Source organism: Syzygium oleosum, unplaced genomic scaffold (assembly GCF_021117445.2).
Source record: "Syzygium oleosum isolate NSW1041296 unplaced genomic scaffold, Sole_v2.1 Sole_v2.12, whole genome shotgun sequence".
In the NCBI taxonomy this organism is placed as follows: domain Eukaryota; kingdom Viridiplantae; phylum Streptophyta; class Magnoliopsida; order Myrtales; family Myrtaceae; genus Syzygium; species Syzygium oleosum.
The window spans coordinates 4,363,975-4,506,804 of NW_026607496.1; the positions used below are offsets into that span (position 1 = coordinate 4,363,975).

At 40.2% G+C, this 142,830-nt stretch overlaps 13 protein-coding genes and 2 pseudogenes across 20 annotated transcripts; 1 reads left to right on the top strand and 14 right to left on the bottom strand.

Annotated features, from left to right (window-relative positions):
- Positions 1-21,833: 21,833 nt before the first annotated feature.
- On the bottom strand, positions 21,834-25,393 carry LOC115662281 (receptor-like protein 6). Its single transcript, XM_030584444.2, has 3 exons — positions 25,274-25,393; positions 22,494-24,584; positions 21,834-22,208 (listed from the first exon to the last, which is right to left on the bottom strand). The coding sequence occupies exons 1-3, from the start codon at positions 25,391-25,393 to the stop codon at positions 21,834-21,836; spliced, it is 2,586 nt and encodes an 861-aa protein (XP_030440304.2).
- A 2,012-nt stretch (positions 25,394-27,405) lies between these two features.
- LOC115662277 (receptor-like protein 7) lies at positions 27,406-30,723 on the bottom strand. The gene has a single exon (XM_056316701.1). It carries the CDS (start codon positions 30,721-30,723, stop codon positions 27,565-27,567), a length of 3,159 nt encoding a protein of 1,052 aa, XP_056172676.1. The 3' UTR covers positions 27,406-27,564.
- A 4,395-nt stretch (positions 30,724-35,118) lies between these two features.
- Positions 35,119-38,477, bottom strand: LOC115662282 (receptor-like protein 7). The gene is made up of 2 exons (XM_056316702.1): positions 37,764-38,477; positions 35,119-37,654 (listed from the first exon to the last, which is right to left on the bottom strand). Exons 1-2 carry the CDS (start codon positions 38,475-38,477, stop codon positions 35,261-35,263), a joined length of 3,108 nt encoding a protein of 1,035 aa, XP_056172677.1. The 3' UTR covers positions 35,119-35,260.
- A 7,756-nt stretch (positions 38,478-46,233) lies between these two features.
- LOC115665090 (uncharacterized) lies at positions 46,234-47,249 on the top strand. Of its 3 annotated transcripts, none has more exons than XR_008817676.1 (3): positions 46,234-46,538; positions 46,659-46,753; positions 46,853-47,249. XR_008817676.1 is itself a non-coding variant. In XM_030586976.2 (3 exons), exons 1-3 carry the CDS (start codon positions 46,416-46,418, stop codon positions 47,017-47,019), a joined length of 393 nt encoding a protein of 130 aa, XP_030442836.1. In that variant the 5' UTR covers positions 46,234-46,415; the 3' UTR covers positions 47,020-47,249. The 3 variants fall into 3 exon arrangements, 1 of the variants encoding a protein (XP_030442836.1); XM_030586976.2 differs by having other exon boundaries at positions 46,845-47,249; XR_008817675.1 differs by having other exon boundaries at positions 46,234-46,753.
- Positions 47,250-50,685: 3,436 nt separating this feature from the next.
- Positions 50,686-53,823, bottom strand: LOC115665089 (receptor-like protein 7). The gene has a single exon (XM_030586975.2). The coding sequence runs from the start codon at positions 53,821-53,823 to the stop codon at positions 50,686-50,688; it is 3,138 nt and encodes a 1,045-aa protein (XP_030442835.1).
- A 2,855-nt stretch (positions 53,824-56,678) lies between these two features.
- LOC115666340 (receptor-like protein 35) lies at positions 56,679-58,003 on the bottom strand. The gene is given in 2 exon segments (XM_056316703.1): positions 56,679-57,692; positions 57,695-58,003. Coding segments are annotated over 2 exon segments (1,119 nt in total). The 3' UTR covers positions 56,679-56,882.
- A 213-nt stretch (positions 58,004-58,216) lies between these two features.
- LOC115666339 (receptor-like protein 50) lies at positions 58,217-59,984 on the bottom strand. Its single transcript, XM_056316704.1, has 3 exons — positions 59,822-59,984; positions 59,063-59,494; positions 58,217-58,938 (listed from the first exon to the last, which is right to left on the bottom strand). Exons 1-3 carry the CDS (start codon positions 59,982-59,984, stop codon positions 58,217-58,219), a joined length of 1,317 nt encoding a protein of 438 aa, XP_056172679.1.
- Positions 59,985-61,483: 1,499 nt separating this feature from the next.
- LOC115666341 (transcription factor IIIA-like) lies at positions 61,484-64,241 on the bottom strand. 2 transcript variants are annotated; one of them, XM_056316586.1, is made up of 6 exons: positions 64,069-64,241; positions 63,714-63,848; positions 62,607-62,901; positions 62,274-62,509; positions 61,999-62,142; positions 61,484-61,873 (listed from the first exon to the last, which is right to left on the bottom strand). In XM_056316586.1, the coding sequence occupies exons 1-6, from the start codon at positions 64,204-64,206 to the stop codon at positions 61,739-61,741; spliced, it is 1,083 nt and encodes a 360-aa protein (XP_056172561.1). In that variant the 5' UTR covers positions 64,207-64,241; the 3' UTR covers positions 61,484-61,738. The 2 variants fall into 2 exon arrangements, 1 of the variants encoding a protein (XP_056172561.1); XR_008817652.1 differs by having other exon boundaries at positions 61,737-61,873; positions 62,269-62,509.
- Positions 64,242-71,470: 7,229 nt separating this feature from the next.
- LOC115672304 (receptor-like protein 43) lies at positions 71,471-72,556 on the bottom strand. The gene has a single exon (XM_030594083.2). The coding sequence runs from the start codon at positions 72,554-72,556 to the stop codon at positions 71,471-71,473; it is 1,086 nt and encodes a 361-aa protein (XP_030449943.2).
- Positions 72,557-73,003: 447 nt separating this feature from the next.
- LOC130139527 (receptor-like protein 6) lies at positions 73,004-74,620 on the bottom strand. Its single transcript, XM_056316705.1, has one exon. The coding sequence runs from the start codon at positions 74,618-74,620 to the stop codon at positions 73,004-73,006; it is 1,617 nt and encodes a 538-aa protein (XP_056172680.1).
- A 12,830-nt stretch (positions 74,621-87,450) lies between these two features.
- LOC115666485 (uncharacterized) lies at positions 87,451-91,619 on the bottom strand. 5 transcript variants are annotated; one of them, XM_056316286.1, is made up of 5 exons: positions 91,371-91,480; positions 90,523-90,603; positions 89,311-90,426; positions 88,279-89,214; positions 87,451-88,181 (listed from the first exon to the last, which is right to left on the bottom strand). In XM_056316286.1, the coding sequence occupies exons 3-5, from the start codon at positions 89,479-89,481 to the stop codon at positions 88,008-88,010; spliced, it is 1,281 nt and encodes a 426-aa protein (XP_056172261.1). In that variant the 5' UTR covers positions 89,482-90,426; positions 90,523-90,603; positions 91,371-91,480; the 3' UTR covers positions 87,451-88,007. The 5 variants fall into 5 exon arrangements, with proteins under 5 accessions (XP_056172261.1, XP_056172259.1, XP_056172263.1 ...); XM_056316284.1 differs by having other exon boundaries at positions 89,311-90,432; XM_056316288.1 differs by having other exon boundaries at positions 90,523-90,580; positions 91,371-91,435.
- Positions 91,620-95,736: 4,117 nt separating this feature from the next.
- On the bottom strand, positions 95,737-97,628 carry LOC115672198 (receptor like protein 27-like; annotated as a pseudogene).
- A 417-nt stretch (positions 97,629-98,045) lies between these two features.
- LOC115672199 (receptor-like protein 7) lies at positions 98,046-98,913 on the bottom strand. The gene is made up of 2 exons (XM_056316706.1): positions 98,898-98,913; positions 98,046-98,686 (listed from the first exon to the last, which is right to left on the bottom strand). The coding sequence occupies exons 1-2, from the start codon at positions 98,911-98,913 to the stop codon at positions 98,046-98,048; spliced, it is 657 nt and encodes a 218-aa protein (XP_056172681.1).
- Positions 98,914-103,081: 4,168 nt separating this feature from the next.
- On the bottom strand, positions 103,082-106,493 carry LOC115672200 (receptor-like protein 7). The gene has a single exon (XM_030593979.2). It carries the CDS (start codon positions 106,381-106,383, stop codon positions 103,216-103,218), a length of 3,168 nt encoding a protein of 1,055 aa, XP_030449839.1. The 5' UTR covers positions 106,384-106,493; the 3' UTR covers positions 103,082-103,215.
- A 26,890-nt stretch (positions 106,494-133,383) lies between these two features.
- Positions 133,384-142,830, bottom strand: part of LOC115665013 (uncharacterized) — an 11,657-nt pseudogene continuing 2,210 nt past the window's right edge.

Sequence of the window (142,830 nt, forward strand, 5' to 3'; positions counted from 1 at the left end):
AATATGAAATAGAAAATTACAATAATATGGTCAAAAATAGAATGAGAAACCAAATAAACAAAAACTAAGAATAAATTTCTCTTATACTAAACTGAAAAGAAAAAAAAAAGAAGAAAAAGGAAAAGGACATAAGTAAAACGATAAGAAAATGGGCGTTATCTGTACTTTCTTTCTTTTTTCTTTTGGTCAGCGAGCGTTATCTTTGCTTCGAGTGGTATAAAGAGCAGTATAAAGGAAAATTAAAAGAGTGAAAAATCCGAAAAGATTTAAAATTAAAAGAACGAAAAGAAAAGGCGAACTGTAGGCGTGTGGAATTGGTCCATCGTGAACCCCGGAAAAGTACCATGGCCCACCTCCACCCGTCGACGGGGCTATTGCCATACTTTCTATTCCTTTATGCAACTTTCACACTATATATTATAGAAATGCGTGTAAGTTGGCTGAAGGAGCATTCCACGTATATCACACGGCAAATCCCGATGGTCGCCACGGTTTTTCTCTTTCCTTACTGCACAATGCACATTGATATATTTAAAGGTTTTCTTCCTTCTTTTTTTGTTCCGTTGTGTTTTTTTTTTTTGGTAAATAAAAGGTACAAAACTAAATAGATTAATGTCTAAAGTTTACTATTCCAACTCTATTACTAAACAAAACATAAAATAATTCGTTGGGAGGTTACAAGTAAAACGTAATATCCAATCGTTTCTCACAAGAAGATCAACAGGTTGATTGCCTTTCTGAAAATTATGCTATATTTTGAACTCAGAATGAGAGCCTAAGAGTCTTCTGATATCTTTAAGTAAAGCCGGTCTAGTGTTATCTATTATACTGTCTGGGTTGACAAGTTCGGTGATAATTTTGGAGTCTATCTCAATGATAATTTTATGGAAACCATGTTGCCTTGCGATGGTGATCCTAACCATAGTACCCATAGTTATGCTTGTGAAGATGAACATATTCCAAGAAATGAGGTAAAACCTCCAAGCCAGTCACCCCCTTCGTTTCTGAATAATCCTCCTACTCCTGCAAGTCTAGGATTACCTTTAGATGCTCCATCTGTTTTCAGTTTAATCCATCCTAGAGGTGGAGGATCCCAAGTGACCAAAATGGGAGAAGTACGTGATCCACATGACGACAAGTTGATCAAAGACGAAGCTATGATTTCCTTCGTGTGTGATTTGATAGAGATTTTTTAGGCTTTTAATTATTTTGTTTATTCAGTAGTCAAGTGCCGGGTTAGCTTCCAATAAAGCTCGAAACCAAGACCATAAGAAGATGAGCAAACTATCTTACCATCTAAGACAACAAGTTATTGTTAAGTTTTTTAATGTAATTAAACTGTTAAAATCTTGGGTTAATACTATGAAAAACCCCAAACTGGTACACTTGTGACAATTCTACCCAAAATTAATATATGACCACAAAAAACCCCAAACTGGTACACTTGTGACAAATTTATCCTCAGTTTGTTTCCGTTAAATTTTGCTATCAAATTGTTTTGTTAAATGACACGCGACAGTTAACTGATGTACCAGTTTTACGTTTTACCCTCCATTCGTCACATGTGTACCAGTTTGTGATTTTTTTTTTGTATTAATTCAATTTAACGGAAATTAACGGAGGGTAAATTTGTCACAAATATACAAGTTTGGGATTTTTAGTGGTCAAAATATTATTTTGGGGTAAATTTGTCACAGGTGTACCAGTTTGGGGTATTTCGTGGTCAAAAAAATAGTTTAGGATAAAATTGTCACAGGTGTACCAGTTTAGGGTTTTTCGTGGTATTAACACTAAAATCTTACATCATCCAAAAGAAATCTTATTGAGTAATTCATAAATACAAATCGACCCTCAAATGAGCACCACATTGCTCAAGCTAATGAAAAGTTCTATCTTCTCCAAACAAAAGAAAAATGAGCACCACATTGCATGTTTACTTACACTTCACGCGGGCTTGTCCTACATGAAATGGGTTGGATTATTGCATATGTTATCCACATAAACATAAGGTATAGGCTCAAATCTTTTCCTGAATTAAATTACACTTCTCTCTATCTAGACTTGTGAATTGTGTAACTTGTCGGATTCAAGTCAACTATATTCGCTCCTAAACCGAAGAAAAGTCAAAGTAAAACAAATAAGACATATTTTTTAAGGGAATTAGCTAAAGTGTCTCTCTTGGTACCACACCAAGAGAGACCAACATTAGAGAAGATCCTGGATTTGCGCAAATTCTATTGAAAGATTCCAATCAATTACACTGCATCCTCGAAGAACTTTCTGTATTGAAGGACCCTTTTAGCATCGAGAGATAGAACCGGTCACCAAATTCTTTAGCCTAGTTATCTTCTCGTGGATGCAAACCACAAATCTACTTCACTGACCACTAAGACAGCAAAGGGCAATCAAGAAGAGGAGAAGATTTGAACTTATTCCAGATCAAGCATAACAACCGTAATATTTGGGTTTGTTGACTTGGTAGTGGCTAACTAAAAAAAATTTACTAGTCAAAAAGAAAAAGGAAAGTGAACTCTCGTATTAAAGAGGAAAAGGCGAGCACGCCGAGAATAGAGGAAAGGAAAGAAAAAGAAGAAGAAAAGAAAGAAAGGGAAATTAAAAAAAAAAAAGGGAAAGGAGTACACATCATGAGAGTCTCACCAAGCCAGATTAACTTCGTTTCGCAACGCCCGGTAATGATTTAAGCCATTTCGTTTGTCTAATTTGATTATTTTTTGGAATTAGGGCACACATTTAAAGTTATGTGAAGTTTGAATTGCGATGCCCGATTTTTAAGTTGTTAAGCTGAGTAATTTCATAGAAATGATAGATTAGAGCGCTCTGGAACCATGGGGTTTGACGAATGGTTTAGTCGAAGCGAAATTTTAAAATTCCGTACTCAAGTTCGGCGTTACGGATAGATTTGAAAATCGTCTTCGGACGAGAGTTTTGTTAGCGAGTTAGAGTCATTTCATTAGCCAGTAAACTTGGTTTAGCCAATTCGTAGTTGAGGTAGCGTTTTTACTTGTTTTTTACGTTGTTTCTTGCTTATTTGATAGGATTGTGAGTTTGACGGTTCGAGTAATCTGTGTAGTTTGGTGTACATCACATTAACATGTGGAGATCCATTAAAAGTAAATAATGGATATATATCATGGAATTTGATCATAACACCAAAATACATATATGATATTCTATTTTTTTATTAAATAATTAGATTCAAGAAAAGAAATAAAACAATATACTTAAATTTGTACTTGATTGTAAATGTTTTATAGTACCATAAAAAGGCAAAAAAGTATAAACTATAGAATCAGAAAATACAATGAATTAATTATTAAATATGAAATAGAAAAATACAATAATATGTTCAAAAATAGAATGAAAAACCAAATAAGAAAAAACAAAAAATAAATTTCTCTTATATTAAAATGAAAAGAAAAATAAGAAGAAAAAGGAAAAAAGGCATAAGAAAAACGATGAAAAATGGGCGTCATCTTTACTTCGAGTGGTATAAAGGAAATAAAAAGAGGGAAAAATCTGAAAAGATTTAAAATTAAAAGAAAGAAAAGAAAAAGTGATTGGTAGGTGCATGGAATTGATCCATTGTGCCCGACGGAAAAGTACCTCCCGTCCACCGGGTTATTACCATATATTATGCAACTTTTTATTATATATAATAGAAATACGTGTTGGTTGGCTGAAGGAGCAGTCGACGTATGACATGTGGCAAATCCTGATAGTTGCCCCGGGTTTTCTCCTTTGGTACTGCACATTGACATATTTAAAGGTTTTCTTCCTTCTTTTTTTTTTTTCATTTCGTTGTTAGTTTTGCTATGCTAAGAATGGTTCGATAGAGGTTTTTTGGGCTTTCTAATTTTTTTATTCAGCAGTCAAGCGCCGGGTTAGCTTCCAATAAGGCTCGAAACCGAGACCATAAGGAGAGGGGCAAACTCACTTGCCATCATCTAAGACAACACCTTATTGTTAGCTTTTTAATGTAATTAATTTTTCAAAATTTTACAACAATTGAAAGAGATCTTATTGAGTAATTCAAAAATACAAATCGACTCTCAAATGAGCACCACATTGCTCAAGCTAATGAAAAGCTCTAGTTTCTCCAAACAAAAGAAAATTGAGCAAGGCATTGTATGTTTACTTACACACTTTTCGAGGGCCTATCCTACTTGAAATGGGTCGGATTATTGCACATGTTATCCATAGAAAACATAAGGTATAGGCTCAATTTCATCTCGCTGAATTAGCTTACACTTGTCTCTGTCTAGACTTGTGAATTGCGTGACTTGTTGGATTCAAGTCAACTAAGTTATTCGCTCCTACACTGAAGAAAAGTCAGAGTAAACAACTAGGACATTTTTTTTAAGGGAATCAGCTAAAGTGTCTCTCTTGGCACCACACCAAGAGAGACCAACATTAGAGAAGATCACGGATTTGCGCAAATTCTATTGGAAAGATTCCAATCCGTTACACTGCATCCTCGAAGAACTTTCTGTATTGAAGGACCTTTTTAGCAGCAAGAGATAGAATCGGTCTCGAAATTCTTTAGCCTAGTCATCTTCTCGTGGATGCAAACCACAATTCTACTTCATCGACCACTGAGACAGTAAAGGGCAATCAAGAAGAGGAGAAGATTGAAACTTATTCCAGATGAAGCAGAACAACTGTAATATTTGGGTTTGTTGACTTGGTCAAATGAAGTGGCTAATTAAAAAAAAATTTACTAGTCTGAAAGAAAAAGGAAAGTGAACTCTCATATTAAAGGGGAAAAGGAGAGCAGGCCGAGAATAGAGGAAAGGAAAGAAAAAGAAGAAGAAAAGAAAGAAAGGGAAATTTAAAAAGAAAAGGGAAATGAGTACACGTCATGAGAGCCTCGCCAAGCCAGATTAACTTCGTTTTACAATACCTGGGAAGGGTTTAAGCCCTTTTGTTCATCTAATCGGAGTAGTTTTTGGAATTAGGGTACAAATTCAAAGTTACGTGAAATTTGAACTGCGATGTCCGATTTTTGAATTGTTAAGCTGAGAAATTTCATGAAAATGATAGATGAGGGCGTTGTGGAACCATAGGGTTTGACGAAAATTGATTAGGAATAATGGTTTAGTCATAGTGAAATTATAAAATTCCACGCTCAAGTTTTGCATTACGGATAGATTTGAAAATCGGCTTCGGACAAGAGTTTTGTTAACAAATAAGAGTCATTTTGTTAGCAAATAAACTTGGTTTAGCCGATTCGTAGTTGAGGTAGCGTTTTTACTTGTTTTTAACGTTGTTTCTCGCTTATTTGATGTTGTTTCTTGCTTTTTGAAATGCTCAAATTTCAAAAAGCAATATGGATTAGATATAGTATCAATTATGAAATGGCATTTTTGTTGCAAAAAAGTTTGGATTGAGCATTTACTACTCTTTGGTTATTTGTGAATGGTTTTAGAAACGTGTTATGAAAGATAGTGTGAAAGTTTATATATATGTATTGCTTTGCAAATATGACTTATGAAATGAATTCTGAAACGATTTGAGAAATACTTTACGAAAAGTGTTTCCATCGGTTGAGCTGAATTAATGATAGATAGTCGCCAATGTCTACCAGAATAAAAAGAAGTGATGTTGTTACTTGAGAAATCAAGTAGTAAGCGTATGATGGCAAGGGTGGCGTAGGAGTGGAGTGGTCCAATGTAAGTGCAATCTAGTGTCAATTTTCGGGATGTCATTAGTCACCAAATTTGAATTATTTCACTTTTGAAAATCCTAACTGTTAAAGTAATCTCCCACATTGCTTAACAACGGGTCTTAAGACCCTCTTTATATTCATATGGTCTCTCTCCACGTATAAGCTTAAGATTTTGTGTTAGATTTTGTAACATGAAATTATTATAGGAGGTCTTGAATTCAAATCTTTCGAGCCCCTAAAGCTTAAGCTTTTAGAACGTGCCGCTCGTCTTGACAACGAGATTTTCTAACATTAGCAAAATTTGGCGACATTACGCATCAAAATGATATTCTTTTTTTATCATAATTTTTCAATCGAAACAAAAGACCATATTTATGTTTTCTTGGAAAAAACGATAAATAAAAGATATATGCCTAAAATGTTGAGATTAGAACTTGACATCCCTTGAAAATGCTTGGCTCATCTTATTTTAAGATCATAAAACCACTGACATTATGTGATCAATGTTGTCTTTGTACATCAACATTAACCATGCAGAGATCGGTTAAAAGCAAACAATATAGATATTATATCCGATTATTTAATTAAATATGTAGATTCAAGAAGATAATATAAAATGATTTACTTATATTTGAATTTTATTTGTAAATTTTATAAGATTATAAAAAAAAAAGCAAAAAAATATAAACTCTAGAATCATATCCAACCTTTCATATACAAGATGATAGTTGACTGTATTGGGTCAACCAAACACATGAACTGAACAGGAATTTGAAAACCTTTTTGGGATTGAAATCTTCGAACCGGAAATTACCACACGCCTTCTTATAGCTGGGAAGATTGCGCCTTTGGTGAAGTTTGGTGGGGTACACGCGTGAAAGAATCTTTATTTTATCCGAACGTGAAGAATGGTCCTGATTGAAGGACTTTCCGTCAATAGACAATTATGGAGAGGAAAAAGAATTGAACTTTACTCCAATCAAGCCTAAGACCAAAGTACACGCAACAGCTTTTAGTTGACTTGACTAGAGCTTGCAAAATCATCCTTGTATGGGATTTCAATGGAGCTGTGTTTGGTCTAATTCTTATCACGTGGTATCATTAATTTTTTAGTCACCAGTTAGACTAAGTGATCCGTGTTTCTCGGTTTTTACTTTTGCATTCTTTCCCATATGCCAGATTTTACTCCTTTCAAACTAAGGTCAAGTCCTTACTATGCCTATTGAATTTACGATTGATGGACGAAGAGTTTCTCTGATTATCCTGTCTCAAGATTCAGAGGAAAGCTCCAGAGGTACATTATTTCTGCCTTTGAAATATATAAGCAATATATTGGGATTTCGAGCAGCAGTACACTACTACTGTTACTGTTCCAAGCTCGTCTTCACTAACATGAACCTCATGAGGTTGCGAGATTCTTCAATGATCTGCCTAAGAATGTCTGGTTCGATAGTGACTCGAGCTACTTGACTGAGTAACTCAGGCATGTGGCCAGATACCACCAGAACAAATCGCGCTTGAGATGGATAGGGATCGAGCGTGAGTACTTTGGCAACCCTTGGTCCGGCTATTGCGGCTTTCATTCTCTTTGTTTTTACCGTCATTAAGGCCTTCTTCGCTGCTTACACATATCGTCATCCCAAGAATTAACCAATCTCAACAACTCAGTTTAGAGACACAACTAGAGAAATCTTTCTAGAGCAATGAAATTTGTGACATGCCCGGTTTCATTTCTTGATATCGCTTCGGATGCTACCCTTAATTTAATTTAAATTGCTTAAAACTTACATCTTCGTTGCAGTTAGATCATGTGTGACCACGTGGAACTAGTCTGTGACACAATTTAACATACAATGGGGAGCATCACATTATTGTAGGATTTAACATTTCTAGAGAACTTACTAAATCTTAACGGAGCCAATCGAAATTAGCATCCTGTATTTTATGTACAACATGATAGTTTACAGGAAAGCAGCAGTAATCACTAATAAGACCATGGATGAAGTAGTCAAACCCAAAAGCTACATGCACCACCTTTGGTCCGGTTTGGCGGGTACATGCTTGAAGAATTTTTAGGGAAAATTCCAAATGAAGGCCTAAAGTGGACTTTATCTCAAACGATGGCATGATGTGCCATCGTTTTTTTAAATAAAGGCCTAAAGTAGCTTATTTCTCTCAAATAAGGGCCTGACCTTGCTGGCTAAAGAGCATTTTCATCATTTACCTTTTTTTTGAATTTTTTTCATTTTTCCTTTTTTTTCATTTTTTTTTCCCTCTTTCCTCCTCTAGTCGCTAGCGAAGGTCGCCGGACTCAGGCGAGAACCGCCCTTGCTGGTGTCGGGCAAGGGCCGCCCTCACCTGCCTTGCTCAGGTGAGGCAACCCTCGCCCAACGCCGGCGAGGGCAACCCTTGCGGCCTAGGCGAGGGCGGCTCTCGCCCGCTTAGGCGAGCGTGACCCTCACTTGAGGCCGGTGGAGGTCACCGGCGATGGCCACAGGGGAAGAGAGAAAAAGAAAAAAGAAAAAAAGAAAAAAAGAAAGAAAAAGAAAAGGAAAGTAAAAATATATATTTAAAATATTTTGACTAAAATACCTCTTCTCCGATGACGGAATAGTCACCGGCCGGCCAAAAATCCTTATTTGAGATGATTTGGCCACTTCAGGCTTTTATTTGAGAAAATGAAGGCACTTTAAGCTCTTATTTGAAATTTTTCCAAATTTTTATATTATCCAAACTTGACAAAAGTTCTTGATTGAAGGACTTTCCTTCTGTAGATAGACAGAACAAGTCTTAAAATTCTTTAATTTAGTCACCTTCTCCGTTCACCATTGACAATTATGGAGAGGAAACACATTAAACTACTCCAATCATGCGTAACGACCAAAGTACATGCAATAGCTTTCAATTGACTTGACTAGAGAGTGCAAAATTGTCGTTTCAGTGGTGCTCGATGGTCCGCTGATTTCTGAAATTCCGTTTATCACAAAAACGGAATTTGTTCATTCAACGGTGAATACATAACTTTGGCAGTAAATTCAAAACATTTTTCATAAGTAAAACATGACCACTTACTGATGGATTAACATTTTATTTCTACAAGGCTCATTGTCCTTAGAACCTGATTTTCTATTTAATGTTGCAAAAAGGAAAATGATACAAATGATCCCTAAACTTTGGCCGGATATGCAATGTTGTACCTGTATTTTTAATTTATTCAATGTGGTCCCTGAAGTTTAGCTCAATATGTAATGTGGTCCAACTATATAAGGAATTTAATGGGTGTTGATTATATCCGCTTGCAATCCAAGTTAATCAAAAGGAAGAATTGAAAAAGAAAAAACAAGTCTGAAAACTGGAATAAAGAAAGAGGCAGTAAAGCTAATAATAATCCGACGCCTACGACCTGCTTTGACCCAAAATGCAATTCTCCAGATGGAAGTGGAGGATTTGGCCAATTGTTTAAGGTTGGGCGTAAAGAAGATTTAAAATTGAATAACCTCATATTTAGATGGTTACTTGGATTTCTTATGTAGAAAGGTTGATAATTGACAGCCGTCTCATGTTCCAAAGCTGCAAAATTTTAAATGGCGCCCATGGTCAATGAATTCGAGATCCTCTCAATTTAAACGTGCTGTCAATATATGGATTATGCAACGCACGATCGTAAACAAAACGTAATTGTTACCACAATTAGCTTTTTTTTCTTAAAATAAATCAAGGGCACAAGTGCAGAGGTCTGAACACACAATTCACTCTCTCTAGAACATAAAATATTATAAAACGAATGTTAATATGTTCACTGTGGGGAAGAAAATATTTTACAGGAAATGGTTGGATGAATTAAATGTGTGCCATTGGCCAGTTATGTAGGTGGTTCTTCTATATGTCAATTGTATTTTCTCTTTTGGCGGAAAAAACATTTTAGATATTTTCTTAATAAAATCTTCTATTTCAGATTTGATTTTTTCCATTTACAAAAGTTTCCAACAACATTAATGTGACTATGCTAACGGTAGCGACGATGGTGGCTGAGCAATGGCATTGGTCACTTTGTTAATGCATTCAAGATATGGGTGGACTAATGTCAATAATTTCTCATTAGCTAATATTATCATGTTTAATTTGTTTTATAGGTTAGGTTTTCTTTAGTGAGCTATTTTCTATATTTGAGGGGGAAAGCTGCTAAAAATTGAAGTTTGGATTGGATTGGATATGTGTTGGCATTGGATTGAATCGGGTGTAGGTTGCCAAAATTGTATTATATAAAAATGCATCAATATAGATTAAAAGAGTCAATTTGAGTCGGACACATTTTCGATCTATCCAAACCCAATCCGACGCATCCATTGGACATGTCTAATTTCGGCTACTGCTGCTTTTCATTCTCTTTGTTTTTACGATCACCAAGGCCCTCTTTGCTTCGGAGACCTATGATCATCCCAAGGATTAATCGTCCTCAGCAACTCAGTTTTAGAAACATATTTAGAGAAATCTTACCAGGCCAATGAAATATGTGACATGCCCAGTCTCATTTCTTGCTATCGCTTCGGCTGCTACTCTCAGTTTGTCTTAGATTGCTTAAAACTTACATTCTTCGTTGTAGTTAGATCATGTGTCACGACATGGAACTAGTGCGTGACACAGACGTACAACGAAGAGCATCATATAACGTTACGATTTCAACATTTCTAGAGAAGTTACTAAATGTCAACGCGGCCAATCGAAATTAGTGGGCCGTTTTTCATATGCAACATGATTGTTGGCTTGAAAGCAGCGGCAATCACTAATAAGGCCATCGAGCGAGTCAACCGGATCCAATTTCTCGCACCAAGCACACGAAATGAGCAGGAATGTGAAAACTAAAATTTTCAAGCCCAAAAATTACGTGTACCACCTTTGGTCCAAGTTTGGCGGGTCCACGCTTGAAGAATGTTTATTTTATCCAAAATCGAAGAATGTTCGTGATTGAATCGCTTTCCCACAATAGACAGAACAAGTCTTGAAATTCTTAATTAATCATAGAACTTACTCCGATCAAGCATGACAGACCAAAGTACACGCAATAGTTTCAGGTTGACTCGACTGTAGAATGCCAAATTGTCAAGATGCGTACTGGCGAGTAATCTTTCTCTCTATTCGCTATTAGCACAGAAAAGAATTTCGTAGACTCTGCTAGTGCGTTAATCCACATCAATCAATATATGGAAAAATTGTCCAATCAATCTTGAACCGATTATAAAGATGCCAATTCATTATTAATCATTTCAATTTTGCTAATTTATTCCTAAATCTCTGCTCGAAATTCTAAGGCAACCCATCTGGCCAGTTTTCATCGGCAATCACCAACGTGTGATGTGCCACGTAGGATGATCGGCGATGACTAGCCGCACATCAACGATTTCAAACAAAAATTGGCCGGCAGGAATACATTAGAATTTCACACAAAAGTTTAGGACTAAATCGGCAAAACTAGAAAGTTTAGAACTGGATTGACATCCATATAATAAGTTTGGGACTGATGTGTTGATTTTTGTACGATATTTTTCTTTCTTTGTCCCCAATGAGTAGTGTCATCTTGCACAAAGTCAGGACGGTGTGCAAGATTCTCTTTGAAGAATGTCCAGTGATGATCAAGACTAATTTCTAAGTAGTGTTAGGAATATTTTTCAGCAGGTAATTACAAGGAGAGGTGTAATCGAGTTTAGTTGAGTCGTTGTGTCTAATGTTTGAACCAGACTGGAGTAAAAAATTCAAGACTGAATACTCGATTTAAATTCGATCTTGACGAAGCTCAACTTTTCCAAATCGAGTTTGGCTAATGAAACAATTTTATAAGCTTGAAATGACTTGATCTGATTCAACTTGTTTATTATAAATGAGCAGTCGTCGGAGCTTAATTCAAGCCTCAGCTCACATTCGACTTTGGTAAAGACCGAACTGATGAGGATGATTTTCTCAATTTTTTACGTTAGTCGTAGGACTGATGATGCTACTTTCTTTGTGGACTCCATGTAGTGGGGAATAGGAGCAAAAGCGCGTTTGTGTTTGTCGGCTTTTCTTTCTTCGTTTGCCGATTTCTTGGTGCCAAATTCTCTTGATTTCATACGCTGGCCAAACCAAGGAAAAATCAAACTTCGACTGGGTGGGATATGACCAGCTTTGGGAATTGGAATATGAGCTACTCAATGATGAAAATAGAGATAGTTAATAAGTGCCTAGGACGACTAAGATATTGCGCTTCAAGAAGAGTGCGTTTTATGTTTGGTCCACACTCGTCGCAATCGCCGTAGCCAAGATTGAATTGGAGATGGATTTAATTTTCACGTGAGTGGACCCATTTTCAATTGGATTGGAGATGGATTCAGTGATCGGATGAAAAGCTCGATGAAAATATCACATAATCTCTGCTTAAATGAAGTACCTTTCGCTCACTCGTTAAAACTCGATAACTAATTGAACACGAAAATTTTCGATCGATGATGATTGTTCTTTTCTTAATGTGTGCTTCGGTCTACTTAAGCGCTCTCATTAGTTTAGTAATCTTGAATGGTGTCACATGATTGTTGTTAAGAAATTCAAGTGAATAAGATTTGAATTGCATTGGTGGGTCTGTAATGGGAATGTAACTGCTGGGCTGACTTCCATGGGATATGTAAGGTAATTTACCATTGTCCCAGTTTTCTTTCTTTTTTCCCCACTAAGTAGTGTCATCTTGCACAAAGTCACGACCATGTGCAAGATTGTCTCTTTGAATGAATGTTCAACAATGACCAAGACTGATTTTCAAGTGGTGTTCGGAATATTTGTCAGTCGTTACTTAAAAAGAGTGGTGTAATCGATTCTAGTTGAATCGATATAGTCTAATGTTTGAATTGGACCGAACTTGAAAATTCGGGACTGGATACTCAATTCAAGCCCAATCTTGATGATGCTCAATTTTTCCAAATCGGTTCAACTAGTTTAGTGTTTTTACAAGCTGAAAATGACTCGGTTGATTTGACTCGATTATCATAGATGAGTTTTTGTCGAAGCTTGATATAGTCTTGCGCTCAAAGTCGGCTTTCGTAAAATCCGAACCGATGAGGCTCGAACTTGACTCAGTCTTGCGCTTCAACTCGTAAATAATTTATTCATGCTCAAGTAGCTTGATTCGTTGTTACATGAAGAAGCAAATTAAACCCAATTTCGAAGAAGCATGTGAGAAAATGTTGGTAACACTACAAAAAAAGTGGATTTTAGCGACGACTTTTGCGACAAAAAAATTGGGCAAATTCGTCGCAGACGAATTTGCAACGAAAAAAAATTCGTCGTTAATACACCGTCGCAAAATTTAGCGACGGAAAAATATACATCGCTAATTCGTCGCTAATTAGCGACGGAAACCTATTCGTCGCAAAGTTCGTCGCTAATTAACCGTGGCCAAATTCGTCGCTAATTTGCCACAAACTTTTTTCGTCGCAAAAATCGTCGCTAAATTGCGACGGAATAAACCGTCGTAACATTCGTCGCTAATTATCCGTGGTAAAAGTCGTCGCTAATTTGCCACGAATTTTCTTCGTCGCACAATTCGTCGCTAAATTGCGACGGAAAAAAATTCGTTGGAAAATTCGTCGCTAAATTGAGACGGAACAAATACGTCGCAAAATTTGTCGCTAAATATTCGTGGCAAAATTCGTCGCTAAATTTATCGCTAAATATTCGTGGCAAAATTCGTCGTTAATTTGCCACAAACTCTTTTCGTCGCAAAATTCGTCGTTAATTTGCCACAAACTCTTTTCGTCGCAAAATTCGTCGCTAATTTGCCACAAACTCTTTTCGTCGCAAAATTCGTCGCTAAATTGCGACGGACATTGTTCGTCGCAAAAGTCGTCGCTAATTGTTTGTGGCAAATTCATGGCAAAATCCGTTGCTAATTTGCCACGAATTTTTTTTTTATCAGTAATTTGCGACAAACTTATTCTTGGCAAAAGTCGTCGCTAATTTTGACTTTTGCAACGAATATTATACCAGAACGAATTTAGCTATAATTTGGTATTAATTCTTTAGCGACGAAGTTTGTTTGGGGACGATTTCAATTTTAAATCTAATTAGGAGCAAAATTAAATTCTAGAATGTATATTTAACATTGATTATGGAGGTATTGTAGCTCGAAAGAGAATGTACAATAATGGAGTTCCAACAAAAACAGGCCCTCCCAATCAGCACATCTTCCGAATTTACTCCCCACAATGATGTTCATGAGCATGTTTCAAGCATAGAACACCATTTGGGCAATATAGGGGTAGCTACGCATAAATGAACATCATGTAATACATTGAAAACAATCAAAGGACATGAGACAACCATAGAGGTAGATGCTAATCTGCAAAAGATTATGATATATGCAAAGTTGCAATGTCTCACATGATGCTATTCGATATCCAATCTTGTAATACATAGAGATAGATAAGCATTAATGAACATCATGTAATATATTCAAAACATTGAAAGGACGCGAGACAACCATAAAATATGGGCAGCTTTGGTATTTGGCAGGACATCAGGAACAGTCACTTTTGTCGACACCTGATAAAATATGAATACATAAATAAAGATATTGAATCAGTCCAGAGCTAAAAAAAATAAGTAGGAGGGTTAAAAAAAAGCGTTCCAGGACCAACATCAATGTTCTTACATTTGAATATAAGTCAACTTTCACATCCACTGTAGTTTTTTCACCCTTGTAAATCGTATTTATGTCGCCTACGAAAATTTGATCCTTTTTTCAAACCACCAATAGCTATAAGTCCCTGTAATGCAAAAATTAAAATCCATAACAGCATTGATCAGAATTTCTACATGGGCAGACAAGATAACATGCGCACTTGATACGGACAGGGCGCAGAAGAGAGATTGAATTCTCTCTCTTTTTCCCAATTGTGGCTTCTCAGAGGTAACAGCAAGAACCAAAATTCAGCATCCAAGAATTTAGAAAAAGCAAATCTAGCTGGACCAAGAAAAATGAACCCATCTGCTGGGGCATCTGAAAAAGCACTTCACTAAGAGAGGAAAAAGCAAAGACATGAAAAAAGTCACTTCTTTTTGCTCAGTAAGCAAGAATTTGGTTGAACAAGCCAACCAACATCTTTATGGTCAAGCTTTTGGTCCTCATACTTGTAAATCATTTTCGAAAAACTCCTGAACAAGGAAAAATGTAGCCACCCCAAATTTTAAAACATAATACAACAATTTATGTCAGTAGAAATCTGAAAAACAAAAATTTTCCAGTTGCTTAGGTCACCCAGACCAGAGAGATGAGAGGAATTCAAGCACAAAGTTACACCCAAAAAACAAGAAACATACCTTCAATCAACAATTGATTGTTACTTTTCATTGTCAGAATAAAAAAGTCTCTTAAACAACAATTTCTCAGCATCCAACAAAGAAGGGCCACTCAATGCTTTAACCGGATATCACAAAGGTGATAAATTTAACTGATGTTTTTTGAGCAGAAGATGTTCAAATGGATGAGAACGTGTAGTGAAATTAGGCAAGAAGCACCAAAGTAAGACGATAAAGTTTACTTAAGACTTTGGGTTATTTGCATGTATATCAGTTGTTCCACCAAAATTGAAGCAACTTTAGCAGCAAAAGAAATACATCATGGTCAGGAGGATCTTTGAAAGTAAGATAAGTGCAAAAGAGCCATGCTTGGTATACTAACATAGAACAAGCCTCATTTATCAGTGAGAAATGCCCCTCACATTCACTTCCCCCGATATATCTGCCAAAAAACAGGTCAACTATCTCAGGATATTTTCATCAAGAGCATTTTAAATAAACATGCAAGTATCTCTAAATGATAAACTTACACTGTACCCGAACATTTGCCTTGCCAAACCACATCATTCTTTTTTTCTACGAAATAAGTGCTGTATCAGTTGGGTTCCAAGAATCTTGTGGAAACTACTAACTGCAACAATTTACAATATATTAATTATCAAAAGAGAAAAGTTCATAGCATGGCCCAGGATAGCATTTTCTGACTAACAGTTTAATCAATCTGTGGAAGTTATCGCACACACCACACGGGCAAATGACAGAGATGCTAACATGAATCTAGGTTGTCAAGGTTCTCCGAGCTCAAATAACGAACTTAGATTACTAGATCAACAAGAACCGTGAACAAATATATTACATAGATGTTGAACGTTACAAAGGAAACAAGCCACAAAGCCTGCTCGAACCAAGTCTCTCTATCCGGGCCATGTTAATCACTCGCCTCGAATTCAAAATGAGTCAGCTCCCGCACATCTAAAAGTCGAGCACACAAGCAGGCAATTGCTCAGCTGAGCGTTTCTACAGCAAGCTACAACCGAAACCCTAGACCACGGGACACTGAGCATTCTCGCCACAGCTCCAAGCATGTAGCTCCACACTTGCTCATTTTCAGCTAAACTAGCATCGATTCGATCACTCGACCACCGCATCGAGCTCAGACAGCAAGAAACGAAGAACAAGGCCGACCGATGATCACCGAGCTCGAAGCCAATTGCGAACGGCACCGAAATCCCAACCATCGCGACCAACGCAACGCGACGCGGGAAAACGCGCAGACAGCAGCTAGCTAGAAGCGGCCATACCTGAGCTGATGTTTGCTCGAATTCTGCCCCAGAATCGCGGTCGACACCGAGGGGAAAGAAGAGGCACGAAACGAGGACGGACTCCGGGAGGAGAAACGGCCGGAGGAGGTCGTCCCGGGCGAAAGAAACCGGATCGATTTCGGCGGCACCGGAAACGGGCGAAGAATGGAGGAGGAACAAAGGAAAGGTCCGGAAGTTTTTCCCTAAAAACGTAGAGAGAGAGAGAGAAGACAGAGCCCTAACCCTAAATCTACCCCCCAAAACACAGACGTCGCCGTTTCGCCACGTTAAATTCGTGGCTTATTCGAACAATTGAGGCGATTGTTAGCGACGGTATTTTTTGCGTCGCGAATTACCGACGGTTTCGGAAAAGGTCGTGAACTTGCCTCGAGTCGTTCTTTTCCGTCGCTAATTCCATCGCTAATTAGCGACGGAATTCGCGACGGAGCTAGAAAATAGTCGTTGTTCCGAGAAGGTCGATTTCCGTCGCGAATTCCGTCGCTATTCGCGACGGAAATCGACCTTCTCGGAACAACGACTATTTGGCGACGGAATTCGCGACGGAAATCGACCTTCTCGGAACAACGACTATTTTCTAGCTCGTGACGGAATTTGCAACGGATTCGACAAATGGTCGCATTAGTGCCCCGAAGGTTTATTTCCATCGCTAATTCCGTCGCTAATTAGCGACGGTTTCAGAAAAGGTACCGAACTTGACTCGAGCGTTCTTTTTAGTCACTAATTAGCGACAGTTTCGGAAAAGGTCGTAAACTTCACTCGAGCGTTCTTTTCCATCGCTAATTAGCGACGGATTCGACAAATGGGCACATTAGTGCCCCGAAGGTTTATTTCCGTCGCAAATTAGCGACGGAATTAGCGATGGTTTCAGAAAAGGTACGAACTTGACTCGAGCGTTCTTTTCCGTCGCTAATTAGCGACGGCATTAGTGACGGTTTCGGAAAAGGTTGTGAACTTCACTCGAACGTTCTTTTCCGTCGCTAATTAGCGACGGAATTAGCGACGGATTCGGAAAATAGTCGTGGTTCCGAGAAGGTCGATTTTCGTTGCGAATTCTGTCATTAATTAGCGACGGAAGTAGCGACGGAATCCAAACAAAAGGCTTATCTGTGCCCCCGAAGGTTTATTTCCGTAGCTAATTAGCGACGGAATTAGCGACGGTTTCGGAAAAGGCAACGAACTTGACTCGAGCGTTCCTTTCCGTTGCTATTAGCGACGGAATTAGCAACGGATTCCGAAAATAGTCGTGGTTCCGAGAAGGTCGATTTCCGTCGCGAATTCCGTCGGTAAGCGACGGATTCGAAAAATAGTCGTGGTTCCGAGAAGGTCGATTTCTGTCCGAATTCCGTCGCTAATTAGCGACGGAATTAGCGACGGAATCCAAACAAAAGGCTCATATGTGCGCCCGAAGGTTTATTTCTGTCGCTAATTAGTGACGGAGTTAGCAACGGATTCGCAAAATAGTCGTAGTTCCGTGAAGGTTTATTTTCGTCGCAAAAAATAGTCGCGATTGTCGTGAAAGTTTATTTTCGACAAAAATTAAAATTTTCGCGGTAAATTAGTGATGACCCACCATATAAACAATTCGTGCCTAAGAAAATTTTGCAAATATCGTCGTTCATTTTGCGATGAACACTATTTGTCGCCAATTAGCCACGAATAAGTTTTCGTCACTAATTTTGTCAATTAGCGACGATCCAAATCAAATGGAAAATAAAATATCACAAATGTCATCGCATGAATAGTATTTGAGTTGTCGCCAATTAACAACGAATTTTCCGATGACCTATTGATTTAATAATAATAATAATAATAATAATAATAATAATAATAATAATAATAATAATAATAATAATAACAGCAACAATAACAATAATAATAATAGTTATGACAAAAAAAAAACACATGTCGCAATAATAATAATAATAATTACACATAATTAGTAAAAAGTCTTAAAAATCATAATCTTCATCTTCATCTTCATCTTCATCTTCGTCTTCGTCTTCTTCATGAGCATCATCTTCATTATCTGTCTGAAAATCAGATTTTGTAAGACCTTCTAAATTTGATTCCCGAATTTCAGTTGGATCAACATCTATCATTGCTCCACATGGATCTCGTAAAGTTGGAATGTTATATTCCTCAGTTTCAACCGTGTTACAAACTTCCTCTTGTTGATATGCTGTATCTTTCCAGTGTTTCTCAATTTTTCTTCGTGCTTTGGTTTTACATACAGCCCACCAATCAGCTTTATCACGTTTTAAACTAGGATATGATGCATAATATACTTGAATTGCTTGTTGTGCCAAGACAAACGGTTCATATTTCATATACATTTTCTTGTGATTTATTTCAACCAAATCAAACTTCGTATGCACCTTAATTCCTTTGATGGGGTCGAACCACATGCACTTAAATAACACAACTCGCATTAATGGTCAAGGGTACTCTATCTCTATGATTTCATCCAACAAGCCATAAAAATCATCTGTTGAACTGCCACCGTTGGATGACCGAACACACACACCACTATTCATTGTAGCTTTTCTCATTCCATATTCTTGAGTGTGAAAATTATACCCGTTTATGAAATATGCTGGCCAACTTCGTACTTTTGACTTTGGACCCCATGACAGATGATATAGCAATCCTTGCTCTTCAACTTGATCATGATTATTGTGAACCTAAGGTCACACACGCAAAGTCAATAATATATATTTTAATAAATTATGTATAAAATATTCATAGGCAACTTACATATGTTTTGAACCACGCTGCAAATTTTTCATCGCATAAACGGTCAAACTCATTTGGTGGTAGTCCATCCATTGAAGTTTGAAAAATCCTATTAACAAATACCATTTATATATTAGCAAATGTTTGACACACGGTACATATATTTGCAAATGTACACTTACTTGAAATATGGTTCTACTTTTGGACAGACATCGCCCATGGCCGACCAGGTCTCGCCGGTCGCCAGACTGGCGATCAGGGAAGAAGTTACAAAAAAAAAATCTTCGAATCCAGCTACAAATAGGTTTGCGACGAACCGTATTCGTCGCCAATTAGTCTCCAAATTAGCCATGACACTTACCGGCGGAAAAGCTTTACCGAGACTGATTTGCGCGCGCGGGGAGAGGTTTATCGAGAGAAACGAAAGAGGGAGAGGGAGAGAGAACAACGACGAATTTAGCATAGAGAGAGAGAGAGAGAGAGAGAGAGAGAGAGAGAGAGAGAGAGAGAGAGAGAGAGAGAGAGAGAGAGAGAGAGAGAATGGGGGTGTGGGTGGGTATAATATAATTAGACGAACAAATTATGTCGTACACTTCGTCGCGAATTAGCGATGGATTTTTTTTCCGTCACAAATTCCATCGCAAAATTAACCACGAATTTTGTTCCGTCACAAATTAGCGACGAATTCATATTTCGTCGCAAAATTAGCGACAGAATTTTTTTTCATCGCTAATTCAGTCGCTAATTAGCGACGAATAATTATTTGTTGCAAATTACCAACGAAATTTTTTTCGTCGCAAATTAGCGACGAATTTATTTTTCGTCACAAATTCCGTCGCAAATTAGCGACGATAAAAAAATTCGTCGCTAATTAGCGATGAATTTATTTTTCGTCGCAAAATCCGTCGCTAAGTAGCGACGAATAATTTTTCGTCGCTAATTTCCGTGGCTAAATCCTTGTTTTTTTGTAGTGTAAAGCGCATAATTGTTTCAACCATGACTGCTTCTCCCAAAGGTCAAGCCTGTGATATAAGTTTCTTCATCACCCATCATCGCTGGTGGTGGCTATGGCTATCACCATGTCCTCCACCCCTTCTTTCCTCTCTCGCTCTCCTACCCTTCTCTTCTACATTTTACTTTCCTTTCTTTCTATACTAAAATTAGTTTCTTTTAATTTTGATATTATTGGCTTTTACCTTTTCTTAATGACAATATATATATATATATATATATATATATATATATATATATATATATATATATATATATATATATATGTATCATCTTAGCCTACCACATCAACATGAGAAGAGTTATTCAAGAAGGACCTGATTGAGAATGGGGTAGAGTCAGGGGAGTTGATTCCAAAAGATTCAATTGCACGAGAACAAAAATTAAGGGACCTAAAGTGAACTTACTCTTTCTAAATGATTTTTCTACTTAGCAAGGGAGCACCGGTTTGCTGGGGCCCGCAAAAATTTATCAGCTATAGTAAAAGTGCTTAAATAATTGATAATGAGAATAGGAAAATATGTTGGTAAAGTTCCAGCATTACAATATAATCTCTATGATTTGAAAACAAATAAGCGGACAATTTTCGTTTTAAATTTCCATCATCGTACTTTGTAACATTACTTTTTTGAAAAATTAGGGTGTCTCTAGTCTGTTTTTCCTATACATCAGTCCTTACTCCTTTCTCAACTTTCTTTATACAAAGATTTCGTTTTTTTCCTATTTTTGGCTGGTCATTTTAATCTTTTTAACATTTTGTAATCTCTTGGTGAACAACTCACACATACCATGGGCCTACTTTATAAGTTCAATATTTTCTTTTTTGAGGGTAAGGGCACTAGAAGTCCTAAAATTTGTGCAAAAAAGTTTTACCCATTAATTAGGATGAGATTGACCTATTTGAAAGTTCTAACACTAGGTTATACTTTTGCTATAAGATTTTGGACTGATGATACACTTAATCCTCAATATTACTTAGTTTTCTAATTTGGCGGATAAATAATGTTGCAAAGTAAAATTTTCAAATCCAAACTTAGGAGCCTTCAATTAGTTTCGAATAGCATTATGGCTTTAGGTTTAGACTTTACCTATTCAATAGCATTCCATCTTAGTTGAAAACAATCTTCATTGAAGAATCTACTTCATTGCAAATTTTTCATGCCAAAACTCCGGGGAAAATGGTCATATAGTTCTGTCGTATTCTGATTTCTACGCTAGATGCAGACCTACTTTTTTCTCCAAATTTGTAAGCAAGAGTTCTATTGAGCAATAAACATACCTGAATCTCAGTGGAAAGAACAACAATACACCTTTTCAAGTTTAATAACTATTCGACCAAAAAAAAAAAGTTCAATAACTGAATCTCAGTGAAATCCTGATGGACGTGAATGTTTGAACAATACTTTATCCCAAAATCGATAGTAGGCAGACCTCCATGATTGGATAAACACTAACGGACCAAAAAATACCCAGAAGCCAACAACGAATCCAAGTGGTCTGCCCAGGTAAAACCACTTCTTCTTGCGATCATCATTGTTGCCATCATCACTAGCTTCTTTCGTTCTGTTTGTGTTAATTGAGCAACTTTTGTTGAGCGGAAGCCCACGCAATCCAAGGTTTCCTTTGAAAGAACTTTCGGAAAATGTAAGAAATTGTCCACTAGCCGGGATGCTTCCCACAAGCTAATTGTTTGAGAGGTTCAGGAAAGAAAGGAAATTAAGATTTTCAAGCTGAGCCGGTATGTTTTTATTGAAGTAGTTTCATGACAGGTCCAACAACTCGAGCTGATGCAGATTCCCCAAAACAGAAGGAATTGAACCCGAGATGACATTATGCGATAGGTTTAGGAAATAAAGTGCTTTGAGATCCCCAAATGTGTCTGGTATTGGACCCTCCAATCTATTGCCCGAGAAGTCGATCGACGTGAAAATAGTCAGAATCTTGACAAGTTCTATCTGTAGACCTTTCAAGGTTACACTCATCGTATCTTGATAATTGAGTCCACTCAGTGGGAGGAACTCATATTCCAGGTGATTGAAGTCTACATTGGCCTTCATAGCCTCCCAAGATGCGAGGAGACTCTCAGGCAGCATGCCGCCGAAATCATTTGAAGACAGGTCAATGATTTGAAGCATCTGCTAGGTGCCGAGACTATGCGGACATCCAATTTCCCCATGAAATTTGTTGGATCTTAAAACAAGGACGCGGAGAGTTGATACAGCCTTGAAATGGCATGGAAATGTCCCATCTAGTTGATTGTCCCCGATGTTCACATACTCCAATGTTGTGCAATTTGCCAACGACATTGGAATCTACCCCTATAAAAAATTCTCACTGAAATCCAATGTCTTCAGACCACATGTTCCCGGGATGTTTTGTGGAATATCACCATTCAACTAGTTATCTCTCAGATTCGATACCTTGAGGGACTTCATCACGAAACAATCAGGAATAGTTCCATTCAGATGGTTACGAGATAAGTCGAGCACTTGAAGAAATTCAGCTTTGTAAATCGACTTTGGGATGGACCCATGGAAATTAGTTTTTGAAAGGGAGAAGAACATCGTACCCAATAGATAGTCGCCAATGTCATCGGGAATAACAGAATCGATATAGTTACTTGAGAAATCCAAATAGACACCGTGTGATGGCAAAGGTAGCATATTCCCTTGGAGCATGTTTAAATGGAGGTCGACAACAGCCAGATCAGAAGGAATATTGGGCAGAGGTGTTTCCAAATCTACAAATAAATTAGAGGAAAGATTGAGATACAATAGATCTTCTCGTGTCCATATCCATCTTGGTATCTCCCCTTGAATATAATTGTGGGAGAGGTCGAGGGAGACCAGTGTAGACTGGTTAGCCAAAAACTGAGGCAATGACCGCAATTGGCAGGAAGCCAACTTTAACGTATGAAAATCAGGGAAAGAAGATGCAGCAGCAGAAGCAGACGCCATAGTGTTAATGGACATGCCATTGTATGAAAGATCATGATAAGCTAAATTTCCAAATCCCCGAAGTGCATCGATATTCATTGAGCCACTGAAATTATTGGAAGAAAGTGAAAGGTAACCAAGCCCTTGCAGTTTGAATATGGATGCTGGTATTGGCCCCTGTAACTGATTGCTACCCAAATCAAGCATGCCCAGTTGATACGAACAGACATTCGGATATATGGTAAGCTGACCAGAAAATCTATTGTGTGAAAGGTGTATCATCTCAAGTCGGGTAAGTGTAAGCAGAGATGAGGAGATGTTGCCTTCCAACAAATTGTTTCGCAGGTCTAGATACTCAAGATTCAGAAGATCTTCCCAGCCAATAGAGGTGATCTTACCCGTTAAATCATTATGGGATAATCTTATTTGGGTCAGATTTCTGGATGCAAATGGCGGAACCGGTCCAGAAAATTGGTTAAATGAGAAGTCCAGAAGAGCCAGTAGAGGAAGTTTCACAATCGAGCTTGGGATTGATCCCCTGAAACTGCAATTTACCAGTTCTATGCTAGACAATTTCTCGAGATTACCAATGGAAACAGGAAGTGTACCTGAAATGTTTGTGTTGCTAAGAAACAGGTTTTGAAGAGAACTATGAGCAGGAAATTCCGGCAAAGGACCCCGAAGAAGCATATTGAGCGACAGATCAAGGGTCTTTAATGTCGGTGCCTGAAAGATTTCACGAGGAAATTCTCCATACAAACCACAAAAAGCTAGGCTTAGAGTTTTCAAGCTGGAAAAATTCGCTAAGAACTTAGGAACTGTGGTGTAAAAGTTATTGCCATAGAGTTGAATGACCGACAGATTAGCAAGACTCATAAGAGAAGCCTTCATAGGACCAGACAGAGAACAGTTAGACATGCTCAACACCTCAAGTTTCGGAACTGAAGAAGACAACGCGTCGCACCACCCACTTCCCTCAGCAGACACATCGACCAAATCAAGGTAGAGCTCCCTGAACTCCACCAAATCCCCAATCAGTGCCCTCAAAGAGGGCTTCTCAAGCTTCAGAAAAGCCGGATAAGAGGAAAGACAAGTGAGATCAAGAGAACGTAGCTTCCTCAGGCGAGATAGCTCCGCCGGAATCTTCCCCGCGAATCCAGCATTGGACAAGTTGAGATGTACCAAGCGGCTGAGATTTGCGATGCCTGATGGAATCGTCAAGTAGTTGAAGTAGTTGAAAGCCAAGTTCAGGCTCCGAAGGAACTCGAGCCTGAAGAGGCTTGACGAACCGTCGATTCCGCCAGAGATAGACTCGTTGCTCAAATCAAGACCAATGACGAGGCCGTCCTCGCACGTCACGCCGCTCCATGAATCGCCACTTCGGTCCCACTGTACTAGCATGGAAGACTTGGAGGCGTCGAAGACGAGGCTGTTTCTCAGCTTGAGCAAGAGCAATCTCTGGTCGACGCCGAGACACTGGGCTGAAGCTGAACCCCCAGCAACCTCGAAGGAGATGGAGATCATGGATATCGCAAGAAGAAGCCATGAGACGATCGAACCGTTCATCGGAAGAGGCTGAAGAAGAGGGCGGGAAGAGGGAGTCAACCGAAACAGAGTCCACACTTCATGGAGGAGTAGTCCGAAGTCAGTGCAAGCTGGATGTCATTAGTTATCAAATTTGACTTATTATACTTTGGAATTTACTGAGGAAAATCGCGATGCTGCCCAACACAATTACTTTCTTTATTTAACATAATTTTTCAATTAAAAGAAAATGCTATATCTTCTTTCCTAGAAAAAAAATATCATCCTTTTCTCTTCTAGAATGATGGATTGCTTTATCATGGATTGTCAGTGTGGGATGCTGACAAATTTTAAGATTCTGTTTCTCTCAGACGGACGTTCTAATCCCAATGCCATCGGAATTCCATCGAGCTCTGGAAGACAACCCGCAAAACCACTAAGTTACAATCGACTCGACCGGGTCGACCCTGGACATTTCAAATCTCCTATCTCCGTCCTACTCCTACCCATCAATTCGCTCGCTGAATGAGAACTCGCAATTCTCCCAACTGACAGAGACTCGAGTCGCTTAAAATCTCAGCACTCGACGTCGCAATGCCGATCAAATCCAAAACCCACCCACCCACAAGAGAAAACAGAGAGACCCGGAATTTCCCGAGCCCAGCGCCCGTCACATCGAGATCAATCGCGGCAAGTTCCAGCGCGACCACGACTCACCTCGGGTTGTGGAACGGGCCGACCTTGTTGTTGTAGAGAGGGACTGGGTCGCGCTCCTTGTAGCGATGGTCGGACGGGATCGATATGGCGGCCTGAGCGAAGTAGAGCACCAAGACGGCGAGGTCGAAGATCGGGGGGACCATCGTCTTCTGCCTTGGCAGTGAAGGGGCACTTATCACAAACATCGTTGGAGATATTTTGTTTAAGCTGAAGATAGAGCACAAATTTGTGTTCGAAGCTCTATCCACTGGTGATAATTTCATGTTATCTTACAGGACCTCGGTATGTTTTATCGCTCCTATTCTCCTCTCTTCTCCAGTACTCTCTCCTAAAGATTGTAATTGTTGATGAAGTTAGTTTCAGCTTAAGTGTATTTTACATCAGATAGATAAAAAATCTATTCACCCCGAAATATTTTTACATGATTATACAGTTGCTGTAAAGTTAGAATATAAAGAAAAAAGAAGGCAAACACATGAGCTGAAACTACAAGAGAGACGGCCGAATGGAGTAAGTGTTAAGAGAGACGGCCGAATGGTTCCCTCCAATGAGTTGTGCCTCAAAATCTAGTTTTACAAGGTTTAAGAAGTCCTTCCCATCGAGGGGACTTAATCTCTCCGGTTAGAGCATTGCGGGATAGCATAATATGTCTGAGATTCTTGGACATACTGAATGAAGGAACTGAACCCAATTAGATTATTCAAAGACCAGTCCAAAGCAAGTCAACTCCGAAAGGTTCCCCATTTAGGTCGGGATCGATCCACTCAAACTGCAAGTAAACGATTCTAATCACGACAAGTTTCTGAGATTACCGATTGAATCCGGAATCCTCCTTGAAATATACGTGTAACTAGAGCCTCAAGATAACTATCCTCTGGAAAATCAGCTATGAACGCTGAAAATCAGCAATCACTCAGACCAAAAATCTCCATTTTACCCAACTTTCTTATTATTTTTATATTTTGAATGATCTTGGACAATTTTTAAAAAAATAAAGACATCAGTTGGACGATATCACATGGAAACCTAATTGATCTGTGTTTATTGGTTTTTATTTTTGCATTCTTTCATATATATCACGTATTTTTCCCTTTCAAACTAAGGTGAAGTAATTATTTTGCCTATTGAATTTAAATAGTTATTGGTGGAACTCGAGGAAATTATCAAAAAAGTCATAAACTAATTGTTTTTGTACCAATTTAGTCCTAAATCTATTGACTAGCGAAGGCGACTGGCCCCCGCCTCGCCCAAACCAAGCGAGGTCATCGCGGCCCTCGCCCTTGGCTGGCGACCTCACCGGCCTAGGATTATAAAGAAAAAAGAAAAGAAAAGTTTTAAAAATTGTCGACGTTAACATCGGTCATACCACGTAGGATGGCCAACGCTAACAAAATTGCTGGGTCAGTAATTTCCGGATAAAATTGGTTGGAATGACTAACTTGGCAAATCATCAAAAGGTTTAGGACTAAATTGGCCAAATTAAAAGGTTTATGATTGAATTGACATAATTGCAATAAGTTTAGGACTTTTTTGGTAATTTTTCCAGTGGAACACATTCTTTGATTAGCCTATCACATGATTCAAATCTAAACTCCCCAGTTACATTTCCACTGTTGAAATATTTAATAGCGATGTTGGCATTTTGAGCGGAGCTTCTATTATTGTTCCCAACTCAGCAACTTAGTTTCAGAAGCATATCTAGAGAAATCTTATCAGACCAATGAAATTTGTGACGTACTGGTATCATTTCTTGATAACACTTAGGCTGCTACTCTTAGTTTGTTTTTTAGACCATGTGCTACCACATGGAACTACTCCATGACAAAATTTATGGTACGACAAAGAGCATTATATTAAATGCAGGATTTAACAATTCTAGAGAACTTACTAAATGCTAGCGCCGGTGATTGAAATTAGCAGACTTTATTTCTTATACAACATGACTTTTGACTTGAAAGCAGCAGTAATCACTAATCAGACCATTGATGAAGTCAACGAGTCACCTGGGTACCAATTGCACACACCAAGCTTAAGAATTCCATGCACTTTGTTAGAGCTGGGAAGATGGCACCCTTGGTCCAGTTTGGCGCAGTACATATATGAAGAAATTTCATGTTATTCAAGCTTGAAGAATTGTCTTTATTCAGAGACTTTCCTAGCAATAGACATACAGGTCTTGAATTTCTTAAGTCCAATCATCTTCTACTAGATGCACATCCTCAGTTCTACTTCATAGACCATTGGCAGTTTATAATGGACAATCATGGAGAGGAAAAACTATCATCTTACTCCAATCAAGCATAATAACCAAAGTTCAGCAGACGTGATAACATTGCGAAAGTCTGAACAGCAAGTCATCCCAAAACTGAAAATACACACACCTCCATGGCTGGATGAATATTAGCGTACCGCAAAAACCCCAGAATCCAACAACAAATCCGAGCGGCATGCTCATGTAAAACGACTTCATGTCAATCCAGCCATTGTCCTCGCGTTGTTTGAACCTTTGAGTTGGAACAGCATCTGCTTCTTCAGGATTGGTTTTTATTGGGCAACTTTTGTCAAGTGGAAACCCGCATAGTCCTTCGTTACCTTCAAACGAACCTTCTGAAAATGTGAGAAACTGTTTGCGTGCTGGGATATTTCCGACAAGTTGATTATAGGAGAGGTTCAGGAATGAAAGGAAATTCAGATATGAAAGCTGCACCGGAATTCTCCCATTGAGGTAGTTCTGTGACAAGTCTAGGGACTCGAGCTGCTGTATTTTTCCTAATGAGGGGGGGATAGGACCTGAGAGCACATTGTGCGACAGGTTGAGAAAATAGAGTGCTCGGAGTTCTCCCAACACTTCTGGTATTGGACCCTCAAATCTATTGCTCGAGAAGTCGATCAAGGTGAAATCAGTTAGGATCTTCATTAGTTCTAGCTGCAGACCTTTAAAAGTAAGACTAACCGTGTCCTGATAATAGAGATTGCTCAACGAAAGAAACGGATATTCAAGATGCTCGAAGTGCAAATTGACCTTCATGGCCTCCCAAGACATCAGGAAATCTTCGGGAAGCATACCACTGAAATTGTTGAAAGCCAGGTCAACAATTTGAAGCAACTTCCATGTGTCATTATTGACTGGAAAACCAATTTGCCCGTGGAATTTGTTGGAATGCAGAACAAGGACTCTCAGGTTAGATATGTTCTTCAACTGGCACGGGAATACATCCTTAATCTGATTGTTTCCAATGTCTAGCACCTCTAACATGGAGCATTTTGCCAAAGAAATTGGGAGCTTTCCTGTCAAGAGATTACCATTAACATCCAAAGTCCTCAAGAGGCATGTGCCTGGGAATGTATGTGGGATTCCTCCAGTCAGGTTGTTATTCCTTATGTTCAACACCTTCAGATTCTCCAACATTAAGCACTGAGGGATGGTTCCCATCAAATGGTTGTTGGAAAGGTCAAGTACCTCAAGATTCCAGGCTTCGCAAATTGATTCTGGGACGGGGCCATAGAAATGATTGTTTGAGAGAGAGAAGAAAATTGTGGAACGCAAGTGTTTACCAATATCATTTTGAAGTACTGAACTGAAATTGTTACTCGAGAAATCCAGGTAGGCACCATTTGGTGGCAGAGGTAATGTTTTCCCCTGGAGCTTGTTTCTGTGGAGGTCAATAACAGCCAGACTAAAAGCGAGATTAGGTGAAGGTTCTCCCAATTTATCGAAGAAATTGAACGAAAGATTGACATAAGACAGATATTTACTCTCCCATATCCATTTTGGTATCTCTCCTTGAATGTGATTGTCGGAGAGGTCTAGATGGGCTAATGTGGGTTGATATTTTAAGAATCCAGGTAACAAACTCAGCTGACAGGAAGCCAGGTTTAAAGTGTAAAGAGTAGGGAAACCGAACAAAGCAGAAGTTGAAGCAGTAGCATTAATTGACAAACGATTGTGGGCAAGATCTAGATATGTGAGGTTCTTGAGCCGCTGAAACATATCAATGTGTAATGAGCCACTGAAATTATTAGAAGAAAGTGAGAGGCAGTTAAGTCCTTGAAGTTCAAAAACATATGCTGGTATGGGTCCATCTAAATTGTTACTGCTCAAATCAAGCACGGTTAGTTGATAGCAAGTGACATTTAGAAACCCACTCAGCTCACCAGAAAACTGATTGTTGGACATTTCTATGGTCTTGATTGAAGGAAGTTTAAAAAGAGACGGGGGAATGCTGCCCTCCAGTGAGTTGTACCGCAGATCTAGATTTACAAGGCTTAGAAGTTCTTCCCATCGGGTGCACTTAATCTCTCCTGTTAGAGCATTGCGGAATAGTATAATCTGTCTCAGAATCTTGGACTTACTGAACGAAGGAACTGAACCGGTAAGATTATTTAAAGACAAGTCCAAATAAGTCAGCTCTGACAGGTTCTCCATTGAGCTTGGGATTGATCCACTCAAATTGCAATTAAACAATTCTAATCTCGACAATTTTCTGAGATTACCGATTGAATCTGGAAGCCTCCCTGAAATATTCGTGTCACTCAGGAGCAGAGTCTCAAGAGAACTGTCCTCCGGAAAATTGGGCAAAGAAACATGAAGAAGTTGGTTCAATGATAGGTCAAGGGTCTGAAGTGTCTGCAGCTGAAAGATTTTACGAGGAAACTCTCCATACAACCCACAATAACTCATATGCAGAGCGGTTAGATTGGGGAATCTGGCGAGGAACTCAGGAACTGTGGTTGACAGGTTGTTGCCATTGAGTTGAATGAATGACAAATGATGAAGATTCACTAGGGAAAAGTCGACAGGACCAGAGAGAAAGCAATAAGACATGCTCAGCACCTGAAGTTTTTGCACTGAAGAGGACAATGCATTGCACCATTCACTTCCCTCGGAAGAAAGGTCAACGCCATCAAGATGTAACTGTATTACCTCCGTTAGGTTTCCGATCAAGGTCTTCAAATTGGGATTCTTGAGCTTTAGTGTATCAAGTCCAGAAAAATAAATAAGAGAAAGATCGAGAATACCTAACTTCCTCAAGCGCGCTAACTCTATTGGAATCTGGCCAGAGAATCCAGCATTGGACAAGTTCAGATAAACCAGGCCACTGAGGTTTGTGAAGCCAGACGGAATTGCAGAGGATTTGAAATCGTTGAAAGCCAGGTTTAGCTTTTGAAGATGCTTCAGTCTAAAGAGACTCGACGAACTGTTAATATTTGAAGAGATTGATTCGAAGCTCAAGTCTAGACCGATGACCTTTCCATCCTCGTTGCACGTCACACCATTCCAATGGCGAGCGTTCTGATTCCACGTAACCAGCTTAGAAGACACGGATGCATTGAACACAAGGGTATTTTTCAACTCAACGAGCAACAATTCTTGATCGCCGAGACATGGACTAGAAGCCAATACCAAAAAGATTCTGAAAAAATTGGTGCATATGAATGGCAAGAGAAGCCACAACAACTGCAAGGTTCTCATTGAGTGCAAACTTCAATACTCTTTTGCAGAGTTTGCGAGTGAACACATACAAGGAGGAGTTTTGTTTTTAATGGAAAGCAGATAAACATGAACCTCCTTGGATGGGATTTCAATGGAGCTGTGTTACTCTTTGGTCAAATTCTTATCACGTCGTATCATTATGTTGACTGGACTTGTGAATGCAAATTCGTCAAACCACTTGATTGAGCCAGTGGCGGCCTTCGGTGGTTCTTGACTGCTGACGAAGAAAAGCCAAGAAAGAAAAAACAAGAGCATCTCTTTCCCTCGGTCATCATTCCCCGCCTTTCTACAGTACAAGCTCCCCTCTAGAGAGCAGATATTCATATAGCCTCCAATTTATATCTACAAGGTTCATTGTAATCAGGACCTGATTTTCTGTTTAATGTTCACTATCGGGAAAATAAAGGAAATTAAAGGAGGAGCTCTCAGACTCGTTTTCCTGTTACATTTGGACTGATCTTCGCAAATTAAGTGATCCGTGTTTCTTGGTCTTTACTTTTGCATTCTTTCCCATATGTCAGATTTTACTCCTTTCAAACTAAGGTCAAGTCCTTACTGTGCCTATTGAATTTACTATTGATGGTCGAACAATTTTTCTGATTATCCTGTCTCAAGATTCAGAGCTAAGCTCCTGAGGTACATCATTGCTGCCTTTGAAATATATAATAAATATATTGAGATTTCGAGCAACGGTGCACTACTACTATTACTGTTCCAAGTTCGTCTGCACTATCATGAACCTCGTGAGGTTGCGAGATTCTTCAATGATCTCCCTAAGGATGTCAAGTTCGATATTGGCTCGAGCTTCTTGACCGAGTAATTCGGGCGAGTGGCCAGATACCATCGGAACAAATGGCGCATGAAATGGACAGGGATCGAGCACGAGTTCTTCGGCAACCCTTGGTCCGGCTACTACTGCTTTCATTCTCAATGTTTTTACCATCAGTAAGGCCTTCTGTTGAGGATAAAGGGCAAGCGAATCGGATAAAATAGTCGAAAGGAAGGAAAGGAAATTGGACATCGGATTTACGTGGTTCGGTCCAAATATTGGAACCTATGTCCACAGAGAGAGCAGCACGGAATTTCATTATAGAAACAAGCGATATAATAGAAACTACAATCACTCGAGCACTCATACACAGTCTCGGTATTTTCCAGCCCCCAATTACATCAAATAACTCACTCAGTGTTTAGCCCTTCACAATTCATAGTGAAATCTCACTCAAGGAACTAAAGAAATTCTACTCACAAGAATTTATTTGGCTAAATCACTACAGAGTATAATTACAACAAGCAAACACCCACGAGAAGAACTCTCTGCACAATCCTCCTCTGTGCAGTCTCAGAGTTCTCTCTTCTCCCGGTGCTCAAAGACACACTTTGTCCTTCATCCTTCTATGCATTTTATGAAGAATAGAAGTTGCCAAAGACAAATCAAGCCGCAACTTCGGCGCCTCCCACATTTACTGCAAGAGTCGTCTTTATAAGAAGAAATTTAGATTGTATGAAGCAAAGAAGTCATCAGAGAGTTAATGAAAAAGAACAAAAGAAGCCCACACCTTTTCTCTTTAATACATGAAGAGCTCTCCTTAGCTCTTCATTTCTTCTCCTTCTCGGTCAAAGTCAATGAGCCGTCATTGTTCTCCTCTCTTCGGAGAACGAAGTCAAAGAAGCTGCTCATTTTCTTCTTTCTTCCTCCATTCATTTAATGCATGGGTGCATGACCTTGAAGATGGCCATCACATGCATTCTTTAATACATGAAGAAAACATTCAAAGAAATCCTTCGGCACCCACAATCAAAAATTTGATGAGCAGGTGAAACGGGCTTCTCTTTTCAACATATATATGAGCAATAAATGCACCACGTGCGGATCGGGTATCGTACATGGGCTCAAACTCGAGACGTATTTTAACACATTCTTCGTCACTTACGCATATTATCATCCTAAGAATTAACCAACCTCAACAACTCAGTTACAGAAACATAACTAGAGAAATCTTATCAGACTAAATAATTTGTGACATGGCTGGTTTCATTTCTTGATATCGCTTCGGCTGCTACCCTTAATTTAATTTAGATTGCTTAAAACTTACATCTTCGTTGCAGTTAGATCATTTGCGACCACTTGGAACTAGTCCGTGACACAATTTAACGTATGATGGAGAGCATTACGTTACTATTAGGATTTAACATTTCGAGAGAACTTACTAAATCTTAACACAGCCAATCGAAATTAGCATCCTGTATTTCATGTACAACATGATAGTTGACAGGAAAGTATCAGTAATCACTAATCAGACCATGGATGAAGTAGTCAACCCAAAAGCTGCATGCCCCACCTTTGGTCCGGTTTGGCGGGTACACACTTGAAGAATTTCTCCATTATCCAAACTTGACAAATGTTCTTGATTGAAGGACTTTCCTTCGGTAGATAGACAGAACAGGTCTTAAAATTCTTAATATAGTCATCTTCTCCGTTGACCATTGACAATTATGGATAAGAAACACATTAAACTACTCCAATCATGCGTAACGACCAAAGTACGTGCAATAGCTTTCAGTTGACTTGACTAGAGAATGCAAAATTGTCGTTTCAATGGTGCTCGATGGTCCGCTGATTTCTGAAATTCCGTTTACGAAAAGAACGGAATTTGTTCCGTCAACGGTGAATACATAATAACTTCCGGTTGTAAATTCAAAACACTTTTCTTAAGTAAAACATGACCAATAATTTGTTAGTTCAGTCAACTATTTTTAAATTACTAATGGATTAACAATTTTACGATCGGCAACTCCAATGGTACCACTTAGTAAAATGACAAGCAAATCAACATTTTTCAACGGCATTTAATCCACATGAGAATGTGACCCCAAAAAAATTCCACATGAGAAAAAATTCATCACTAGAATGGCTCAAAGCTGGACAGAGACCCTTGTGCATAAGTATGAGAATCATTTTGAACAAAAGAGAAGTAAAGGAACGATTTCAAGTAAGAAAAGTTGGACACTGTTTGTGATAGCTACTTTGAATTTTTTTTTCCCTGTTTAATATCCTTCCAGTTATAAAGAGGATAAGTTTTTGGACAATTCTAGCGTTCAGTGAAACAAAGTACGGAATACATGTTCTTTGTTGTTGAATTCGTGACAACTGTAAAACCCCATTGGTAGCAAAAGTTGACAGGCGATTTGCTTGTCTCTCACACGGTATTAACTTACAACCATTTTTAGAGAAGTACCATTTGACTCTTTCAAATGATCGCCTATTCTCTGACCAAATAAATAAATAAATTATCGCCTATTCCAAAAAATAATTACCAATGTTTAATTTCTTAAGTTACCAATTTGTTAAAGTTAATAACTTTTACATGAGACTGCCAACCTTAATTTCAGTTACTCGCCAGCATTTACTTTATTTTTTCAATTTACCAATCCTATCAACGAGCCAAATACTAGCGTGATATACTTACCACGCAACTGTCGATAATTTTATATAAGAGTCAGTAGCTTCATACTTTCGTAAATTTTCAGAACAACTACTAATCAACAAATAATCAAATGAAGGTTGGTAACTGAGTTAAAATAAAGTTAACAATTACATATAAAAGTTTGTAACTTACGTTCCACCAATAGATAATGGTTATTGTTGGAATAGTTGGTAATTTTAAAAAGAATTATCATTTCCTTTAAGAATTGATAAATTTAACTCATTGATGAACTCCCGAATTAATAATCATAAGTTATCCAAACAGTATGAAATAATGAAAATAAAAAATAAAGTGGGTGGTAGGCTCCGATAAAAGTTGGTAGCTCAAACAACTTGCGATAAGTTCATCACATTTTCCAACCGTCACCAATCATCGCTATTGGAGCCTACCGCCACCAAGTCCGCCACTCCTGCTCGTGTCTCTAACAATCCAATCCTTGTCTTTTACATTTTACTTTCCTGTTTTTTTTTATAGAACATAATTAATTTCCTTTGATTTTAACATTATTGACTTTTACCTTTTTTTATAACAAGAAAGATATCATCTTAGCATACCACATCTAACATACTAAGAGTTATTTAAGAAGGACTTGATTGAGAATTGGGTAGAGTTTTTTTTTTTTTTTTTTTTTTGTGTAACCGAGGATCCGCCACCATTCCTCAAGGACGAGCCCGCATAGGTAATCGGGGCGCCTATACCTCGGGGGAGACTAGCCCAGCAACCCACCGCCAGGACCCCCCACTTAAATTACGGAACCGAGCGGGGATTCGAACCCAGAACCTCTGGGGAGGGAAGGAAAGCGCCCACCAACTCGGCCATGCGCAGGTGGATAGAATTGGGTAGAGTTAGAGGAGTTGATTCCAAATAAAAAAATTGAAGGATCAAATTGCACAAGCAACTAAAGTGTAAATACTCTAGATGCAGATCAATAAACAGAAGTCTTTTTAAAGGTGATGGAGAATTATGAAGAGAAGAACAAAAGGAAATACTCTTTTTCAAGTTTAATAACTGAACCCCGGGGGAAATCTTCATGGACGTGAATGTTTGAACAGCACTTTATCCCAGAATCGATAGTAAGCAAACCTCCACGATCTGATAAACGCTAATGGACCACAAAATACCCAGAAGCCAACCACGAATCCAAGCGGTATGCCCATGTAAAACCACATCTTCCCGCTATCATCATTGCTGCCGTCGTCATCTGTGTTGCTTTGAGTAGGAACACAACCCGCTTCTTCCGTCCCATTCATGGCAATTGACCAAGTTTTCTCGCGCGGATTCTCGCACGATCCAAGGTTACCTCCAAAAGAACTTGAGCAACTTGTTTCCAGCGGTGGTCCACACAAACCGCTATTGCCTTCGAAGGAACTTGCTGAAAATGTGAGAAATTGTTTGACTGCTGGGATGCTTCCCACAAGTTTATTGTATGAGAGGCTCAGGAAGGAAAGAAAATTAAGGTCTGAAAGCTGTGTGGGAATCGTCCCATTGAGGTCGTTCCGTGAAAGGTCCAAGGACTCGAGCTGTTGCAAGTGTCCTAGGAATGAAGGAATTGACCCGGAAAATGCATTCCTTGATAAGTTGAGGACATGAAGCGCTTTGAGATCCCCCAGAGTATCAGGTATTGGACCTTCTAAATTGTTGCATGAGAAGTCGATTGAAGTGAAAAGAGTCAAGATCTTCACCAGCTCCACTTGCAGACCTTTGATGGTGACGCTTCCCGTGTCCTGATAATAGAGTCCAGAAGCGCGAAGGAATGGATATTGGATATAGTTGAAGTCTGGATCAGCCTTCATAGCCTCCCAAGTTCTGAGGTATTGAGCAGGCAGAGTGCCACTGAAATTGTTGGAAGATACGTCCACAATTTGAAGCATCTTCCAAGTGCCATTAGGCTCTGGACATCCAACCCCTCCATGGAACTTGTTGGATCGTAAAACAAGGACACGTAAACTTGAAATGTTCTTCAATTGACATGGAAACACGTCATCAATCTGGTTGTTTCCCACGTCTAAAACCTCCAGAGTTGTGCAATTTGCCAACGACTCTGGGAACTTCCCTTGTAATAGATTACTGCTGAGATCCAAAGTCTTCAAACCACATGTTACAGGGAAATTGAAAATGCTACCATCCAAGGCATTATTTCGCAGATTTAATACCTTGAGAGACTCCATCACTAAGCAATCAGGAATATTTCCCGTCAAATTATTATGAGATAGGTCGAGCACCTCGAGATATTCAGCTTCGCAAATTGATTTCGGGATAAACCCCTGGAAACTGTTATGGGACAGGGAGAAGAATATTGCCACAGAAAGGTTCGTTCCAATAGCAGATGGAATGAATGAAGTGAAGTTGTTACTCGAGAAGTCCAAGTGTGTGGCAAATGGTGGCAAGGGCAACACTTGCCCACGGAGCCTGTTCTTATGGAGGTCAAGAACAGACAGACTAGAAGTAAGAATACGTGACGGTATTTCAATATCGTCTAGTAAATTAGACGACACATTGAGATACAGCAGATTTTGAAGCTCCCATATCCATTTCGGTATCTTTCCCTGAATTTGATTGTCAGAGAGGTCTAGATTTGTCAATCTGTGTTGCTCAGCCACGAACTCTGGTAAAGTCCTCAACTGGCAAGAAGCTAACTTCATAGTTGTAAGATCATGGAATGAAGATGCCTGGGTAGTAGTATTTGTGGTATTAACGGAAAAACGATTGTAAGAAAGATCCAAATGAGAAAGATTTTTCAGCTGGTGAACCATATCAATATGGAACGAGCCACTGAAATTATTGGAAGAAAGTGAGAGGTACTTGAGCCCTTGGAGTTCCCATATAGACATCGGCAGTTCTCCTCCTATATTGTTGTTGCTCAAATCAAGTGTATCCAGGTTGTCCGATTTACCATTAAAAAATGCCTTCACTTCACCAGAAAATTGGTTGTTGGAAAGTTGAAGCTTCTGAATCGATGGAAGTGTGAACAGAGATGAAGGAATATTTCCTTCAAGCAAATTGAATCGCAGGTCAAGAACAAGAAGACTCAAGAGGGATTCCCATTGGGTTGAATTAATCTGACCAGTTAGGTTATTGTGGGACAAATTGATTTGTGTCAGATTCTTGGACTTACTGAGAGATGGAATTGAACCAGTAAAATTGTTGAATGAGAAGTCCAAATAGTCTAGTTGCAAGAGATTGATGAAAGAGGTTGGGATATTTCTATGAAAGCTGCAATTCACCAATTCTATTCTTGACAGATACCTGAGATTACCAATTGAATATGGGAGCCTCCCAGTAATATGCGTGAAACTAAGAACCAGTGTCTGAAGAGAACCATTCTCCCGAAATTCTGGTAAAGAACCCTGAAGGAGTTCATTGAATGATAGGTCAAGGGTCTGAAGAGTTTGTACCCGGAAGATTTTTTGAGGAAATTCTCCCTGCAGGCCAGAGTAACGGAGATCCAGAGTAGTTAGATTGTAGAAGTTGGCAAAGGACACCGGGACGGTGGTAGACACTAGACAGATTATTTTTTCCCAGTTTAATTACTGAGAGAAAGCGAAGATGCACAAGGGAAGAGCAAGACTCAATGGGACCTGATAAATAACAATTCATCATGCTCAACACTTGAAGTTTCGGCAGTGACAAAGACAAGGCATTGCACAATTCATTGCCTGTAGCAGAGACGTTCACTCCGTCAAGGTACAACTCTCTCAGCTCGCTAAGATTCCCAAGAAGCATCCTTAGATTGGGATTCTCAAGTTTCAGTGACTTGAGCCCAGGAAAATAAAGCAGGGATACATCAAGAGTAACCAACCTTGTCAAACATGATATTCCAATTGGAAGCTGTCCTGCGAACCCTGCATTTGAAAGATTCAAGTAGACCAAGTTGGTGAGATTACCGAAGCCAGATGGAATCTCCAAAGACGGGAAGCTGCTGAAAGCCAAATTCAGCCTCTGAAGATAATTGAGTCTGAAAAGACTCGATGAATCATCAAGTCCACCGGTGATCCACTCGTTGCTCAGATCAAGACCCGTGACTTGGCCACCTTTGCAGGTCACGCCATCCCAAGAATCATTGCTTTGATTCCATTTGACCAATTTCATGGACAAAGAAGTGGAGAAGTTGAGGCTATTCTTCAATTGCAGCAGCAGCGATTTCTGATCGCCAATACACTGGCCCGAGACCAAAACCGTGCCTATGCTGAAGGGGTTGGTATGTGCGAGTATTAAGACCAACCATAGGAGGAGCCAAATCCTCATTTGTTTCGAACAGATTAGGAAACACTATTTTACAGGCAGATGAACATGGAAGTTCCTTGTATGAGATTCCTCTGGAGCTGTGTTTGGTCTTCTTATCACATCCTATCATTAATAATTTAGTCCCTACGTGTGACTATCTTAAGTTGACTTGACTTGCAAATGCAAATTCATCTAGTCATTTTGGTTGAGCTTGTGGTGGCCTTCGGTGGTTCTGAACCGTTGATGAAGAAAAGCCAAGAAGGAAAAAACAGGAGCTACTCTTTCCCTTGTATATCCTTACCTGCTTTCTACAGTACAAGTGCCCTTCTAGAGAACAGGTATTCATTTCGCCCCCATTTTATTTCTACAAGGTTCATTGTCTTTGGAACCTGATTTTCTGATTAATGTTCCCCGTTGGGAAAATAACACACTCAAAGATGGAGCTCTCAAGACTCATTTTCATGTTACATTTTGACTGATCTTCGAAAATTAAGGAAAACGGAGACATCAGTCGGAGGACATCACCAATAAAACTGAGTGATTCTTGTTTCTTGGTCTTTACTTTTGCATTAATTCCCATATATCGGATTTTTTTTCCTTTCAAACTAAGGTCGTGTCCTTATTGTGCCTATGGACTGTACGATCTAAGGTCAAACAATTTCTCCGATTATCCTCTCTCGTGATTCAGAGCTAAACTCCCGAGGTACATTTCCGCCTTACAAATATTCAAGCAATGTTGGGATTTCGAGCAACGCTACGTTGCTATTGTTTGTGTTCCAAGCATGTCTCCTCTAAAGCGATCCTTGTGAGATGTCTCGTGAGTACAAATTTTCTGGATACTGACCAGGAGGTTGCGAGATTCTTCAATGATCTCCCTCAGGATGTCAGGTTCAATATTGGATCGAGCTACTAGACCGAGTAAATCGGGATACTAGCGGAACAAATGGTGTGTGAGATGGACGGGGATTAAGCTCGAGCACTTTGGCAGCCCATGGTCCTTCATTACGGTTACTGCTGCTTTCATTCTCTTTGTTTTTACCATCGTTAAGGCCTTCTTCACCATTTATGTGCTTTATCGTCCCGAGAACTAACCAACCTCGGGAACTCAGTTTCTGAAAAATATTTAGAGAAATCTTATCGGACCAATGAAATTTGTGACATGCCCGGTTTCATTTCTTGATATCGCTTCGGCCGCTACTCATAATTGGTTTTAGAATGCTTAAAACTTACATCTTCATTGCAGTTAGATTATGTGCCACCACATGGAACTAGTCCATGACAGAAGAAGAGCATCATATTAACCCTAGGATTTGACATTTCTAGAGATCTTACAAAATGTTATAGCAGTCAATCGAAATTAGCATACCATAATTTTCAGACAACGCGATTGTTGACTTGAAAGCAGCAATAATCATTAGTTAGGCCCTGTTTGGTTCAGCATTCCAAATGCTCATTTGGGCTCTAAAGTCCCTTGGCCAAATGCAAATGATGTTTAGCAATTTTTTTTACTCACTTTGGGGAAATGCAATTGCATTTGGAATGCTCCCCAAGGGTCCTTTGGTCAATGCTCCACCGGAGGTGCTTTGGGAAGTTGTATTTTCGGAATGCAACTTGCACTATTCATTGACACGGTTCATCTTCCCCAGACCGAGGTCCGGCGGCCGGTGACCGTCGCCTGAGGGCTAGCCCGACTCCGGTGACCACCGCTTGGGGGTCGCGCGACCCCGGCGACCGCCGCACGGGTCGCTCCCGGACCTCGGGTGGTCGCGCGACCCAGGCCAACGCTTGGCCGGGTCGCGCGACCCTGCGACCGTCCGAGGTCCAACGACCCGAGGCGGCGGTCGCCGGGTCGCGCGACCCCCAGGGCGGCGAGTCGCTGAAGGGTCGCACGACCCGGCGACCGCAACACGGGGTCGTCGGACCTCGGCCGATCGCCTGGGTCACGCGACCCCCAGGCAGCGGTCGCCGGGGTCGCGCGACCCCAGGCGGTGGTGGCCGGCGACCAGATCTGGTCGTCGGCGGTTGGCCGGCGACCAGATCTGGCCGGCGGCGGTGGCCGGCGGTGTAGCTCCACCGGAGCCTTTTTTTTAAAATAAAAAATTAGTAAAAGTTCTTTAGCCCAAGTTGATTTTAAAAAATACTTACCAAACACTACTTGTATTTCGGAAAATCTCTTTAGCCCAAAGGTATTTGCATTCTCCAAATGCATTCTCCCAAAGTCGAATCAAACGGGCCCTCATGCCAATGATGCAGTGAACCTGGTTCATGACCACGAACTGAGCAGGAATTCGAAGAGCCCAAAATTTCCACGCACCTTCTTACTGCTGGGAAGATTGCACCATTGGTCCAGTTTGGCGGGCACACGAGCGAAGAATCTTTACTCAACACCCACCAACCAACACTCTCCACCTGACCTTAACCCCTCACCCCAACCCCCCCCATTTTTAACCTCACTCCTCTCTCTCTCTCTCTCTAGCCTCTGCACACACACTCTCTCTCTCTAGCCTCTGCACACACTCTCTCTCTCTACTCTCTCTCTCTCTCTCTCTCTCTAGCCTCTGCGCGCAGACCCACTTCGCGAATTCGTCTCCGGCTGCTCTGCAGTGTCCGATTCCCCCGTAAAGTTCCGACAATAGACAATTATGGAAATGAAAGACAATTGAACTTTACTCCAATATAGCATGACGACCAAATTACACGCAATAGCTTTCAGTTGACTTGACTAAAGAATGCAAATTTGTTGTTTCAGTGGAGCTCCCCGATTCAGTGATTTATAAAAATTCTGTTGACAGATAAAACGGAATTTATCTGTGGATGGTAATTACGTAAGGTCGACGATAAGTAAAAAGTGATCGGTAGATTATTGATTCGGTTAACCATTTGAAATTATCGATGAAACAACAATTTTATCCTCGACAAACTCAACGGTATATTACCACTTGTTTTTAGAATTTACAAATGGACGTGTAAGTAAATGTTACTAATGAAATAACCACTTTATCATCCACAAATCTGATGGTGGATTAACACTTATTTTTATATTTTACAAGTGGTTGCATAACTGTTTGTAAGTTGCCAATGAAGGAACAATCTTACTATCCACAAACCTCATGATAGAAAATCATTTATCGTGCTTTAATTTAGATTTGAGTAGTGAATATACAACTAGAATGTTTATGGTTATAAGTCACAAATATTGTTGCAAAATATCATCAATATACATGATCAGCAAGTTGCGCAATTTTACCATCGTTTTTTGAAACTTGATGAATGGTACTACGAATTTACTAATGAAAGGAGCGTCATTATGCGTGGGCCAAAAGGGAATGTTAAACACTTCTTCGTGATTATTAAACAACTCATCATGATCGAGAAACAAGAAAAGACCCACCCTTCCCTTGTCTCAACATGGCGAGTTTCCTTTGGGAGTGGTAGTCGCCAGCTCAACGAGCAAAGGAACGTCTTTAAGAGTGCGATTATTTCGCGGAAAACTCAAAATTAGAAATACATTTTCTAATTACAACCAAGCATAACGACCAAAGTACATGCAATAGTTTTGGGTTTGATAAATTGAAATATACATTATTTGTGTTTGATTTTGGGTCCCTTCTACAAGGATTCAACACAGCTTAAATAGCTAATACAAAATGTTATCGCTCCTAAGCGGTTGATATTCAAAATAGGAGTTATAACTCCACCTTCGTGATTTTAGGCTCCGTGATCAAGCTCCATAACTGCATGCTTACCTTATTTATAAGCGGTTACAACTTTTTTAGTTGTCATTGCACTCAACTTTCAACTATAACTCCGTGACTTTAGGCGGGAAAATTTAACAAATAGTCATAAACCTATTGCACTTTTGTCAATTCAGTCATAAACTTTTCAATTTTGCCAATTGAGATATAAACCTTTCACGTTTTGCCAATTAAATCCATCTGGCCAATTTTGGCTGGAAAATCGCTGACATGGATGCCGACCAGCCTACGTGGCATTGCCGACACTGACGTGGACAATTTTTAATAATATTTTAATATTTTTCGAATTTTTTTATTTTCCTTTTCTTTTTTCTTGTTCTCTTTTTTCCTCTGCTAGCCACCACCGGGCCTTGTCAATGGGTGGTGATCCGCCAGGCGAGGGTTGCCCTTGCTAGCCTCGGGCGAGGGATGCCCGGGCTTGGGCGAGGGTTGCCCTCGCCGAGGTGACCGTGGGCCACCCTCTCCTAGGCAGGCGACGGCCGCCCTCGCCTGCCCAGGCGTGGTCCCGAAACAGGAGTTCGGTAAAAAGGTGAGATGGTACAATCTTCTAGATCAGGTCTCGAGCTGATGATGACAAATCAAACAAAATTAAGGTGAAGAGAAAACTGCTTACTGAGGATTCACTTGTAAATTGGTATGGTAAAAATCGTTCCTTTTTGCCCTTTTCTTCTTTGCTTTTCTGGATACCAGTTTTGATCTGATGACAGAGAGACCGCGGGATTGTCTGCAAGCTTCGGTGTGCAGAGGAACCCTGATGGTGAATGAGAGATGAGATATTATTAGGGTAAATTGATTAGATTATGGTGATGGGTGTAGACTTAATTTTGTTTTTTTCATCGAAAGGTTTCCTGTAAATGTCCAAAGAGAATACAATGTCACTGTGTTGAGTGTGGCAGAATATGGAGATTAGGGGTGAGCATGGTTCGGATGGGTAGTTTCTACATTGTTCCTACTCTTGAATTGAGAACCGCCACTAAGGACCGGTTCCGAAAAATTGAAACTGCTAACCGCCCGTTGGTTCCATGGACCTGCTCAATAACCGCACCGCACGGTCCGGTTCCCAAGTAAATCCATAGAATCGATCGAAATGTTTTCAACAAATTCATGCAGTGCACTGACAATTTTCAAACTGAAAATCAAGGACTTATTCTCATCTAGGTACTACATGCATTCAAGTGAAACGACAGAATCATAAGTAGAACAAGACACAATAGCACAAGAACTATTGCAAAAAAAAAAAATTTGATCCGTTTTCAGGGAAAAAATTTTCCATCTGATTTGCTAAATTGGGGTAAGAAGGATTTGGAGATGGTCTTGAAGATCTTCAAGTCAATAACCAACCATTAGCACTAGCGGAAAAAGAAGAAAAAAGATAATATTTTGAAACTTTATTTTACTCTGTAGTTGTTTAGTACACAACAATTTTATCTTAATTTATTCAACATATGCTTCTTGCAGGGGAAATGCTACCATTGAAAAAGTTGCTTCCATAAAACAATAAGGAAAACAAGAGAGTAAAAATACACCAACATAACTCTTAAGTGAAGACTAGCTAAAAGAATGGCAGGAGAAAACCAAGAGACAGACAATGAGAAGGGAACCTGTTGAATGTGATTAGTAGTGACGTCGTTGGGGTAATAAGGGTGCGCATGAATACCATTCTGTGTCCGGGAGCTATTTCTGAACAGAAATGATTTTTTTTTATTCTGTGCCCGGAAACAATTTCTGAGTATTTGAAGGTGTTTGATAAACTGTCCAAAATTTCTATTCCTAGAGTAGAAAAGAACAGAAATGCGTCTGGTAACTACACAAAATTTCTGTTCCCAAATAATATTTTAATAATATTTTGAATTGTTTAATTTTTATTTTCTTTTTACCCATTTTCTTCTTTGGCCATGGCCGATCGCCGGCGACCGGCCACAGCCCAAGGCCGGCGAGGGCGTCACGGCCCTCGCCGGCGAGGGCCGTGACGCCCTCGCCGGCCCTGGGCTGTGGCCGGTCGCCGGCGGCCGGCCCAGCCCAGGGAAGAACAACACAAAAATAAGAAAAGAAAAAAAAAAGAAGAAAAAAAACTGATTCTCAAAATTGTGCCGAGAAATAAGAAGCAACTTTTTTTTACTTCTTGTTTCTCTTCCAAAACTGTTTCTCGGCACAAATTTTTGCAAAAATGTGCCTAGGAACAAAAAGTTTACCAAACGCATTTCTGTTCCCAAACTATTTCTGGAAACAAAAGAACAGAAATTTTCACTATTTGGCACGTTACCAAACGGGCCCTAAGCTGCCATTATGAGCTGCTTCTAGTTTTGCATCAGGTGCTTCTAACTGAATATTTTATAAATATATATGTGATATATTTATGTATATATAACGGTCCGGTCCGAGTGGGCGGGTGGGCGATTCCATATCAGGAACCGGGAACCGGACCAGTCCCCATGGGAATCGCCGGTTCTGGGCCGGATCAGTCCAGTTCGGAGCGGTCTGGGCGGCTCCTAATTCCTTCACACACCCTGAATGGAAATGCCTCACCTATAATTTTAATGGTGGTGAGGAGGAATTTTTCTTTTTTCTTTATGAAAATGGGTCCCATCATTGGATGCCTCATCGGGCATCCCTCGCTCGAGGCCAGCGACCGCCAGCCATCAGCGAGGCCCGGTAGAGGGAAAAAGGAAAAAGGAAAGAAAAGAAGGAAGAGAGTAGAAAATAAAATAAAAATTAATAAAATTTCGAAAAATATTAAAATATTATTAAAATTATTCATGTCAGCGACAGCCGAGCCACGCAGGCTGGCATCCATGTTAATAATTTCTGGTCAAAATTCGTTAGATGGACTCAATTGACAAAACATGAAAAAAAAATTTAGAACTCAATTAGCAAAAGTGCAATAAGTGTAAGACTTTTTAGACAATTTTCCCACTTTAGGCTACACGATTGCCCTCCACAATCGCATGTTGATTTTTCTTTACAAGCTGTATATGACTCATCAATCGGTGTCTTTATTGAATCCAATGTCTGCCTATAACACTTTACTGAATTTATCTAAGTGTCAATCGTCGACTGGTTGTTATTAGGGGTGAGCGGTTCCCGGTCCAATCCGGTTCAACCAAAGAATTGGGAATCAAACCGGGAGGACCGGTTCCCAGTTTCTAGGATCAGGGACCGGACCGGCTAGTCTTGGGACCGTGGACCGGATCGATCTGGTCTGGTTCCAATGGGACCAATCACTTATTGGTAAAGGCAAGAGGGAATTGGGGAAATTAGATTAGGCTTTCTATTTTTTCAAAAATTTTAAAAAGTAAATAAATATATATATATGAAAAAATTAGAAAAATATATATTTATCAGTCCGGTCCGGTCCGGTTCTCACCCTAGAATCGGGAACCGAACCCGGTAACTGGTTCCACTTTTAGGAACCGAGAACCGGACCGATATTCCCAAGAACCAAACGAAACCGATCCGGTCCGGTCCTGTCCCAATTTGGGCAGTCCATCTTGCTTAGCCCTAGTTGTTATCGTATTCAATAACTATTCTATGGTCATCAATATTTAGGAATAAGAACACGACAAGTATCATAACTTTTGAACTATACTCACTCAAGTGTCATAATTTTTTTTCGACCATTTGAGTGTCATAACTTTTGAAAAATGATTACTTAAGTATTATGACTTCCAATTGATCACTTGAATGCCGAAACTTAAACATTCACTTGGGTGCCATAACTTTTAATTGATCACTTTTTTTTTTGGTCGACAATACGCTTAGCTTTCATTAGACACTTGAAACTGATTCACATGAGTTTCCACAATCATAACATAAGAGAGACCACAGGATACGTGGAGGTTTAGAAATCCAGTTTGGAGTTAAGGAATTAGTACGCTGGGCCTTCGCCACCCAATCCGCGGCCTGGTTGGAATTTCTGGAACAATGGGCTAAGGATACCCCTTTTAGTTGGGCCATCAATTTTCGGCAATCTTCAACCACTGAACTCACGGTCCACGGACTTTCTTCTTGGCCCGAAATCCACCTCACGCACGCTTAGCTGTCAGACTCCATTTCTATGCACACATCAGAGAAGTCACTGTACAGATCACTTTCCCTTTCCTTTTGACTTCGAAGCTTCAACAGGAAAGAGAGTCCTTCGCGTAGAGCAAGAGTTTCCGCCACGCTAGCTAATGAGGCTTTAAAATTCCTCGCGAACCCAGAAATTATGAGTCCATCTTGGTTCCGGAGGACTCCCGTAGCTGCAGCCTCTCGTGTTTCACTGCACCAAGCTGCGTCGATGTTCAATTTGAGGTTCTCCTTCGCCGGCGGAGACCAACGATCTACTAAGGTTTTCACCTTTTGTGGTCCTTCCTTTTTGTTAGTGTTCCACCTCTCAAACACTTTATAGTCGCTAATTGCTTCTTCCACTATGTTCCATGGGTTCGGTTTGCGCTGCTGGAATACCAAGGCGTTTCGTGCCTTCCAAATCAACCAGATCATGCCAGCCAAGATCGCCGACGAGGGAGGGTCTTCCGACGAGGAAAGGGTGTCACACGACGATAGGTAATCCGCAAGCCACTTGTCCATTCTGGAGATTTTGGTAGCTGAGGTGTCTAGATTTAACCGAGAGTCTAACCAAACATTTCTTGTCCAGTCGCAAAGGAGGAGGAGGTGTTCGGGAGTCTCCGGGACTCAGCGGCAAATTGGGCAGAGAGGATCAGGCGCCATCTTTCTTCTGTACAGATTTTCTTTTGTCGGTAGAGCATTTGTGCATATGCTCCATAAGAAATGATGAACCTTGGGGTAGACTGGGATTTGCCATATTTTAGTCCATAAGTTCCTGGGAGGCTAATATGATGACGATGCCTGATTCATCTGTTGTTGCGAAATTTGGGAGCATAACCTATTGTAGCCACTTTTAACCAAATAGACTCCTTTTTTGTTCCCTGTCCACACCAAAGTGTCCTCCGAGGGGTTTGTGCTTAGTGGGATTGTCAGTATTTCTTGCACCACATCTTCTTCATAAATTTCCTTAATCAATTGTGATTTCCATTCATGAGTCTCCTGGTTAATCAGTTCTGCTACGAATTTTGGTACATTCTAGTTCAAGGGGCCTACTAGTTTGCCGGAAGGGAGCCACTTGTCCTCTTTAATTTTTATCTTTTTGCCGTCACCTACTTTCCATCTAGCATCTGCCTCAATTATGTCTCTACCCATTAGTAGACTCTGCCACCCCCGGGATGGGCGATGGCCCTTGTTGGCTTGCCAAAACTCACCACGGGGAAAATAGACTCCCTTTAGTACCTGACTCCAAAGGGCATTCGGTGCTTGTATTAGTCACCAGGCCTGTTTTCCTAGCATTGCCTTATTAAAAGCAATCAGGTCCTTAAAGCCTAAGCCATCCGCGTCTTTCCTGATTTTCAAAAGTTCCCATTTTCTCCAATGGATACCTGCTTTCTCTGCACTTTGCTTCCACCAGAAGGAGGAAATCTTCTGCTCAATCGCTCTACAAATCGAGATAGGAATCTTAAAAATGGACATTGCATACTGTGGCAAAGTTTGAATGACAGTTTTAATTAGGATCTCCTTCCCTATTTTGGTAATCAGCTTTTCTTTCCACCCCTCTAGCTTCATATTAACTCTTGCTAATATCCAGGCAAACATTTGTTTCTTTGACTGCCCCCAATCTGATGGGATGCCTAAATACTTGCCGGTTTTGTCAATAATAGGAACTCGTAGCTGCTCCGCTATATTCCTCTTCAGTAACTCAGGGCATCCATTGCTAAAGAAAATACCTGACTTGTTCAAATTGATAGCCTAGCCCGAAGCATAGCAATATTGGTTCAAAATACTTGCCAAATTCTGACATTCACGGACTGTTCCATTCAAGAAAAAAATTGCATCGTCCGCAAATAATAGATGTGATAATGTTGGACACCACCTATTCAGCTTTATACCTCTGATGCTACCCTCCTCAACTGCTTTGTTCAATAGAGACGATAAGGCATTGGCCATAATAATAAACAAGTACAGCGATAATGGATCCCCTTGTCTTATGCCTCGGGACGGCCGGAAGTCCTGTAGGGATTCGTCCACATTTTCCCCATTCGATTACAAAGGGCTGCTAGTCTACGTTCGTTTAACCTTTCCTTTTCCATTCTACTCACTCCGTTGTTTCTAAACACGTATGTGAAACCTTCAGAAGACAATGTCGTATGCTTACCAAGAGGGATGACAGTTTCCGCTTCCAATTTGATCGCCAATTACCTTTTCAATCTATTGTTCCTGCAACCAGGGGGCTTGTGTAGAACTTTCTGTAATAGGCGAGTAGCACTGATTCACGGCAATAAACTTGAAGGATGAAGGGAGCTCAGGAGCCAATGGATTAAGTGGAATTAGGGTTTAACGGGGAAGGATTAGATTTTGTGATTTAGGGCGTGGAATGGGTGAAATGGATATGGTAACTAGGACTCCAGAGGTGATGATGGTGTTGCGTCTGTCCATGGGTTTGGTGGGGTTATGATGGTTACATTGTGTGGATGTAGGGGTAATCGATGGGTTCTTATGGTAATGGAAGAAGATTTGTTGTAGACTGAAGATTGGCGATTATGTGAGGGTGCAATGGAAGCAAATTTGCCTAAGGGTTTCACGGGAGTAAGGTTAGCTGTTAGGGTTTGGCTATCACCATGGATAGAGAGAGCTCTCACTAGGGAGAGGGAAGACTATCACTGGGGAGAGGGATATCGAAGCAATTAATTGATCACTTGAATGCCATAACTTTTTAAAAATATTTACTCAAGTGTTGGAAATCCGACGTGGCATGGCACTTAATAGACATTTTTAAAAAGTTATGGCATTTAAGTGATCGATTGAAAAGTTATGTCACTTAAGTGATCAGAAAAAAAGTCATGACTCTCAAGTGAGCGTCATATATAAATTATAACACTCAAGTGATTGAAAAAAATTCATGACACTCAAGTGAATGACGTACAAAAGTTATAGGACTTAGGTGTCCTTTTTCCCTCAATATTTATGTCTATTAACAGGTTCTTTTGTCATCAATAGCCTAACCACCCGACACCAAACTCCTCATGTCAATTATTGATATTCACGATCATTGAGGAGCTTCTCCACCGTTGACAATTCGTCGATAGTTGTGATCGTCTAACACCGGGCTTTATATCGGCGTCACATTGATTAAAAGAATTTGGTCATTTTTTTGTGTCTACAAAATCTAAATCAACCGCCAACTAATCTACGACTCTAATGGGAAATTAAGCTCAGACTGCAAAAGAGCTTAATTATTAGCAGCCTCATCTTCAAGCTCCCACACCAACCCCTCGCACAGCTCGATCGACCCTTGGCCTTCACCAACACCATCCCACAACCCATCCTTCTTCGCATACCGTCTCTAACTTCACCGCTCTCTCTGCAAAGCAGTCCGAGCTCATCGTTGGCAAGTGCCTCATCAACCAAACGCATTACACATTTCACACATCATAAGGGGAGAGAGCGAGAGCGAGAGAGAGTACCAGAGGAAAAAAAAAAACAAAAGAAAGAATAAGATAATAATAGCTAGAGAGAGAAAATAGAGGAAGAAACAGGATTTCGAAGGAGCAAGAAGTTCGCAGAGATAATGTCAATAAAGGCATCATAGCAGCAGCCGCCGCCGCAGCCCCGGCAACAGCTGGCGCAGCACCTGTCGGGAAGTTTGCGCTTCAGCAGCAACCAGTCCATTTCCTGCGAGGACGAGGAGATACCGAGATTGGCGCTATCCACCTTCAGGCCAAGGAGGAGGAGATCGAGAGGAAGAAGATGATGGCCAGAGAGAAGGTCATCTCACATTTGGGTCGTGTCGGGGAAGAGACCAAGAGACTTGCCATGATTCGAAAGATCAACGGCACCAAGAAGATAGACGGTGGTGAACGATTGGGTGCAATGGGAGAGTGCGGGAATTGATTTCCGATTTCTAAAAATAAGAAGTCGTTTTCCTTATTTTTCAATGTGGATTTTCTAGCTCAGGGAGGATATTTTCCTTGATCAATAAATGTTCCAGCACCAAATACCGAAAAAGAATGAAAATGTTTTCTTAGAATTCATTTTTCAGCAAACAAAGGGAGCCTTAATATTAGTTTTCTTTTCAGCAAACAAAGGGAGCCTTAATATTAGTTTTCTTATTTGGAGGGCAAATAATGTTGCAAGTTTCAAATCCCTGTAACTTTGGGGCGTTCAACAAGTTTCTATCTGCACTATGACTTTACGTTTAGACTTTATCTATTCAAAAGCATTTCATCTTAGTTAAAACAAATCTCACAAGAGAATTTTCTTAATTGCAAATTTTTCATTCCAAAACTCCGGGAAATTGGTTATATCATTCTGTCATGTTCTGGTTTCTACGCTAGATGCAAAACGTCTTTTCAATGGTGAAGAAGAATTATGAAGAGAAGAAAGAAGGAAAATACTCTTCCTCAAGTTTAATAAATCAGTGGAAATCTTCATGGGTGTGAGTGTCTCAACAGCACTTTATCCCAAAATCGATAATAAGCAAACCTCCATGATCTGTTAAACATTAACGGACCAAAAAATGCCCAGAAGCCAACCACAAATCCTAGCGGTAAGCCCATGTAAAACCACTTCTTCTCGCTATCATCATTGTCGCCATCGTCACCAGCTTCTTCCAATCCGTCCGTGGTAATTGAGCAATTTTTGTTGAGCAGAAACCCACACAATCCAAGGTTTCCTTCAAAAGAACTTTTGGGAAACGTGAGAAACTGTCTACTTGCCGGGATGCTTCCCACGAGTTGATTCTTTGATAGGTTTAGGAATGAGAGGAAGTCAAGATTTTCAAGCTGATCCGGTATGGTTCCATTGAGGAAGTTCCATGACAGGTCCAACGATTCGAGCTGATGTAGATTCCCTAAAACAGGAGGAATTGAACCCGAGATGTCATTATGCGATAGGTTGAGGAAATAAAGTGCTTGCAGATCTCCAAGTGTGTCTGGTATTGGACCTTCCAATCTATTCCCCGAGAAGTCGATCGACGTGAAAACAGTCAGAATCTTGACGAGTTCTAACTGCAGGCCTTTCAAGGTTACACTCATTGTATCTTGATAATTGAGCCCACTTAGTGGGAGGAACTGATACTGCAGGTGATTGAAGTCTCTGTTGGCCTTCATAGCCTCGCAAGAAGCAAGGAGACTCACAGGTAGTGTGCCGCTGAAATCGTTTGAAGACAGGTCGATGATTTGAAGCATGTGCCAGGTGCCATTACTACTCGAGCATCCAATTTTCCCATGCAATCTGTTGGATCGTAAAACAAGGACGCGGAGAGTTGATATAGCCTTGAAATGGCATGGAAATGTCCCATCTATTTGATTGTCCCCGATGTTCACAACCTCCAACGTAGTGCAATTAGCCAACGACAATGGAATCTGCCCCTGCAACAAATTCTCACTGATATCCAATGTCTTTAGATCACATGTTCCTGGGATGCTTTGCGGAATATCACCATTCAACTGGTTATTCCTTAGATTCAAAACCTTGAGTGCCTCCATCATTAAACAATCAGGAATAGTTCCGTTTAGATGGTTATGCGACAAGTCGAGCACTTCAAGATAATGATCAGCTTTGCAAATCGACTTGGGGATGGACCCATAGATATTATTCTTTGAAAGGGAAAAGAACATCGTGACGGATAGGTAGTCGCCGATGTCATCTGGAATAACAGAATTGATGTTGTTACTTGAGAAATCCAAGTAGATGATGTATGACGGCAAGGGTGGCATTTTTCCTCGGAGCATGTTCGAATGGAGGTCGACGACAGACAGAGCCGAAGTAATATTGCGCAGAGGTGTTTCCAAATGTTTAAAGAAATTAAAGGAAAGATTGAGATGCACAAGATCTTCCAATGTCCATATCCATCTCGGTATTTCCCCGTGAATATAATTGTGGGAGAGGTCAAGGGAGACCAATTTGGACTGGTTAGCCAAAAAATGAGGCAAGGTTCGCAACTGGCAGGAAGCCAACTTTAAACTTTTAAAATCAGGGAAAGAGGATGCAGCAGCAGAAGAAGCAGACGCCATAGCATTGATGGACAAGCCATTGTATGAAAGATCAAGACGAGTTAAATTTCCAAATCCCTGAAGCGCATCAATATTCATTGAGCCACTGAAATTATTAAAAGAAAGTGAGAGTTCCCTAAGCCCTTGCAGTTTGAATATGGATACCGGTATTGACCCTTGTAACTGATTGCTACCCAAATCAAGCATGAGCAGTTGATCCGAAGAGACATTCGAATATATGATAAGCTGACCAGAAAATCTATTGTGTGAAAGCTGTATCATCGTAAGTCGGGGAAGTGTAAACAGAGCTGGGGGAATGTCGCCTTCCAATAAATTGTTTTGCAGGTCCAGATTTACAAGATTCAGAAGGTTTACCCAGCCAACGGAGAAGATCTGACCCGTTAAAGCATTATGGGATAATCTTATTCGGGCCAGATTTTTGGATATGCCAAATGGCGGAACAGGTCCAGAAAATTGATTAAATGAGAAGTCCAGAAAAGCCAGTAGAGAAAGTTTTGCAATCGAGCTAGGGATGGGTCCCGTGAAACTGCAATTCTCCAATTCTATAGTTGACAGATTTCTGAGATTACCAATTGAATCTGGGAGCCTCCCAGAAATATTAGTGAAACTAAGAGATAGTGTCTGAAAAGAACCATTCTCCGGAAATTCTGGCAAATAACCCTGAAGAAGGCGGTTGAATGATAGGTCAAGGGTCTGAAGTGTTTGTACCTGGAAGATTTTTTGAGGAAATTCTCCCTGCAGGCCACAATTACTGAGATGCAGAGAAGTTAAATTGTAGAAGTGGGCAAAGAACTCCGGGACTGTGGTAGACAAATTATTGCTGCTCAGTTTAATCACCGAGAGAAAACGAAGATTCACAAGGGAAGAGCAAGACTCAATGGGACCTGATAAAGAACAATATATCATGCTCAACACTTGAAGTTTCGGCAATGACGAAGACAAGGAATTGCACAATTCATTGCCTGTAGCAGACACGTTCACTCCGTCAAGGTGCAACTCTCTCAGCTCGCTAAGATTCCCAACAAGCATCTTTAGATTTGGATTCTCGAGCTTCAATGAAGCTAGCCCAGGAAAATAAAGCAGGGATATATCAAGAGTAACCAACCTCGTCAAACGTGATATTCCAATCGGAACCTGTCCTGTGAACCCGGCATTTGAAAGATTCAGGTAGACCAAATTGGTGAGATTACCGAACCCAGATGGAATCTCCAAAGACTGAAAGCTGTTGTAAGCCAAATTCAGCCTCTGAAGATAATTGAGTCTGAAAAGACTCGATGAGTCATTTAGCCCACTAGTGATACTCTCGTTGCTCAGATCAAGACCCGTGACTTGGCCACCTTCGCAGGTCACGCCATCCCAAGAATCATTGCTCTGATTCCATTTGATCAATTTAGAGGACAAAGAAGCATTGAATTTGAGGCTATTGTGTAATTCCAGCAGCAGCGATTTCTGATCGCTAAGACACTGGCCCGAGACCAAAACCGTGCCTATACTGAAGGGGTTGGCATGCACGAGTATTAAGACCAGCCATAGGAGGAGCCAAATCCTCATTTGCTTAGAGCAGATTAGGAAACACTATTTTACAGAGTTTGTGAGTGAACACAAACAAGGAGGAGTTGGGTTCTTAATGGAGACAGATGAACATGAAGTTCCTTGTATGAGATTCCTCTGGAGCTGTGTTTGGTCTAATTCTTATCACATTCTATCATTAATAATTTAGTCCCCACTTGTTGACTGTCTTAAGTTGACTTGACTTGTGAATGCAAATTCATCAAGTCACTTGGTCGAGCCAGTGGTGGCCTTCGGTTTTTCTTTGACTGTTGATGAAGAAAAGCCAAGAAAGAAAAAACAAGAGCTACTCTTTCCCTTGTATATCATTCCCCGCTTTCTACAGTACAAGTTCCCTTTAGAGAACAGGTATTCATTTTTCTCCCTTTTTATTTCTACAAGTTTTATTTCTACAAGGTTCACTATTGGGAAAATAAGACACTTAAAAATGGAGCTTTCAAGACTCATTTGGATCTTACAATTTGAATGATCTTCGAAAATTAAGGAAAATGGAGACATCGGTCAGGGGACATCACCAATAAAACTGAGTATTTCGTGTTTCTTGGTATTTACTTTTGCATTAATTCCCATATATCAGATATTTTTTCCTTTCAAACTGAGGTCATGTCCTTAATGTGCCTATGTAATGTACGATCAAAGGTCGAATAGTTTCCCTGATTATCCTGTCTTATGATTCAGAGCTGAACTCCTGAGGTAGATTTCCGCCTTCCAAATATTTAAGCAATGTTGGGATTTCGAGCAGCGCTACACCGCTCCTGTTTGTGTTCCAAGCATGTCTCCTCTAACGTGATCCTCATCAGATGTCTCGTGAGTACGCATTTTCTGGATACTGACCAGGACGTTGCGAGATTCTTCAATGATCTCCCTCAGGATGTCAGGTTCGATATTGGATCGAGCTACTAGACCGAGTAAATCAGGATACCACCGAAACAAATGGCGTGTGAGATGGACGGGGATTAAGCTCGAGCACTTTGGCAGCCCATGGTCCTTCATTACGGCTACTGCTGCTTTCATTCTCTTTGTTTTTACCATCGTTAACGCCTTTTTCACCGCTTATGCGTATTATCATCCCAGGAAGTAACCAACCTTAGGAACTCAGTTTCCGAAACATGTTTAGAGAAATCTTATCAGACCAATAAAATTTGTGACATGCCCGATTTCATTTCTCGATATCGCTTCGGCCGCTACTCGTAATTGGTTTTAGAATGCTTAAAACTTACATCTTCATTGCAGTTAGATCATGTGCCACCACATGGAACTAGTCCACGACAGACAAAGAGCATCGTATTAACCCTAGGATTTAACATTTCTAGAGATCTTACAAAATGTTACTGCAGTGAATCGAAATTGGCAGACCATATTTTTCAGACAACATGATTGTTGACTTGAAAGCGGCAGTAATCACCAGTCAGACCAATGATGAAGTGAACCGGTCAACCAGGTCCAACTTCAAGCCCATGAACTGAGCAGGAATTCGAAAACCCCAAAATTTCCATGCACCTTCTTAGAGCTGGGAAGATTGCTCCTTTGGTCCTGTCTGGCGAGCGCACGCATGAAGAATCTTTATTATATCCGAACTTGAAGAATGCTTCTGATTGAAGGACTTTCCGACAATAGACAATTATGGAAAGGAAAGACAATTGAACTTTGCTCCAATATAGCATAACGACCAAATTACACGCAATAGCTTTCAGTTGACTTGACTAAAGAATGCAAAATTGTTGTTTAGTGGAGCTGCCCGATTCGGTGATTTATAAAAATTCCGTTGACCAATAAAACGGAATTTTTTTTCTATGGACGCTAATTACATAACATCGATGATAAGTAAAAAGTTATCAATAGATTGTTGATTTGGTTAACGATTTGAAATTAGCGATGAAATTACAATTTTTTCATTGATAAATTCAACGGTATATTACCACTTGTTTTTAGATTTTGCAAATGGACGCGTAAGTAAATGTTAACAATGAAATAGCAACTTTATCATCCCATCCACAAATCTGATAGTAGACTAACACGTATTTTTATATTTTACAAGTGGGTGCATAATTATTTGTAAGTTACCAATGAAGGAACAATCTTGCTATCCACAAACCCAATATTAGAAAACCATTTATTGTGCTGTGATTTAGTTTTGAGTAGTGAATATATAACTAGAACTTTTACGGTCATAAGTCACTAATATTGTTGCAAAGTATCGTCAATATACATTATCAGTAGGGAGTGCGATTTTACCACCGTTATTTGAAATTTAATGAATGATATTACAGATTTACTATTGAATGGAACATTATTATGTATGGGCCAAAAGGAATGTTAGACACTTCTTCATGATTATTAGACGACTCATCATGATCAAGAAACAAGAAAACACCGCTGCCCTTCCCTTGTCTCCACATGGCAAGTTTCCTCTTGTAGCGGTAGTCGCAAAGCTAGACATAGTCCCTCTTTAAAAAGTACGCCAACCATTTTAAACAGGGACGATTTCAAATTAAGCAAGAGTAGAATTTCAACCATTTTAAACCTCAGCAACTCAGTTTCAGAAGCATATTTAGATAAATCTTATCAGACCAATGAAATTTGTGAAGTGCTGGTTTCATTTCTTGATAACGCTTTGGCTGCTACTCTTAATTTATTTTTTAGACCATGTGCTACCACACATGGAACTACTCCATGACATAAATTATGGTACGACGAAGAGCATTATATTAAATGCAGGATTTAACAATTCTAGAGACCTTACTAAATGCTAGCGCCGGTGATTGAAATTAGCAGACTTTATTTCTTATACAACGTGATTGTTGACTTGAAAGCAGCAGTACATGTATGAAGAAATTTCATGTTATTCAAGCTTGAAGAATTTTCTTTATTCAGAGACTTTCCTAGCAATAGACATACAGGTCTTGAATTTCTCAAGTCCAATCATCTTCTACTAGATGCACCTCCTCAGTTCTACTTCATAGACCATTGACAGTTTATAATGGACAATCATGGAGAGGAAAAACTATGAACTTACTCCAATCAAGCATAATGACCAAAGTTCAGCGAACATGATAACATTGCAAAAGTCTGAACAGCAAGTCATCCCAAAACTGAAAATACGCACGCCTCCATGGCAGGATAAATATTAGTGTACCGCAAAAAACCCAGAAGCCGACAACAAATCCGAGTGGCATGCTCATGTAAATCGACTTCATGTCAATCCAGCCATTGTCCTCGCGATGTTTGGACCTTTGAGTTGGAACAGCATCTGCTTCTTCAGGATTGGTTGTTATTGGGTAACTTTTGTCAAGTGGAAACCCGCATAGTCCTTCATTACCTTCAAAAGAACCTACTGAAAATGTGAGAAACTGTTTGCGTGCTGGGATCATTCCAACAAGTTGATTATAGGAGAGGTTCAGGAATGAAAGGAAGTTCAGATCAGAAAGCTGCACTGGAATTCTCCCATTGAGGTAGTTCTGTGACAAGTCTAGGGACTCGAGCTGCTGTATATTTCCTAATGAGGGGGGGATAGGACCTGAAAGCACATTGTGCGACAGGTTGAGAAAATAGAGTGCTCGGAGATCTCCCAATGCTTCAGGCATTGGACCCCCAAATCTATTGCTCGAGAAGTCGATCGAGGTGAAAACAGTTAGGATCTTCATTAGTTCTAGATGCAGACCTTTAAAAGTAAGACTAACTGTGTCCTGATAATAGAGATTGCTCAACCGAAGAAACGGATATTGAAGATGCTCAAAGTGCAAATTGACCTTCATGGCCTCCCAAGACATCAGGAAATCTTCAGGAAGCATACCGCCGAAATTGTTGAAAGCTAGGTCAACAATTTGAGGCATCTTCCATGTGCCACTATTTTGACTGGACAACCAATTTGCCCGTGGAATATGTTGGAATGCAGAACAAGGACTCTCAGGGAAGATATGTTCTTCAACTGGCACGGGAATGCATCCTTAATCCGATTGTTTCCAATGTCTAGCACCTCTAACATGGAGCATTTTGCCAAAGAAATTGGGAGCTTTCCTGTCAAGAGACTACCATTAACATCCAAAGTCCTCGAGAGGCATGTGCATGGGAATGTATGCGGAATTCCTCCAGTCAGGTAGTTATTCCTCATGTTCAACACCTCTAGATTCTCCAACATTAAGCACTGAGGGATGGTTCCCATCAAATGGTTTTTTGAAAGGTCAAGTACCTCAAGATTCCAGGCTTCGTAAATTGATTATGGGACAGGGCCATGTATATGATTGTTTGAAAGAGAGAAGAAACTTGTGGAACCCAGGTGTTTACCCATATCATTTTGAAGAACTGAACTGAAATTGTTACTTGAGAAATCCAGGTAGACACTTCTCCTTGGCAAAGGTAACGTTTTTCCCTGGAGTTAGTTTCTATGGAGGTCAATAACAGACAAAGTATAAGTGAGATTAGGTAAAGGTTCTCCCAATTTATCGAAGAAATTGAAAGAAAGATTGACATAAGAAAGAAGTTTACTCTCCCATATCCATTTTGGTATCTCTCCTTGAATTTGATTGTCGGAGAGGTCTAGATAGCGTAATGGTTGATTTTCCAAGAATTCAGGTAATGAACTCAGCTGACAGGAAGCCAGCTTTAAAGTGTATAGAGTGGGGAAACCAAACATAGCAGAAGTGGAAGCAGTAGCATTAATTGACAAACGATTGTGGGAAAGATCGAGATACGTAAGGTTCTTGAGCCGCTGAAACGCATCAATGTGCAATGAGCCACTGAAATTATTAGAAGAAAGTGAGAGATAGCCAAGCCCTCGAAGTTCAAAACCATACGCTGGTATGGGCCCCCCTAAATTGTTGCTGCTCAAATCAAGCAGAGTTAGTTGATAGCAAGTGACATTTAGAGACCCACTCAGCTCACCAGAAAACTGATTGTCGGACAATTTTATGATCTTGACCGAAGGAAGTATAAATAGAGACCAGGGAATGCTGCCCTCCAATGAGTTGTACCACAGATCTAGATATACAAGGCTTATAAGTTCTGCCCATCGGGTGGACTTAATCTCTCCTGTTGGAGCATTGCGGAATAGCACAATCTGTCTCTGATTCTTGGACATACTGAAGGAAGGAACTGAACCTGTAAGATTATTTAAAGACAAGTCCAAATAAGTCAGCGCTGACAGGTTCTCCATCAAGCTCAGGATCGATCCACTCAATCTGCAATTAGACAATTTCCAATCTCGACAATTTTCTAAGATTACCGATTGAATCTGGAAGCCTCCCTGAAATACTCGTGTAAGTCAGGACCAGAGTCTCAAGAGAACTATCCTCTGGAAAATTGGGCAAAGGACCCTGAAGAAGTTGGTGGCCTGATAAGTCAAGGATCTGAAGTGTCTGCGCCTGAAAGATTTTACTAGGAAACTCTCCATACAACCCACAATAACTCAGACGCAGAGTAGTCAGATTAGTGAATCTGGCCAGGAACTTAGGAACCGGGGTTGACAGGTTGTTGCCGTTGAGTTGAATGAATGACAAATGATGAAGATTCACGAGGGAAGAGTCAACAGGACCAGAGAGAAAGCAGTTAGACATGCCCAGCACCTGAAGTTTTTGCACTGAAGAGGACAATGCATTGCACCACTCATTTCCCTCGGAAGACAGGTCGACGCCATCGAGATGTAACTGTCGTAGCTCTGTGAGATTTCCGATCAAGGTCTTCAAATTGGGATTCTAGAGCTTTAGTGTATCAGTTCCAGGGAAATAAAGAAGAGAAAGATCAAGAATGCTTAACTTCCTCAAGGGCGCTAACTCTATCGGAATTTGCCAAGAGAATCCAGCATTGGACAAGTTCAGATAAACCAGGCCGCTGAGATTTACGAAGCCAGACGGAATTGCGGAGGATTTGAAGTTGTTGAAAGCCAAGTTTAGCTTTTGAAGATGCTTTAGTCGAAATAGACTCGACAAACTGTTAATATTGCGAGAGATCGATTCGAAGCTCAAGTCTAGACCGATGACCTTACCATCCTCGTCGCACATCCCACCATTCCAAAGGCGAGCGTTCTGATTCCACGTAACCGGCTTGGAAGACACGGATGCATCGAAGACAAGGCTATTTTTCGACTCGACCAGCAACGGTTTGTAAGTTACCGATGAAGGAACAATCTTTCGATCCATAAACCCCATAGTAGAAAACAAGTTTTCGTGCTTTGATTTAGTTTTGAGTAGTAAATATATAACTAGAACATTTACGGTTATAAGTCACTAATATTGTTGCAAAGTATCGTCAATATACATGATCAGTAGGGAGCGCAATTTTACCACCGTTATTTGAAATTTGATTAATGGTATTACAGATTTACTATCGAATGGAACATTATTCTGTATGGATCAAACGGAATGTTAGACACTTCTTCGTGATTATTAAACGACTCATCATGTTCTAGAAACAAGAAAACATAGCTACCCTTCCCTTGTCTCCACATGGTGAGTTTCCTCCTTGTAGCGGTAGTCGCAAAGCTGGATATAATCCCTTTTAAAAAGTACGCTAACCATTTTAAACAGGGACGAGTTCAAATTTCAAGCGAGAGTAGAGTTTCCCATGGCATTTTCCTTTTGTGCTACTTTGTAGGGCATTGTTTGGGATAGCTACTTTGCGATTTTCTCGTGTTTTAGGCTGAAGAGAGGATTAAGTTTTTGGACAAGTTTGGTGTTTCGTGAAACAAAATATGGAACAACATCAGCCTCGCTCATGAATGCAGTGTATAACTTCGCCGAAACACTCTCAATCGTCACCGACCAGGCCATCCCCCTTGCACAAGCTCTCTCTCTCTCTCTCTCTCTCTCTCTCTCTCTCTCTCAATCGAGCTAAGTGCTCGCGGCCATGGGAGCTGGCTCCTATGGCACGAGCCTCAAGCTCGGGGTGGCTGCAGAGCCCTCTGAGACAGAGCTCATATCCATTTAAGTTCTGCACGAAGATCTCGCCGGGGTCCATGGCCAGCAGTAGCCATGGGACCCGATCTGGTCCAGTGGTTGGAGTCGCCCAACCTGGATCTGGACCAGATTCGAGGCAGTAACCATCGCTGGGCTCATACATGAGGCCTGGCTTGCAGAGGTCACGATGGTGACGCTCACAAATTACTCTTCAAAGGGACGTTCTTCGATGGCCATGCCACACTTCAATGGCTAGCCGATGATATGAGGAACACGATTCTATAATTCAACCTGTTTCCTTATTCTTATTGGCATTTTTCAGTCTTTTTTATTTCTTAAAACTCGGGTTTACTTTTTAAATATTTTTTGGCCAACATCATTTAATTTTCAATTTGTCATTTTTTTGAATTTTTTGAATAATAAATGCGCCAAGTAAGTGCACCACCTAAGGAAAAGATAATGATTATCAATTTCGTCCTTGAGTAAAACTTCGTCAGGACATTTGGTGAATGATCTTTCTTGGGATTTGGCTTAAGATTTAAATTAAAGGTGAGAAATTTTATGTAACTAAGAGAAATGATTTTTATAGACAATTATTAATTTTCTTTTAGATATTATCAAAGGAGTTAGTAGAAATCCAACTTCCAAACCTTCAGATCTTGGGAACGAAAATATTGACCAGAACTTTTCAACCGTTCAACCATAAACATGGATCAGGTGATCAGTGACAGATCAGTATGAGACCAGTAGATTCTCAGTAGAAATTTACTATATCACATGATGTACATATGACAATAGCTCAAAAACAAGAATCTTTTGCTAAGGATTAACTCACTCTCTTATCTTTATAGACAAAACAATAGCAAACTCCATCAACTATTAACTACAAGTGACAGGAGGATGATGACTGAATTTGTCACACCTTTGATCGGCCTATAAGGCAAAAAACCATAGCTCCTATACATTATCCTCGGCTGCTGCCGAGCATCACCGAGAGACTTCAGCCACTAATCCGATAGGAAATCTAGCTCGTTGGGTAGAGTAACTCTTTTTCGCAACAGGGACTCGATCGTCGGACATTTCCTCTTTCTCCCACCTCGGGGCCTGGAACGAAATAGCTCATCTGACTCCTCGAAATCACCCTGAAACCAAGGAGCCAAAATTTCCAGGTATGAGGATCATCCATCTCTCATGTAGTAAAAAGCTGGATTTCAACAGCAGTAAAATTGAATTTCAATATTTGAGAGAATGAGACGTAAGGGCTCACTGGAGTGTAAACATGGCAACCGGTTTTCTCATGATGGTCTCTCACATGCTTATACGCAAACTTCTTGCCACAATCCTTGTAGCTGCAAACAAATGGCCTCACCTCAAGATGAACAGCCTTCACATGCTGACGTAAATTTGATTTCTGTCAACAAGAAAAAAAATCAGCTAATGTACACTCAGCAGCCACACAATAAAAGAACTTGAGCTTCAAAGTTCCGAACAATTATATTTCATGCACAGCCAGAAACTACTTTATAGGTGACTGCACCTTACCGTTGAAAAAACGCGGAGACAACCCTCGACATCACATCTGAATGCTCCTGAATCAGCCAAATTTTTCTTCTCATGCGTGCGGAGATGCCGATGGATATTCTTCCTCAAATGCTTAGTCCCGCATATGTCGCAATTGACTAATTGGTGAGCTGACTGCACGTGCTCCTTCAGATAGTCAACATTGCTGAAGTATTTCATGCACTCACAACAGAAAGCCTCCACAGTCTCCAGTTTGACTGCAGCAGTTGAAATGACGTTATTATCAATTAGCACACTAAACACCTTGTAGATATCATTCGGCTTCACCAACACACTTCATAATAAGTGACTTACCATGAGAATCCTCATGCTTTCGCAACTTTGATGCAAACTTGAAAACCTTTCCACACCCAACCTCCGGACAAACATGCTGCTTCGGACTCTTAAATTCACCAGACGTCGATGGTAGCACATCACTATGAATATCACTCATGTGCCTCTTCATGTTCCCTTGATATGCAAATGACTTATTGCAACCATCAACAGGACAGCTGAAGATCTTGCCTTTATGCTGAAGAAAGTGACGAGCCAAATGGTCTTTTCTCCTATAGTTGGCAGGGCAATCCTCCATAGAACACTTGAAAGGCCTCTGCAAATAAATTTAGCATATTGACACATAGATACAGAGCATACCAAATCTCTAGATATCAATAGAACAAACGAACCATGCTTCAAACCTCAAAATAGAACATGCGTGACCGAGGCTGACTTGATGGATCTTCTCAGGTGGTCCCCCAACCTGATACTAGTCCAATCAAGATACAAGAATGCAGCCTCTTGCATTTTGGAGTTCTTTTCGGTGGGATCCAATGCTTCACGCCATTACCATATCATAATCAGATCAGCCAACATACTTTATCCTGCAACGTCTTGATTTCAGTATAGGTAAACTTGCAGTAGACAAATGGAAAAGAACAAAACAGCTTCATTTTTCAACCAAAAGTAAAACTTTTTTTATCCTAGAAATCTATCTGTGAAACCAGATCGCAATAAAAGATCGATGCTTTCTCATAAGTGCTTCCATGTGATGATGCTCCACAAGTTCACAGCACTATATTTGTAGGTAATCACCATTCCACAGCCCAGAAAATCATGCACATCCCCAACAATAACATCCGAATTGCTGCTTCCGACACCTCATTATAAATTATAAATGTGAAGAGTTTGAAAGCAAAGACCACAACCGAGCATTGTACATCAAAACCATCAGTTCAACAAGACCGGTGCGACTGTGATCAGAACCTCTCCACTCCACAAACTGTACCTCACCGTCGACCACCTCAATGACAGGTGCAATCTAATCGAAACTCGACTGAAATTTTCAAGGTACTCGCTTTCACGTCGCACTATCAAGAACAACAAACGAACTCCGGTGAGACAAACAGAGGGCGCTCGACATACCTCGAGCGAATGGCCCTGCATATGCTGCTTCAAGTAGGCGGGCTTCTTAAAAGTCGCGCCGCATTCTTGGCAGGTATTAGCCTTCGCTCCCTCCTTCCCCTCGACCCCTCGAGCCATTGCCGCTTCCATCTCCTCCTGATAAAGACCCAAAGCAACACGAAAAGAAAAAACCGGTTCGCATCAGTTCCGCGACGCAAAACCGCAGCAAATTGCGGATCGAACTAATAATAATCGCATCGCGGCATCAGAACTCGCGAGCCCAAGAACGAACCGAGCTGCTCAGGAAGAAGCATCGGGAAGGCAAACGAAGCGAAGAGAAGTGGGCAAAGAAAGGGAAAGGGGAAGGAGAAGGGACCTTGTGGTGGGATTGGATGTGAGAAGCGATGAGGGACTTCTTGGACCTGCAGATCCCGCAGTGCTCGCAGTAGTAACGCCTTACGTCTCTGAACACAGGCCCTTCTCCTGCCTTCTCGCTCCTCTCTCCTTCGCCCATCTCTCTCTTTCGTTCTCGCTCTCTGAGATGTTGCAAACTGGAAGAGACGCTCAGCTCGAACTAGAAGGAAGCAAAGGGCACAAGGGTTTAAGGCGGGGTTCCCGAACTCACGAGATAGCCACGGCTTGGGCCTCTTCCGGTGCAACTGCTATTGGGCCCCCACTTATCGGGCCCATTTTCGTGGCTTTGCATGAATGATGGGCCGAAGCATTGTTACCCACGCAAACACGTACGGACATTTTTGCTATTAAATAGACCTGTCAAAATAGATCATAAATCAAATTCATAACCTATATTTGAATAGCTGAGTTGTTATATAGATTAGTTATGTTCAGTAAATATGTCATAAACAGGTTAAAATGGTAAAACCAAAAATAATATGTGTGTCAAATGTGGAAGTGTTTTAGCAATACAGGTCAGATCGGGAATTGATGTCAATAATCTTAGATTGCATATTTACAAAATATCACATGGATCTAGGATTGTATTTGCGTTTAGGGTAAAATTACACTTTCCATTATTTAGAGTAGATGTAATTTCCTCTTATGCACAATTTGAGAGTCATTAAGGATTACATTACACATAGAAAAGTATTAGAAAAGTCATAAATTTATTGCGTTGGTGTCAATTTAATCCTAAACCTTTTAATCGTGTAATTTTAATCCTAAACTTTTTGACCTAGAGCCAATTCGATACTTCCGGCTAATTTTGCTGACATGGACACCGACCGTATTACGTGACATGGCCGACACTGACATGGATATTTTCAATAATATTTTACTAATTGTCAATTTTCTTCTTTTTTGGTAGAAAGCCTTTCGATAGTGATGTTGCCAATGCTTATTTCAAAATGTCAATGCAAGTCAGAAGAGTATTGTTGCCTCTGGCTTTCGTCACTGAGATCAAGTCTTCAGCCTTGCTGTAACTCTTTTCATAATGGAACATTGAGCTACCAAACTTGCCTCCATCCTCCAATGCGGCTAGCAATTGTGAATATTGGAGAAACACCTACGACTACCATAGACAAACAATTGTCTCGATTCCGCATCCACCGGCATGTACATTGTGTACTTCTTCGGATTGTCTTTAGTACCGAATTAAAGTTCTGCGATGCAACCTCAAAAGGGAAATTTACATGCTTCCTCTTGTAGGCACCCTCAATGAGACTGCTTCGCCTCTATGTTATCAGCCAAGATTTTAAGTCAGTTCGTCTCATTCGAGACTGTCACAAACCCAAATTCGAATATGGAAACACCCAATCCTTGTCTCTATTGAAATCACCCTAAGCCCATACTAAGCTCATAATAACACTAAGCCCAAATTCCTATTATTCCTTATTTCCCTCTCTTTATTCTTGTTTTCTTGTTATTTACTGATATTTGTCCCCCTCGCCCTTTTCCTCTGACAGATCAAGAACCACCAGATTATACCAGATTATACTCAAGAACTACATGAGTTTCAAAGCCACGATTTGAGATCATCAAGACACCCAGGCTCCGAGCTGCGCATAGACAAACTTAGCCGTCAACCGCTTGTATTCTTAACCAAACGACTGCGATCGGTCACCATCTCCGGCCACCGGCATTAACCGTTATAATCCACCAGGACTCATCCATGGACTCGCAAGGAAACTGAGTACGGAAGAATAGCACGGTAGAAGCCTCGGTCATGAGTATCACCAGAAATGAAGGTCAAGAACAATAACTCCAGACCACATACTCATCGCCGACCGCCACAGACAATCACCGGAACGTAGCACGGAGCAAAGAAGTATAATGATTCCGAAACGTATTCGGACATTGTGAAAACATTAGAACTCGTGCTTAATCTATGTCAACATACTTTCGGATTCACAAAATGACTGAAACTAATTCGCATCGAATCCTCATAGAGGTTTCGTCGAACAGATTGCAGTCAATCGATTAAGGAGCAGATGTTTTGCGATTTCAAACTCGTATTTGTGACCATAGGCAAACGAAATTAACATGTGAAGTTCAGAATCAAAATACACGACACTAACATGACCCTGATCCTAACCGAAGCAAAACGAGCTTTGAATTCACTTCACCTTCGCCAGAATCATGGCGTGATGGAGAATCGGAGACTGCCTTGTCGATGAAGAAGCCAAGCTAAGTCGCAGCAGTAGGCGGTCCAATCAACTATGGGGAGAATGAAGACCGGTGGAAGAGATTCAAGCGAGTTTTGGGCTACCTCGATCTTCACGGGAGGCGGCGGTCCGGCGATGGCGACGTCGCCATGGGGCGCGGTGATGAGCCAGCAGAAACGAGAAAGAAGTCTCTGTGGAAATCAATCGATTCCCTGAGAGGAATCCCAAAATGGGCTCCGATTGGAAATCGAGGACCGAAGATTTATGGGTCAAAGTGAGCCCACACGGCGATTGAAGTCTTATTATGGGTCAAATTCATGAGCAAACGGGTTTGGGTTTGACTTGATGGGTTTGGATCAAGCTGTCGGTCCAAATTTGAATTCAATGGCCGAATGGGCTTTAAAAATGATCTCTCTCTCTCTCTCTCTCTCTCTCTCTCTCTCTCTCTCTCTCTCTCTCTCTCTCATTCTTCTTATTTTTATCTTTCCGATTTATGTATCCTATATAAGCATATACGATTATGTCGATCAAAAATTCCGGTGTCAATATCACTTGAGTGCCATAACTTATTTTCTGATCACTTGAATGCCATATAACTTTTTAATGGATTATTTAAGTACCATAACTTTTAAATACGTTCTCCACAAGTGTCGTGCCATGTTAAGCTTCCGCATTTTTGAAAAGTTATGGCATTTAAGTGGTTGAAAAGAAAAAAGTTATGGCACTCAAGTGAGTATCATTCGAAAGTCATGTCACTTGTGATGTCCTGATCCTCAAATATAATAGCAAATTAGCTCTTGTTTTAATAATTTACAAGTGGGCACGTAACTATTAGAAAGTTACCATTGAAATTTCAATTTTACCATACACAATAGTAGATTACCAATTATCATACTATGATGTAGTTTTGAATAGTAATTATATAATATAATCGGTAAGTTATTAGACCATTGACAGTAGTAAGTTGGGAAAAACGCACTACAATGCCACAACTTTCGTATGACGCTCACTTAAATACCATAATTTTTTTTCCTAAGTGTCATATACCTTTTGAATCGATTACTTGAGTGTCATAACTTTCCGCAAGTGTCATGCCACGTTGGATTTCCAGCACTTAGGTAAACGTTTTTTGAAAAAAATATGACACTCAAGTGATCAATTGAAAGTTATGATACTCAAGTGAACTTTTTTTAAAAACTTATGATACTCAAGTGGTTGAACAAAAAATTATGACACTCAAATGACCATCATACGAAAATTATGACACTTGTTGTTAACATCACTTGAGTGCCAACATCACTTGAGTGCCATAATCTATTTTCTGATGACTTGAGTGTCATATAACTTTTCAATTGATCACTTGAGCGCTATAACTTTTTAAAAACCGTTCTCCACAAATGTTATGCCACATCAGATTTCGAGCACTTAGGTGAACATTTTTGAAAAGTTATGGCACTCAAGTGGTCAATTGAAAGTTATGGCATTAAAATGAACGTTTTTTTAAAAATTATGGCACTCAAGTGATAAAAAAAAAGTTATAGCAATCAAATGAGCGTCATATGAAAGTTATAGCTATCCCCAAAACTAGTAGCAGATAACTCTTGTTTTAATAATTTGGGTTAATACTATGAAAAACCCCAAACTTGTACGCCTGTGACAAATTTACCCCAAACTAATTTTTTAACCACCAAAAACCTCAAACTGGTACACTTATGACAAATTTACCCCAAACTAATTTTTTGACCATCAAAAATCTCAAACTTGTACATTTTATGACAAATTTACCCTCCTTTAGTTTTCGTTTAATTGGATTAATACCACAAAAAATCACAAACTTGTACACTGTGACAAACGGAGGGTAAAACCCAAAACCGGTATATCCATCAACTGCCGTGTGCCATTTAACAAAGCAATTTGATAGTGAAATTTAACGAAAATTAACGAAGGGTAAATTTGTCACAAGTGTACCAGTTTGAGGTTTTTGATGGTCAAAAAATTAGTTTTGGATAAATTTTTCACAGGTGTACCAGTTTAGGGTTTTTCGTAGTATTAACCCTAATAATTTACAAGAGGGCATATAACTATTTGAAAGTTGCCAATGAAATATCAATTTTGCCATACCCAATAGTAGATTACCACTTATTATACTATGATTTAGTTTTAACTTGTAATTATATAACATAATTGGTAAGTTATTAGACCATTGACAGTAATAAGTTGGGAGAAAGACATCACAAGTACCAAAAATTTCATACAACGCTCACTTGAATGCCATAATTTTTTTTTCGATCACTTGAGTGTCATATACATTTTCAATCGATTACTTGAGTGTTATAATTTTTTAAAAACATTCATCACAAAGTGCCATGCCACATTGGATTTTCGGCACTTAGGTGAACGTTTTTAAAAAAATTAATAATACTCAAGTGATCAATTGAAAGTTACGATACTCAAGTAAATGTTTTTTTTTAAGTTATGACATTCAAGTGGTCGAACAAAAAGTTATGGCACTCAAATGAGTACCGTACAAAAGTTATTACATACATGAGCAGGAGGTAGGAGGTTATGCAATATATTGATGAATCAACGCAATATATTTAGAATCGGCGTGAGCAATATATTATTGGAAAGTACACTCGAGGATGATTGTTTTGGTGCCCGAAACCTAGTCTTTTGAGTTTGTATAGACCTAGAAACAAGCGAGAGAAGTTACCGAATCTGCCACGTTGAATCAAAGGATTTACGAACTGTTGGTTCAGAGGAGTCCAATCCTGGTGCCCAATGCTCCCAATCCCAGTGTCCATACTCACGGTTGCGGTGTTCTCGGTGTTTGTGTCCACTAAAAAGTAAGCTTTTTGATCCGTTACAATTAGGAATTGAATTCCATCTTGTTTCGAGCGCAAATTCATCGGATCGTGTCCTTGATTCAATTGCATGTCTACGGCCAAGAATTGATCACGATTTACATGTAGGGATTGTTGATTCCATGTCTATCTCTAAATTCCTCATGTTCATAGGATTGATAGATTGCCATGTTTTGATTCCCCTTTGCATGAACTTAATCAGAGAGAGGTCGCATCTTTGTTACTTAGATTAATCTCTTTTCTGCGTGGACTTGCCCTTGGTGGAATTATATGGATGTCTTTTTGCATGTGAACATTGAATCAGATTGGATTGATGATTCCTCTGCATGTTGTTCATGGCCGGTCCCCTTAGCGCTCTTGGTCACGGCCCCTCCTTTGTTTGTCTTGCATGGAAGAATTTTGATCTTCTGTTTTGCAGTGATTCATGGAAAATAGGCTAAAGCTTCGACCTTTATCGGTGACTTCGCTCATGTCAAAAAGATCAAATCTTTCAAGGAAAGATCAAACCTTTACTACTTTTTATTCATGCATATAGGATACAGTTTGCTAGTTCATGTAAATTAGTGAGAAAAATCATAAAACTTGCATCTTTTATTGTCATGTGGCATATAGGATATTCATGATCACCTAGGTAGTTGCATATCAATAATAAAAAGGAAAGATATAAAAAAAAATTAGAAGCATGTTAGGTGACTTTGCATCTTAAATTATACAAGTTTTGATTAATTCATGTTGATCTAAATTAATAGGGTAATTTCGGCCATGAAGGGGTATTCTCGACATGTAGGGTAATTTTAGGGTTTTAACTGGTGTTTATAAAAATTAGACAAAAGAAAAGACAAAAAAATTTAGAATTGCATCTTAATCACATTTAGGCGAGTTATGCATCATAGTGTTAGATAGTTCCCGATATTTGATTCATGATGGCTTAGGCAAGTTCGGCACTTAGACTAGGCATCTCGTGTTTATTTTAATACAATGCATGTTTACTTTTGGTTTATAGCTCACGAAGGTCCTATCCCGAGACTTAATAACAAGGCTTTGTTAATTTTGCCCAATGCTATTTGGTTCTTTATTTTCCTAGTAATTTATTTGCTTCATCTTTATTATCACTTGATTTAATATATATTGCTCGAACGCCTTTTCATGATCACCTTTTTTTGACATAATTAAAGGATATAGGGAAAACAAAATTGAGAAGATTGCTTGCAAAAAAATTTCATAAAGGAGAAAAGGTACTGGCGATGGATGTTAGATTTATCTAGTATAACCAAATTCTTGGATTCACATATCTCCGGTTCACAAGAGTAAGGCGAGCACCTGCATTGTACTCGGGCTCCTAACCAGCCCAAAATTGATCAGTGGAAGCTCCAAAGCAAATTAAATTGAGTGATTGAACTGGAAAATCAAGTTGCAACTGGTAGGGCTTGGGAGTGTTCGTGTTAGGCGTAGGCGCTACCACGGAAGAGGAACCGTTAGTGCTTGCTTAGCAACATGTCAACATCCCTCAAATATCTCAACCTTGGGAGGGTTGTGACATTACATATGAAAGTTTGTCACTTAAGTTCCTTCACTAAATGATGGTAATTGTTGGAATTGGTAATTTTAAAAAGAATTGATAAGTTCATATTAAAAATTGGTAAATTTAACCCACTGGGGAGAAATAAGTATTCATAAGCTTTCAAATCCTTGTGAAGTAATAAAAAAAATGTTAGTAAGTAGACTACTATAAGAATTGGTAGCTCAATCAACATAAGTTCTTCACATTTTTCAACTATCACCAATCGTCAATGGTGGTTGTTGCTGCCTCCAAGTCCTTCACCCCTCCTCGCGTCTCTCTCGCTCCCCCTCCCTTGTGTTCTACATTTTACTTTCTTTTTTCTATAGAATAAAATCAGTTTCTTTTGATTTTAACATTATTGACTTTAACCTTTTTTGATAATAAAGAAATTATGAACTTAGCTTACCACGTCTAACATACTAAGAGTTATTTAAGGACTTGATTGAGAATAGGGTAGAGTTACAGGAATTGATTCAAAAATAAAATAAAATGAAGGATCCAATTCTGCACAAGCAAATTTGAAGGATCCAATTGAAGGTCCAGGCCGCGTACCTACTTATGAATGGTTAGTTCTACGCGAAACACGGACCTACATTTTTTCCAATGGGTAAGTAAGAGTTCTATTGATCAGTAAATAGATCCGTCTTTTAAATGGTGATGAAGAATTATGAAGGGAAGAAAGAACGAAAATACTCTTTTTCAAATTTAGTAACTGAACCTCATTGGAAATCTTCATGGACGTGAGTGTCTAAACAGCACTTTATCCCATAATCGATAATAAGCAAACCTCCATGATCTTATAAACACTATGGGACCACAAAATACCCAGAAGCCAACCACGAATCCAAATGGTATGCCCATGTAAAACCACTTCTTCTTGATATCATCATTGTCGACATCATCATCTGTGTTGCTTTGAGTTGAAACACTACCCACTTCTTCTGTCCCATTCATTGTAGTTGAGCAACTTTTGTTGAGCTGAAGCCCGCACAATCCAAGGTTTCCTTCGAAGGAACTTTTGGAAAACGTGAGAAATTGTCCCCTTATCGGGATGCTTCCCACAAGTTGATTGTTTGAGAGGTTCAGGAACGAAAGGAAATTAAGATTCGCAAGTTGACCCGGTATGGTTCCATTGAGGTAGTTCCATGATAGGTCCAACGACTCCAGCTTATCTAGATTCCCTAAAACAGGAGGAATTGAACCTGAGATGACATTATGCGATAGGTTGAGGAAATAAAGTGCTTTGAGATCTCCAAGTGTGTCTGGTATTGGACCCTCCAATCTATTGCCCGAGAAGTCGATCAACGTGAAAATAGTCAGAATCTTGACGAGTTCTAGCTTCAGACCTTTGAAGGTTACACTCACTGTATCTTGATAATAGATATCCATTAATTGGAATAACTCATACAGAAAATGATTGAAGTCTACGTTGGCCTTCATAGCCTCCAAAGATGCGAGGAGACTCATAGGCAATGTGTTGCTGAAATTGTTGGAAGATAGGTCAATGATTTGAAGCATTTGCCAGGTGCTGGGACTATGCGGACATCTAATTTCCCCGTGCAATTTGTTGGATCGTAAAACAAGGACACGAAGACTCGATATTGCCTGGAAATGGCATGGAAATGCCCCGTCTATTTGATTGTTGCCGAGGTTCACAATCTCCAATGTCATGCAATTTGCCAATGACAACGGAATCTGGCCTTGCAAGAAATTCTCACTAATATCCAATATCTTCAAACCACATGTTGCCGGGATGTTTTGCGGAATATAGCCACTCAACTGGTTATTTCGCAAATTCAATACCTTTGGGGATGCCATCGTTAAACAATCAGGAATAGTTTCGTTCAGATGGTTATGTGATAAGTCAAGCACATGAAGATAACCAGCTTTGCAAATTGACTTCGGGATGGACCCATGGAAATTATTCTTCGAAAGGGAGAAGAACATCGAGTTTAGTATGTTGATGTCATCCGGAATAATAGCATTTATTTTGTTACTTGAGAAATCCAAGTAGGAAGCATATGACGACAAGGGTGGCATATTCCCTCGGAGCATGTTTGAATGGAGGTCGATGAAATCCAAAGGAAAGGTAAGATTGCCCAGAGGTGTTTCCAAATCTTCAAAGAAATTAGAGGAAACATTGAGATGCTCAAGATTTTCTAGTGTCCAGATCCATCTCGGTATATCCCCTTTTATATAATTGTGGGAGAGGTCGAGGAAGAACAATGTGGACTGGTTAGCCAAAAACCGAGGCAATGTCGTCAACTAGCAGGAAGCCAAATTTAAGTATTGAAGGTCAGGAAATGAAGTGGCCTGGGAAGCCGTATTTGTGGCATCAATGGAAAAATGATTGTAGGAAAGATCCAAATCCCCAAGATTTCTCAGCTGCTGAACCAAATTAATATGAAATGAGCCACTAAAATTATTGGAAGAAAGTGAGAGGACATTGAGCCCTCGGAGTTCCCATATAGACGTCGGTAGTTCACCTCCTATATTGTTGTTGCTCAAATCAAGTGTATTCAGCATTTGCGATGGAGCATTAAAAAATCCCTTCAATTGACCAGAAAATCGGTTGTCGGAAAGTTGAAGCTCCTGAATCGATGGATGTGTAAACAGAGATGAAGGAATATTTCCTTCAAGTAAATTGAATCCCAGGTGGAGAATAAGAAGACTCAAGAGGGATTCCCATGCTGTTGAATCAATCGGACCAGTTAGATTATTGTAGTACAAAATGATATGTGTCAGATTCTTGGATTTGCTGAGTGATGGAATAGAACCAGTAAAATTGTTGAATGACAAGTCCAAATAAGACAGTCTCGAGAGATTGGTGAGAGAGCTTGGGATATTTCCATAAAAGCTACAATCCGCCAATTCTATTCTGGACAGATTCCTGAGATTACCAATTGAATCTGGGAGGCTCTCGGAAATATTCGAGCCACTCAGAACCAGTGTCTGAAGAGAACTATTCTCCGGAAATATTGGCAAAGAACCTTGAAGAAGTCGGCTAGATGATAGGTCAAGGGTCTGAAGTGTTTTTACCTGGAAGACTTCTTGAGGAAATTCTCCTTGCAGGCCACAATCACTTAGGCTCAGTGTCTTCAAGCTGGAAAAATTCGCTAAGAAACGAGGAACTGTGGTGGACAAGACGTTGTGATCGAGTTGGATGACCGACAGATTAGCCAGACTCATGAGAGAAGCGCCGATAGGGCCAGACAGAGAACAGCCAGACATGCTCAACACCTCAAGTTTCGGCATTGAAGAAGACAACGCGTCACACCACTCACTTCCCTCAGTAGACACATCGATCCCATCAAGGTACAGCTCTCTCAACTCCCCCAAATCCCCAATCAGCGACCTCAAAAAGGGCTCCTCAGGGAATAGCAAAGCCGGATAATTGCCCCTACTATGAGTGAGATCAAGAGTGCGTAGCTTCGTCAGGTGCGATAGCTCCGCCGGACTCTGCCCGTCGAATTCGGCATTGGACAAGTTGAGATGTGTCAAGTGGCTGAAATTCGTGAGGCCCGAAGGAATTGCCGAGGAGTACAAGTCGTTGAATGCCAAATTCAAGCTCCGAAGGAACTCGAGCTTGAAGAGGCTCGACGAACCGTCGATTCCGCCAGAGATCGACTCGTTGCTCAAATCGAGACCGACGATGAGCTCGTCCTCACACGTCACGCCGCTCCATGAATCGGCGCTTCGGTTCCACTGTACTAGCTTGGAAGACTCGGAGGCGTCGAAGACAAGGCTGTTTCTCAGCTCGAGCAAGAGCGATCTCGGGTCGACTCTGGGGCACCGGGCTGGAGCTGAAGCCCCAGCAACGTCGGAGAAGATGGAGATGGTGGATATCGCAAGAACAAGCCATGAGACGATGGAAGTGTTCATCGGAAGAGGTTGAAGAAGAGCGCTGGAAGAGGGCACGGGGAAGATGGAGTGGAACGAAACAGAGTCGACACTTATTATGGAGTCGTCGTCGTCCGAAGTCGGTGCCAGCAGGTGTCGATTTTCGGGATGTGATTAGTCACTAAATCTGGACTCATTTCACTTTCGAAATTACTAGCAAAATCCCGCAAACCTTTCCAAAAAAATTACATCCTTTATTTAATATAATTTTTCGATCGAAACAAAAAAAAACATATCATTATTTTCTAAGAAAAACGGAAAAATAAACAAGTCCGCCTAAAATGTGGAAATTAGAACTTGACATCTCTCTTGAAAATGCTTTTCGCTCATCTTATTTTACATCATAAAACAAATGATATATTACGAATCAATATTTTTTTTTTGCGCAAACATTAACGATGTAGAAATTTGTTAAACGTAAATAGATACCTAGCTTTTCACAGTAACATCAAAATGTATCTATCATATCCTTTTTTTTTCATTAAATAAGTAGATTCAAAAAAAGAAATAAAATAATTTATTAACATTTGAATGCAACTTCATTATAGAGTTTGTGAATGAACACATAGGAGGAGGAGTTGTGTTCTTATTGGAAGGCAGATGAACATGAGCTTCTTTGGATGGGATTTCAACGGGATCGTGTTTGGGCTCATTCATATCATATCGATATTAGGATTCGTCGCACAATCACAAAGAAACGGAGAATAAAAAGCGAGAAAAAGAAATCGAGACACAAGGTTTTATCCTGATTCGCCTTTAAATAAGGGTTACGTTCAGTAAGGAATTTCACTATAATTAGCAGATCGCACCTTTCTGTTTCATCTCTCAATTATAAGGGAAAGAGAATATATATACTCAGTAGCTTTCTATGGGCCCAAGCTGAGGACCCCTATCCTTAAACTAGAGCATATCCCCGTGCCTTTCTGTAACTGGGGAGTATGAACCACATCCCAATAATTGGATCATAAATTTTTTGGTCCCTATGCGCAACTATGTTAAGTTGACTTGGCTTGTGAATGCAAATTCATCAAATCACTTATTGAGCCAGTGGTGGGTTTCGGTGGTTTTTTACTGTGGATGCAAATTCTTGAATGATCTCATAAAGATGTCATGTTCAATATTGGCTTGAGTTACTTGACCAAGTAAGTCGAGTGAGTAGCCTAATATCACCGGAATAAATGGCGCATGAGATGGACAAGTATCAAGTGCGAGGACTTTGGCAGCCCTTGGTCCTTCATTATGGCAACTGCTGCTTTCACTGTCTCTGTCTTTACCATCGTTAACGCCTTTGTTCACCTTGACGATCGTGGACATAACAAGAAGAAGCCATGAGACGAACGAGCCGTTCATCAGAAAAGGTTGAAGAAGTGCGCAGGAAGAGGGAGTCAATCGAAACCAAGTCGACACTAGAGAGTGGAGGAGTCGTTGTCCAACGTAGGGGCAATCTTGTGTCAATTTTCCGGATGTCATTAGTCCCCAAATTTGACTTATAACACTTTCAAAAATCCTAGCAAAATTTGGCAACATTGCGCAACAAAATGACATTCTTTTTCTATCATAATTTTTCAATCAAAACTAAAGACTATATTTATGTTTTCTAGGAAAAAAGGAAAAATAAAAGAAATCTGCCTATGGTGTTGAGATCAGAACTTGACATCCCTTGAAAATGCTTTGGCTCATTTTATTTTAAGATCATAAAACCAATGACATTATGTGATCAATGTTGTCTTTGTACACCAACATTGACCCTGCAGAGATTGGCTAAAAGCAAACGCCATAGATATTATATCCGATTATTTAATCAAATAAGTAGATTCAATAAGAGAAATAAAATGATTTGATTATATTTGGAATTAATTGTAAAAACTTTCTAAGACTATAAAAAGAGCAAACAAATATAAACTTGAGAATCATATTAACGTTAGGATTTCGACATTTCCAGATAACTTACTAAATGTTAATGTAGCCAATCGAAAATTAGCAGACTATATTTGATACACAACATGATAGTTGACTATATTTGGTCAACCAAGCACATCAACTGAGCTGGAATTTGAACCCGAAATTTCCATGCACCAACTTAGAGCTGCGAAGATTGCGCCTTTGGTCTAGCTTGGTGGGGTACACGTGTGAAGAATGGGATTGAAGGACTTTCCGACAATAGACAATTATGGAAAGGAAAGACAATTGAACTTTACTCCAATAAAGCATGGCGACCAATAGACACGCAATAGCTTTCAGTTGACTTGACTAGAGAATGCAAAATTGTCGTTTCGGTGGTGCTTCCGCCCGTCGTGGATTTCGAAAATTTCGTTTCCGGATAAAACGCAATTTCATCTATGGATGGTAAAAAGGTAACAACGGTATTAAATTTGGAATGTGATGATAACGTACCCAATAATAAATTATCATTTTTTTATTTTATAAGTGAGTGCGTAAATATTTGTAATTTACTAGTGAAATAAAAGTTTTATCATTCACGAATTCAGTAGTAAATTGCTGCTTATTTTAATTTTTTCAAGTAGGCACATGACTTTTTGCCAGTGAAATAACATTTCTACCATCCACAAAACACAATAGCAATTACCACTTATTTTAGATTTTACGAGTTGGCATATAACTGTTTGTAAGTTACCAATGAGATGAAAATCTTACTATAACATCGAGAAACTCAATAATAGATTACTACTTGTTTTTAGATTTTACAAGTGAGCGCGTAATTGTTTGTAAGTTATCAACGAAATAATAATTTTATCATCTACAAACTCAATTGTAGATTACTGCTAGTTTTTAGGTTTTACTAGTAGACGCGTAAGTAACCGTTTATATGTTACCAATGAAATAACAATTTCATCATCCATAAATCTAACGGTAAATTAGCATTTGTTTTTACATTTTTACAAGAAGGCACATGACTGTTTGTAAGTTATCAATAAAATAACAATTTTACCATCCACAAGCTCAATAGTAAATATGTAACATAAGTGGTAAGTTATTAGAATATTGATAATGATAAGTCGCTAACATTGTTCCACAATCAAGTCAATTTACTTAATCAATAGGTAGCAAGTCGGACGATTTTACCGCCGTTATTTAAAATTTATAAATAGTGTTACAAATTTACTATTGAACGGAAACTATTATGTATGGCCAAACGGAATGTTAGACACTTCCATGTGATTCTTAGGCGACTCATCATGACAAGAAACGAAAAAAGAGTACGGAGTTTCGATGGCATTTTCCTTCTATCCTACTGTACAAAGCATTGTTTGTGATAGCTACTTAGCAATTTTCTCCTCTTTCATATATTGTGGGCTACAAAGAGGATCAAGTTTTGGACAATTTTGGTCCGTGAAACACGATACACTGTTGAATTTTTGAAAGAGTCGGCAATTGCAAAACCCTATAGGTAGCAAAAATTGACTGGTGACTTGCTTGGTCTGTTAAACGTTAGGGTAACGTTCAACGACTTTTAGAAAAGTACTAGCATTATTTGATTCTTGAAGTCATCAATTATCTAAAATTCAGCAACATTTATTTTCTTAAGTCATGAGCGTGTTAAAGTTACTAATTTTCATAGGAAACTACGTACCAACCCTAATTTGAGTTGCTTAACAACATTTATTTTATTTTTCCAATTTACCAATCATTTCAATAGTTTATACGAAGTTTAATTAAATCAAATACCGACATGATAAACTTACCGTACAAGAGTTTATGATTTTGTATAAGAGTTTAGTAGCTTGTAGGTTAGTAGATTATCGAAACAGTTGGTGATTACTAGCTAATCAAATAAAGGTTGGTAACTGAGTTTAAATAATGTTAATAATTTCAAATAGAAAAGTTTGTGAGTTTAAGTTCCACTGATAAATGATGGTAATTATGAGAATAGTTGGTAATTTTGAAAAGAGTTTATAACTTCTTTAGGCAAATTCAATCAACTGGCAAGCTCCCAAATAAATGTTCGTAAGTTATCAGGACAGTATGAAATAATGAAGCAAATGTTGGTAAGTAGAGCCCAATAAAAGTTGGTAATTTCATATGAGAGTCAATAGCTTTATAAGTTGGTAAGCTGCACAAATATGTTTTGGTAAATTATTTGAAGGGTGAGGCTATTTCCATTCCATTTTGGCTAAGACACTACTTTCCAAATGTCTTTACATTAATCACCTTTTGACCACCTATAATAATCACCTATCTTAACTACAAAATTCAATTTATAGTATGAGCTTTATATATTACAGATTGTAGATTACAGATGTGCATAGTTTAATTTACAGGTAAATTCATAACTTGAAAAAAGAAGTGAATATTACCGTACACAATTTTCACAATTGTTATTTAATTATTAATAGAAACATCATAGCACAATAATGTTGGGAATTGCCTCCCTATGTGGGTGGCTCAAAACTAAGAAGAAAATCTGGAGAGAATCTTCTTAAATATTCTCTTGGAGAAAAATCTGGAGAAGCTCTCGGAGAATGTTTCAGAAGAAGAATTATTGGAATAGTTCAAGAATATTTTCAATTCTCGAACCTTCCCGTCAACCCTTAAAAAAAGGGGGGGCTTGGCATTTGAGGGATGATGATCACACACAAAAAAAGGGGGTCAAGGAAAAGAGATCGTGTGAGACAGAGAGAGAGAGAGAGAGAGAGAGCCACAGTGTGAAGAAATTGTAGTGTAATCCTCTAGTTGCGACTAGAGAAGAGATTCATGTTGTAATCCCATTATTCATATAGTGGAGTTATTGTTCGGTGGTTGCTCCGTGGTTTTTCCCTCAGATTTTGAGGGTTTTTCACGTTAAATTCTCGTGTCGTATACATTTCTTCTTCCTTGCATCGTTCCTTTTGTTTGAAGATCTTAACATATCGGTGTCTCGGCACAACAAAGTGGTATCAGAGCGCCAGGTTCGTTGCACGTGTTTCTAATGGATGAGACATCGTTTGGAGGTATGATCAAACTTACTTCATCAAATTATTCAATTTGGAAGTCAAAGATGGAGGATATTCTTTATTGCAAAGACCTATATGAACCCATACAAGGTGATGAGGCAAAACCCACAAACAAGAATGAGAAAGAGTGGGAAGTGATGCACAGAAAAACTGTGGCCATCATCCGTCAATGGGTTGATCAAAGTATTTTCCACCACGTTGCAAAGGAGACGAAGGCAGATGTACTTTGGAAGAAATTGGAGTCCATGTACGAACGTCAAACAGCTCAAAATAAGGCTTCTTTGATTAGAAGGCTTGTGAATTTGAAGTTCAAGGATGGACGGAGCATCGCTGAGCATTTGAGTGACTTCCAAGGCTTGGTGAATCAATTAATAACCATGAAGATGGATCTTGATGATGAGTTGCAAGCACTCATACTACTCAGTTCCTTGCCGGATAGCTGGGAGACGTTGGTGATCTCTTTAAGCAATTCTACCCCAAATGGAAAGCTAACTATGGACATGGTTAAAGATAGCATTCTCAACGAGGAGACTAGGAGAAAGGAGATGGGCACTCTACCCAAATCCAACGGATCAGAAGCTCTCATTTTGGAAAATACAGAAAGAAAGGGAAGAAGACAATCAAGGAACTTCAACAACAGGAGGAACGATAAATCAAGAGGGAGATCGAAGTCAGTGTCCAGAAATATAGTATGTTATCACTGCCAAAGGCATGGACATAAAAGGTACGAATGCAGATTTTATAAAAGAGAAAAATCTAGAGAACCTAAAGATAAAAAGAATGAAGATGAAGAGAAGAAGACTGCCGCATATGCATCGGATGGAGACGAGGTAAGCCTTGTCTATGAGGAGGACTACATCAATCTGACCAGTATAGACAACGACTGGGTGATTGATTCGGGAGCCTCATTCCATGTTACCCCACATTGCGATTTCTTCGCAACATACACCAATGGTGACTTTGGTAAAGTACGAATGGGAGACCAAGGCACAGCAAAGATTGTTGGTATGGGTGATGTGTGTTTGAGAACACGAGAAGGGAGCAAGCTGTTACTAAAGGATGTTTGACATGTACCGAGCATTCGTCTTAACCTGATATCCACCGGGAAGCTTGATGATGAGGGGTACATCAATAATTTCGGTGATGGAAAATGGAAGCTTACTAAAGGCTCTCTTGTGGTGGCTAGAGGAATGAAGAATGGCTCTCTCTATTCAATGCAAAGCAGGCTGGAAAAAGGAGAGATAAACTCTCTCACGGAAGAAGACACTGCCGCACTTTGGCACAAAAGGCTTGGGCATATAGGCGAGAAGGGGATGCAAACTCTTGTGAAGAAGGAGCTCTTGCCAAAGGTGAAAGGTATCTCGTTTAAAACTTGTGCACATTGCCTAGCCGGAAAACAACACAAGGTTGCATTCCGAAGTGGATACTCCTCCAGAAGATCACATGTTTTAGATTTAGTGCATACCGATGTCTGCTCTATGGACACTAAATCTCTTGGAGGTGCACAATATTTCGTAACTTTTATCAATGATCATTCTAGAAAGGTGTGGGCATACACCTTGAAGAGTAAAGATCAAGTTCTGGAAGCATTTAAGGATTTCCACATGAAGGTGGAACGTGAAACGGGGAGACAATTGAAGGTTGTTCGCTCAGATAATGGAGGAGAATACCGAGGCCCATTTGAACACCATTGCAGGAAATATGGAATCAGATTGGAGAAAACGATTCCCAAGAACCCTCAACAGAATGGTGCGACTGAAAGAATGAACAGAACAATTGGTGAACGAGTTCGAAGTATGCTCTCTCACGCAAAGCTACCGAAATCCTTTTGGGGTGAAGCTATGAGGACAGCGGTTGATATTATCAACCTTTCTCCCTCAATTCCTTTGGGCTACGACATTCCTCAAAGTGTTTGGACGGGAAGAGATATATCATACAAACATCTAAGGGTTTTTGGGTGTAAAGCGTTTGTCCACATTCCAAAAGATGAAAGATCAAAGCTCGATGCAAAGACAAAAGAATGCATCTTTATGGGATATTCAAATGAAGACTTCGGGTACAGATTTTGGGATCCTGTAACAAGGAAGATTGTTCGGAGCAGAGATGTCGTGTTTTGTGAAGATGAAACGATTAAGGAATTGGAGAAAGATGATCAACTACAACAAGAAGTTGAAATCCCGGTAAATCTAGATCCGATCTCTCCTCCTATTATACATGACAATACAACAAATCATGAAGTTCAGGAACAAGTAGAGCAACCAGTTACTGAGGAACCTCCAGAACAGCATGTTGAGTTGAGGAGATCAAATAGAGAACGAAGACCCTCAATTAGATTCCCTCAGAACGAGTATATCATGCTTACTGATAATGGAGAACCTGAAAGCTATGAGCAAGCTATGACGCATGATCATAAAGAAGAATGGGTCAAGGGCATGGAAGAGGAAATGGAATCCCTACAAGAGAATTTCACCTATGACTTGGTGAAATTACCTAAAGGAAAGAAGGCACTAAAGAACAAATGGGTGTATAGAATCAAAACGCAAGAGTTTGGCTCACAACCAAGATACAAGGCACGACTTGTTGTGAAAGGTTTTGGGCAAAAGAAAGGAGTTGACTTTGAAGAAATTTTTTCACCGGTTGTGAAGATGACATCGATTAGAACAATTCTTGGGTTAGCTGCAAGACTAAACCTTGAAATTGAACAACTAGATGTCAAGACTGCATTTCTCCATGGAGACTTGGAAGAAGAGATATACATGGAGCATCCTGAAGGTTTCAAAGTCAAAGGAAAAGAAAATCTTGTGTGCAAGTTGAAAAAGAGCCTTTATGGGCTTAAGCAAGCTCCCCGGCAATGGTACAAGAAATTCGACTCATTCATGATTGATCATCAATTCAAGAAGACATCTGCGGATCAATGCGTATTCATGAAAAGGTTTTCTGAAGGAGATTTTATCATCCTACTGCTCTATGTGGATGATATGTTGATCGTTGGTCAAGATCCTGTGAAGATTGACAAACTGAAGGGGGAACTGAAGAAGTCTTTTGCAATGAAAGACTTAGGAGCAGCAAAACAAATTCTCGGGATGAAGATCACTCGAGACAGGAAGAATGGAAAGCTTTGGCTATCTCAAGAAGAATACATCGAGAAGGTTCTTGAGAAATTCAACATGAGCAAAGCTAAACCAGTCTCCTCCCCACTTGCGAGCCACCTCAAGTTAAGCTCCAAGCAAAGTCCGGCCAACGAAAGGGAAAAGGAAGAAATGAAGAAAGCTCCATATGCATCTGCGGTTGGAAGCTTGATGTACTCTATGGTATGTACCAGACCTAACATATCACATGCTGTTGGTGTTGTCAGTCGATTCCTTTCAAATCCGGGAAAGGAGCATTGGACTGCCGTTAAATGGATTCTCAGATACTTGAGAGGTACATCAAAGTTATGTCTATGTTTTGGAGGAGGTAAGCCTGAGCTAGAGGCTTATACAGATGCAAATATGGCTGGTGATGTTGATTCTAGAAAATCAACTTCAGGATACTTGATGACGTTTGGCGGTGGAGCTGTTTCATGGCAATCAAAATGTGTTGCATTATCCACTACCGAGGCAGAGTTTATCGCAGTGACAGAAGCTTGCAAAGAAACGTTATGGTTAAAAAGGTTCTTGCGAGAGCTTAATATAAAGCAAAGCAAGTATGTAGTGCAGTGTGATTCTCAAAGCGCCATACATTTGAGTAAGAACTCAACTTTTCACTCAAAATCCAAACATATTGATGTTCGGTATCATTGGATTCGAGATGTGCTGGATCAGAAGATTCTTCACCTGGAGAAAGTCCACACAAAAGAAAAGGCCCAATTCCAAAAAAAAGCACGAACTTTGGGTTTAGTCCCAAATCTGGCCCGAACTTTATTTTGTCTAAAAAAAAATCACCAACTTTTATTCGTGCCCCAAATCTGGCCCCCTTTAACTCTCCATCCACTCTCACCGTTAGTCATCCGACGTGGCATTTCCACGTCAACAATAATATCCACGTCAGCAATTAAGGCACAAATACATATACTGATGTACACCTGGGCGCTTTCTCTTCTTCATCTCCTTCCCACGATTTTGTCTTTAGGGTTTTCTTTCTTCTTTCTTCATCTGATACGCGAGCGACAGGCTTCGATTCGTCTGAAGATCTCGCGCGCTCTCCCTCGCGCGCACATCCTCTCACACGAAGTGACTCGCTCTCACGCTCGGCCGTTTAGAGACTTGTTTCCGTCGGGAATTTTGAAGATTTCGTGCGCGTTCGATCAAGACCAAGCGAGCAAAATCTAGCGCGCTTGGTCGCTCAGAGACATCAACTCGTCTGAAGAGCGAGCGCGCGAGATCTTTGCGCGCTCGCTCGCTCACTCATCCTCTCACACGGAGTCGCTCACTCTCACGCTCGGCCGTCGAGACTTGTTTCCATCTGAAATTTTTAAGATTTCGCGCGCGTTCGGTCAAGATCAACCGAGCAAAATCTCGCGCGCTTGGTCGCTCAGAGACATCAACTCGTCTAAAGAGTGAGCGAGCGAAGATCTCGTGCGCTCGCTTGCTCACTCATCCTCTCACACGGAGACGCTCGCTCTCGCACATACTCGTGCTCGTTCGGTCGAAGGATGCTCGCTTAAGGGTCGAAGCGGACAGAGCGTTGAAGTCATTGAGCAGAAGGTATTCTTCTTCTTCTTCCTCCTATGCATTTGGACATATTAAATTACGATCACCATATGCTTGATAATCTGTCTAGAAGTGATTTAACTCACAGAATCTAAAGTCAGTGCTCCATCCGTTGTTGCATCTGAGTATAGTTAAACATTTTCATGTAAATGTGGAAGACTAGGAGAGTTATAATGCTCTTAGTGAAGATGGAACAACAGTCTCTTTGAACACTCTTTCGGTCAGCAAGGATGCCAAATACTTGGCTTATGTACTTAGTTCCAGTGGAAGTGATTGGGTGACGATTAATGTTATGCGGGTCGAGGATAAGAAAGTTGAGCCTGATAAATTATCATGGTTGATGATTTGGAATTTGGCTTCCTTAATGTAAGGCTACATTCGATTGAAACTTAGACGAGTGGTCATACTGGTGACAGGTTAAATTTTCATCTATCAATTAGACCCATGATGGCAAAGGCTTTTTCTACAGCCGCTACCCAGCTCCTAAGCAAGTACCCACGACAATTTTAAAACACCCGTCGAAATGCTAGATGATTGAAATGGATGAGGAAATTTTTAACAAGAGAAGAAGGGATGTGGAAGGTAGTCTTAGGATTTAAAACAGTACTTGTGTTTTAATATCAATCGATAATGTGAAAATTGGTAACACCATGTATTATTTTACATCATTCATATGTCCTGCATATTTGGACTAATGTCATAAAAGAAGCTGAGAAGGATGTGCTGCAATCGGCTTCTGCAGTCAATCATAACCAACTGATAGTGAGTTATTTGATTGATGTGAAATACGTGGTGCAGAGAAGGGATTTAAAACCAGGTTCTTCGCTGCATCAATTGCCCATCGACATTGGGACAGTTTATGGTATATCTGGCCGGCGTGAAGATAGTACCATCTTTATTGGCTTTACTAGTTTTCTTTCTCCCGGCATCATATATCGAGTGTGATCTACGAGAATGAGATTCCGAGATATGAAGATCTTACGTGAAATTGTAGTTTCGGATTTGATCGTTCAGAGTTCCATGTCAATCAGGTAAATAAGAATGTTCACCTGTCAGTAATGGATATTTTGTTAACACTATCAGCTCCACGTTCTTTTCTTGAGTTTGGAAACTGTTTTTGTTGCCTGGTGCTTGCCTTTTCTTTTGTATAGAGGTCACAATGATAACTGTACTTTTCAACTTCTGTTGGATTGGGTTTCCTGTTAAATTGCTATGTTGAATGTTAACAGCTTCTGCCACAGTCGCATCTAATGGTGCATGGTCAGATTTACTAGTTTTACTATATTCAACTTTCAGGTTTTTGTGTCTAGTAAGGATGGCACCAAGATACCAATGTTCATAGTATCTAGAAAGAATATTTCTTTGGATGGATCACACCCATGTTTGTTATATGGTTATGGCGGATTCAACATTAGCCTCACACCATCCTTTAGCATCAGTCGTACTGTACTCACAAGACACTTTGGAGCTGTTTTCTGCATAGCAAACATTCATGGTGGCGGCGAGTATGGAGAGGAATGGCACAAAGGAGGGTCCTTGGCAGAAAAACAGAACTGCTTTGATGATTTCATCTCTGCTGCTCAGTACCTCATTTCTGCAGGTTATACCCAACCCAAAAAGTTGTGCATTGAAGGGGGAAGCAATGGGGGACTTCTTATTGGAGCTTTGTATAAATCAGGTTTTGTAACTACCAGTTGATTCTGTTGGCTTGCTTGATTGGGTAGCTCCATATTTATCTAAAGCTTGATTGTTGTCAGAGACCTGATCTTTTCTGCTGTGCTTTGGCTCATGTTGGTGTTATGGACATGCTGCGATTTCACAAATTTACTATTGGTCAGTCTCCCTCTCCCTGTGTGCGTGAACATATTCGCGCACTACTTGCTTGTCGTGCATTCGTGATTTGTCAGTGACTTTATTTATTGTCTCATACAACCACAGGGCATGCATGGACTTCTGATTTTGGTTGTGCGGACAAAGAGGAAGAATTCCTGTGGTTGATTAAGTAAGTTTGTCCTTCACCTTTACCTAAGGTTTTAGCTCTGTTCAATGCTTTTGTGTAGGAAGAACTTGAACGCCGTTGGTTTCATTGGTGACTGAATAAACTCGTTGGATGCACACACAGAATCTTTTATCCGCCCCGCTTCTGGGAAACTTTTACCTCTCCGCATCTGCATGGCGCCGGGATTTTTCCGGCCCTCATATGTTGTTTGGCCTCACATTGCTCCTTTTAATCCCAGAAGTTTTATCTGTTTATTTACCATGATTAACAGGAATTGCTGATTTATGTCTTGTTAGGTACTCGCCGTTGCATAATGTGAGGAGGCCATGGGACCGATATCCGGATGGTAAAAATCTCTCTTTTCATTTAACACCATAGTACGTTAATGAAAATTACGTGCCTTCGCGGTCGTTGATTTTTCGTGGCTTCTCTTTTAGTGCAGATCGATGAAGCTGCCGATCTCTATGGTTTCATGGCGAAGATGCTGGATGCTTCCTAGATCGAGTAGATGAAGTCGATCAATCGATCATAAAATGCCGTGTTTCTTGTGTAGTTTGACATTCAGGATTGCAGTTTAAGTTGATTCGCTCTCTTTCCTGTAGACTTTGTAGATAATTGATTGTTAATCATTAGTTTCACAATGTCTGGGGAACTTTCTCTGGGGAACTTTCTCTCGAATTGTAAACCAAACACATTGTGATAGTAGGACAAATAGAACAACAGAATGATGCTACTAAGAAGCTTTGCAGCTTAAGTTGGATTCTCTTCTTTCTTGAAGCCATTGTCACTGCGATTGCGTTTGATTGCTTTGGGGGATGAGCAGAGCGACAATCTAAACTCATGCCTAAGCTAAATTGACATCAAGCATGCATCAAAGTCCATAACCACAAGAAAGAAAAAGGTTCACTGTGATTGGTTCCATCAGGCCAAGAGATCATGCACTTTCTAGCCAAAAAAAAGAAAAAGAGGAAACCTTGTCCTTCATCTTCAATTGCTCGAGAAACCATCCAATGCATTCGTTTTTTCTAAGAAAGATTTCAGTCAAAAGACATCCAGTTTGACATCAGTAACATCAAGCTGGAGTATCTCAGCTTAACGTCGATATCAGTTGCTCAAGGAATTAACTCACATAACTGGTGAACAGGAAAAGCAGAGTGGAGAAGCAGAGTCTAATGGAAGCTTTCAAATCATGTGCATATGGTTTTAGTCAAAAGCAGAGTGGCAAGCTTTCCAGATCAGCGCACATAGTGCACAGCCAAAACATCACATATACAAAATGACATCGCCAAATTCCCAAACACATAATGCATAGCCAAATCTACTTACAAACAACAAAAAAACTAGCACTTTTTGTCTACAACTCGACATCTAGTAGGAGGCACTGCACAAGCATTTTCTGGTCCACAATTTCACAGTTAACCACCAATTCCAGATTCTTGAGTGTATGGAGGTTCTGAGATATCAGTGGAAGATTGGCCTAGTGAAACTTCAATAACATTCCTTGCTCTTGTTTGTCCCTTGGAAATGGATGGACCTCCAATGTCAATAACTCTATTACTACCCGGCATCTGCAATAAAAAAAAATAAACATATGAACTTGCTTTTCTTTTCGATACACTTATAAAACGTTAGACATAGATTACCCTTAAATAGGAATTCCCAGTAGCTTCAGATATGAAAAGTCCATATCCATGTCTTGCCTAAAGAAACAAAATGAGCACAAAACATTAATCACACACAATATACACGTGGTATGAAAATAAAATTTTGCCTGATAAAGCACTAGCCTGTGCTCTCTCCTTCCTAATGATAATGGAGTCCCCATTAGATGGTCCATTGGCTTGTGAACTAGCTTGCGCACCACTAACCCCATCAGCTTTCTTTGGTCTTCCTCTTCTTGCCTACATGTGAAAAAACACAAGAAATACCAATGATATCATTTGTGATAACCCAACAAAAATCTTATCAACAATTACAAAATTGTCCAATAAGACATACTTTGGGTGGTCTGGATGTTGTAGGATTCTTGCATGTCTTCTTGTTATGTCCATATTGAAGGCAATTTGAACATCGCATTTGAACTCCAACTTTCGTCAATTTCTTACCTTCACTACTTCGCTCATCTTTATCCTTGATTCTATTTTTCTTCTCTCTACCCCTTTTCCTTCTGTAAGGTGGGGGTTTGATTGGCTCACCATTGACTTTGGGCCACATTTTTTCCCCATTCATGACCGGGAAGGGAAATTGATAACATTTTCCATAAGCATCTTTCTTAAAGCAATCATCAACATAATAATTGATGTCTAATTTCATGAAAGCAATGCAACATATGGCATGTCTACATGGTATACCAGAAATATCCCATTCCCTACAAGCACAAGTCTTCCCAACCAAGTCAACCACAAATCTATTGCCATCCCCTTCAACCTCAAATTTATTTCCCAAAGACGCTCTAGCAAAACAATACCTGGACTCCAGTTTAGTCTTCTCCAACTTCATTCTAATCCTTGGACAAATTGGATCCATTTGATCAACCATTAACCGGCTTCTCTCTGTCATTCTCTCCATCAACATAGCTCGTATTTCTTCAAGCATCTCAAGAATGGGTTTTGCTCTCGGTATGCAAATGTATCCATTAAAGGTCTCACTTAAATTATTTTCAACCGCATCACACTTGGTACCTGTCTTGATGAAAGCCCTGCAGAAGTGCTTAGGGCCTTGTCTCATGAAGTCTTCATAACCTTTAGGACACTCCATCTTCAAATCTTCCATTACCATGTCAAAATCAGCTTCAAATGTACACCTCACAGCCCTCCAAAAGAGATTCTTCAAAGCATCCCCTTTGTGTAATTTTTTCCAATTAGCATATATATGTCTTGCGCAATTTCGATGCTCTGCTTGTGGAGATAGCCATGAAACTGCATTCATTAGTCCCTACAACCAAAATAAACCAATGAAAAACAAACACGTCACAACAATGCTTGTACCAATATAGTGTAATAGCCAATGAAGACAAATGCGACATATTACCTTTTGTTGATCACTGATAAAAGTCCAACCTTCACCTGTGTCCACATTCAAGTCAATAAATAACCGAGCGAGAAACCAAGTCCACGATGCCTCGGACTCAACTTCCGCAATTGCCCAAGCTATTGGAAACATTTGATTGTTTCCATCTCGTCTAACGGCACATAACAACATACCTTTCAATCCAATCTTAAGGAAGCACCCATCCAAGCCTATCACACGCCTACATCCTACTAAAAACCCCCTTTTCAATTCATCAAAGCCCACTAAAACCTCTCAAATACTTTGGTTCCTAGGTTAACCTCCATCTCAAATCTTCCATTTTTGCTAACTCTCTTAAGCTCCTCCAAATAAGATCTTAGCATATCATATTGCTTCCCTATCGGCCCCCTTATATAACTAAGAGCTTTCCATATGGCTCTATAACATCTTTTTTTATCAAGGGTCAGGGCAAATCTTTCTCTTGCATCTGTCTGCATTTCGGTAGCCGAATAAGTGAGTCTAACTCTAATCTTAGGCATGTACTCACGAGCAAGCCATGTAGAAGTGGCTTGCCTATTTGTAAGGCTTCTATTGCAGTTATGTGGATTTCCAACTCTCTTTATTACAAAAGTTTTCTCATCTTGAACCCAACTGCCATACAACCTCCAGCCACAGCCACTTACACACTTTGCTTCCATTCTTTTCTTTTGACTCATTTGCCAAAAAATGTTAAATCCATTCATTACAGCATATTTTTGCACAGCTATCTTGAACTGTTCATGAGATTCAAATCTCATACCTAGACTAAACACATTCTCGTTATGGTCACACATAGGATCATACCTGTTAACCATTCGTCCAGTCGTGCCACTAATTTCTTCAAAGTTATCAATATCAGGACCACTTAGAGGTTCATCATCCGATATTGCATCTTCATCATCATCCCCACCTTCGTGTGGAACAACACCAACCTCCTCCTCCATTCTTATATCGATGGAACCTTCAGCTAATTCTCCACCATCATCTACCTCCTCAATTGTTGCTTCCCTAAAATCTTTCCTCATCTCCCTTGTCTTGATCTCTTCATCATCTGATATATTTATTTCATCATCACACAAGTCTAATGAACCATCCTCGCTGTCACTTTCATTCTGTGAAAAAGCACACTAAGTCAGACGTTGAAAACTAAAAAAAATATTTAAACGTAAAAGGCCAACAATTGAATGAACTCACCATTGTTTCTTGTTCAACCTACAACACTTCAATTTTCCACGAGCAAAACAATGGTGACCTGGAACCCCAACTGGCCCAATCCTATAAAGAAAGTATAATAAAAAATTGGACATTTGAAGTTCAATGTTGAACTCATCACACTAATTAAATACCCAGTAAGACAACGATAGCTTTGGTAATTGTACGGCATAATAAGCAGTTATGACACACTTCACATTAGGAAAAATGTTTCACAAAACAACAGCTTATTGATTAGAAACTTTAAAGAAAAAATAAGTTATGGCTCCTAATTTCCTCATCCATTTCAATCATCTAGCATTTCGACGGGTGTTTTAAAATTGTCATGGGTACTTGCTTAGGAGCTGGGTAGCGGCTGTAGAAAAAGCCTTTGCCATCATGGGTCCAATTGATAGATGAAAATTTAACCTGTCACCAGTATGACCACTCGTCTAAGTTTCAATCGAATGTAGCCTTACATTAAGGAAGCCAAATTCCAAATCATCACCCATGATAATTTATCATGCTCAACTTTCTTATCCTCGACCCGCATAACATTAATCGTCACCCAATCACTTCCACTGGAACTAAGTACATAAGCCAAGTATTTGGCATCCTTGCTGACCGAAAGAGTGTTCAAAGAGACTGTTGTTCCATCTTCACTAAGAGCATTATAACTCTCCTAGTCTTCCACATTTACATGAAAATGTTTAACTATACTCAGATGCAACAACGGATGGAGCACTGACTTTAGATTCTGTAAGTTAAATCACTTCTAGACAGATTATCAAGCATATGGTGATCGTAATTTAATATGTCCAAATGCATAGGAGGAAGAAGAAGAAGAATACCTTCTGCTCAATGACTTCAACGCTCTGTCCGCTTCGACCCTTAAGCGAGCATCCTTCGACCGAACGAGCACGAGTATGTGCGAGAGCGAGCGTCTCCATGTGAGAGGATGAGCGAGCAAGCGAGCGCACGAGATCTTCGCTCGCTCACTCTTTAGACGAGTTGATGTCTCTGAGCGACCAAGCGCGCGAGATTTTGCTCGGTTGATCTTGACCGAACGCGCGCGAAATCGTAAAAATTTCAGATGGAAACAAGTCTCGACGGCCGAGCGTGAGAGTGAGCGACTCCGTGTGAGAGGATGAGTGAGCGAGCGAGCGCGCAAAGATCTCGCGCGCTCGCTCTTCAAACGAGTTGATGTCTCTGAGCGACCAAGCGCGCTAGATTTTGCTCGCTTGGTCTTGATCGAACGCGCACGAAATCTTCAAAATTCCCGACGGAAACAAGTCTCTAAACGGCCGATCGTGAGAACGAGTCACTCCGTGTGAGAGGATGTGCGCGCGAGGGAGAGCGTGCGAGATCTTCGGACGAATCGAATCCTGTCGCTCGCGTATCAGATGAAGAAAGAAGAAAGAAAACCCTAAAGAGAAAATCGTGGGAAGGAGATGAAGAAGAGAAAGCGCCCAGGTGTACATCAGTATATGTATTTGTGCCTTAATTGCTGACGTGGATATTATTGTTGACGTGGAAATGCCACGTCGGATGACTAACGGTGAGAGTGGATGGAGAGTTAACGGGAGCCAGATTTGGGGCACGAATGAAAGTTGGTGATTTTTTTTTAGACAAAATAAAGTTCGGGCCAGATTTGGGACTAAACCCAAAGTTCGTGCTTTTTTTTGGAATTGGCCCCAAAAGAAAATGGGTCAGATATGATGACAAAGGCGCTGCCTCTCAACAAGCTCGAGGTGTGCAAAGCGAAGGCGGGCTTGACCTTAACCCCACATAGGTCGAAGGGGGAATTTGTTGGGAATTGCCTCCCTATGTGGGTGGCTCAAAACTAAGAAGAAAATCTGGAGAGAATCTTCTTAAATATTCTCTTGGAGAAAAATCTGGAGAAGCTCTCGAAGAATGTTTCAGAAGAAGAATTATTGGAATGGTTAAAGAATATTTTCAATTCTAGAACCTTCCCGTCAACCCTTAAAAAAAGGGGGGGCTTGGCATTTGAGGGATGATGATCACACACAAAAAAAGGGGGTCAAGGAAAAGAGATCGTGTGAGACAGAGAGAGAGAGAGAGAGAGCCACAGTGTGAAGAAATTGTAGTGTAATCCTCTAGTTGCGACTAGAGAAGAGATTCATGTTGTAATCCCATTATTCATATAGTGGAGTTATTGTTCGGTGGTTGCTCCGTGGTTTTTCCCTCAGATTTTGAGGGTTTTCCACGTTAAATTCTCGTGTCGTATACATTTCTTCTTCCTTGCATCGTTCCTTTTGTTTGAAGATCTTAACATATCGGTGTCTCGGCACAATAAATAATATATAAGAGAAAAATAAATTAAATTCTTTGTCGATGAGTTTAGATTTATTGATTTATATATCAAACTACATCCTAATTAATAACTTATGAGGCAAATTGATGTGGATATATTAATTTAGAAATATCATACCAAATTAAATGAGATGATTAGATTTTTTTCTAAATAATGTATAGTAATACGTCTAATTAATGTTACGGAAGCAGGAGGGAATGGAGCTTTGTGATGGCGTGGCTAAACTATACAAAGCTCCATTCAACCCAAATTTCTTATTATTTATAGATTTTTACTAATCCTGGAAAATTTACACAAAATAACAATAAATAAATAAATAAAAGCAGTCAGAGGAGGAGATCACATATAAACCCAAATGATCTGTGTTTCTTGGTCTTTATTCTTGCATTCTTTCACAAATATAACATTTCTTTTTTCTTTCAAACTAATGTGAAGCTACGGTGCGTATTGAATTTATATGGTTACGGGTGGAACACATTCTTTGATTATCCTGTCACATAATCCGATCTAAGCTCCTCAGGTATATATTTCCACTGTTGAAATATTTAACAGCGACGCGGGCATTTCGAGCAGCACAATTGTTACTGTTCCAAGCACATCAGTTAAGTGATCCTCATGGGATGTCTAGTGAGCCTGCCCTGGGATACAGCCTTCTTGTCTCAGTGCTGTATGATTCTGGGAACCGACCAGGAGTTTGCGAGATTCTTCCATTATCTTGCTAAGGATGTCAGGTTCCTTCGTAGCGCGAGCTACTTGTCACAGTTCTTCGGGCAAGTGACTAGATACCACCAAAACAAATGGCACGCGAGATGGACAAGGATCAAGTGCACGTACTTTGGCAGCCCTTCGTCCTTCATCTCGATTGCTTTTGTTTTTTGGATTCCATTTGTTTCACGAAAAATATAATAATTCTAGAATATATTCTTCAAGAAGTTATTTTCCAGGAAAATGACGGTATTTTTCCGGTGTTTGATAGAAACCTGAAAATGAACCGAAAAATGTTTTCCGTCGTTTGGTAAGGAAAATTAGATAGACATACATTATTGGGGTGTTAGTGATTTGCGCATAAGCGTCCAGAGGATTGGGTACTGGTACCAGGGTCCCAGGTCCGGCCTTGATAGACCCCAATCAGGGCGTCGGGGACCCGGTCTGACCTCGATGGACCAGGGCGTGAATGTTGAGAACCCTGGCTCGGGCACCAAGATCCTGGAGTTGACCTCAATGGACACGTGCTTGGCCTCAATGGACCTAGGCGTGAGCACCAGGGTCTCGAGCGTAGCCTTAATTAAACTAGGTGGGCGCTAGGGTCCTAGACTTAGCCTCAATGGACTCAGGCCTCGGGCCTAAGTACCGGGGACCCAAGTAGGGATGTCGTCCGATGTCCAGGCGCCAGGGTCCTGGGCATGAGAAATGAGGTCCTAGGCCCGACCTTGATGGACACGACACTGGCGCCAGGGATCCGAGCCTAGCCTTGATAGACCCTGGCCCAAGCACCAAGGTCCTGAGCCCAGCCTCGATGCACACAGGCCTAGGCACTAGGGACCTGGGCACTAGCACTAGGGTCACGATCTTGACCTTGATGGACCCAATCTCGGGCGCGGGGTCTTGAGCCCAAGTGTTAGAGATCCGAGCACAAGCATCAAGGACTCAGGCTCGGCCTTTGTGGACCTGGGCCGGGCCGCCAGGGAGTCTGGCAATGGTACTGTAGTCTTAAGCCTGGCCATGGGCGCTGGTGTCTCGAGCCCAACCTCTATGGACCTGGACCCAAGCACTAGGGTTCCGGGCTCAGCCTCTAGACTCGAGTCCGCTATCAAGGGCCCGAGAACAAGCAAGCGTTGGGGTTCCTGTGCCCAAACGTAAAAAATTCTATCCAAGCGTCAATAATTAGTCAAATTTTGGAAAATGATTTCCTATTTTCAGAAAGGACATCACTTTCCTGAATTTAAACATAAATTTTTCGTTGATTAGGAAAATATTATCCGTTATTTCATTTTCTTTAAACGATCCAAATGTTGGAAAATGTTTAAACGGAGCCTAGTTTTTACTGTCATTCTGGCCTTTTGGCCATTTACGTGCATTATTATCTCAACAAGTAACTTACCTCAGAAACTCAGTTTTAGAAACATATTTAAAGAAATCTTATCAGACCAATGTAATTTATGAAGTACCGGTTTCATTTTTTGATAACACTTTGCTGCTACTCTTAATTTGCTTCCTAGACCGGGCGCTACCACATGGAACTAGTCCACGAGATAATTTAAGGTACGACGAAGAGCATTTTACTAACTGCAGGATTTGACAATTCTAGAGGACTTACTAAATGCTAGCCTGCTGATTGAAATTAGCAGACTATAATTCTTTTACAACGTGATTGTTGACTTGAAAGCAGCACCAATCACTATTTGATGAAGTGAACAAGTCACCCGGTTTCCAATTGCACGCACCAATAATGTGAATGCCATGCATCTTGTTACAGCTGGGAAGATGGCAACCTTCGCCCACTTTGGCACAGTACATATTTGAAGAAATTATGTCATTCAAACTGAAAAATTTTCTTTATTGAAGGACTTTCCTAGCAATTGACATACAGGTCTTGAATTTTTTTAGTCCGATCATCTCCTACTGGATGCATATCCTCAGTTCTACTTCATAGACCATTGAAAGTTGTAGTGGACAATGATGGAGAGGAAAAACTTCGAACTTACTCTAATCAAGCATAACGACCGAAGTTCAGTGAAAACGATACCATTGCGAAAGTCTTGACAGCAAGTCATCCCAAAACTGATAATATGCACGCCTCCATGAACGGATAGATATTAGCGTACCACAAAAAACCCAGAGGCTGACAACAAATCCGAGTGGCATGCTCATGTAAAACGACTTCATGTCAATCCAGCCATTGTCCTCGTGATGTGTGGACTTTTAGTTCGAACAGCATCTGCTTCTTCAGTATTGGTAGTTATTGGGCAACTTTTGTCCAGTGGAAACCCGCATAGTCCTCCATTACCTTCAAACGAACCTTCTGAAAATTTGAGAAACTGTTTGCTTGCTGGGATTTTACCAACAAGTTGATTATATGAGAGGTTCAGGAATGAAAGGAAGTTCAGATCTGAAAGCTGCACTGGAATGGTCCCACTGAGGTAGTTCTGTGACAAGTCTGGGGACTCGAGCTGCTGTATTTTTCCTAATGAGGGCGGGATAGGCCTGAAAGCACATTGCGAGACAGGTCGAGAAAATAGAGTGCTCGGAAATCTCCCAAGGCTTCTGGTATTGGACCTTCAAATCTGTTGCTTGAGAAGTCGATCGAGGTGAAAACATTTAGGATCGTCATTAGTTCTAGCTGCAGACCTTTAAAAGTAAGCCTAACTGTGTCCCGATAATAGAGCTTGCTCCACCGAAGAAACTGATATTGAAGATGGTTAAAGTGGAAATTAACCTTCATGGCCCACCAAGACGTCAGGAAATCTTCAGGAAGCATACCACTGAAATTGTTGAAAGATAGGTCAACAATTTGAAGCATCTTCCATGTGCCATTAATGACGGGACAACCAATTTGCCCGGGGAATTTGTTGGAATGTAGAACAAGAACTTTCAGGGTAGATATGTTCTTCAACTGACACGGGAATAAATCCTTAATCCGATTTTTTCCAGTGTCTAACACCTCTAACATGGAACATTTAGCCAAAGAAATCGGGAGATTTCCTGTTAAGAGATTACCATTAACATCCAAAGTCCTTAAAAGGTATGTGGCTGGTAATGCATGCGGAATTCCTCCAGTCAGGTTGTTATTCCTCGAGTTCAACACCTTGAGAGTCTTTAACATTAAGCACTGAGGGATGGTTCCCATCAAATGGTTGTTGGAAAGGTCAAGTACCTCGAGATACAGGGCTTCGCAAATTGATTCTGGGACGGGGCCATGAAAATAATTGTTTGAGAGAGAGAAGAAAATTGTGAAAACCAGGTGTTTTCCAATATCATTTTGAAGAACTGAACTGAAATTGTTACTCGAGAAATCCAGGTAGGCACCATTCGGGGGCAGAGGTAACGTTTTCCCCTGGAGCTTGTTTTTGTGGAGGTCAATAACAGACAGACTAAAAGTGAGATTAGGTAAAGGTTCTCCCAATTTATCGAAGAAATTGAAAGAAAGATTGACATAAGAAAGAAATTTACTCTCCCATATCCATTTTGGTATCTCTCCTTGAATTTGATTGTCGGAGAGGTCCAGATAGCGTAATATGGGTAGATTTTCCAAGAATATCAGGTAACGAACTCAGCTGACAGGAAGCCAGGTTTAAAGTGGACAGAGTAGAGAAACCGAACACAGCAGAAGTGGAAGCAGTAGCATTAATTGACAAACGATTGTGGGAAAGATCGAGATATGTAAGGTTCTTGAGCCGCTGAAACACATCAATGTGCAATGAGCCACTGAAATTATTAGAAGAAAGTGAGAGGTAGCTAAGCCACCGGAGTTAAAAACATACGCTGGTATGGGCCCCTCTAAATTGTTGCTGCTCAAATCAAGCAGGGTTAGTTGACAGCAAGTGACATTGAGAGACCCACTCAGCTCACCAGAAAACTGATTGTCGGACAATTTTATGATCTTGACCGAAGGAAGTATAAATAGAGACGGGGGAATGCTGCCCCCCAGTGAGTTGTACTGCAGATCTAGATATACAAGGCTTAGAAGTTCTGCCCATCGGGTGGACTTAATCTCTCCTGTTAGAGCATTGCGGAATAACATAATCTGTCTCAGATTCTTGGACATACTGAACGAAGGAACTGAACCAGTAAGATCTGTTAAATATGTCTTGAATTTTATGTACTCGGTCCGGTTCATCACCCGACTCGACATATTTTTTGTGCGACCCAAAAGGGGAGAAAAAATTGAGATTAAGTTCGTGACGCAGAGAGTTGGGAAATTTTTTGGGTAGCCTTATTTATACCGCGGCTAGGTTTTCTCATTGATGTAGAGAGAATTTTGTTTTCGGAGATATTTGTAAGCCGTGAGGTTTTGTTAAGTCGTTGTTTCGACTTCTGAAAACTGTACTCTCTTTGATTATAGTGGAATCTTGTTTTGCCTCGCCCATGGACGTAGATCACCTTGTGATCGAACCACGTAAATCCTTGTGTTCTGAATTTGTTTTTCCGCATTTGTTTCTAACAAGATCATTTAAAGACAAGTCCAAATAAGTCACAGCTCTGACAGGTTCTCCATCGAGCTCAGGATCGATCCGCTCAATCTGCAATTAGACAATTCCAATCTCGACAATTTTCTAAGATTACCAATTGAATCTGGAAGCCTCCCTGAAGTACTCTTGTAACTCAGGACCAGAGTCTCAACAGAACTATCCTCCGGAAATTTGGGCAAAGGACCCTGAAGAAGTTGGTTGCCTGATAAGTCAAGGATCTGAAGTGTCTGCACCTGAAAGATTTTACTAGGAAACTCTCCATACAATCCACAATAACTCAGACGCAGAGTAGTTAGATTGGTGAATCTGGCGAGGAACTCAGGAACCGTGGTTGACAGGTTGCTGCCATTGAGTTGAATGAATGACAAATGATGTAGATTCACGAGGGAAGAGTCAACAGGACTAGAGAGAAAGCAGTTAGACATGCTCAGCACCTGAAGTTTTTGCACTGAAGAGGACAATGCATTGCACCACTCATTTCCCTCGGAAGACAGGTCAACGCCATCAAGATGTAACTGTCCTAGCTCTGTGAGATTACCGATCAAGGTCTTGAAATTGGGATTCTGGAGCTTTAGTGTATCAGTTCCAGGGAAATAAAGAAGAGAAGGATCAAGAATGCTTAACTTCCTCAAGCGCGCTAACTCTATTGGAATTTGCCCGGAGAATCCAGCATTGGACAAGTTTCAGATAAACCAGGCTACTGAGATTTGCGAAGCCAGACGGAATTGCTGAGGATTTGAAGTTGTTGAAAGCCAAGTTTAGCTTTTGAAGATGCTTTAGTCAAAATGGACTCAACGAATTGTTAATATTGCAAGAGATTGATTCAAAGCTCAAGTCTAGACCGATGTCCTTACCATCCTCATCGCACATCACACCATTCCAAGGACGAGCACTCTGATTCCACGTGGCCAGCCTGGAAGACACTGATGCATCGAAGACAAGGCTATTTTTCAACTCGAGCAGCAACGATTCTTGATCGCCAAGACATGGACTAGAAGCCGATACCAAATAGATTCTGAAGAAATTGGTGCATATGAGTGGCAAGAGAAGCCACAACAATTGCGAGGTTCTCATTGGATGCAAACTTCGATACTATTTTACAGAGTTTGTGAGTGAACACATACAAGGAGTTTTGTTCTTATTGGAAGCCAGATAAACATGAACCTCCTTGTACGGGATTTCAATGGAGCTGTGTTTGGTCTAATTCTTATCACATGGTATCATTAATTTTTTAGTCCCTATGCGCGACTATCTTAAGTTGACTTGACTTATGAATGCAAATTCATCAAACCACTTGATTGAGCCAGTGGCGGTCTTCGGTGGTTCTTGACTGTCGATGAAGAAAAGCCAAAGAAAGAAAAAACAAGAGCATCTCTTTCCCTTGGACATCATTCCCTCCCTTTCTACAGTACAAGTTCCCTCCTAGAGAGCAGATATTCATATCGCTTCCAATTTACATCTACAAGGTTCATTGTAATCAGGACCTGATTTTCTGTTTAATGTTCACTATTGGGAAAATAAGGAAATTAAAGATGGAGCTCTCAGACTCGTTTACATGTTACATTTGGACCGGCAAAAGAACACTACAAGTGCCATAACTTGTGTACGGCGCTCACTTTGGTGCTATAAGTTTTTTTGGATCACTTTAGTGCTAAAATTTTTGAAAAACGATCACTTAAGTGCCAACTCCGGTGCCGTACACAATTTTTCGCCGGAAATCCGACGTGGCATTTTTTTTATTAATTTCTGAAGCTGACGTGGCTCGCCGGAGATTGGCACTTAAGTGATCGTTTTTCAAAAATTTTAGCACTTAAATGATCGTTTTTAAAAAATTTTAGCACTTAAGTGATCGTTTTTCAAAAATTTTAGCACTGAAGTGATCCAAAAAAAACTTATGACACTTAAGTGATCGTTTTTCCTCCGACTTGGCACCAAAGTGATCCGAAAAAAAGTTATGGCACCAAAGTGATCTCCGTACACAAGTTATGGCACTTATAGTGTCCTTTTGCCCATTTGGACCCATCTTCGCAAATTAAGGAAAATGAAGACATTGGTCCGAGGAGATCAACTGTAAAACTAAGTGATCTGTGTTTCTTGGTCTTTACTTTTGCATTCTTTCCCATATGTCAGATTTTACTCCTTACAAACTAAGGTCAAGTCCTTATTGTGCCTATTGAATTTACGATTAATGGTTGACAGTTTCTCTGATTATCCTGTCTCATGATTCAGAGCTAAGCTCCTAAGGTACTTCATTTCTGCCTTTTAAATATATAAGCAATATGTTGGGATTTCGAGCAGCGGTGCACTGCTACTGTTACCGTTCCAAGCTCGTCTTCACTAATGTAAACCTCGTAAGGTTGCAAGATTCTTCAATGATCTCCCTAAGGACGTCAGGTTTGATATTGGCTCGAGCTATTTGACCGAGTAATTTGGGCGAGTGGCCAGATACCACCAGAACAAATGGCGCGTGAAATGGACCGGGATCGAGCGCGAGTACTTTGGCAACCCTTGGTCCGGCTACTGCTTTCATTCTCTTTGTTTTTACTGTCATTAAGGCCTTCTTTGCTACTTACAGATATCATCATCCCAAGAATTAACCAACCTTAACAACTCAGTTTCGTAAACATAATTAGAGAAATCTTATCAGAGCAATGAAATTTGTTACATGCTCGGTTTCATTTCTTGATATCGCTTCCGCTGCTACCCTTAATTTAATTTAGATTGCTTGAAACGTATATCTTCGTTGTAGTTAGATCCTGTGTGACCACGTAGAACTACTCCGTGACACAATTTAACGTACGATGGAGAGCATTATATTACTGTTAGGATTTAACATTTCCAGAGAACTTACTAGATCTTAATGCAGCCAATCGAAATTAGCAGACTGTATTTCATGTACAACATGATAGTTGACAGAAAAGCGGCAGTAATCACTAATCAGACCATTGATGAAGTAGTCAAACTCTAAAGCTGCATGCACCACCTGTGGTCCGGTTTGTCCATTCTTGATGAATTTTTATATCAGCCAAACTTGACAAATGTTCTTGATTGAAGCACTTTCCTTCAGTAGATAGACATAACAGGTCTTAAAATTCTTAATTTAATCACCTTCTCCGTTAACCATTGACAATTATGGAGAGGAAACACATTAAACTACTCCAATCATACGACCAAAGTATGTGCAATAGCTTTTAGTTGACTTGACTAGAGAATGCAAAATTGTCGTTTCGATGGTGCTCGATGATCTGCTGATTTCTGAAATTCCGTTTACGACAAAAATGGAATTTGTTCATTCAACGGTGAATACATAACTTTGGTTGTAAATTCAAAACATTTTTCATAAGTAAAACATGACCAATAATTTGTTAGTTCAGTCAACTTTTTTTAAAAATTACTAATTGATTAACAATTTTATGATCAACAATTCCAATGGCACCACTTATTTTTGGATTTTACAAGTGGGCGCATAATTAATTTGTAAGTTATCAGTAAAATAACAAGCAAATTAACATTTCTTAATGGCGTTTAATCCACATGAGCCACAGGAGAAAAAATTCATCACTAGAATGGCCCAAAGTTGGACAGAGACCCTTGTGCAAAAGTATGAGGACCATTTTGAACAAAAGAAAAGTAAAGGAACGAATTTGAATTTCAAGCAAGAGTATAGGGTTCTGATGGCATTTTCCTTCTGTCCTACTATGTAGGCTATTGTTTGTGATAGCTGCTTTGAAATTTTTTTCCTGTATAATATCCTTCTAGTTACAAAGAGGATAAGTTTTTGGACAATTCTTGTAAGACCCCGGGTCTACACTGTGTAATATTATCCGCTTTGGGCCCACTGATCCTCACGGCTTTAAAACGCGTTACACAGATGTAAAACCCCAAGCCTTATAAGCCGGTCCAGGACTCCCCCTAGGCGATGTGGGACAAGAGAGGCTCCCCCTCCCTTTCCTGCGCACGTCTGAGGACCGAGGCGCGGACGCACCGCCATCCCTCCTCCCCGCGCACCGCCGCTTGGGCCGTCACAATTCTAGTGTTTCGTGAAACAAAATACGGAACATTGTTTCGTGTTGTTGAATTCGTGAAACAGATAACAAATGTAAAACCCCATTGGTAGCAAATGTTGACGGGCGATTTGCTTGTCTGTCTCACGTTATTAACTTACAACCATTTTTAGAGAAGTGCCATCATTATTTGATTCTTTCAAATTATCGACTATTCCAAAAAAAAAAATTACCAATATTTAATTTCTTAAGTTATCAATGTGTTAAAGTTAATAACTTTTACACGAGACTACAATACTTAATTTCAGTTACTCATCAACGTTTATTTTACTTTTTCAATTTACCAACCCTCTCAACGAGTCAAATACTAGCGTGATAAACTTACCACGTAAGAGTCTATAATTTTATATAAGAGTTAGCTTCATACTTTGGCAGATTTATCGGAATAATTGCTAATCAATAAATAATCAAATTAATGTTTGTAACTGAGTTTAAATAAAGTTAATAATTACATATTAAAGTTTGTAACTTAAGTTCCACCAATAAATAATAGTAATTGTTGGAATAGTTGGTAATTTTAAAAAGAAATGATAATTTCTTATAAGAATTGGTAAATTTAACCCATTGTTGAGCTCCCAAATTGATAATCATAGGGCATCCAAACAGTATGAAATAATGAAAAAAAAAAAGTTGGTGGGTAGGCTCCAATAAAAGTCGGTCGCTCAAACAACCTTGTGATAAGTTCTTCACATTTTCCCACCATCACCAATCATCGCTGGTGGGGGCCTTGCTCGCGTCTCTCGCGACCCACCCTTGTCTTCTACATTTTATTTTCTTTTTTTTAGAATATAATTAATTTCCTTTGATTTTAACATTATTGAATTTTACTTTTTTGATAACAAGAAAAATATCATCTTAGCATACCACATCTAACATACTAAGAGTTTTTTAAGAAGGACTTGATTGAGAATTGGGTAGAGTTAGAGGAGTTGATTAAAAAAAAGAAGAAACAATTGAAAGATCCAATTGCACAAGCAACAGAAGTGTAAATACCCTAGACGCGGATCAATGAACAGAATGTCTTTCTAAAGGTGATGGAGAATTATGAAGAGAAGAACAAAGGCAAATGCTCTTTTTCAAGTTTGATAACTGAACCTCAGCAGAATTTTCATGGACGTGAGTGTTTGAAGAGCACTTTATCCCAAAACCGATAGTAAGCAAACCTCCACGATCTTATAAACGTTAACGGACCACAAAATACCCAGAAGCCAACCACGAATCCAAGCGGTATACCCATGTAAAACCACTTCTTCTCGCTATCATCATTGTCACCGCCGTCCTCTATGTCGCTTTTAGTTGGAGCACAACCCGCTTCTTCCATCCCGTTCGTGGCAATTGAGCAAGTTTTCTCGAGCGGAAAGCAACTTGTTTCCAGTGGTGGTCCACACAATCCGGCATTGCCTTCGAAAGAACTTGCTGAAAAGGTGAGAAATTGTTTGACAGCTGGGATGCTTCCCTCAAGTTTATTGTATGAGAGGCTCAGGAAGGAAAGAAAATTAAGGTCTGAAAGCTGTCTGGGAATCGTCCCATTGAGGTCGTTCCTCGAAAGGTCCAAGGACTCAAGCTGTTGCAAGTGTCCAAGGGACGAAGGAATTGACCCTGAGATTGCATTGTTTGATAAGTTGAGGGCATGAAGCGCTTTGAAAGCCCCCAGAGTATCAGGTATTGGACCTTCGAAGTTGTTGCATGAGAAGTCGATTGAAGTGAAAACAGTCAAGATCTTCACCAGCTCCACTCGCCGACCTTTGATGGTGACGCTTACCGTGTCCTGATAATAGAGTCCAAGAGCGCGAAGGACTTGATATTGGATATAATTGAAGTCTACATCAGCCTTCATAGCCTCCCAAGTTCTGAGGTATTGAGCAGGCAGCGTGCCGCTGAAATTGTTGGAAGATAGGTCAATGATTTGAAGCATCTGCCAAGTGCAGGGACTATGCGGACATCCAATTTCCCCGTGCAAATTGTTGGATCGTAACACAAGGACACGGAGACTTGATATAGCTTTGAAATGGCATGGAAATGTCCCTTGTATTTGATTTTCCCCAATGTTCATAACCTCCAACATCATGCAATTTGCCAACGACAACGGAATCTGGCCCTGCAGGAAATTCTCACTAATATCCAATGTCTTCAGACCGCATGTTGCTGGGATGTTTTGTGGAATATCGCCACTCAACTGGTTATTCCTCAAATTCAATACCTTGAGGGATGCCGTTATTAAACAATCAGGAATAGTTCCGTTCAGATGGTTATGCGATAAATCAAGCACATCAAGATTAACTTTGCAAATTGACTTCGGGATGGACCCATGGAAATTATTCTTCGAAAGGGAGAAGAACATCAAGAATAGTAGGTTGATGTCATTCGGGATAACAGCATTTATTTTGTTACTTGAGAAATCCAAGTATGAAGCATATGGCAGCAAGGGTGGCATATTCCCCCGGAGCATGTTTAAATGGAGGTCGACAACATTTAGAGCAAAAGTAAGATTGCCCAGAGGTGTTTCCAAATCTTCAAAGAGATTAGAGGAAAGATTGAGATAATCAAGATTTCCTAGTGTCCATATCCATCTCGGTATATCCCCTTTTATACAATTGTTGGAGAGGTCGAGGAAGATCAATCCGGACTGGTTAGCCAAAAACTGAGGCAATGTCGTCAACTGGCAGGAAGCCAAATATAAGTCTTGAAGGTCAGGGAATGAAGAGGCTTGGGAAGCCGTGTTTGTGGCATCAATGGAAAAACCATTGTAGGAAAGATCCAAATAAGAAAGATTTCTCAGCTGCTGAACCAAATTAATGTGGAATGAGCCACTGAAATTATTGGAAGAAAGTGAGAGGTACACGAGCCCTCGGAGTTCCCATATAGACATCGGTAGTTCTCCTCCCATATTGTTATTGCTCAAACCAAGTGCTTTCAGCATGTGCAATGGAGCATTAAAAAATCCCTTCAATTGACCAGAAAATCGGTTGTTGGAAAGTAGAAGCTCCTGAATCGATGGATGTGTAAACAGAGATGAAGGAATATTTCCTTCAAGTAAATTGGAATCCAGGTAGAGAATAAGAAGACTCAAGAGGGATTCCCATTGTGTTGCATCAATCGGACCAGTCAGACTGTTGTTGGACAAAATGATATTTGTCAGATTCTTGGACTCGCAGAGTGATGGAATTGAACCCGTAAAATTGTTGACTGACAAGTCCAAATAAGACAGTCGTGAGAGATTGGTGAGAGAGCTTGGGATATTTCCATCAAAGCTGCATTGCCTCAATTCTATTCTTGACAGATTCCTGAGATTACCAATTGAATCTGGAAGCCTCCCGGAAATATTCGTGTCACTCAAAACCAGTGTCTCAAGAGAACTATCCTCCGGAAAATCGGGCAAAGAACCCCGAAGGAGCTTGTTGGATGATACGTCAAGGGTCTGAAGTGTTTGTACCTGGAAGATTTTTTGAGGAAATTCCCCCTGCAGGCCACAATCACTTAGGTGCAGTGTTTTCAAGCTGGAAAAATTCGCTAAGAAACTGGGAACTGTGGTGGACAAGTTGTTGCCATTGAGTTGAATGACCGACAGATTAGCCAGACTCATAAGAGAAGCGCCTATAAGACCAGACAGAGAACAGTAAGACATGCTCAACACCTCAAGTTTCGGCGCTGAAGAAGACAACGCGTCGCACCACTCACTTCCCTCAGCAGACACATTGACCCCATCAAGGTACAGCTCTCTCAACTCCCCCAAATCCCCAATCAGCGACCTCAAAGAGGGCTTCTCAAGGAACAGCAGATTCGATCCAGAGTAATAAATGCTAGCGAGATCAAGAGTACGTAGCTTTGTCAGGCGCGATAGCTCCGCCGGAATCTGCCCGTCAAATCTGGCATTGGACAAGTTGAGATGTACCAAGCGGCTGAGATTCGCGAGGCCGGACGGAATCGCTGAGCAGTTGAAATCGTTGAACGCCAAGTTCAGGCTTTGAAGGAACTCGAGCCTGAAGAGGCTCGACGAACCGTTGATTCCGCCAGAGATCGACTCACTGCTCAAATCGAGTCCCACGACGAGCCCGTCCTTGCACGTCACGCCGCTCCATGAATCAGCGCTTCGGTCCCACCGTACTAGCTTGGACGACGCGGAGGTGTTGAAGACAAGGCTGTTTCTCAGCTCGAGCAAGAGCGATCTCTGGTCGACTCCGGGACACCGGGCTGGAGCTGAAGCCCCAGCAACGTCGGAGAAGATGGAGATGGTGGATATCGCAAGAAGAAACCATGAGATGATCGAACCGTTCATCGGAAGAGGTTGAGGAAGAGAGCGGGAAGAGGGAACAGGGAAGAGAGACTCAATCGAAACAAAGTCGAACACTTTGGGAGTGGCTGGAGGAGTCGTCCAAGGAAAGTGCAAAGCCTGTATTGTGTTGATATTTGGGACGTCATCATTAGTCACCAAAGTCTGACTTATTTCACTTTCCACGATACTAGCGCAAAGGCCATATTTTTATTTTCAAGGAGAAAAGGGACAATAAAATAAATCTGCCTAAAATGTTGAGATTAGAACTTGACATCCCTTGGAAATATTTTTGGCTTATCATATTTGAAGATCATAAAACAAATGATATTATGTGATCGGTTTTGTTTTTGCACATCACATTAACATGCAAGATCCATTAAAAGTAAATAATGATATATATCATAGGATTTGATCATAACACCAAAGTTCATATATTATATTCTATTTCTTTCATTAAATAAGTAGATTCAAGAAAAGAAATAAAACGATTTACTTATATTTGGATTTGATTGTAAATGTTCTATAATACTATCTAAAAGCAAAAAAAGTATAAAATATAGAATCAGAAAATACAATGAATTAATTATGAAATATGAATTAGAAAAATACAGTAATATGTTCCAAAATAGAATGAATAACCAAATAAGCAAAAACTAAGAATAAATTTCTCTTATATTAAACTGAAAGGAAAAAATAAGAAGAAAAAAGAAAGGAAAAAGGCATATGTAAAACGATGAAAAATGGGCACTATCTTTAGTTCGAGCGGTATAAAGGAAAATAAAAAGAGGGAAAAATCCAAAAATATTTTAAAAAATTTAAAGAAAAAGCGAACTGCAGGCACATGGAATTGATCCATCGTGCACGCCGGGATCGTACCATGGTCCACCTCCACTGGGCTATTACCTTACTAAGCTTACTTTCTATTCCTTTATGCGACTTTAATTTAATATATATATGTGTGTGTGGGCGTTGGCTGAAGCAACAATCGACGTACAACGTATGGCAAATGCTGATAGTCGCCCCGGGTTTTCTCTTTTGGTATTGGACATTAATATATTTAAGGTTCTCTTCCTTCTTTTTTTCTTTGTTTCTTTGTGAGTTTTGCTATGCTAAGAGTGGTCCGAGAGAGATTTTTTGGGCTTTTGTTTTTTTTTTTTATTGTGCAGTCAAGTGCCGGGTTAGCTTACAATAAAACTCAAAACCAAGACCATAAGAAGATGAGCAAACTTCCTTACTATTTAAGACAACACCTTAGTGTTAGATTTTTAATGTAATTAAATTGTCAAATCTTACAACAAGAGAAAGAGACTCTATTGAGTAATTCATACATAAAAATCTACGCTCAAATGAGCACCACATTAGCTATGCTCTATATCTTCTCCAAATGAAAGAAAAAATGAGCACCACATTGTATGTTTACTTACACACTTCTTGAGTGCTTGTCCTGCATGAAATGGGTCGGATAATTGCTAGGCCTTTTAAAATGGATCATAAACTCATTTCTTAACCCATATTGAATGGGCTGAGTCATTATATGGATTAGCTGTGTTCAGTAAATGTGTTATAAATGAGTTTATAATTAAAAAACCCAAAAAGATATGTGTGTCAAATGGTTTCACAGTTTACCCAAACCCAACCCACATTTGTGACTCTCTCTTTGCCCTTAATGGGAAAATAATGGACTCCTCAAACTGTTCCAAGTTCAAAAAAGTCTTGGTGGGCACGCAAGATGAGCCCGACTTCACCTTTATTAAAAATATCAAGACAGCTTCTTTTTTCTCATTATTTTTTATTTTTATTAATATTGTAAGTTTCGCCTATTAGTTGTTGGAGTATATCTTTCCTTTATTGCATTTGGCATTGTCATTTTTATATAATATTCTAATCTTAGTTCTTGTCATTACAATCCATTGTCAGTATAAATTATCTTATTCAATATCTTACAGTTCATTTAATTAAAATTTCAATTCCTCCGCGTTGTTTGTTGCTTTAATTTTATAAATTCACTATCAAGTACTAACTTTCTCTCATTCTTCATTGTGAATCGGTATAAAAATAAAAAAATTCTATGCAATGCTTATAGTCTAAATAACGATTTTATCCAACTAACATATACACATGAAGAACTTAAAGTGGGTTAACTAGGTGGATACGGATTTTCATAGGATGAATTAAACATGAAAGTATTTTAGTAAATGTGGTTGAGTATGTGTATGAGTTACTAATGGTAGAAATCTAACTTGAATTGCGGCAAGCTAAACTAAATCACCCCAATGTGCTCAACTTAGGCTACTTGATGAATAAATGATCGACTCGGGCACTCACAGCTACCTAGACACTTGACAATGACTTCGCTCATTTATGACGCTCGCAATTGCAAGAAAGTCCAACACATCTATGGTACGTAGGTGTTGTAGATTGGAGCACTAATGGCACAATAGAAAACTCTATTTTGTGTTTTTATTCATTTGGAGTTGAAAAAGGACAAAAAAACATAAAATAGAAAAACACAAAAATAGACTAAGAACAAAACCAACAAACCAACAGAAGTTTGATCTTGACAAAGAAGCAGAACCAATGACCACGATCAAGAAGGATGCACGAAAGAGTGAAGCTAGAGAACAAAGAGGCTCGACTTTTGGTAGAGTTAACCAGCACAAGGATGTTTGCGACATGACTGATGAGGCCACAGAGAAAGGACAACTTCCTCTGACGACGAGGGAGAGTCCATCGACTCACGAGATCGAGCTACCTCCGGAGACAACGTGAGCGACAAGTAGATGCCTGCCAAGGGAAAATTTCATTTTGGTACCTCAAGTGGAAGCGTTTTTTTAATTTAATACCCAAAATGAACACGGTGTCAAATAAGGACCTGAAATGCCCAATTAATCTCAAATAAGGACCCGAAGTGCCCAAAAAGTCTCAAATAAAGGTCTGGGTCACCGGCCGGCCAAAATTGCCTGTCGGCCGGCGATAATGTACTGTTCCGGCACCGGAACATTACTTTTTAATTATTTTTTCCTTTTTGTTTTTCCTTTTCCTTTTCTTTTTTTTTTCTTCTCTTCCTCCGCCGGCCCCGGCTATGGCAGCGGAGGTCGCCGCCTTCTCCGAGGCGGAGCGGCCCTCACGGCGTCGGGCGAGGCCGCCTACTCGCCTGGGGCTGAGGGCGAGTCGGCCTCGCCGGTTGCCCCGGCGAGGTCGAGGCACAGGCCGGATCCGGCAAGGGCTCGGCCGCCGTCGCCGGGCGAGGCGACCTCGCCCAGCAGCGGCGAGGTCGGTCTTGCCTGCAATAGCGAGGCCGGCCTCGCCCGACGCTGGCGAGGTCGAGCCTCGCCAGCGACCGATGGGGCCGAGCCCTCGCTAGATCTGATCTGGCCAGGCTCGACCTCGCCGGCAACTGGCGAGGCTGACCACGCTCAGCCCAGGCGAGGGCGGCCCTCGCCCGACGCCGATGAGGGCCGCCTCAGCCTGAGGCGGGCGACCTCCGCCGCCATAGCCGGGGCCGGCGGAGGAAGAGAAGAAAAAAAAAGAAAAGGAAAAGGAAAAAAAAAAACGAAAAGGAAAAACAGAAAGGAAAAATAATTAAAAGTACTGTTTAGGTGCCGGGAACAAGACATTATCGCCGGCCGGCCAGTAATTTGCAACCTGCAACGACCCTTATTTGAGACTTTTTTGGCACTTCGGGTCCTTATTTAAGACTAATTTGGCACTTTAGACCCTTATTTGACACCGTGTCCACTTTGGGTACCAAATTGAGAAAACGCTTCCACTTGGGGTACCAAAATGAAATTTTCCCGCCTGCCAATGAAGCACTATTCATGATGAAGACTTGTTGCGGTTGCTGTCGAAGATGAAAATACTCAAATATTACATCTTTACTTTAATAAGTTACAATCAAGGGGTATTTATATCCGAACAATATATACAAGAAAGGAAGTAATCTAATCTAATGAGGATATTAGTTGTCCTAGGAGATAATGAAATGTCAAACAAAATCCTTAACATCTAATAATATTTCTAACAATATCTTTTAATATTGAATTCTCTAATATTCATAAATATAAAGCCCATAAAAATGACGACCTGGGCGAGAGGGATCTGGAAAATGTTGTGCGAAATGGGCAATATCAAAAACAGGGAATTGCGGGGAGGAGGGGGAGGAGAACAGGGGATGGTACAGATTGGAAACAAGGAGCAGTCAAAGTAAACGCATGCTGGTGGGGACGATTCTGTCTAGTGTTAACGTTCGCTGTGAGACTGATGATGTTACTTGCTCCGTTCTCATCCACGTTGTAGGGAATAGGAGCAGAAACGCGTTTGTGTCAAAAAGCTTTTCTTTATTTTGGGTGATGTTACTTGCTCTGTGGACTAGAGACAGCCTCTGATGCTTTCAGTCACTGTCCTTTTACCGTCATTTAAGAGCCCCTTCATTGCAAACTTGACCGGAGAACGCAAAATTATTGTTTCAGTGCTGGTAGGGACTATTCTGCCTAGGGAAAACGTTTGTTGTGGGACTGATGATGTTACCCTTTTTTTTTTTGGTCGAAACTGATGATATTACTTACTCTGCGGACACTTGTTTAGGGAATAGGAGCAGAAACGCGTCCGTGTCTGTCGGCTTTTCTTTATTGCTTTGCAGATTTCTTGGTGTCAATTTATGTTAGGCGGGCCAGACCAAGGAAAATCATACCTCAATGGATAGGATAAGACTAGCTTAGGGAATTGGTATATAAGCTATGGTTAGTGATGAAAATAGAGATGGTTAAATAGTGCCCAAATCCAAAGGGTGGTTCAATATTAGAACGATTGAGATATTGCGCTTTAAAAAGCAATGGATTTTATATTTGGTCCATACTCATGGCAACCACCAGAGCCAAAATTGAATCGGAGATGGATTTGGTTTTCATAGGAATGTGCCGTTTTTCTTGGATCGGAGATAATTGACGGACAAAAGGTTGTTGAAAATATCGCATGACCCCTACTAATAGAAAGTACCTTTTGATCGCTTGTTAAAGCTTGATAACTAATTGAAAACGAAAATTTTCTATCGATTGATGGCTATCTTTTGTTAATGTGTGCTTGTGTCCACTTAAGTGTTCCAACTATTTTAGTAATCTTGACTAGTGTGCAAGTGATTCTTATTAGCAGACTTAAGTTAATTATATTGTAATTTTATTACCGATCTGCGTTAGGAATGTATCTGATGGGCTGACTTCCATGGTAGATGCAAGGTAATTTACCATGTCTTAGTTTTCGAGATAATTATTCAAAAACTCTGAAACTTATTGTACGGCAACCAATTCAATATTAATTCTTTCAATTGTGCCAAGTCATTGTCTGCGGCGGGCAAGGGCTTCGCAACCATCACCCATTGCTAGTGAGGGTTGCCGGCCCTCGCCCGGGGCTGTAGGCCTTGTGGAAAAAAAAGAAAGAAAACAAAAGAAATTTTTTTAAAAAATCAATAAAAAATTCAGAATTTTTTTTTAAAAAAAGCAAATATTATCTGTGTTAGCGCTGGCCATCCCACGTAGGATGTTCGGCATTCATGTCAGCGGTTTCTGATCAAAATTAACTGAAATGACTAAATTCGTAAATCGTTAAAAGGTTTAGAACTAAATTGACACAATTGAAATATTTAGAACTAAATTGATCGTCATATAATATGTTTAGAACTTTTTGGACAATTTTCCTCTCAATTTTCTTTGTTTTTTCCACATTAAGTAGCGTCATCTTGCACAAAATCACGACCATATGCATGATTCTCTTTGAATGAATGTCTAGTGCTGACCAAAAACTAATTTCTAAGTGGTGTTGGGAATATTTTTCAGCGGCTACTTAAAAGAGGTCTAATCGAGTTGATATTAATATTTGAACCAAACTAAACTAAAAAATTCAACACTGGATACTCGATTCAAACTCGATCTCACTGAAGCTCAACTTTTTTCGGATCGAGTTTGACTCGTGAAATTCTTTTTATAAATTTGAAATGACTCGGTTTGATTCGACTTGATTATTATAAATGAGTTTTTTGTCGGAGCTTGATTCAAGGTTGAGCTCAAATTCGACTTTCGTAAAATCCAACTGATGAGGCTCGGACTTGACACAGTCTCGCATTTGAACTCATAGATAATTCAGGCGAGCTCAAGTAGCTTGATTGGTTTGCACATGAAGAAGCAATTAAAACCTGATTTCGAAGAAGCATGTGAGATAATGCTGGTAAAGCACATAATCGTTTCAATCTTGAGTGCCGTGTATCTCATTCTACTAGAGTTTTGTCTTCAGAAATTGGGTCAAATATCCTCCTAACTTATAATGTTTGTGCAATTGGGTCCTCGAGATGGCAAGCCATTACCACTTCGACGGATAGCTGGAGTCCACCGTGACCGCTTCTCCGAACGTCAAGCCTCTGATAAGTTCTTCACATTTTCCACCAGCAAGGTGGTGGTTGCAGCCACCAAAGTCCTCCACCCCTTTTTCTCGTCTCTCGCTTTACCACCTTTGCCTTCCACATTATTGACAAAACTAGTTTCTTTTGATTTTAACAATATTGACTTTTACCTTTTTCAATGATAATAAAAAAAAATCATCCTAGCATACCACATCAACATGGTAAGGAGTTATTCAAGAAGGACTTGATTGAGAATGGGTGTAGAGTTAAGAGGAGTTGATTCCCAAAAATTTTGAAGGATCCAATTGCACATGCAACATAAGTTAGGGGGCTAAAAGTGAACTTAATCTTTGTAAATTACTTTTCCACTAGCAAGGGAACACCGGTTTGCTGGGGCACACAAAAATTTAACAACTAATAAGGAAAGTGCTAAAGTAATTGATAATGAGAATAGGAAAATGTATCCGTAAAAGTTCCAATATTGTAATATAACCTCTATCTATTGAAAACAAATAAGTGCCATTTTTCATTACAAATTTCAACCATCATATTTTGTAACATAACTGTCTTTTAAAACAAATAAGGTTCATTTTAGTCTTTCTAGTTTCTTTACATCAGTCCTTCACTCCTTTCTCGACTTTCTTCCAACAAAGATTCCGTTTTTTGCTCTTTTCGGATGGTAGTATTGAGGATAAAGTTTGGTTAAGGGTCAGTTAAATTCTTTTAACATTTTGTAATCTCTAGATGAACAACTCACACATACCATGGGCCTCCTATATATGTTTGATATTTTTTGAAGTAGTATACCAGAAATCATAGCTAAAGTTTATGCAGTAAGTGTAACCAAATATTTTTAGGGTTAATTCCGAAAAAAAGTACCAACTTTAGGTCGATGAACAATTCTAGCCCAAACTTTTTTTTGTCCCGTAAAAAAGCACTAATTTTCACTTAAATCCCAAATCTGGCCCCATTGACTTAGAACCATTGATTATCTAACTTGACTATTCCACCTTAGCAATAAATCCACGTGGCTTGCTGACTAAATTTAAAGCAATATTCATTGTCTTATTCTTTGAGCCACAGCTTGAAGAATAATGGTGAAACTGTTCGTCTCCTTCACTTCACCGGCAAATAAAAAATATCTCCAGATTGAATATCTCTGGTCAAACGTAATCTGAAGCTGACCACCACCTGTTGACAGACGCCATGGACGAGATTCGCCAAGCTCACTACCATAACCTTTTTTTCTCAAACAAGGGTGACTTCAGACACAAAGTCAACGGGGGACCAGATTTAGGATCATGACGAAAGTTAGTGATTTTTTATGAGACAAAAAAAAATTGAGGTCAGAATTATCCATCGACCTAAAGTTGGTGCTTTTTTACGGAACAAAAAAAAGTTCCGATCAGAATTGTCCATCGACCTAAAGTTGGTGCTTTTTTACGGAACAAAAGAAAATTTGGGCCAGAATTATCCCTAGACCTAAAGTTGGTGCTTTTTTATGGGACAAAAAAAAGCACAGGCCAGAATTATCCCTTGACCTAAAGTTGATGGTTTTTTTTTTGGAATTAGGCCAATACTTTCATTAACTCTGTCTATTTTGATGTGATATTGTTTTTACAATATCTTGTCAGTTTTTGCATTATATCACAACAAAAACACACACACACACACACATATATATATTAATTAACGCGATATGCCAAAAGAGAAGGTGCCAAGCTTCCACCATGATCGGCCACGTGTTGATTTTGTGGTTGGTCCGTCCGATCTTATAAATCTTTTATTTAAATTGAGTTTGCAAAATAATGGAGTAAGAAGTGCGCGATCTAGGTGGAGTCGGATCACTTTCGCAACCTGGAGGTTACAATTGCTCTTCTTGTTTTTTATTTTTTTGAGATGAGCCCGTCGAGTCGAGCCGAGAGGGGACAACTCATCTCTCTCTCTCCCATATCCAATAACAAAATTTATAAGTTAAAATAAATAAATAAAACAAGAGAAAGTCAATGAGAGCATTTTGACCACAAAAAAAAAAGACGGCATAATCCTCGGAAAGATTCGGATATGCCACTGGGATATTCTCCCCCGCCCGTCCTCGATTTCCAAAAACTCCTCCTTTATTATTATTTTGTCTCGTATTGATGGCCCTTACTTAAATTTCCTTGTATCTCGGTTAGGGCTCCTCTTGCTTGGAAGAATTTTGATCATCTGTTTTGCTGAGATTCATGGAAAATAGACTCGAGCTTCGACCGTTATCGATGGCTTTGCTAATGTAAAAAAGATAGAATCTTTCAAGGAAAGATCAAACCTTTACTGCGTTTTATTCACGCATTTAGAATACGGTTTGCTAATTCATGTAGATTAGTGAGAAAAATCATAAAAATTGCATCTTTAATTGTTACGTGGCATTCAGAATATTCATGATCACCTAGGCAGTTGCATAAATTAGAAGGAAAGATTAAAAGTAAGGACATCTCAGAAGCATGCTAGGTGACTTTCTTTTTCTTTCCTTTTTTTTTGGGTCTTGGCATGCTAAGTGACTTTGCATCTTTGATTATGTAAGCTTTGATTAATTCATGTTCATCTAAATTAATAGGGAAATTTTGGCCATATAGGGTATTCTCGACGTGTAAGGTAATTTTAGGGTTTTAACTAGCGTTTATAAAAAATTAGGCAAAAGAAAAGACAAAAAAATTAAATTAGAATTGCATCTTAATCGCACTTCGGTGAGTTATGCATCCTAGTATTGGCAAAAGGACACTATAAGTGCCATAACTTGTGTACGGAGATCACTTTGGTGCCATAACTTTTTTTCGGATCACTTTGGTGCCAAGTCGGAGGAAAAACGATCACTTAAGTGTCATAAGTTTTTTTTGGATCACTTCAGTGCTAAAATTTTTGAAAAACGATCACTTAAGTACTAAAATTTTTTAAAAATGATCATTTAAGTGCTAAAATTTTTGAAAAACGATCACTTAAGTGCCAATCTCCGGCGAGCCTCCGGCGAGCCACGTCAGCTTCAGAAATTAATAAAAAAAAATGCCACGTCGGATTTCCGGCGAAAAATTGTGTACGGCACCGGAGTTGGCACTTAAGTGATCGTTTTTCAAAAATTTTAGCACTTAAGTGATCGTTTTTCAAAAATTTTAGCACTAAAGTGATCCAAAAAAAACTTATGGCATCAAAGTGAGCGCCGTACACAAGTTATGGCACTTGTAGTGTTCTTTTGCCTCCTAGTATTAGATAGTTCTCGATATTTGATTCACGCGTGATGGCTCAGGCATGTTTGGCACTTTTAGACTGGGCATCTCATGTTTGTTTTAATCTAGTGCACGTCTACTTTTGGTTTATAGCTCACGGGAGTCCTATCCTGAGGCTTAATAATGAGGGTTTGTTAATTTTGCCCAATACCGTCCGGGTTCTTTATTTTCCTAGTACTTTATTTGCTTGATCTTTACTATCACGTGATTTAATATATATTGCTTGAACACCTATTCATGATCACCATTTCTTTACATGATTAGAGGATATAGGGAAAATAAAATCGAGAAGATTGCTTGCAATAATTTTTCACAAAAGAGAAAAGATACTGGCAACGGACGTTAGAATTATCTAGTATAACCAAGTTCTAGGACTCACAAATCTCTTGTTCGCAAGAGTAAGGCAAGCTCCTGCATCTTACTCAAGTTCCTAACCGGCCCATAATTAATTAGTGGCAGCTCCAAATTAAATTAAATTAAGTGATTGAATTAGAAAACCAAATTGCGACTAGCAGGGCTTGGGAGTGTCCATGCTACGTGTAGGCACCACCTCGAAAGAGGAACCCTTAGCGCTCACTTAACAATCCGTAGACATCCTCCAGATATCTCAACCTCGGGAGGGTTGCGACATTGCATATGAAAGTTTGTTACTTAAGTTCCTTTAATAAATGATGGTAACTGTTGGAACAGTTGGTAATTTTAAAAAGAATTGATAATTTTATATAAGAAAGTTGGTAAATTTAAGTCATTGGCGAGCTCCCAAGTAAATATTCATAAGCTATCAAAACCGTATGAAGTAATAAAATAAATGTTAGTAAGTAGGTTTCAATAAGAGTTGGCAGCTCAATCAACCTTGTGATAAATTCTTCACATTTTTCAACCATCACCAATCATCTCTGGTGGTGGTTGCAACCACCAAGTCCTCCACCCCTCCCCGCATCTCTCTTGCACTCCCTCCCTTGTGTTCTACATTTTACTTTCCTTTTTCTATAGATTAAAATTAGTTTCTTTTCATTTTAACATTATTGACTTTAACCTTTTTTTATAATAAAGAAATTATGAACTTAGCATACCACGGCTAACATACTAAGTGTTATTTAAGGACTTGATTTAAAATAGGGTAGAGTTAGAGGAGTTGATTAAAAAAAAAATTGAAGGATCCAATTTTGCACAAGCAAATTTGAAGGATCCAATTGAAGGTTGAGGCTGCAGATCTACTTTTGAAAGGTGATTTCTACGCGAGACGCAAACCTACTATTTTTTCCTGATGGGTAAGCAAGAGTTCTATCGATAAGTAAACAGAATCATCTTTTAAATGGTGATGAAGAATTATGAAGAGAAGAAAGAACGAAAAGACTCTTTTCCAAGTTTAGCAACTGAACCACAGTGGAAATCTTCATGGTCGTGAGTGTTTGAAGAGTACTTTATCCCAGAATCGATAATAAGCAAACCTCCATGATCTGATAAACACTATCGGACCACAAAATACCCAGAAGACAACCACGAATCCAAGCGGTATGCCCATGTAAAACCACTTCTTGCTATCATCATTGTCGTCGTCATCTTTGTCGCTTTGAGTTGGAAAACTATCTGCTTCTTCTGTCCCATTCATTGTAGTTGGGCAACTTTTGTTAATCGAAAGCTCGCACAATCCAAGGTTTCCTTCGAAGGAACTTTTGGGAAACGTGAGAAATTGTCCCATTGTCAGGATGCTTCCCACAAGTTGATTGTTTGAAAGGTTCAGGAACGAAAGGAAATTAAGATTAGCAAGCTGAGCTGGTATGGTTCCATTAAGGTAGTTCCATGATAGGTCCAACGACTCCAGCTGATCCAAACTCCCTAAAACAAGAGGAATCGAACCAGGGATGGCATTATGCAATAGGTTGAGGAAATATACCATGGGCGCACATGGTAACATTTATGTTCCAGAAATCAATTTCTGGCCAGAAATAGATTTTTCTATTTCTATTCCCCGAATGAGTTTCTAAGCAAAAATATGCGCATTTGATAACGACACAAAATTTTTCCCTTCCGAGCCGACGGTGGGGGGTGGAGGACGGTTGTCGGCAGTGGGAGGCAGCGGGCCGGTCGCAATGGAGGACGGCAACCGACGGCGGTAGAAGGTCGGTGCCGGGCAGCGGTCGGCGTCGGGCGATAAAGCAAGGCGGCCGGCGGCGGATAACAGCGGTGGGGGGCGGCGGGGGGCAACGGCGGGTGGCGCGAGGCGGCCGACGGCGGAGGACAGTGACCGGTGGTGGGTGGCCGCCGGTGGCAGAGTATAGTGACTGCCGCCAGTGGAGGGCGGCCAGCACGGGGTGGCGGCCTTTGTCGGGCAGCGGAGGACGGCGGCCGGCATTGAGTGGCGGAGGACGGTGGTCGGCGGCAAGAGGCAACGAGCGATGGACGGTAGCCGGCAAGCGAGAGGCAACTGGCAAGCGGTGGCCGGGGGCTTCCCAGTGACCGGCAAGTGGCGACGAAGGATGGCAGGAGGTGGCGATGGGTGGGTTGCGGCCGGCGTTGGGCGGCAGCGAATAGCGAAAAATGGCGGTGGGAGGAAGCGGTTGGAGAAGGATGCCGGCGACGGCGTCTGGCAGCCGACGGCGGCTGGCAGCCAACTGCGGTAGGCGGCCGGCGGCAAGAGGGTAGCCGGCCAGTAGCGAGGGCGAGCGATGAGAAGAGTTTTTATTTCTCATTTCTGTTCTATAAATAGAAAAATAGATTTTTTTTACTTCTGATTTCTGTTCCAAACCTATTTCTGGAATAAATTTTTTTTCCAGAAATAGAAAAATGAAATTGCGTTACCAAATAAATTTCTATTCCAAACTTGTTCATAGGAACAGAAAAATAGAAAAATAGATAAACAGAAATGATTTCATGCGCGCCCTAAATCTGGACTCATTTCACTTTCAAAATTACTAGCAAAATCCCGCAATCCTTTCCAACAAAATTACATCCTTTATTTAATATAAATTTTCAATCGAAAGAAAAAAAAAACCATATCATTAATTTCTAAGAAAAACGGAAAATAAACAAGTCCGCCTAAAATGCGGAGATTATTACTTGACATCTCTTTTGAAAATGCTTTTCGCTAATCTTATTTTACATCATAAAACAAATGGCATATTACAATTCAATTTTTTCTTTTCGCATACATTAACGATGTAGAAATTTGTTAAACGTATATAGATACCTAGCTTTTCACAGTAACATCAAAATGTATCTTTCGTATCCTATTTTTTTCATTAAATAAGTAGATTCAAGAGAAGAAATAAAATAATTTATTAACGTTTGAATGCAACTTCATTACAGAGTTTGTGAGTGAACACGTAGGAGGAGGAGTTGTGTTCTTATTGGAAGGCAGATGAACATGAGCTTCGTTGGATGGGATTTCAATGGGGCTGTGTTCGGTCTATTTCTAATCACATCGTATCATCAATTCTTCGGTCCCCATGCACGACTATCATGAGTTGACTTGACCTGGGGAATGCATATACATCAAGTCACTTGGTTGAGCCAGTGGTGGCCTTCATTGGTTCGATTGTAAATGCAAATTCTTGAATGATCTCGCAAAGGATGTCATGTTCGATATTGGCTCGAGTTACTTGACCGAGTAATTTGGGTGAGTGGCGAGATACCACCGGAATAAATGGCGCGTGAGATGGACAGGGATCAAGTGCGAGGACTTTGGCGGCCCTTGGTCCTTCCTTACGGCAACAGCTGCTTTCACTATATGTCTTTACCCTCGTTAACGCCTTTGTTCGCCTTGACTAGACAATGCAAAATTGTCGTTGCAGTGGTGCTCCTCGACGGGCTGATTTGTAAAATTCTGTATCAAGGAAACTAGTTGCACTATGAACTAACCAAATATCAAATAATATCTCTAGAATCTAATAATATCTCTAATAATATTTTCTAATAAATTCTGTATCAAGGAAACTAGTTCGCCTTAACTAGAGAAAATGCTGGTAAAGCGCTTAATTGTTTCCATCTTGAGCTTCGTTGGTCTCATTCTAGTTAAATCCATTTCTAATCGGGTTAAATATATTTCTTATCCTACCTTAAAATGTTCTCACTCTAGTTAAATCCATTTCTAATCTGGTTAAATCCATTTCTTATACTACCTTAAAATGTTCGTGGGATTGAGTCGCCGAGACGCCAAGTAATTATTACTTGGACGGTTAGCTGTAGTTCACCGCGATCATTTTCCAAGAAAATGATTATATTTTTCAGTTTTTGGCTGAGATCTAAAAATAAATTGGAAAGTATTTTCCGTCGTTTGGTAAGGAAAATCTCATTTGGTTGAAAATTGTTGACATGGACGCCGACCGTCCTACGTGGCACGGCTGCACTTACGTGGAGAATTTTGTAATTTTTCTAAAAAAAAATCGAATTTTTTAATTTTTAATTTTTAATTTTTCTTTTCTTTCTTTTTCTTTTTCCTTCTTCCTCCCCTGGTCGCCGAGCCTCGGCGACAGGCCACAAGCGAGGGCCGATCGCGCCGGCCTCTAGCGAGCTCGACCTCGCCATATCCGGCAAGGTCGACCTCGCCCAAGGCCGGCCCACGCCTATGGCCACTATGGCCAATTGCCGGCTGTTATCAAGGCCCGACAACCGGTGGAGGAAGAAGGAAAAAGAAAAAGAAAGAAAGAAAATATATAAAATATAAAAATATTTCGAAAATATATTTTGGCCGCGATGGACCCGGGCACGGGCATCGAGGACCCGGACTCGGCCTCGATATTATCGGGCCTAGCGTCTCGAGCCTAGCCTTGATGGACCCAAGCGAATCTGCCAGGGTCTCGGGCGCGACCTAGATGGACCCAAGCCTGGGTACCGGAGTCCCGGGCTTGGCCTCGATAGACGCAGGCTTGGGGGCCGAGGACCTAGCCCCGCTACCAAGGGCCCGAGAACGAGCATTGGGGTTTTCGTGCTCAAGCGCAGAGTTTTTTGTACAAGCGCCGATGCCTAGTCATATTTTGGAAAATGATTTCCAATTTTTTAAATAGGATATCATTTTCCTTAATTTATTAGTAACAAAACATTTTCTATTGACTCATTTTCCTAAACGATTCAAACGCCGGAAAATGAGGACAATATTTTTCGCAAAACATATGGAGCCTAAAACTTAAATTCTGAAAAATGATTTCCTTTTTAAATTCAGGAAAATGCATCTACAATATCTTTTTTTCTCATTAAATAAGTAAATTCAAGAAAAGAAATAAAATAATTTGCTTACATATGAATGCAACTTCATTAGAGTTTGTGAGGGAACACATCCAAGGAGGAGTTGCGTTCTTATTGAAACCCGAACTTCCTTGTACGTGATTTCAATGGAGCTGTGTTTGATCTCGTTCGTATCACATCGCATCATAAATTTTTTGGTCCCCACCCCCATGCGCGACTATCTTAAGTTGACTTGAGAATGCAAATCCATCAAATCACGCGGTTGAGCAAGCAGTGGCATTAGGTGGTTCTTCACAATTGATGCAAATCCTTGAATGGTCTCACTAAGGATGTCACGTCCGATATTGACTCAAGCTACTTGCCCGAGTTAATTCAGGCGAGCGGCCAACTACCACCAGAGTAAATGGCGAGTACTTTGGCTGCCCTTGGTCCTTCATGACGCGGCTACCGCTGCTTTCGGTCACCGTCCTTTTACTCTCAATTAAAGACCACCTTCACTGCAAACTTGACTTCGCTGGAGAACGCAAAATTGTCGTTTCGGTGGTGCTCCCCCGATGGGCCGATTTCTAAAGTTCTGTTTGCGACAAAAACGGAATTTGTTCCGTATGTGGTAGATACATAATGTCGGTAGCAAATTTAAAATATTAATGATAAGTAAACGGTGATCAGTAATTTGTTAATCTAATCGACTATTTATAAATCCCTAACGAAATGACAAGTTTACCGTCGACTGACCGAACAGTAGATAACCACTTCAGATTACGAGCGAGCGCGTAAGTATTTATAAGTTATTAATGAAATAGCAACTTTACCAATCACAAAACCTAATCATAAATTACCAGTTGGTTTTTTATTTTTACAAATGGACGCATCTCTGCTTGTAAGCTACCAATGAAATAGCAATCGATGAAATAATGATTTTACCACTCTCAAAACCCAATAGTAGATTATCACATATACAAGTGGGCCCATAAGTGTTTGTAAGTTACGAGCGGACTAAAAATTTCACCATCCGCCAACCTAGTTGTATATTACTCCTTATTTTACTTTGCACAAGTAGGCGCATAACTATTTCTAAGTTGACGATGGAATAACAATTTTACCATCCACAATATCTAATAATAGATTACCATTTGTTTTTAGATTTTATAAGTGGACGCGTAGGTGTTTTAAGTTACCGATGAAATAAAAATCTTACCATCCATAACCCAGAAGTAAATTACCACTTGTTTTAGCTTAAGTGGGTGCGAAACTATCCGTAGGTTATCAATGAAATAAAAATTTTACCATCCACAAACCCCAATATCAGATTATTACTTGTTTTAGATTTCAGAAGTGGACACGCAAGTGTTTATATGGGGAAAATTACCAAAACAGTCCTAAACGTATTGCAATTGTGCCAATTTAGTTTTAAACCTTTTTTTTTCCAATTCAGTCTTAAACAATTTGTATTTGTACCAATTCAGTCCATCTGGCCAAATTTGGTCGGACAGCGCTGGCGTGGCAATTTTTATATATATTTAGAATTTTATTTTTATTTTTAAATTTTCCTTTCTTTTCCTATTTTTATTTATTTTCTTTCCCTTTCTTTTTCTTTTCCTCCCTTCATCTTCAACCTCTAGCTGGTCACTGGTTCGGCAACGGGCTAGAGGAGGGGGCCGGCGAGGTCAGCCCCGCCGACCGCTGGCAAGGGCGAGCCTTGCCCACCCCTGGCGAAGCTCGACCTCGCCCAACCACTGGCGAGGCTGACGCAGCAACCGACAAGTTCGAGCCTCGCCTAGGCATGGCGAGGCTCGTCCTTGCCAATGACAGCGAGACCGACCTCGCCGGTCCCCGCCTCTGGCTGGTCGCTGGTTTTGGCGACTGACTAGAGGTTGAAGATGATAGAGTTACAAGAGCCGATACCCAAAAAAAATTGTTTTTGAACAATCCTATTCCACAAGCAACATAAGTCAGGAACTAGGGCTCCGTTTGTTTCGCAGAAAATGTGATATTTTTTGAAAATATTTTTCGAGAAGTCATTTTCCAGGGAAATGACAATATTTTTCAATTTTTGGCAGAAACCTGAAGATGAATTGGAAAATATTTTCCGTCGTTTGGTAAGAAAAATCTCATTTGGTCAGAAATTGATGACGTGGACGCTATCCTACATGGCATGACCACGCTGACGTAGACAATTTTTGTATTTTTCTAAAAAAATTCGAAATTTTTAATTATTTTATTTTTTATTTTCTTTATTTATCTTTTTCCTTCTTCCTCCTTCGATCACCAGGCTTTAGCGATAGGCCATAGGCAAGGGCCGGCCATATCTGGCGAGGTCAAACCTCGCCCAAGGCCGGCCCTCGCCTGTGGCCAGTTGCTGGGCGTTGCCGATGCCCGGCGAGCGGCGAAGGAAGAAGGAAAAAGAAAAATAAAAAGAAAGAAAAGAAAAAAGAAAAGGAAAGGAAAGAAAAAAGTACAAAATATTAAAATATTAAAAAAATTGAAATTTTTTTAAATATATTTTGGCCTCGATGGACCTGGGCACGAGCATCGAGGATGCAGACTCGGCCTCGATATTACCAGGCCTAGCGTCCCGAGCTCGGCCTCGATGGACACAAGCGCGGCGGCCGGGGTCTTGGGCGCTACCTAGATGGACCCAGGCTTGGGTGCCGAAGTCCCAGGCCAGACCTCGATGGACGCAGACCCGGGCGCCGAGGACCTAGCCCTGCTGTCAAGGGCCTGAAAATGAGCGTTGAGGTTCTTGTGCCCAAGTGTAAAGTTTGATACAAACGATGATACCTAGTCATATTTTGGAAAGCGATTTCAATTTTTTGAAGATGACATCATTTTTATAAATTTATTAGTAAGAAAACATTTTCCGTTAACTCATTTTCCTAAGCGATCCAAATGCCGAAAAATGAGGAAAATATTTTTCGTGAAATAAACGGAGCATAAAACTTAAATTCAGGAAAATGCATCTATCATATCTTTTTTTCTCATTAAATAAGTAAATTCAAGGAAAGAAATAAAATAATTTGCTTACATTTGAATGCAACTGCATTAGAGTTTGTGAGGGAACACATCCAAGGAGGAGTTGTGTTCTTATTGGAAGGCAGATGAACACGAACTTCATTGTACGGGATTTCAATGGGGCTGTGTTTGGTCTCATTCATATCACATCGGATCATAAATTTTTTGGTCCCTGCCCATGTGCGACTGTCTTAAGTTGACTTGAGAACGCAAATCCATCAAATCACGCGATTAAGCCAGCTGTGGCATTCGGTGGTTCTTCACTGTTGATGCAAATCCTTGAATGGTCTCGCTAAGGATGTCACGTCTGATATTGACTCGAGCCACTTGCCCGAGTTAATTCGGGCGTGTGGCCAGCTACCACCGGAGTAAATGGCGAGTACTTTGGCTGCCCTTGCTCCTTAATGACGTGGCTACCGCTGCTTTCGGTCACTGTCCTTTTACTCTCTCATTAAAAGATCTCTCATTAAAAGACCACCTTCGCTGCAAACTTGACTTCACTAGAGAACGCAAAATTGTCGTTTCAGTGGTCCTCCCCCGATGGACCGATTTCTAAAGTGTTGTTTGGGACAAGTAGATAACCACTTTAGATTTTACGAGCGGACGCGTAAGTATTTATAAGTTATTAATGAAATAACAACTTTACCTAGAGTTGCGTGTCATTCTAGATTAGTTTAGGGTAGTTTTTATCTTTACATGCAATGCATATAGACTTAAGTCATGGATTTTCCATGTCATTTAGGATTGCATTATACATAGTCTAATTTTCATTCAAAATAGAAAACCCAAAAATAAACACTAGCTGATTAGTGATGTTTGGTCAGTTTCTGTGGTGCAAATTATTTATTGTCTTGATTTCTCGGGTGTTAATTTCATTGATTGCACACTCGCATGATCACCTCACATGTTAATGATTTATGCTAAATCAATTCAAGCTGCTTATATAAATATTTGGGTTAATACCACGAAAAACCCCAAATTGGTACACCTATGATAAATTTACCCCAAACTAATTTTTTGACCACCAAAAATCTCAAAATTGTACATTTGTGACAAATTTACCCTCCGTTAGTTTCCCTTAAATTGGATTACAACCTCGAAAAATCACAAATTGGAACACCTATGTCAAATGGGGGGAAACCCCCAAACTTGTACACCCGTCAGCAACTCAGCAATTTGACGATAAAATTTAACGAAAACGAACGAAGGGTAAATTTATCACAGATGTACCGGTTTGGGGTTTTTAGTGGTATTAACTCTAAATATTTTTAAAAATAAAAGTGAAAGGTACCAAAAGCGTGTTAGAGTACTCTAGCATAACGAAATCCCCAAACTCATAATCTCTAGTTCGTAGGAGTAAAGTAAGCCTCCCGATACTTTACTTGGGTTTCTAATTGAACCACCAAAAATATAGTAGTGGCGACTCCTAAATGAAATCTTTTGCATGCTAAAAACTTGAATCAAGTTGCGAATTGACATAGGTTTGGAAGAGCTCAAGTTAAGTTTAGGCTTAGTAATATATTAGCCAACCCCTAAGTGGTTCGCCCAAGGGTTGGTCGTGACAGACTGCTGATGAAAAAAAGCCAAGGAAGAAAAGATGAGAGCATCTCTTTCCCCAGGACATCATTCCCTACTTTCTACAGTACAAGTTCCCTTCTAAAGAGCAGATATTCATATCGCTCCCATTTTATATCCACAAGGTTCATTGTAATCAGTACCTGAGTTTCTGTTTAATGTTCACTCTTGGGAAAATAAGGAAATTAAAGGTGGAGCTCTTAGACTCGTTTTCCTTTTACATTTGGACTGATCTTCGCAAATTAAGGAAAATGAAGACATCAGTCCGAGGAGATCACCAGCAAAACCAAGAGATCCGTGTTTCTTGGTCTCTACTTCTGCATTCTTTCACACATGTCAGATTTTTCTCCTTTAAAACAAGTTCTGGTTCTTTATTGTGCCTATTGAATTTTTGATTAATGGCGAACACAGAGAACTCTGATTTTCTCCTTTCAAACTCTGATTATCTAGTCTCGTGATTCAGAGCTAAGCTCCCGGGTACATCATTTCTGCCTTTGAAATTTATGTGTTGAGGTGTGGTTCATACTCCCCATCGACAGAAAGGCACAGGGGTCCCACTCCCCGGTGAGCGGGCGAGGGTCACGGGAGCAACAGTCACGAGCCCCGCTAGAGTACTTTTATAGTTTGAGCCTGGAAAAGGAAAGTTTCATAATTCAATCAAGCTTCCTATTTTGAATAGGTTTCCTAATTGAATGGTTTCCTAATTAGAGTAGGTTTTCCAGAAAGAGGTTTTCTATTTGAATCAAACTATTGTCTATATATAGTCTCTTCTCTTGTAATTAAGAGATGTAATAGAGAGGTGCGATATGCTAATTATAGTGGAATCATCTACTTGACGTAGCCCTAGTTTAAGGGTGAATCGGGATAAAAACCTTGTGTCTTGATTCTTTTTCACGCTTTTTTACTCTTTATTTTTTTGTGATTGTGCGACGAATCCTAACATCTGGTATCAGGGCAACGTTTAAGGTTAGGGTTTCTTGGTGAAGAGAGATCCGAAAAATCAAATCTTGGGAAGATATCGTCGGTTGATCAATCATGGATTGAAGTAGAGAAGTTCGGAGAAAAGAGTTTCAAGTTATGAAAATTGAAGATGAAGGCTTTGCTCGTGGACGGAGATCTGTGGCACGTGATCGAAGAAGAGAAACCCAAGGAAAAATCCACGGAGAAGGCAAAGGAGGCCGAGTCCACGTCTGACGAATTGAAGGCATGGAATAGCAGCGATCGGACGGCGCGAAGCCTAATCTGCCTATGCCTTGTAGATAACGTTCTAGTGAATGTGACCTCTGAGAAAACGGCGAAGGATCTCTGGACGAAGCTTGAAAACCTTTATCAGAGCAAGTCGTTCATGAGCAAACTCTTTTTGCGGAAGTGACTGTACAACCTGCGGATGAGCGAAGATGATTCTTTTTCTGCACACTTAAACGAGTTTAATACTATTTGTGGGCAACTTGCATCGATCAATGTCAATCTGGATGAGGAAGATAAAGCGTGTACTTTGCTGTGTTCATTGTTGAATTCATGGGAACATATAATTATTTCGATTGGCACAGGTGTTAGTGCATCATCCTTTGAGGGCGTTGTAGCTTCTCTATTGTCTGAGGAGATGAGGAGATCAGGTTTTGATAGTGCAACGCAAAAGGCTCTTTTCTTAAGGGGAAGGAACAGTGAATGATCCAAATCCAGATTTGGTAGTAGAAATAAATCCAGAGGAAGATCCAAAAGCCGATATCAATCGAAAATAACTTGTTAAAAGTGCAAAAAACCTGGACACTTGAAGAAAGATTGCAAAAGCAAAAGTGTAGGTCCAGAGAAACGAGATAAGGCATCATCCTCTTGTACAAAGAAGGATGATGACAACGGCACGGGAGATATGTAGCTCGTCTGCAATACATCACAGGGTGACTGCAATGCATGGATAATCGATACTAGAGCGTCTTTCCACATGACGCCTCATAGAGATTGGTTTTGCTGTTATGAGCCATATCAAGGAGGTATAGTGCGAATGGGGGATAACACAACACTTGATATTGTTGGTCGCAAAAAGACGAAGCTGAAGATGAAAAATGGGACAATCAAGAATCTTCTGGATGTGATGCATATTCCTGGTCTTACGAGGAATTTTATTTCTGTGGGAACTATGGCAAATGCTGGCATTACCTTCACTAGCGAAAAATATTCATGCAAGCTAACCCGTGGATATATGGTGATCACCAGAGGCGAACGGTATAGAAAATTGTGGAAGTTATTAGGAAACACAGTGATCAGCGGTGAGAGTTATATCTCAGAGCAGGTGGAAGAAGATCTTTCGATGCCATAGCATCGAAGACTGGGTCATATCAGTGAGAAAGGGTTGATGATCCTTACCTCAAAGAAGATGCTGGACGGAATTCCAAGCTGTTCTATGGGTTTCGGATTTTGTGAACATTGTTTACGTGGAAAAAATAATCGGGTATCTTTTGAATCTATAGGAGGGAGAGCGAAAGAGATTCTGGATTTGATCCACAGTGATTTCTTCGGGCCTACACCTGTAGCATCGTTTGGAAAATCATGGTATTATGTTACTTTTACATATGATTTTTCTAGATATGTGTGGATATATTTTCTGCATTAAAAAGATGATGTGTTTGAAAAATTTCGCGAGTTCAAAGCTTTGGTGGAAAATCAGTTTGATAGAAAAATCAAAGTTTTACAGACTGATAACGAAGGAGAATTCTGTTTAGCGAAATTTGATTAATTCCATGCGACCAGTGGCATTGCCAGGCAGAAGACAACGCCCTATACATCTCAGCAGAATAGGGTGGCAGAAAGGCTTAATCGGTCTCTCATCGAAAAGGCAAGGAGTATGCTAAGTGGTGCAGGTTTAGCAGGTAAATTTTGGGCGGAAGCAGTGGCTACCACGTGTTATGTGAAAAACGGATTTCTCACATCAGTTTTGAAGGATTAGACACCGTTTGAGGCACTGTTTGAAAAGAAGCCAAACATATCCCATGTTATAGTGTTTGGTTGTGAAGCATATGTACATGTGCTAAATGAAAAGAGGAACAAGCTTGAGAGCAAGTCAGAGAAGTGCATCTTCATTGGGTACAAAGATGGTGTCAAAGGGTATATGCTATGGAATCCTTATACTAAACATATCATCTACAGCAGGGATGTGGTGTTTAGAGAATCTACGACAAATCAGATTGTTCGCCAAGCTCTTAAAAAACCACAAACGGTTGAGTTAGATGTTGGTTTGAAGGAAGAGACAAAGGCTACACTAGCTGAAATAGAAAATTTGAATTCTGAAGCTGATGAGCCTAATGAGGCGAATGGTGTAGTAGATTCTGAAACCGAGTTTGAAGTTGAAGCACCACCTGAACTAGTCTTAAGAAGGTCCACACGAATGAGAAAACCACTTGAGAAGTATACCCTGTTTGCCAGCAATGAGAATTGTGCTCTGACTATTATTGATGATGATCCAAGTACTGTTAAAGAAGCAAGAAGCACGGAGGATGCCAAATAATGGGAGAATGTTGTGGTGCTGGAGAAAATTGACACACGGGTAAATAGTGCAAATTTTTCTACCAAGGCAGTGAGTGCAAAAAAATTTGAATGGTGTACAACTGTGTTGGGTCTAAAGAAGCATGTGGAGTATTCACCAAGTGAGAGAATATTGGGGTGTGGTTCATACTCCCCATTGACAAGAAGGCACAGGGGTCCCACTCCCCGGTGAGCGGGCGAGGGTTGCAGGAGCAGCGGTTCCGAGCCACTAGAGAGCTTTTATAGTTTGAGCCTGGAAAAAGAAAGTTTCCTAATGCAATTAAGTTTCCTATTTTGAATAGGTTTCCTAATTGAAGTAGGTTTTCTAATTAGAGTAGGTTTCCTAGAAAGAGGTTTTCTATTTTGAATCAAACTATTGCCTATATATAATCTTTTTATCTTGTAATTGAGAGATGTAATATAGAGGTGTGAGGTGCTAATTATAGTGAAATCCTCTACTGGACGTAGCCCTAGTTTAAGGGTGAACCAAGATAAAAATATCGTGTCTCGATTCTCTTTCTCGCTTTTTTGCTCTCTATTTCTTTGTGATTGTACGGCGAATCCTAACAATATGTTGGGATTTCGAGCAACGGCAGACTGCTATTGTTACTGTTCCAAGCTTGTTCTCCACTAACGTGATCCTCATGAGGTTGCGAAATTTTCAATGATCTCCTAAAGGATGTCAGGTTCGAAATTGGCTCGAGCTACTTGACCGAGTAATTCAGGCGAGTGGCCGATACCACCGGAAAAAATGGCACGTGAAATGGACGGGGATCGAGCGCGAGTTCTTCGGCAACCCTTGGTTCGGCTACTGCCTATTTCATTTGCTCTGTTGTGACCGTCATTAAGGCCTTCTTCGTTGCTTACGCATATTATCATCCCAAGAATTAACCAACCTCAACAACTCAATTTTAGAAACATATTTAGAGAAATCTTATCAAACCAATGAAATTTGTGACATGCCCGATTTCATTTCTTGATATCGCTTCAATTGCTACTCGTAATTAGTTTTAAATTGCTTAAAACTTGCATCTTCATTGCAGTTAGATCATGTACTACCACATGGAACTACTCCATGACAGACGAAGAGCATCATATTAACACTAGGATTTAACATTTCCAGAGAACTTACAAAATGTTATTGCATATGCAGATCATAGTTTTCATACAACATGATAGTTGAATTGAAAGCAGCAGTAATCACTAGTCAGACCAATGATGAAGTGAACCAGTCGACCAGGCCCAACTTCAAGCCCATGAACTGAGCAGGAATTCGAAAACCTTTCGGGATTGAAATTTTCATACCCAAACTTTCCATGCACCTTCTTAGGGCTAGGAAGATTGCACCATTGGTCCAGTTTGGCGGGCACATGCTTGAAGAATCTTCAATTTTTATCCAAACTTGAAGAACTTTTTCAATTGAAGGACTATCCTACAATAGACAATTATGGAGGGTAAAACATTGAACATACTACAATCAAGCATATCGATCAAAGGACATGCAATAGTTTTCAGTTGACTTGACTAGAAAATGCAAAATTGTTGTTTCAGTGGAGCTCCAAACTCCGTTTTATTCATTTTATCTGTGGACGGGAATTACGTACGTGGATGATAAGTAAAAAGTCATCGAATGTTGATTCGATTAATCATTTGAAATTAACGATAAAATAACAATTTTATCATTGACAAACTCAATGGGATATTACCAATTTTTATTTAGATTTTACAAAGGACACGTAAGTAAATGTTGCCAATGAAATAACAACTTTATCATCCACAAATCTGATAGTGGACTAACACTTATTTTTATTTTTTACAAGTGGGTGCATAACTGTTTGTAAGTTACCAATGAAGGAACAATCTTACTATCCACAAACCCAATATGGGAAAAGTACCAAAAAAGTCATAAACCACTTGCATTAGTACGAATTGAGTCCTAAACATTTCAATTTGATCAATTTAGTTCTAAATCTTTTACATTTTGTGCCTATTCACTTCATCCGGTCAATCTTAACTTGAAAAGGCTTATGTGGATTCCAAGTCAGCGTCGACCGGCCTTGCTGGCACTGACATGGATGCCGAAGTGTGAAACGGCGTCATTTAACTTACAAAATTTATTTTTTTTTGTTCCCAAAACGCATCATTTTCTTCTTCCCAATATGGAAGACCATTGTCGCAGACGCTAGTGGCCTTGGCTCATCTTCGCCCCAAAATTATCAGCAATTTGCACTAGATTTAATCCCGTCTTGTCGATTCCCTCAAGCCAAGTCGTTCTTCCATCAGTTGCCTTCATTAATCAAGCCCCTCTCGACTGATGCCTTCATCCGTCGCAATCCTAGAGTCGCCCATCTTTGTCAGCGAAGACCCGATTCGCCCATAACCTAGTTGAGACCCGATTCGTCCATCACAATCCGCAACAAACACGAGCAAGCATTCTGGTCCTGCTTATTGTGTTGTCAGCAATGTTGAGCGGCAACTCCACATGGTGGTCCTGAAATTAGCAAAGAACGGTGAAAAGTATGTTGTCGTGCTCCCAAACTGTGTGTCTTGTCCTTGTCTTATTTCATATAATCCATTTGCCTTGGCTTCTTCAAGTGTGATTTAGTTTTGACTAGTAAATATATAACTAGAACATTTACGGTTATAAGTCACTAATATTGTTGCAAAATATCGTCATAATACATGACCTGTAGGGAGCGCAAATTTACTGTCGTTATTTGAAACTTTGATGAGTGGTATTAAAAATTTAGTATTGAAAGGAACATTATTTTTATGGCCAAACGAAATGTTAAAAACTTCTTTGTGATTATTAAACGACTCATCATGATCGAGACACACAAGAAAACAGCCGCCCTTCCCTTGTCTCAACATGGTGAGTTCCCTCTTGTAATGGTAGTCGCAAGCTCATAGAGCAAATGAATGATTTTAAGGATGCATTTGTTTTATGAAAAACTCAAAATTTATAATACATTTTTCATGAAATGATTGCTTAAGTTGAGAATTGTGAATGAAGAGAAAAATAATATTCTATATATGTTCTAGTGAATAGTACACGAGCCTATTTATAGGCTTTACATAATAATGACTATCTAAAGTAACAAATAAATGAAGATATGCAGAATCACAGAATAATAAACAGAATCACGAATATCACAAATATATATCTCTAACATCCCCCCTCAAACTCAAGATGATATGAAAGATGTCAACTTGAGTTTGGAGAATAGATCCAGAAAACGCCCAGGTGGATGTATCTTGGTAAAGACATCGGCAGTGTATTCAGCGGAGGAAGTAGATACAAGTCGAACGGTGCCACGAAGAACATGATATCTAATGAAATGACAGTCTATTTCAATGTGTTTGGTACGTTCATGAAAAACATCATTATGTGCAATTTGAATAGCACTCTGGTTGTCGCAATGAATGACCATTCCGCTATGATGACGCACTCCCATGTCTTCAAGTAGCCACCGTAACCATAATAACTCCGATGTTGTATCAGCAAGAGTTCGATATTCTGCTTCTGTACTTGAGCGAGCAGCAGTGGTTTGTTTCTTGCTACGCCACGAGATAAGTGAGTTGCCCAAAAAAAAACAGTAACCTGTAGTGAAGCGACGATCTTGAAGGTCACCAGCCCAATCAACATCAGAATAAGCTGTCAACTCCAAGGTAGAGTGAGCAGAAAAAATAAAGACCATGAAACAACGTACCCTTGACGTAGCCAAGAATTCGAAGAACCACAGCAAAATGAGTCGTACGAGGCGCGATCATGTACTGACTAATAATATGAACAGCGTAAGCGATGTCAGGACGTGTAACGGTGAGATATATAAGACTACCAACCAATTGTCGATAAAGTGTAGGATTCGGAAGAAGAGTTCCATCTTTGTCATTGAACTTTGCATTCGACTCAATGGGTGTAGAAGAAATCTTGTTATCAGTGAGCCTAGCTAAAAAAATAAGATCAGTGGCATATTTTGCTAGAGACAAATAATAACCAGAAGCATTAGACGCAACCTCCAAGCCTAGAAAATAGCTAAGTCGCCCAAGATCTTTCATTTCGAACTATTTACTAAGATACTGCTGGAGTTTGATAATGCCGATCCGATCATCGCCAGTAATAATCATATCATCCACATATAAAAGCAGTATAATGTACCCACGATGCGAGCACCGAACAAAAAGAGCATGGTCATAAGAACTGGATTTAAAATCAAGAGATTCCATAGTTGAGCTAAATTTGGAGTACCATGCACGGGGAGCTTGCTTCAATCCATACAATGTCCGACGTAATTGGCACACTTTATTAGATGAATGAGAGTATCCAGGAGGAGGTACCATATAAACTTCTTCTGTGAGATCGCCATTAAGAAATGCATTTTTAACATCCATTTGAAATGGAGGCCAACATTTAACAGCGGCAATAGCAAGAAGACTGCAAACAGAAGTAAGACGAGCAACAGGGGCAAAGGTCTCATCATAATCAATGTTGTACTCCTAAGTAAAGCCTTTTGCTACTAGCCGAGCTTTATAGCGATCCACTGTACCATCTGCCTTGGTTTTAATTTTATATACCCATTTGCTACCGACAGCAGACTTACCAGGAGGTAAGTCAACCAAATCCCATGTGTGATAGTTTTCCAAGGCTTGCAACTCATCTGCCATTGCTTGCTGCCAAAGAGGATTAGTACTAGCTTCTTTATAGGTGCAAGGTTCGTGAAGAGAAGCAATGATAGAGTAACGATGATAATCACGAAGATGAGCCGGAGGTTGACTTACTCTGGTGGAACGATGAACAGAAGTAGATGGAATGGTTGAAGACATAGGATCCTCGGTTGGGGCAGACATGTCAGAAGTTGCTGAAGTGGGATCGCCAGATGGGCCTGCACCAAGATGAGAAGAAGACAATTGTGGAGAGGAAGATTCACAAGTTGATGGTTGTCGCGACCTCCCCGAACCGAAAGGTTAGGCCAATAGGTATTTGTCGATGGATGTGAACAACGATTGATTCGTTCGAAAGACAAACCAAATGGTTCATTAATCCAAAGACTAAGGCACTCCCAAGCCTCATACCTCGTGCAATGAGAATTTTCTAATTTACGCATTTGAATGGAGTCGCCACTAGCCATGATCAAGGGTCGGCTAGAAACCCTAATCGAGACGCAGGAGCGTCGTCTCGATGCGTGCGAAAACCAGAGATTCCAAAATTCGGGGACTTGATTACACTAGCGATCTAACTAGTGCCCTTTCGGTACCTAAACTTGAACGTTCGCAAACTAACGTACCGGGCAGCCTATCGAAAAGCCTAAAGCTCGTCCTAACCATGCTAAAAATGGAAAATAACAAACAATGTATTTAAAGTGCACAACCAAAATAAACAACCAGCGACCTATCATCGTCTCTAGAAAGGAAAAGGCAATCAAAAGCCCCAAGGTAAAGCCCTAATGGCTTGTCCGATTTTTAAGAATTTTTTAAAGGATTTTCTCAATTTTTACGAATTTTAAACTAAGCCCACAATGAAATTAAAACTAATATCTAGTGAAATCAAGCCCAAAAAGTGATTTTTGAACATTTCCTAATTTTCTGAATTTTTTGGAATTTTTGGAATTTTTCCAAATTTTTTAATGTTTTTGAATTTTCTGATTTTTTTAATGTTTTTTAGATTTTTTTTAGATTTTTGGGTTTTTTAAACATTTTCGAATTTTTTTGGAATTTTTAATATTTTTTATTTTTTAAATATTTTTTTGAATTTTTGAATATTTTTAAGAATATAATAATTCCGGACCGGGTCCCCTGACCCGATCCGCCCGACACCTGACCCGGGATCCGCATTCCCACTCCTTTTCTATTTTTTATTCTTTTCTTTTGATTTTCCTTTTCTCTTTTTTTCTTTTTCTTTTGTTTCTTTACTTTTTCTATTTGTTTATTACTTTTTCCTCTCCCTCTTCTCTTCTGCCATGCACTTCTGCCATGCACGTTCTTTTCTTTCCCAGAACCCCCTTTCCCCGAGAGCTTCCCTCTTACACCCGGAGTTTCACCTCCGGCCACCGAACACCACCGCCAGCTGTCGACCTCCAACGACGACGGCCACCCCTCGTCGGTCGTCGCGCCACCGCCGACGGCCACTACCCGACTGTCACCGTAACGATTCCGGCGACACCGTTATCACCGAAGAGACATACCAACTCAAACACCGCTCTAGCAAAATAAACAGCCAAAAACCAACACATGCACGCTAAAGATGAGGAGGAACACGCTGGCTAAGGCGGCCTCAAGCCGTGGGCTTCGTCGATGCGGGAAAATCTCTCCGGTGGGAGGATGCGTATGTCAGACCAACTCGGACGATGCACGAACAGTGGCATAAAAACACAGGAAAAATACCAGATCAGGCACGAAATATCAATCCAAGCTCGAACGAAGCATAAAATGAAGATTACATAGACGGATCTTGGTGATATTGGTCTCGGCCTTCGTTCAGACATTTTATCAAACAAGTGGTAGGCGAGTTCGGATAAAGGCTTAAAACTGGTCGTGAACGTGGTTTTTGGCTCAAATGTGATATGTAAAGTTCTAAACAACCATATTACACCAAAGAGCTATTTCATTTTACAAAAAGACTTTAAAAAATCACCACGACCAGATTTGACACTCCAAGCTTAAACTGTTTCGCTGAGACACTTTATCAAACATGTGCGGTACAACCGAGGAATGGGGTTACAGATCCGATTTTAGCAAAACTCATGGCGTGTTCTCAGTGTGAAACGTTTAAAACAGCTTCTTTGAGTATCAAACGAGCACGAGTATCCATCAATGGGGGCCGGGCGACCATCGAGATAGGCTCGATGTGCCCGGCATCCGAGAGGCAAGGGAAAAACAAGGGAGGCGCGAGTCTCACCTGGTCGTGAACGGCACGGAATCAACAATGGTGACGAGATGCGCAGCTGACTCAGCTCGTTTGCGGCAACTAAGCGCGATTTCTTCGATGATTTGAGATCGAAACGGACGCTCTCGAAAAGAGGCGTTCGTTTAAGTGGATGATTCAAGGTGACGGGTGAGCGTCCGAGAGGGGGACGAAATTTGCCGGTCACCGGGAAGGGACCGGAACGCTCTCGTCGAAGAAAGACCCCTCTATCAAGCCGAGCTCTTTCTCTCTTTTCTCTCCTCCCTGTCTCTGTTTTTTCTTCTCGGTAACTTCCACTGTTCTTCCTTTTCCTTCTCCATCTCCTATCCCCCCCGTTCTCTCTTTAAGCTCCTCAAGCTTTATCCTCCCTGTTCTCTCTCCAGTCAAACTTTCTCTTGACTCTCCCTTTGCATGTGCAGACTGTAGTTTTTCCTTTGTCGTGTGTCTGCGAATGGAGACCAAAGAGAGAGAAAGAAAGGCCTCCCTCTCAGTCCATGAAAGAGCTCCCCCTTTTGTCTTTTCCTTCCTTTTGCTGCGCGTGCAGAGGGAGAGCTGTCCTTGGTGAAAATCCTCTCTTTTGTCTTCTCTCTCGGAACTCTCTCCCTCGGAACTCTCCCTCCTCTGTGCCTCTGCCCCCTGCTCTGGCTTCTGCATTCTGCTTCTGCGTTCTCCTACTGTTCGTCTCCCCCGTACGCTTTAAAAGCGTTGACTGGGGGGAGAAGAAAGGGCGTGCGGGCCGGGCCGACGGGAAAAGGGCCGGCCCGTACGGAACATGCAACAAAGGAAAGAAAGAAGAGATGGGCCGCATGAAAGAAAAGAAACAAAATGGGCCTACTGACCTGGCCCGGAATTTTTTTTTATTTTTTATATACGAATATGTCCTAATAGGCCCTATTAATGCAAATGTGCTTAATGTCTATATGCCATGGAATTTAATGAGAATATTTTTGGTTTAGGGGTTAAGAATTAAACCCTAATTTTTTTGCGATAAAACCCTAAATGATTTGGGCAAAATTTAGGCGTCAACAGCTGCCTCTCTTTGAAGAGGAGCTCGAAGAGGTTCCTTTCAAAGATAAGAAACACTTAAATTTTGTTTATAGAGGGCATGGGAAGATGCATGAGAGATGATTGGATTTTTTTTTTTTGGTTGATACCTACCATACCGTGTAAGAATGGGCTTTTGGCTAAATAAAGTCTCGCCATATAAAGAAATAAACTCTAGGCTATGAAAGCTCGCCAGGTCGATAAGGTGTTATGGGCTGCAAAAGTACACTGTGCAAAGAAAAGGACTCTGGGCTGCGAAAGCTTGCCAGGTCGAAGGGGTGCTCCGGGCTGCAGAAGCTCACCGTACAAAGAAAAAGACTCTAGGCTGCGAAAGCTCGCCAGGTCGAAGGGGTGCTCCGAGCTGCAAAAGCTCACCGTCCAAAGAAACGGACTCTGGGCTGCGAAAGCTCGCCAGGTCGAAGGGGTGCTCCGGGCTGCAGAAGCTCACCGTGCAAAGAAAAAGGACTCTGGGCTGCGAAAGCTAGCCAGGTCGAAGGGGTGCTCCGGGCTGCAGAAGCTCACCGTGCAAAGAAAAGGACCTTGGGCTGCGAAAGCTCGCCAAGTCGAAGGGGTGCTCCGGGCTGCATAAGCTCATCGTGCAAAGAAAAGGACTCTGGGCTGCGAAAGTTCGCCAGGTCGAAGGGGTGCTCCGGGCTGTAGAAGCTCACCGTGCAAAGAAAAAGACTCTGGGTTGTGAAAGCTCGCCAGGTCGAAGGGGTGCTCCGGGCTGCAAAAGCTCACTGTGCAAAGAAAAAGACTCTATATTGACATTTAGGGACTAAAACCCTGTAAACGTCGGAAATTCCACCTAGGGATTAAAACCCTATGAGCAGCTAAGATCCCGTCTAGGGACTAAAACCCTATGAACGGCAATAGGAACAACACCTTGAAGGAACGCCTAGGGACTAAAACCCTATGAACATCTAAGATTCCGCCTAGGGGCTAAAACCCTATTGAACGGCAAAGGGAATAAAACCCAGAAGGAACGCCTAGGGACTAAAACCCTATAAATGTCGAAGATTCTATTTAGGGACTAAAACCCTATGAATAGCTATGATCCCGCCTAGGAACTAAAACCCTATGAACGGCAATAGGAACAACAGCTTGAAAGAACGCATAGGGGCTAAAACCCTATGAACGTCAAAGATTTAGCTTAGGGACTAAAGCCCTGTGAACAGCTAAGATCCCGACTAGGGGCTAAAACCCTATGAACGGCAATAGGAATAACACCTTGAAGGAACGCCTGGGGACTAAAACCCTATGAACGTCTAAGATTCCGCCTAGGGGCTAAAACCCTTTTGAACGGCAAAGGAAATAAAACCCAGAAGGAACGCCTAGGGACTAAAACCCTATAAATGTCGAAGATTCTGTTTAGGGACTAAAACCCTATGAACAGTTATGATCCCGCCTAGGGACTAAGGCAATAGGAATAACACCTTGAAGGAACGCCTAGGGACTAAAAACCCTATGAACGTCTAAGATTCCGCCTAAAGGCTAAAACCCTATTGAATGGCAAAGGGAATAAAACCCAGAAGGAACGCCTAGGGACTAAAAACCTTATAAACGTCGAAGATTCTGTTTAGGGACTAAAACCCTATGAACAACTATGATCCCGCCTAGGGACTAAAACCTTATGAACGGTAATAAGAACAACAGCTTGAAAGAACGCCTAGGGGCTAAAACCCTATGAACGTTGAAGATTTAGCTTAGGGACTAAAGCCCTGTGAACAGCTAAGATCCCGCCTAGGGGCTAAAACCTTATGAACGGCAATAGGAACAACACCTTGAAGGAACGCCTAGGGACTAAAACCCTATGAACGTCAAAGATTCCGCCTAGGGGCTAAAATCCTATTGAACGGCAAAGGGAATAAAACCCAGAAAGAACGCCTAAGGACTAAAACCCTATAAATGTCGAAGATTCTGTTTAGGGACTAAAACCCTATCAATAGCTATGATCCCGCCTAGGGACTAAAACCCTATGAACGGCAATAGGAACAACAGCTTGAAAGAACGCCTAGGGACTAAAAACCCTATGAACGTCTAAGATTCCGCCTAGGGGCTAAAACCCTATTGAACGGCAAAGGGAATAAAACCCAGAAGGAACGTCTAGGGACTAAAACCCTATAAATGTCGAAGATTCTGTTTAGGGACTAAAACCCTATGAACAGCTATGATCCCGCCTAGGGACTAAAACCCTATGAACGGCAATAAGAACAACAGCTTGAAAGAACGCCTAGGGGCTAAAACCCTATGAACGTCGAAGATTTAGCTTGGGGACTAAAGCCCTGTGAACAGCTAAGATCCCACCTAGGGGCTAAAACCCTATGAACGGCAATAGGAATAACACCTTGAAGGAACGCCTAGGGACTAAAACCCTATGAAAGTCTAAGATTCTGTTTAGGGACTAAAACCCTATGAACAACTATGATCCCGCCTAGGGACGAAAACCCTATGAACGGCAATAGGAACAACAGCTTGAAAGAACGCCTAGGGGCTAAAACCCTATGAACGTCGAAGATTTAGCTTAGAGACTAAAGCCCTGTGAACAGCTAAGATCCCGCCTAGGGGCTAAAACCCTATGAACGGCAATAGGAACAACACCTTGAAGGAACGCCTAGGGACTAAAACCCTATGAACGTCTAAGATTCTGTTTAGGGACTAAAACCCTGTGAACGGCAATAGGAACAACAGCTTGAAAGAACGCCTAGGGGCTAAAACCCTATGAACGTCAAAAATTTAGCTTAGGGACTAAAACCCTGTGAACCTTTTGAAATCAGGGTTTCGGAAAAGACCCATAACCTTTTGAAATCGGGGTTTAAGGGAAGACCCGGAACCTTTTGAAATTAGGGTTTCAGGAAAAGATCCAGAACCTTTTGAAATCGGGATTTAAGGGAAGACCCGGAACTTTTTGAAATCGGGGTTTAAGGAAGACCTAGAACCTTGTAAAATCGGGGTTTTAGGAAAGACCCAGAATCTTTTGAAATCGGGGTTTAAGGTAAGACCCGAAACCTTTTGAAATCGGGGTTTCAGGAAAGACCCGGAACCTTTTGAAATCGGGTTTTAAGGGAAGACCCGGAACCTTTTGAAATCGAGGTTTCAGGAAAGACCCGGAACCTTTTGAAATGGGGGTTTTAGGAAAGACCCGGAACCTTTTGAAATCGGGGTTTAAGGAAGACCCAGAACCTTGTGAAATCAGGGTTTCAGGAAAGACCTAGAACCTTTTGAAATTGGGGTTTAAGGTAAGACCCGAAACCTTTTGAAATCGAGGTTTAAGGGAAGACCCAGAACCTTTTGAAATCAGTGTGTTATGCAATAAATGCATAAACCTTTGCATTGCGTGGTTTAAGGACAAACGCACAAACCTTCAGAAAGCGCGATCTCACATGGGGAAGACTTCTTATGTAAGAATGGTTTCGGGCTGTTAGAGCTTGCCGTACATGTCGATCAAAAGATTCCAAAATGGATACTGCACATTTGACAGAATGTGTTATACCAAATGCTCTAGTAATAAAGGCATATCAGGCGAGATAACGTCATGAGAGGCCATATCAAAATGGTATCATCAATGAGAAAGCATTGATTGCATGAGCAATTCAAGCTAGTTTCGATTGTTTGAAAAGCATTCAACATCCTTCAATATCGCAAAATTGCCTTTAGGCTTGAAAGACGCCATCTATCATCAAATTCCCTTAGGAGACAAATCTTTATCAGAAAAGACCTCAGTCCATGAAAAGAGTTAGTTAAATATGCCAAACAAGAGCTCCTTAATCGGAAAAGGGCTTCTCACATACTCTCAAGAAGGCTGCTTGATCTCATCTATTAATGTGGGAAATAGTCTGATCACTCAATATACCTCACATGACCGCTGTCGAGGGTTTTGAGAATCATTCGCAATAAGTACACATTGACCAATCTAAAAGGTCTTTTAAAGGACCGTAATGTAGGTTTGGTCACGGTTTCAACAATGGATGAGCATTATCGGCTAAGGAATGAAATAATTGTCAATCAGTATCTCCATCAGGTCTACAAGTCAAGAAACCTTAAGATGAGATAAGATAACTTTGCCCCCACTTCTTCAAGCGATAGCTTGTTTGGGAATCCAAATTTCTGCTTAGACCATCCCAATCCGAAGAGACTTTGGAGAAAGTTATAACATCGATTTGTGTAAAGGCTCGAAAGGCTCAGAAATTTCCAAAAGGGATTCAAAAGTTGGTGATCACCATGGCATCATTACCATATCATCCAATCTTTTCGAGGACACTTGACTTTTGAAATCCAATTTATCTCGAAAGTCCATTGACTAATCATTTCAATACAAGAGCTTCGCTCTTTTCTCTAATGACTTTTGCATTTGCAATGATTTTCTTTTCATGCAGGCATTTTGCTTTTGACACTTTTTCCTCACAAAAAAATTCTTCTATTGATGTTACTTTTTCTCTCTCTTTTTTTTAATGGGCATTGGCCTTGCTTTTACTAGGCACACTGCTTTTTCATGCCCCCTAGTTTTCATTTGACTTTTGATTTTTTTTTTAGCTTTTAGGACTTTCGAGATGTTTTTCACATTGTCTCACGAGTATCCATTGTCTTGATAAATCACATGCTTTGTCCCAGAATAGGGAGATAATCACCACTTGGGCTTTAGAAATGAATATTCAGGCTCAACTTGGCTAAACAAAGAGTATGAGTGTTTGGGTAGAGAAATGAATGCTCTTCCTCATTTTGGGATGTTTCGAGCTTCCACAAGGATTCACCTGAAGTTACCACAAAAAGATTGATACCAGTGAGAGTAAAAAAATCTTTCTCGCCTTTTCACCAAACGATGTTAACCAAAATCTCCAAATTTGCCCCAATTGTGGGGTGATTCTTGACAGGGTATTTTGAGAATTCTTCACATTTAAAGGCTCAAATGGGCTTAACTATGATCACCTGTAGTGTATAGGATATAAGAAGGAAATGCCTTTTTTCATTTCGATCTGTATACTATTCGCGAATGAATCTCTCATCCTTAAACAATACGAGTTTCTCTTTTTCGCTCCTCTCAAAGTGTTTACAGGACGTGTTTGGGAATGGTTTGCATTTCTTCATCTTAAGTGTTTGTGTTTCTCACTTGGCATAAGTAACATCTCCCTTTTACTTCATTGAGATCATCATGAATTGATCAATCTCCACAGGAAATTTTGATTCAAAATGAATGATCCGCCAAGCATCAAGGCAATTTTTGGATAAAGACGATATTCAAAATTTTCGTGAAAAGTTTGCTTTCACAATTCTACTTTTGTGCTCTTTTCTCAAATACATCAGAAACTCCCCCATTTTTTCGTGAAGAAAATTTTCATTTGAATTTTGGAAGAAGGGTACTTACCTGCGGCGTGGCGACTTGGTAATCCTGTAAAGAATAAGAAAGAATGTGTTAGTTAAGGACCCTTTAGGGATTGGAAAATTAGGAACGATACAACATTACCCCTCGTTTGCATTTGTCCTTCAGGTCTTTAATGCTTCCCTTCATTTGAATTTGCATTCGTAAGTGTTTGACAACTCCTTTCATTTGAATTCACTTCCTTGTATGT

Coding starts and splice junctions, on each gene's coding strand:
- LOC115662281 (XM_030584444.2), bottom strand. CDS start 25,393: ATGGTCCCCCCGATCTTCGACCTCGCCGTCTTGGTGCTCTACTTCGCT. Junction 24,585..25,273: donor TCCCTCTCTACAACAACAAG/GTCGGCCCGTTC, acceptor CCTCTTCTTCAG/CCTCTTCCGATGAACGGTTC. Junction 22,209..22,493: donor TCGTGATGAAGTCCCTCAAG/GTATCGAATCTG, acceptor GGCACCTAGCAG/ATGCTTCAAATCATTGACCT.
- LOC115662277 (XM_056316701.1), bottom strand. CDS start 30,723: ATGAGAACCTTGCAGTTGTTGTGGCTTCTCTTGCCATTCATATGCACC.
- LOC115662282 (XM_056316702.1), bottom strand. CDS start 38,477: ATGAGGATTTGGCTCCTCCTATGGTTGGTCTTAATACTCGCACATACC. Junction 37,655..37,763: donor TGCATCTTCGCTTTCTCTCA/GTAATTAAACTG, acceptor TCTGGCCTGCAG/GGAGAATTTCCTCAAAAAAT.
- LOC115665090 (XM_030586976.2), top strand. CDS start 46,416: ATGAGTCCATCTTGGTTCCGGAGGACTCCCGTAGCTGCAGCCTCTCGT. Junction 46,539..46,658: donor GAGACCAACGATCTACTAAG/GTTTTCACCTTT, acceptor TGGAATACCAAG/GCGTTTCGTGCCTTCCAAAT. Junction 46,754..46,844: donor AGGGTGTCACACGACGATAG/GTAATCCGCAAG, acceptor TTTCTTGTCCAG/TCGCAAAGGAGGAGGAGGTG.
- LOC115665089 (XM_030586975.2), bottom strand. CDS start 53,823: ATGAGGATTTGGCTCCTCCTATGGCTGGTCTTAATACTCGTGCATGCC.
- LOC115666339 (XM_056316704.1), bottom strand. CDS start 59,984: ATGGGGTTTATGGATCGAAAGATTGTTCCTTCATCGGTAACTTACAAA. Junction 59,495..59,821: donor TGGGATGTGCGACGAGGATG/GTAAGGTCATCG, acceptor GAAATCTCACAG/AGCTACGACAGTTACATCTC. Junction 58,939..59,062: donor GAGGCTTCCAGATTCAATCG/GTAATCTTAGAA, acceptor ATAATCTTACAG/GTTCAGTTCCTTCCTTCAGT.
- LOC115666341 (XM_056316586.1), bottom strand. CDS start 64,206: ATGGGCGAAGGAGAGAGGAGCGAGAAGGCAGGAGAAGGGCCTGTGTTC. Junction 62,902..63,713: donor TGCAGGGCCATTCGCTCGAG/GTATGTCGAGCG, acceptor ATTTATTTGCAG/AGGCCTTTCAAGTGTTCTAT. Junction 61,874..61,998: donor GTTGCCATGTTTACACTCCA/GTGAGCCCTTAC, acceptor CCTTGGTTTCAG/GGTGATTTCGAGGAGTCAGA.
- LOC115672304 (XM_030594083.2), bottom strand. CDS start 72,556: ATGGCATCCCCAAAGGTATTGAATTTGCGAAATAACCAGTTGAGTGGC.
- LOC130139527 (XM_056316705.1), bottom strand. CDS start 74,620: ATGAACACTTCCATCGTCTCATGGCTTGTTCTTGCGATATCCACCATC.
- LOC115666485 (XM_056316286.1), bottom strand. CDS start 89,481: ATGTTGTTATGTGCCGTTAGACGAGATGGAAACAATCAAATGTTTCCA. Junction 89,215..89,310: donor TTATCAGTGATCAACAAAAG/GTAATATGTCGC, acceptor TTTTGGTTGTAG/GGACTAATGAATGCAGTTTC. Junction 88,182..88,278: donor CAACATCCAGACCACCCAAA/GTATGTCTTATT, acceptor TTTCACATGTAG/GCAAGAAGAGGAAGACCAAA.
- LOC115672200 (XM_030593979.2), bottom strand. CDS start 106,383: ATGAACGGTTCGATCATCTCATGGTTTCTTCTTGCGATATCCACCATC.